The sequence below is a fragment of the Equus caballus genome, chromosome 2, assembly GCF_041296265.1.
Source record: "Equus caballus isolate H_3958 breed thoroughbred chromosome 2, TB-T2T, whole genome shotgun sequence".
In the NCBI taxonomy this organism is placed as follows: Eukaryota; Metazoa; Chordata; class Mammalia; order Perissodactyla; family Equidae; genus Equus; species Equus caballus.
In genome coordinates, this window is record NC_091685.1 from 35,167,297 (window position 1) to 35,289,192 (window position 121,896).

Below are 121,896 nucleotides of genomic sequence, written 5' to 3' on the forward strand. Positions count from 1 at the left end.
CCTGACCTGGAAATGAACCTGAGCCATGGCGGTGAGAGCGCCGAATCTTACCCACAGACCACTGGGGCTGGCTGTCAGCGACTGTTAGCTATAGGGCAAATTATTAAATGGTTATTGCATTACACAAGAGGGTCTCCAACAACTTCTAAGAAAGTCATTTTGCCCCACTTTCAGGATGACCGGACGCCTTCACTCTGCTCAGGTTATGCTGTGGAGGGGGGGGGGGCTGAGGGTGCCGGGTGTCTGCAGGAAGGGTCTCCAGGGCCTGTCCATGGGGCTTGCTCGCCCTCCCAGGGGCAAGAGGCCACCTGGGGCCAAGCATCTTCCTGTCTGGACTTAGAATCAGACACCGGGAACAGGTCAAGCGAAGGTTACAGGGCCTGGGCGCGGACCAGGCAGACTGAACGTTGGAACGAGACAGTGCCTGAGCCTTAGAATAGTGTCATCAAGGGTGACAGTGCTTGCATGTCAGGATGTTAGAACGTGCGGATGTTATGGGAAGGGATAGGAGGTGAGACTAGAAGAACTTAGGCTTTGAAAGGGCCCTTCAGGAGGATCTGGGCCTCAGCTGACTGCAGACTGAAAGCCACAGAAAAAATGCGGCCCCACGTCTGGGGATTGGCGGGGGGTGTAGACAGGATTGCGAGGGGGAAATTCAGAACTGGCCCGGCCCCATTTTTATGTTACAGCATGCATTTGGGAACAGAATGCAAAGTTTGAATGCATTTTTAAGATAAAGAAAATAGGACTACTTAAATGAATGTTGGTTTGGGGCGGGCTGCGGGACTCTCGCCCCGGGCGCCGGCACTCACTGCTCCCGTCCCCTCCTGGGAGGCCTGTGGGAACGTGTGCGACCACTGCTGTCAGATCGTCCCTTCATCCCGCAGGTGAAGACGAGGAGGCCCAGGACACCAAGGGGTCCGGCCAAGCCCCCTGGGGGCTGTGCGGAACCAAGAGTGGCATCTGACCCCCTGACTAGGCATCCGCTATCCTCTCCCCAACCCATGTGCCTCCCCCGCCCCCCAGGCCCTGGGCGGAGTGCCACGGGGCGCTGGGTAACCCTGCTTCCCGTACTTGACCTCCCTGAATTCTGCCTTGGAGTAAAGTGTCCACGTCACACTCAACCACTGGCCATGTCTTATATAGTTACATCTTTTTACTGAGAAAATAAATAGTTGGGAAAAGATGGTCATCTGTCTACCTAGAACACTTCAGTACCAAAGTGTTTAAGAGCCACAGCCGCCAGCTCTGCCACTTCCTGGCTGTGTGATCTGGGGTAAGTAGCATGGCCTCTCTGTGCCTTAGTTTTTCCGTTTGTTAAGTGGGATTAGCAGTAATTTCATAACATTCTCGTGAGGATTCAATGAGATAAAGAATATTGCCCAGTGCCTGTAACAGAGAGTAGATGCTTAAGAATCATTATATTTGTAATAATAATTTGTGATGATTTATCACAAGAATCTTGCCTTTCTGCTTCCCCTCAATTCCTACTGCCCCCTCCCTGGGGGCTCACACGTGGGTCTTTCAATACCCTGGCATCTATTTCAGGCATAGAAACTTGCCTCACCCCCAAATACAAGCAAGTTTCTAAGTGATAAGCATTTGGAGCTTGGCTTTTCTTGATGAATTAGGATTTATTTGTTATTATCTTTTAACATGTCAAGATCCTTAGCAGGCTGGGGGCCACAGCATGTGAGGCGGAAGTTCGCGCCTGCCGCGTGCTCTCAAAGTTAGTGCTCATGGCCTCCAGCGGTCTCCTCCATGGGGCCACAGCAGAAGCATCATTACCTCCATCTTACAGATGAGGAAACGGAGGCACAGAAACCAATGAATTCGGCCAAGGCCAGAGAGCAAGAACGAGATGGCGGTCAGATTCTGACACTCTGAGCGCTTGATCCCCAAACCCGCTCCCTTTCCACTGGGGCGTCCTGTTTTGCTTTCTGCGCTGGAGTGTGGCCCAGGCTTGATCTGGCCCTGGGGTCTGCAGGGGTAAGAGGATGGAGCATGGGTAGCATGGAGTCAGAAGGAGAGAGCGTGGTCCAAGGTCACAAAGTCCTTGAAGTGTCTTCCAAACAAACAGCTGGAAGACGTGGCAATGGGTCCTCGATGGATGGGTCTTGAATTGTCTTGCTAATTTCCTGCTTGGTTGAGAATATCTGGTTCCTTCCTCTGTAAAAGGTTGAGTGTGTCCCTTGTGAGTGAAGTCGTCCACACAGGGCACTTGCAAGATGGGGCTGAGTTGAAACAGGACAAAGTGCTTGGACAACAGAAGCAAATGTGCTCAGCAGAGGCAAGGGGCTCCCGCGTGCATCTCAGCATCAGTGTCCCTCCCCAGCTCCTTTATGTCTCTGAGAGACCCCGGCCAGCCACGCTGAGGCGGGCTGAGCTCAACTAGCCCAGGACGGGCTGAAGAAGAAGCAGAATTACCCACAAGGAGGGAAAGGCAGGACACAGCTGGCCTGAGACAGTGACATGAAACCACGCAACAGATAGGAACCAAGTCCGGCAGGCAGTGGTTGGGGCAGTGAGAGTGGTGAACCCGCCCAGGGGACGATGCGTCAGGGCAGGAGGCTCAGAACCAAGACCAAGAACCAAGGGAGAGGCCAAAGGTCTGCTTTTAGGCGATGGGACACTGACGTAGTGGTCCAAGAGGGCCACCCAATGCTCAGACCGAGGGATTAAGTTGTTCAAGATGGCGGGCTTACAGACACAAGAAAGGGATGGATCAGCGTAGGAATGACCTTCATCAAAGTCACCCAGCTTGGGCAAGTCACGGAGAACTCTGCCCAGGGAGCTAAGACCCACTGGCCACCTCCCCTGTCCACTCCCACTGACCCCCAAAGTTCCTTCTCTAGCCCACGAGGCTGGCGCAAGCCACAGGCAGCGGCTGCTCATCCTTTCATCTCCAGCCATAGAGACAACGGAATGGAAAAATAATTAAAAAATAAGAGTGGTGGTTGGGGGGGGGGGGGAATGCATGAGTGGAGGAGGGAGCTGGGGGCTGGGGAAGCGATTTCCAGAGAAGAGAGGGATGGAGTTTGGAGAGGCTGGTGTGGAGATAACCAACAGATGCGATTCTTCAGATAAGCGTAGCAATTTAGATAAATCTCAGGCTTTGGAGCTGGTCGTCTGCTCCCCTCCACTCCGTCTGCCTTTTTTCAATTTTATCTCTGAGCCAAGGAAGGGGGAGGCGGAGGCCAGGGGGCTCCGAGGGGTGAGGAGACGGGAGGAGGGGAGGGCAGTGAGGGGGGCCAACTTCATCTTCGGGGACTTTGGCTTTTCTTTTTAATGTGTTTTTCCCAGAAGGTGGGAAATGCCAACACACACTCGGAGACCTAGAAGGCGGCCTATGTTTTTTAAAAAGCGGCGGACAAAAATCAAAATATTTGAAAATGTATTTCATGGTAATTATGTCATATTTCATGGGCTGGTGCCACTACTGAAAGAGAGGCTGAATGCCTTAATTTGTATAGAAATTGTAATCATTTGTTCATTTCAAGGTGAAAATTGCATTTTTTAATTTAAATTGTATCCTGCATGATAGTCTATTATCTAGTAAAATTGTCTCCATGTCTGAATGCCTTATATGCAGCTGCAATGCTTGTTACAAATCCACTTATATTCATAAAAGCAGGTGGACATCTCAGGAAATGGAAGCCATTGCGTGTGAGCGCGTGTGGCTGCGTGTGGACGCGTGTGGCCGCGTGCCTCCTCTCGCCCATCTCTCGCTCCTGCCTTCCCGCCCCCCCTCCGACCCCCCACCTCCGACTCTCATGTCAGCATTTCCAGATCTGCTTAACGAACGATAATTAGTCTGAATAAATGAGGAAGCCGCACGCTGTGGAAGAAGCAGCCAGGACTGAGTCAGGGGGCCGGGTGGGGCTCTGTCTCCACCTTGCTGTGTACTCTGGGCAGCTTGCAGCCTCCAGCCCCACTCTGGGCCTCAGTTTCCCCCATCTGTACAGTCAGAAGCTTGACTTCCTCTGCGTGAAGGTTCTGTGCTCACATGCCAGGAGAGTGGTTAAGAGGCTGGCTCCAGAGACTGGCCGCCTGCCTCTGAATCCTGGTTTTGTCACCAGCTAGCTGTGTGACCTAACACAAATTCCTTAACCTCTCTGGGACTCAGTTTCCTCATCTTTGAAATGGAGAAACAACAAAATCTACTTCACCTGGTTATTGCCAGCAAACTGTGGCCAGTGGACAAATTCCCCCCTCATCCGTCTATACGGCCTGCTGCTCAGTGTTTTTTGCATGTTTTAATGGTTGAAAAATAAATCAAAAGAAGAACAATCTATTGTGACATGAAATTCAAATGTAAGTGTCCATAACTAAAGGTTTACCAGAACACAGACAGGCACGTGTGTTACACACGGCCACTCTCACACGACATCCGAGATGGGTAGCTGCGACAGAGACCGTATGGCCCTCAGAGTCTAAAATATTTACTATCTGGCCCTTTATAGAAAAAGTTTGCCCTCCATGAAATAACCTAAGAGGCTGGCCCAGCGTCTGGGATGTCATCAGCATCAGCTCCCTGTTAGCAATTACCACAGGTGGGAGATTTAAGGAAGTCTGAGTGTCAGGAAGAAAATAACCGACTGGTGTTTATGCAACAGCTGCATTCTCCCCAGCTTATACCTGGTGCCTACTGGCCAAAGAGCCAGAATTTCTTTTTGGGGCAAAAACCAGAATTAGGGCCTTGTTTTCCCAGAGGAACTTTACCCAGAGTTTTCTTGAAAATTCTATAACATTGTTTTAACGCTGGAGTGTCAGAAGGGGCTCTGGACCAGAAGTTAGATGCTCTTGGCCACCTACCTACTCTGGGCCTTAGTTTCCCACCCGCAAAATGGATCCCTTCCAGCAAAACGAGCAACCGTGAGTGCCCCATGCCACGTGTAGGGGTTAGCGTGTTCCTGGCATATGGCAGCGGCCCAGACAGTTAATTTCTTCCTCTCTTCTCACTGGGGTGGGTCCCCTGTCGTTGCGGAACCCTGTTTAGAGGCATCTACTACCCATCTTTTAGCCCAGCTCGTTCCCTCCTTCCTTCTCTCTCTCCATCCTTCCTCCCTCCTTCGTTCCTTTCCTCCCTCCCTCCTTCCTTCCTTCTTTCTTTCCTTCCCTCCCTCCCGCTTTCCTTCCTTTCTCCCTCCCTCCCTTTCCCCAACAATTTCTAAGCATCTCCTATCACCCCAGCATTGTCTCAGAGGAGGCTCCTTGTGGTCCCTCTTAATTCCAGGCCCCCTTTGGCAAAACAGAATGAAAACCTGCAATTAAACCCAAGCTGAGCATCCTTTGGTGAGTGACTTCATCTCTGAGCCTTGCTTCCCCAACCAGAAAATGGAGCTAATGATTTCACTCTCTCTCTCCGATTATGGGAGAGGACTCAAAGAGACGGTGTGTGTCAAGATGCCTCGTCAACCATAAAGGGTCGTGCCATCATTGTTTCAGGATCTGCCTTTCCCAGGAGTCAGGTCAGGGACGACTTGCCTGAGGCCGCGTGGCTACAAAGTGACTCGGGCGTGTTTAACGTCAGCGTTGGTGTTATGGACTGAGTGTTTGTGTCCCCTGGGTTCCTGTTGAAGACCTGCCCCCGGTGTGATGCTGATGGCCTTCTGGACATGATTAGGGTCAGATGGGGTCGTGAGGGTGGGGCCCGCGGGACAGGATTAGTGACTTATCAGAAGAGGAAGGGCATCGAGTGCTCTCTGTCCAAGCGCCCTCACCAAGGAGAGGCCGTGCGAGCCCACAGCGAGAAGACAGCCGCCTGCAAGCCAGGGGAAGGCTCCTGCCAGAGCCCAGCCACGCGGGTGCCCTGCCCTCGGACTTCCAGCTTCCAGAACTGTGAGAAAGTAAATGTCGATTGTTTATACCACCCGGTCTGCGGTCACGTGTGGATAGCAGCCTGAGCAGACTAAGAGCCCTGGTCTGGACGTATTTTATCAAAGGAAGGGAAGTCCAGCCTTCTGTTCACAGCCTGGGGGAATTTCGGGTAGGGGAGGGTTCGGGCTAGAGGTCTAGGGCCTCAGTTTCCCCACTGGTTGTCAAGACTGGCTGTGTAACAGAATCAGCTGGGGAGCTAAAATAATAATAATAATAATTGTGATAATAATAACAGTAGTAGTAACAGTGGTGATGATGCCTGAGCTGCACTCCCAGCGGCTCTGATCTAGAGGGTCCGGGAGGGGCCTGGGCTTTGGTGGGTTTATGGCCCCTCCCCCATCTGTGAGTCCACACAGAATCTTTGCGGGGTGGAGGCCCTTCCCCAAGCGGCTGCCCTCTGAGCATGAGATGATTGCATCCCACCAGCCCAGGGGAACAAGTGGATGGCGCTGAGGAGGAGCAGCTCACGGGCCAGTCCGTCCATGCCCGGCACCCCGCCAGAATTCCTGGAAGGCTCCCCTCGCTCTGGGCCAACTCCTGAGGGTCTAGGAACACTGAAATGATGCAACCAGAAAGGACGCTGGGGCTGGAGAGCTGGAACCGGGAGCCCTGAGTTCGCACACCTCCCCCGGGGGCATTTGCATTGTTCAAGGTGGGCAGGACGCTGCAGGCCAGTCGCTAATGCGGGCAGACACACAGCAGCAGGGTCTCCGCAGATGGGAGCTTTCTTGGCAATCTTCCAAGCATGTTTAAGTGTTAATAACGATATTTACCAATTACTGTGGGCCTACGATGTTCTGGATGCTTTGCTTACAGTGCCTCATTGAGGACCTACTACGTGCTAGCGTGTGTCCTTGTTAAGCTTCGCTCCTCTTGGCTTCCAACATGATTCTCTCCTGCTTGTCTTCTTGTCCCCTGCTGTCCCTTTGCAGTTTCTTTTCTGGAGTCTCCTTTTCTTTTGAACTCTGGAGGCTGGAATGTCCAGGGCCCAGTCCTTGGCTCTCTTTCCTTCTCTTTTCTACCTCACTCGCTGCCTAAGTGATTTCGATCCAACTTTAAATACCAACCAACTTTCCAAAGTCACCCGGTGAGCCTCAGCCCTCCTCCACGCTACATGGTTGTCAGGCGGCCTTGCATCTCTGCCCTGCCCTGGGAAGATTCTCCCCAGCCTTCCCACCTCTCTACACGGCCTCCCTATCTACCCGGTTTAGGCATCACGCTCCACTCCTCCTTTCCTAACCCCCTCCCCTTCCCCTGCCCCACCTCCCAGTTCAGAGAGGACCCTCAGGCTCCTCCTTCAAAATGGATCCCGAATCCATCCACTCCTCTCCACCTCCGTGGCCACCACCTGGTCCTGGCCACCACTGTTATTGGTCCGTACAAACAGCTGTACCTGGCTTCCCCCGTCAGTTCGTGCCTTCCCGCAGTGTTCTCCACACGACAGTCGAGCAACCTTCTGCTAACATACATCAGATCGTGTCACTCCAGATCCTCCTGTGCCTTTCATTCATGCTTAAAATAAAATCCAAACTCTTGGCCATCATCTACAAGGCCCTCTGTTATCTACAAGGCCCCTGCCATTTCACCCTTCCAATCTCCTACCCCAAATGAGTGACTGACTGACTAGGTGAATGAACCAATGAATGAGTGAATGAATGAATGAATAGGGGAGGGCCTGGACTCAGAATTAAGAGACATGGACTTAAGCTCTGGTGGCTCGGGACCTTTGGACAATCCTTTTCCTCTCTGAGCCTTTGCTCTCAGTGTTTGTTGGAATAAATTTGCCCATGAAGTAGGTATTGTTACACCCGCTTCACAGACGGAAAAGAGGAGTCTTGGAGGGTTAAGCCCTGAGCTGAGGTCGCCCCGTGGTAACTAAGAGGCCTGGGATCGGGGCACAGGCCCATCTGCTTCCACAGCCCACACACTTTTCTCTGAGCTTCTGCCCTGAAAGGGCCTCCCATCCAGACTCCCGCCCTGGTCCCCAGACTGGGACCGGAGGCACATCCGGCCACCACTGGAAGTCCCCACCTGACCCCACATTCTGGCCAGGAGCTGAGGCCCCTCATTCTGCAGAACTCTCCACCCGCCAGGACCTGCCACTCCCAAGCCAGCTGCACCAGCTTGGAGGGGACACTTTATAAGTCACAGTGGATCTGACCAAAACGGCGTGCAGCCACATCCAGCTGTCTCCTGGAAAGGACCGGGTCAACCGCTACCCTGGTAAAGATGGAACGATTCTGGGAATTTGGTGAGTCTGGACGCAGCGTAGGGTGACTGAGTCCCAGTGTCCCAGCCTCCGAGTAACAGAGCTAACCTCCGCCTGACCCGCCTCCAGTCCAGAACTTCTCAGCCTCGGTTCTAGTGACATTTGGGGCCGGATCATTCTCTGTCATGGGGCTGCTCCGTGCATTGTAGGAGGTGTACCAGCATCCCGGCCTCTGCTCACTGGATGCTTGTAGCAGCCCATTGACCCAGTTGTGACAACCACAAAGTTCTCCAGATGCTGCCACGTGCCTCTGGAGGGGCCGAAATTACCCCAAGATGAGAACCACTGCTCTCGTCCTAAGCATAGCCTGATCCTTGTTGGTTCTATCTCTTGGGATAACAGCCGTTATCCTGGATGGAACTGGCCCCCGCTGCAGGCTGCTGCTGATAGGAACACATGCTGAGCAGCCGCTGAGTGCCAGACAGTAAACTTCCAACACAGACCAACGCACTTAATCCTCGCGGCAGCCCTTTGGGGTAGGTGTTATTACTACCCCATTGTACAGATGAGGAGACTGAGGCACAGAGAATTCGGTGAGTCACAGACAGACCTCCGTTCCTGTAGACCGCTCTTCCACAACTAGTCTGTCTGCTGGGCGTGTCCCACATTCACGTTCTCATTTTATCCCAGCAACTTTGGAAGTCGTGGCGTCCTGATGCTCAGATCCCAGGGGGAAACTGAGGTTCATGCGGTTCCCATGAGCTCCCCGAGTGTCCCAGAGCCACAGCAATTGGCAGAGCCGGGGTTTGAGCCCAAGCCTTATGGTAAAGCCCACTCTCTTCCCGCCACTCCTGGCTGCCTTTTAGCGACTCGTGAATATACTTCCAGTTGACAGGTGCTTAGAGATGGTTATTCAACAAATCTTTATTGACGCCCACTCCATGCCAGGCCCTGTGGGTAAGAACGTGGGCTCTTCCTTATCTTTCGGAGACACATGCTGAAATATCTAAGGATGAAATCATGTGGGATCTGAGATTTGCCCCAAAGTTGCCCAGGTCGTGGAGGGAAGGTGAACGAGGGCACAGATGAAACGCGCTCGGCGGCGAGTTGATAATTATTGAAGCCGGTGATGGCCACGTCTTTTCTCTCGTGAAGTTTTCCATCGTACAATGCGTTTAGAAGTGTGGACCCTGATTCTTTGTCTGGATTCGAACCCCAGCTTCAGCACCTCTGGGGCAATCTTGGGTAATTCTCTTTGCCTCTCTAGGCCTCGGTTCCCTCATCTGGAAGGTGGGGATGATCATTTGTAGCCTCCAGGGTCGTTGTGAGGATTAAATGAGGAAACACAGAGGGCATGTGGCAGTTCCTGCACAGAGCGAGGACCTCACTGTCCACAAGGGGAAGGAGAGACCCGGCCTGGTGACAGAACTCATCCTAGACGTAGCCTCGGTCCACCTCCAGCCCAGGTGGCCGGGGAAGCCGTAAGCTCTGTGAGGGCCCTGGAAGGACTCTAACCCTGAGTGCCCCGAGAGCGAGGTGAAGACAAAACTCCTAATCCCCATGAAGGACTCTGAGTCCGTTCCAGTCCAGCCTCCTGGCCCCAGCTGTGACAAGGCCTCATCTGGAGTTCCTGGTGGCCAAGCTGCCAGTAAGATCCTTGCGGAAGCCACAGAAGAAAGGACGCTCCCGCCCATTCAGCCCTCTCCCCCTGCTTCCTCGCACTCCCTGGGGGCCGGCCCGTTTCCCTCATCCGCTGTCTGGGCTGGCTGAATTATTTTGATGTTCCCAGATGCTCAGGAGCTGGCAGGGAGCGCTGGGAGCCCTCCAGGAAGTCTGGTTGGGGGTGAGGCGTGGATGGACTTGCCGTGTGAACTGCTCCCCGCTCGGTCGCCGTCCACTTCCCCAGGGCCGATGGCAAGGAATGGGATCTTCTCATGCTCAGGGGGCTGCTGCCTGAGGAAGGGGCCCCTGCCCCACAAATATCCACGTGCTGTCTCACCCTTCCCAGATTGCCTTGCAGTGGTAAGTTGGAGCCGGGTGGCCAATTCCATGAGTGGAAATGACACGGGTAACTCTGGGCTGAGGCGGATAGGAGCCAGTGTGCCTCAGTGCCCTTCTATTCCCCAGTGACAGTGACGTCCAAGGCCATGTGTTCCAAATGGTATAGAAACACCAAGAGAAAACAAGCTTTTATTGTGCAGGGCCACTGAAATTTGGGGCTTATCTGCCATGCCTCGCCTGGCTGACACAATGGGGCCTGTGTACAGGGCCAGTTCCACCTCCAGAGGGTGGGAGACTGAAGGTGAGCCACACAGGCAGTCAGCCACGTCTCCCCAGTGAAATCTCTGCACCCCGAGCCCCAGGCGAGCTTCCCTGGTTGGCCATATTCTGTGGGTGTGGTCACACCCTGTTGCTGTGAGGAGTTGCTGCTGTTGACGATGCCACAAGGCAGGAGCTCTGCACTTCGGGCCCCCTGGATTCTGTCCAGGTGTCTCTTCCCTAGGCTGCTGATTTTAAGCCATATCCTCGTGCTGTCATAAACCATGACCACGGGCGTAACTGCTTTCAGTGCGTTCTGTGAGTCCTTCTAGCAAATTATGAAATCTAAGTGTGGTCTTGGGAACCCCCAAACTCTGAAAAAAGTGAGTGTCATTTCAAATACCATGTCTACTCAGGCAAGGGAAACAAAAGAAAAAGTTAACAAATGGGACTACATCAGACTAAAGAGCTTCTGCAAAGCAGAGGAAACCATGAACAAAATGGAAAGACAACCCACCAACTGGGAGAAAATATTTGCAAATCATTTACCAGACAAGGGGTTGATCTCCAAAATATGTAAAGAACTGACACAACTCAAAAAAAAAAAAAAAAAAAACCTGATCAAAAAATGGGCGGAGATATGAACAGACATTTTTCCAAGGAAGATATACAGATGGCCAATAGACACATGAAATGACGCTCAGCATCACTAATTATTTGGGAAATGCAGATCAAAACTACACTGAGATATCGCCTTACACCTGTTAGAATGGCTATAATCACCAAGACAAAAACCAACAAATATTGGGGAGGTTGTGGAGAAAAGGGAACCCACATACACTGCTGGTGGGAATGCAAACTGGTGCAGCTACTGTGGAAAACAGTACGGAGTTTCTCAAAACACTAAAAATAGAAATCCCATACATCCAGCTATCCCACTACTGGATATTTATCCAAAGAACTCGAAATCAAAAATTCAAAGAGACTTATACACCCCATGTTCCTTGCAGCATTATTCACAATAGCCAAGACACAGAAGCAACCCAACTGCCCACCTATGGATGAATGGATGAAGAGGATGTGGTATACATATATGATGGAATACTACTCAGCCATAAAAAAGACGAAATCGTCCCATTTGCAACAACATGGATGGACCTTGAGGGTATGACGTTCAGCAAAATAAGCCAGACAGAGAAAGACAAACACCGCATAATTTCACTCATATGTGGAAGATAACAAATACATGGACAAAGAGAACAGATTAGTGGTTACCAGAGGGGAAGGGGGTTGGGAGCTGGGCGAAAGGGGTAAAGGGACGCACTTATATGGTGATGGATAAAAATTAGACTACTGAGGGTGATCACGATGAAGTGTATCCAGGAATCGATAAACGATAATGTACACCTGAAATTACACAATGTTATAAACCATTGTAATCTCAATAAAATTACTTGAAAAAAAAAAAGTTGAGTGTCAGAAGTGAAGGCGGTCTCGGGGATCCCCTGCTTTGGCTTCTTCTGTCATGAAAGAATTTTACTTGAATGTGGGACGACCCGAACGAACCTCTCTGTGCCCCAAAGCTGTGATTCACGGGCCAATCTGTCTTCTGGGGACAAAGACACAAATGAGGAAAATGACGATAGAGCCCACCCCTTGACGGCACTGGGCTCCCCAGCAGAGCCTGGCCTCTCCGTCCCACTCCTGGGTGTTCAGGCCAGGTCTGCAAGGGGCTGGTGCAGAGATGCTCATCTGGCACCATTGTGGGAGTGGGGAGCTGGTGGCCACCGGGCAGGCATCCCTCAGGGATTGGAGGGGTGGAATAGGAGGGACCGTTACATAGCACACAGAACCGATGCTCCGGAATAGTCACACAGAGGAAGCTCAGTGTCACTTGAAAGTGAGAAGAGATGGAAGAAACTCTACAGCACAAAGATATTTATGCAAATTCATAACACACACAAAGCTATTTTTCGAGAATCTATTTAAGGATATACACTCAATATGGAAGAGGCTAATGGATGAAGAAAATGATAAATGAAATAAGATGAGGAAAATTCACATTTGATTGGAGGTTACATAACTATGGGAGGCAACATAGGTTATAAAATTACTGATATAGCTTTGTGGCCTATTTGTCTTGTCTCCTTTGGGGGTCTTTGCATTGCATAGTCCCCTTTTTCTGGCTCTCACTTCAAGCGAGCACACCAGCTCTCATCGGTTTCAGCGGAGTTCCTTTTGCGTCCTGTGTCTCCTGTTTCCCGTCTGCCTTCAGCATCCCATGAGCCCAGATACACCGTCGGAGAGACCTCAATGCCTCCTCCCAATACTCAGGGGGTCTCAGTCCTGACCGCAGCTTAGAATCACTTGGGATGCTTAAAAAATGACCCATATCTCCCACCACGATGCTGATTCAATTGGGTGGGGTGGGGTCCGCCACTGGTCCTTTTAAGCGCCCCAAGTTGCATCCAGAGATAAGAACCACTGGGGTAGATGTTCCCCCCAGGTCTTCCCTCTGTCAGAGCCTCTCTCGCACCCACTGAAGTTTTCTACATGTTTCTCCCCAGCTCAGCTGTCTCTGAACCACCTTGAACAGGACCCGGCACAGACCAGGCTCTCAGGAAAATGTTTGTTTCAGATGAACTGTTTCTAAACTGTTCCAACAGATGAGACACCCGCCTCATTACTCAGTTCAGCCTGGCACTGCAATCAGTTTTTTCCAGCCATCCCCAGATTCTGCTCCTAATTCCTGCTTGGATCCTGGTCCTCTTATTTACAGAGAAAGAAAAGTCTTCTTCTTTTTTTTTTTTTGAAAGATTGGCACCTGAGCTAACAACTGTTGCCAATCTACTTTTTTTCTCCACTTTTTTCCTGCTTTTTCTCCCTAAATCTCCCCAGTTTATAGTTGTGTGTGTATATATATATATATATATATATATATATATATATATATATATATTTTAGTTGTGGGTCCTTCTAGTTGTGGCATGTAGGACACTGCCTCAACACGGCCTGATGAGCGGTGCCATGTCTGTGCCCAGGATCCGAAGCAGTGGAACCCTGGGCCACCGAAGTGGAGCACGTGGATCTAACCACTCAGCAGTGGGGCTGGCCCCAAAAGTCTTCTTTTTTATTTTTGACATTTTAAACAGCTGGGATCTACTCCCTTGCCTGTCAGTCTAGCGCATTATCGGGAGCCCATGGGTTTGAGGCGGTAAGCCCAGTGGTTAAGGGTGGGCTCTTGGTCATTTGGGCCTGGGTTTGATGCTGCTCCGCCACTCCCCAGGAGTGAGACCCGGAGCAGGACACTAGCTTGTCATGATCAGATGGCCCGTCTTGAGAGTGAAGAGTGATGGTGTCTGTGGAAGGCTGGGTTCAGTGTCTAGCACATATAAGACGTACCATTAAAAGAAAACTATTCTTAGCAGCTGCTTCTGGTGATTTTAGACACCTCTAAGCCTTAGGATTGCCGGCAGAACCAGGGGCCCAAGAGGGCACAGAAGCCTGGGGTCAGTAGGCAGAGAGTTCAGGAGAACTCCAAGGACAGGTGGTCAAGCAGAGCCCGTTTACCTGCAGGTGAGATGGATGCAAAACCTGTTTTTCTGGACACAGGACCAGGAAGAAGGGTTCCTGTGAGTCAGAGAGTGCGAGAAAAGTCTCTGTTTCCTTTTAATTCTTTTTTCAACCTCTGCCCTGCCCTGAGGCCAGCCCCCATGGTGGAGCCGCACTGCTGAGGCGGCAGTGGGGGCAGGTGGGCACCTAAGAGCCAGAGAGAAAACCTGTCACTATGGATAGAGGAACCAGGCAAGGGGCCCCATGTTGTGAAGAGTGTGGGAGAAGTGCCAGAGTTTTGGCTTTTGAAAAATCTTTTCTCTCTTGTCCCTTGTCCCTGAGGGCAGGTCCAGTCACATGCAACTGTGTGACAGTGTAGGAGTCTAAAACGCAGAGGGAACCCAGTCCTTCTGGCCAGAAGGACCAGAAAAGGAGGCCCCTGGGAGCCAGAGAATATGGAGGAATCCCTAAGAGGACAGAGGTGGAGAAGGAGACCCCCCAAGTCTGGTATGAACCGACACAAGTACCTGGCGCAGTCTGGCTGTGCGTGCACAAAACACACATTAAGACGCAAACAAAATACGGCAAAGGCTTTGAGGCCGGAGGATGAGGTAAACCACGACCCGAGTCCCAGACCGACCCCTGAGTGGGACAGACCCGAACGGCACAGCGAAGGCTTTGAAACCCAGACTGAGGTTGCAACCACCTTCACAGAAAGCAACACAGATTGTTGAGATCTGAACTTAAATGCGTCGATTGCCTGCTACATTAGAACAACCACAAAACAGAGCAAATAAGCAAACATTTCCTTCTCCAGAGGATTTTAACAGGATCCAGAGTCTCACAATGTAATATTCAAAAAGTCCAAAATGACTTGACGTATCAAGGACCAAAAAGCTCTAAGCCAAGTCTCAAGGGAAAGAGAATCAATAGATGCTAACCCTGGGAGGACCCAGATGTTGGAATTATTGAAGATTTTAATGTGGCCATTAGAACCATACCCCATGAGGTAAAGGTGAACAGTCTTGAAATGAATACAAAGATAGAAATTACTGGCAGAGAAATAGAAACTACAAAAAAGAACCAAATGGAAATTTTATAGCTGAAATTACAATATTAGAAATTTTTTTTAAATCACCGAATGAGCAGCATAGAGATTACAAAGAATAGAGTCATTGAACCTGAGGACAGATCAATAGAAATGTTCTAATCTGAGGACTAGAGAGAAAAAAAGATTGGAAAAAAATGAACAGAACCTCAGAGACCTTTTGGACAACAAGAAAAGATCTAATATTTCTATCATTGAAATCCCTGCATGAGAGGAGTATGATGTAGATACACGAAAAATATTAAATAAAAAATAATGGCTGAAAATTTCCCAAACTGAAGTGAAAAAACATAAATTTACTGATTCAAGATGTCAGTGAGCCCCAAAGAGGAGAAACCCAAAGAAAACTATGCCCAAACACAACCTAATTAAACTTCTGCAAATAAAAAATAAAGAACAAGTCAAGAAATAACAAGTCTTAGAGGGGGTGTGGAGAAAAGGGAAGCCTCATACACTGCTGGTGGGAATTCAAACTGGCACAGCCACTATGGAAAACAGTATGGAGATTTCCCAAAAAATTAAAAATAATAATACCATATGATCCAGCCATCCCACTACTGGGTATCTAGCTATAAAATCAACAATTCAAAGAGATTTATGCACCTCTGTATTCACTGCAGCACTATTCACAATAGTCAAGAGGTGGAAGCAACCCAGGTGCCCTTCAACAGGTGAATGGATAAAGAAGACGTGGCATATGTATAGAATGGAATACTACTCAACCATAAAAAAGACAGAATCATGCCCTTTGCATCCACATGGATGGCCCTTGAGGGTATTATGCTAAGTGAAATAAGTCAGACAGAGCAAAACAAATATTGTATGGTTTTACTCATATATGGAAGATAAACACATAGATAAGGAGAACAGATTAGTGGTTACCAGAGGAGAAGTGGGTGGGGGGAGGGTGAAAGAGATAAAGGGGCACATATGTACTGTGATGGATAAAAACTACACTATTGGTGATGAACAAAATGCAGTCTATACAGAAACTGACATATGATAACGTGCACCTGAAATTTACACAATGTTATAGGCCAATATGACCTCAATAAAAAAAATAATAAAAAACTTAGTGATGAGATGTTCCGTTATATGAATTTAGTAAAGTTCTTCAGAGGTCTAAAAAAAATAAATAAATGAAAGTCTTTAAAGAAATCAGAGAAAGGCCATATGTTACATAAAAGGGAGTAAGAGTTCAAATATCTGTGGATGTTTCATCAGCAACTGTAGAGGCCAGAAGACATCTTTTCTGAAAGAAAATAACCAGCAACCCAGAATTCTATACCTAGCAAAAATATCCTTCAAACATGAAGATGAAATAAAGATATTCTTGGATGAAGGAAAGCTAATAAAATTCTTAAGCAACAGAAATGCTCTAAAAGAAAGGCTAAAGGAAGTCCTGGCTGAAAGACACTGGTACCAGAGGGAAAGTGGGGACTTCAGGAATAAAGAGTGAGCAGCAGCAGTGGTAGCTATCTGGGTAAATATAATAGACTATTTTTCTCCTTTTATCTTCTTTAAAATATATGATTGTTTGAAGAAAAAGTGTAACTGTATCTGGGACGGTTCAATGCATTACAGGTAACACATATGACAACAATAACTCAAGAGTCCCAAAGCTCCTATGTTTTATTTGAAGTTGTAAAATATTAAGTCTAAGTTGACTGTGACCATTAGGTATGTATATTGTAATCCCTAAAAAATAATATAAAGAGAGATAAGCAAAAAGCCAACAGATAAACTAAAATGGAAAAATGAAATATATTGAAATTATCCAAAAGAAGGCCAAGGGAAAGGAACAGAAAAGCAAAAAAAAGGCAGTTACAAACAAAAAACTAATAAAATGGCCTAAATCCAACTACATCAATTATTACATTAAGCGTAAAAGGTCTAAACTTAGACCTTCAAAGACAGAGATGGTCAGACACTGACAATGCTGTATGTAAAAAACCTGTTTAAGTATCTATATACTTATATTCTAAAAATTCTCCAGCGTCTTTATTGTCTAGCTCTTTGCCATTCAATATTTATGAAAAGCTCACTTGGGAAAAAGCCCTATTAAGCGTGATTTTTTTGATGGGTTTACCCTCCCTCTCTAGGTATTCCAAGATGATCCCTGGGTCAAGTGAAGTGATCAGGGCACCCAGGGTCTAGATCAGATGCTGTTCTCACCTCTCCCCACCTGCCACCAGGCTAACTTTTACTGAGTTACTATCAACCGGTATTGAAGACACTTATGAAAAACAATCCCTCACAACACGTCTTTATATATTTCAGTAGTTCATTCTTGAGTTGTTATTTATTACAGTGTCCTGTCCTACTTAGGAAGACACTGGGCAGAACCTTACTTTAGCAAGTGTCTTATTTTCTCATTAACATTGGTACTTGTGTAACTCATCAGGTTTCCCATTTTCCATTGGCTGCTAGAAAGCTCCAAACACCTCTCCATAATGTTAATAAGCATTCTTACAATAAAAGGTCCCACAGTCGCGTAAGTTTGTGAAAGACAGGGCTAAAGAAAGTTAAACTGGCTTCTTTATTCTGTCTCATTTAATCTTTTTTTTTTTAAATATTTTATTTTTTTTCCTTTTTCCCCCCCAAAGGCCCCCAGGACATAGTTGTATATTCTTCGTTGTAGGTCCTTCTAGTTGTGGCATGTGGGACTCTGCCTCAGCATGGTTTGATGAGCAGTGCCATGTCCGCGCCCAGGATTCGAACCAACGAAACACTGGGCCGCCTGCAGCAGAGTGCGCGAACTTAACCACTCAGCCACGGGGCCAGCTCCTGTCTCATTTAATCTTTATAACTATCTTGGAGGTTGGTACCATCATTATGCCAGTTTCATAGACGATAAGAACACTGGGTCCTGGGAAGAGTTTAGACTACTTGCCCAAGGTCAGCCAGTGATGGTGTTAGAAGTGGAATGTAGGGTGTCTGACTTCAGAGTCTGCCCTCTTAAAGCTGTAGGTAAATCACGTGTATAAAGTACCTGCACAGAGGAAACGCTCCTTCTTATTGTGCGGGCAGCTGAAGGGCTGGCCTCAAGTCTGGCTTTGCAAAAGGAAGAGTTCTGTAGGGTCAAGCAGGTGTGGTACAGCCCAAAGAATCAAGGAATCCAGCCACTTCTACCCCAACACTTACCTCAGCCCATCTGCCCGGGAACGCTCTTGCTGATGTCAATTTTATGCAAAGCTGTTCCTGATAACCTGCAAACCTTATCCTGGTACCTGATCCTCACCATCGTGACTCCTTCTAGGTGCCACGTTCTTCTCTTGGAGGCCTACTATCCAGGAACCAATTTGCCAGGACTGGGGAAGGAGGCTTCACGGACCTCAAATGCCCCGTGGAGGTAACTGCTTATTGGTGAGCGGTGTCACCATGCGAGTGGAGGAGGTAGGAGCAGAGACAGCCATTTTTTGTTCTGGGTTGTTTTTGCTAAATTTCCCGAATAGTCGGTCTCAATTCTTAGCTCCCCTAGAAGAGACATCTTACCTTTTCCATGCCTCAAGTTGGGTGTAATGAACTTCCCCAACTCTGGACTTTGGGCTTGACCATGGGACTTGCCTTGGTCCATGGGGTGTTAGTGGATCTGACAAGAGAAGGAGCTTGAAGTGGGGCTTGTAGTGGGACCCCCACAATTCCCTTTGCACTCTGGGGATCTGTAATCATGACCCAGTAGCTGCCTTCCTCAAGTGTCCCCCAAAACGAATATGGTCAGACCTACAGCCTGAAGCCGAGCTGCCCATCTGTATTAGTTTCTATTGCTGCATAACCAGTTACCACAGACTTAGTGGCTTAAAACAACATTAGTTTACTATCTCACAGTTTCTGTAGGTCAGCATAACTGGGCATAGCATAGCCGTGTCATCTGCTCAGAGTCTCACAGGCTGAAATCAAGGTGTCAGCAGAGGCTGTGATCTCATCTGAAGGCTCGACTGGGGAAGAATTTTTCCAAGCCCATTCAGGACGTTGGCAGAATTCAGTTCTTTGTGTAGGACTGAAGTCCCTGCTTTCTTGCTGGCTGTCGGATGAGCATCATCTCAGCTCCTAGCGATGGCCCTCTCACAATGAAGCAGCTGACTTCTTTAAAGACAGCAAGAGAATCTCGCTCCAGGCTGCTGTGATGGAGTCTTAGGTAATGCGACGTGATCACAAGAGCGACTATTTCATGATTTCACCACTCAAGTCTCGATTAGCCAAACCATGGTCAGCCTCCAAAGTTGGGAAGGTGAGAATTAAGGCGTGTTGTAAGCCTCTGAGTCTTGAGATGCCTTATTATGAAGCATTACTGTGACAATGGCTGACTGACACAGTTTTTCAAGAAGCGTTGTCCTCCTAGTTCACACAGGGTCCTATCCCCACTTTGGGGATGCAGGCTGCTATGACAGACAGGGCACTGGGACCTGTCAGGTCTGGGTTTGAGTCTCCACTCCTCCACCTCCTGGCTGTGGGGCCCTGAACCAGTTAGTTTACTTGTCTTGGTCTGTTTCCTCATCTGTTAGCGGGACCCACGACGCCTAGCTCATCCCGATGGTGGGAGAGCTAACTAAAATAGTAGATGAGGACCACCTGACACGTGGTGGGCACCATAATTGTTAGCGTCTTTTCCCTCTAAAGCTCATAATCCCCAGCCCACATGCCCCTGTCTTCAGAGAAGGAGTGTGGTATGAGTTCCGGGGCTGGCTGCTGCCCTGCAGATCCCTGTGGGTGTCTCGTCACCAGATGAGGTGGTGACCTGCAGGACTCTGACCCTGGGGGGACTCTCTTTGAGCGGATTGTGGGAGGCAGCCCTGCCGAGCTTCTGTGGGGTAGACACCATGGGTATCCACCCTCAGACAAGACCCCTGCTCCATCTCTCCAGCTCTTTAATTTTAAAATGTGACATGGAAGCCTTCTTTCGGAGGCCTTAGCCTCCACCACTACCCAGCTGTGTGAGCTTGGGCCAGTGACTTTAACTTTCTGACTCTGGATTTCCTTCCCTGCACGTTAAGGGTGAAATTCCCACCTTGCAAGGTTATTGTGCCGAGGACGTGACAAAAGCACAAGCATGGGCCCATCAAAGAAGCTTCATAGACGGTGTTCCCTTGCCTGCAGAGCAGAGACCCTCTACGCTTGGCGCTCTTGCAGTGTCACGCCCAGCCCCGCCCCACCTCCAGGGCCCATCACAGAAAGGAGCACAGAACAGGCGCTAAGGAAATCTTTGCTTCCACTTTGGCCTCTGTAGCCTCATTTGATCCTCATGAAAACCTTCTGCCTATGTGGCCTTGGTGGTCTTAAGCGCTGTTCCAAATAGTCCCACTTCCCACCCCCCGAGCACAGAGTGACCGTCCTTCCCTGCTCCCTTTGAGGTTCACTGTGGCCACATGACTTGCTCTGGCCCATGGAGAGTGAGCAGAAGTGTCCCGAGTCACTCCAGGTGGAAGACTTAGGAGCCAGCGCACCATTCACCCCTTTCCTCCTGGTACTGGTGACCAGCAACGCTCGAGATGATGCCCATCTCTATCAGGCTGACTATGATGAGTGGCAGACCCGAATATGAATGAGAAAAATAAGAAACCTTCAGTGTTTCCAGCCACTGAGATTTGGGGTGGTTGGTTACTGCATTCTACCCCGATATGGTGGGACAGACTTTATTTCCATTTGAAGGATGAGGAGACTTTCCCACAGTCACACGAAGGGTACCTGGGACCAAGGGTGGGCCTTTCTCTGAGGGAGAACATCCAGTTCTTTCCAGGGGAGGGAGCAGAGGTGCGTGGGGCCCTGAACACACTCCCCGTGGTGCCTCTGGGAAGGGAGTCCCCGCTCCCTGCGACAACTGTTTACACCCTCAGGAGCAGGAAATGATTCTCTGCCCAGAGTAAGTGAAGGGCAGCCTGGGGAGAGGTGCTCTGGAAGCTGCACTCTTGTAAAGACCAGATATTCTACACTCAAATACACAGCAGACGGGGTTATACTCAGAAGCCCCAGTCTCTGTCCTGTGTATCTCTCGTCTCAGGAACCTCTTACTTCCACTACTAAGTTTTGCTCAAGGAAAGGTCATGAAGCTCATCCACCATGAAGTGTGCAGGAGCGATGAGACCAGGCACAGAGACTGCTATGTTACACAGCATTATTGTCACAATAGCTGGCTGATACACTTGTCTGTCCAATATGCATTCTTCCCTTTTCCTTCAGACACAGAAACCTGATTTTGCTCTGGGCAGTAGTGTGCCTGGGCAGAAGAGCACATTCTTCAGCTTTCCTTGGGATATAGACTCAGGTTGTTGGGTGGGACACCTAGGAAAGCTCCCTGAGGGGGTCAGGGAGCTCTCTGGGGGCCCCCATGGGAGGGGCTGTGTCTGGGAGCCCCTTGGCATCACACACTCAGCACCCAGAGATTTGCGTTGACTTCCCAGCGCTGGTGTGGACAGCTCCGAGCCGTCCAGGTGCCCTCCGGGATGCCTGCAAGGCCAGCCGCTGGCTCAGTTTATTGTCACAGTAACCTGGAAGATTCTTAGAGATCATCTAGCCTGCTTTTAAAAAATATACAGAAATAAAATCTGAGAGGGGGACAAAGTTTTCTCAGGACCCACAGCGAGTCACGGGCAGAGCTAAGAGTGGAACTTTAGTTCTTGACTCTCCCCCATATCTTCCTGACTTACTGGATGATACCTGCCTGGTTGTGGGGAGATGGACCCGAGGTGGGACACATTGGCAGCCCTGGTTCTGACATAAGCTGCTTGGACTCCACAGGGACTGGTACAGAGCTCATCACACTGTAGGGACTTTATGTGGAGGAGGATGCTGGGGAGCCTTCCAATTGGTCTCAGACCCTGGGAAGACCCAACATCCCCCAAGGTCCTGCCCTGGAGAGCTTGGCTGGGTTGCATGGACTCAGGTTTGTGGAACACCTTACTAATCCTTCACACACAATTCCTCCCAACCACTGTCCCATCTCCCCCTTCCTGTTCAGATCATGCATGTGAACCAGCACCCTGGAATGACCTGGGTACCCTGCTACAGAGCCACGGGGACATATGTAGACTAGACGGTGCCAGTTCTTGCCCCGATACCCTTTACTGGGCCAGCGCATCTGTCCTCTAACTGATGTGAATGTCGCTGTGAAGGGGTCATCGCTGCACCTTTCTCTGGAGATCTGCCCTCAGCCTATAGGAGCCACTTTATCTATTTATTTATTTTGCTTGAGGAAGATTAGCCCTGACTTAATATCTGTGCCAATCTTCCTCTACCTTATATGTGGTTCGCCACCACAGCATGGCTGATGAGGTGTATAGGTCCACTCTCGGATGAGAACCCACAAACCCAGGCTGCCAAACCAGAGCTGAACTTAAGCACCAGGCCATGGGGCTGGCCCCAAGAGGAGCCACTTTAACCACAGATGTTGGCACATAAGCCCTTTACCCACCCACCCACATCCCTAGGGACAGCCAGCAGCTGGTGAATGACTGATGCCCTGGAACAAAAGGCCAGTCTCCTGATCTGAAGGTGAGACTCACTCTGTGCTCCAGCTCATGCTCCAGAGCTCCCTGCAGGATCAGGTTAGAGCAAGACTCCAGTTAAACCCCCTCTCTGCGTAGCTCCTTCCCCCGCCCTGTCTTGCTTCCTTCACTCCCTGATGGATTTCTCTTGAGGGCTCCCCATCAGTAATTCACCTGCCCAAGAACCCGCATACCAGGTTCTACTTCCAAGGCATGTGTAAGCTTCTGAGCTCTCTGCTGTCTCCCAAATTCTATGTACTGGGAGATGGCCCACAAGGCTCTAAGCTCAACAGCTGGAAAATCTATCCTGGTGAAGAGAACCAAGGTTTCCCCAGCAAGATGCTTGAGCAACAGTGTCCATTGATCCAATATCGATTGGGTGGCCACTATGTGTCTAGCAGGTGCTTGGCGCTGGGGGACCTGGTGCGAGGCAAGAGAAACGCAGGTCCTACCCTGACCCTCTGAATTAGGTCAAAGGGCTTCTTGACCTCCCCTCAGTCCCTTTTAGGGTGGCCACATAAGGGCAATCAATTGAGTACACGGAACCTTGGAAATGCTTTTAATTTCTTTTAATGTGTAACAGTTACGCCTGAGTTACAGAGGAAGCGCTTACAAGCAGGTAGTTAAAGCAAATGCCAGTTTCTCTTTCTACTCTACTACTCCATAGAGCTGAATAAATTATGGTGCGATTATATTTAAACATACACCCTTGCACCCACACGCACACCCCGCTCACACTCTCACGCACACACACTCACTTCCACATGGAGGAAAATGGCTGTGAGTCAAATACGGAAGCAACCAAGTTGCAGTTACGAGGGAGAAGGAATGACCTGGAGTGCTATGTAGATATTTCCCACGTGGGGAATTGGCCGTGTGAAAGTTGACAGAAAAAGCATTCAATACACAGATGTCTCTGAGCATTTCAAAATGGCGGCTGGAGCACCCCCATTTGGTCTTGATTTGGTGTCTCTGCAGGAGGAGCGTGGAGAAGACCTGGTGACCACAAAAAGCATCCAGTAGGGAAGGGCACATTCGGGAGCTTGACGAGAACATCAACCTGAGAGAGGCCCCAGAGAATGTCTTTTTTAGGGCAATCACGGAGTTTCACCCAGTTCCAGGATCCAAATCTCAAAATGCTTCACCAGCTCCATCTAAAACACTGGATTTCGGGAGGGTGGCCAAAGTCTGGGGCCCGTCCTGTTCTCAAGCCACAGTCAGACAGCAAATCTGATCTTCTCATTCTTCTTCTGGGCAAACCTCTTTCTTCCTTCTCTTTTTCTCTCTCCTTCCCCTATCTCGCTTCTCCACGTTCCTCTGGCAAATGAACAGTAAAGGTAAATCAAGTAAAAAATAAGAGTATAAAAGCATCGCTTGGTTCTCACACGTCACTTCTTTTTTTTGTTTTCATAGCAAGAGAGAAATAGCAAATGGAAAAACGAAGCCATAAAAATGAAAGAACCCAATAGAACCTGGAATGTATAATTTGAAACACACGATATGCAGATATAGCCCTACAGATGGTCCCTGGCACTAGCACGTCACGCACTGTGGGGGTTTCTTTCCTTTTTTAGTGTGTGTGTACATATACATATATATACACATAAAAGTCAACTTCCTATAAACAAACAGCACATCACCACATTTCCGACTAGTGTACAATGAGCTCAGAGGAGGGCCCCCCGTGGGACGGGCCAACAGCTACTTGTGGTAAGTTGGAAGAAACATCTCTTATTTTGCTAAAGACTCTATTTACAGGGATGGACGGGGATGGCTCCTGGGCCAGTCTAGCCACCGGGATTCAGGCCTTCTTTCCCAGGCCATGACCAACCCTCAAGAGGTTGAGGCCTTGTGCCTCTCGTCCCACGTCACCTCTCTGGTGAAGGTGCCAGCTGTCAACACAAGACTGAATTTTATAGATTGAGTTGGCTAGACACATCAACATAGGGGGTTTTAGGGAAAATCTATTGGGGTCAGGGTCTCTGTCTGAGGGGGGTGGGGCCCCTGGGGGAATACGTTCCATTTTCTACCAAGATGGTGGCTTGGGAGAACGCCAGAGAAGTTGGGACGTAATGAGGAGTCATGTGGTTTATTCCCACTTCACCATACTGGGTAGATACTCGAGCTTGGTCCTAGCATTGGAATGTCACCCCCTGGGGGTGGGGCTGGGTGCTTTTGATGTCACCTGCCTGAGATCCCTGCTCCTGGGTGACATAGAGTATAAGGAGACTCGGGCGATTTCTGAGCCAGGCCTCCAGGGGAAGGACTGACCGTTAAGGAATGTGGATGGAGACCGTGGTTGATCTTAAGGAATTGCTGCTTTCTGGCTGTGATGGCTACAAAAGCACGGCCTGGGTCTCCCAGGTACCACACAGTCTTCCTGTTTGTCCAGAGCTCGAAGGACCAAAAGTCTCCTGCAGTGGATGCTCCAGTTGAAATCTTGGCTGAACTTGATGGGCCACAAACGTCTTGGTGTCCATGGCTACCGAAGAGTCTGTTTGTCCCCAATTATTAATAGATTCCTCTAAACCAGAGATACGAGCCACCCCGGCCGTGGTCCAGGATGGACTTGGTATCACCGAGTCTGAAGATGAGAAACAAACGAGCATGTGTCACAGAGGTGACGTCCATGTGGGAAGGTGTCCTAGCATCTCGCCAACCCCACTCCCCAGGAGGAGGAGCTCAGGTCGGCTCTCAAAGCAGCAGCTCTTCCCTCTGGGAATGTCTTGTTGGTCGAGGGCAAGAGGCAGGGGTTGAGCAAAGAGGTGGCCTCATGGGCCCAGGTGGGGACAAGCAATTTGGTCCAGTCTTTGTGGATTCCGGGCTGTGCCTCCCGTCACATGTGCCTTCTACCAGGCGGCACTTGATAAAGGTGATCCAAGTGTAGATTACAATGATGGCGATGTGAGGATGAGCATAATTTTGATAAATAGGTGAAGGTGGTGAAAAGCTCCGAGAGAGGCGCAGGCAGGGGCTTGAATCACTCCCCAAAGGTCTCTTAAAGAGAAGGGAGCTTTGGGAAGCCACTGGAGTGGCCAAGGAAGGTGCCGTTTCCCTCTTCTCCAGAACCTTTGGCATCGCCCTCTGCCCAGGGGTGGTGGCTTGGAGACTGGCCACATCTGCCCAGCTGTGCCGGATTGGGAGACAAGCCTCTCGACCGAGAGTGAGTCAACACTGAAAGATGCCCCCGCTGTGTGGCACAGGGACATGCCTACCCCCAGTGCCAAGGGAAATCGGTGGTCTTGTCTGTGGGGCAAGCAGTCCCCGCAGGTCCAAGAACCCTCATCCAGAGCCCCGAAGGAGGCTCTCTGCACCCCCAGCAGCTTAAAGGGACTCCCAGACAGATGGAGGCCCCTCCCTAGAGGGTTGGGCATGCAGGGCAGGGGCTCAGGGCTCCGTAGGGGGCTCTGGGAGAAATCGAAGCTCCGTGGGGTGTGGACTCGAAGGCATAGAGCTGAAGCCTTTGGCAACAAAGGTTTGCCACCCACAAGCAGTGGGACCCCAGTTACGAAATCCCCTTCTGAGCCAGCCCTATGCCTTTTCACTCACGTGTCCTCAAGACTTGGTCCCCTCCCCATCCCATCTGATGCAGCGAATGAGGAAACCGAGGGAGTCTGCAGGCTCCCCAGCCCCTACGTGGAGTGGGCAAGGTTGGCGCTTGGGCTGTGGTCTAGAGCCATCAGCCTCCAGATGCCTGGGTTGGGTCCTTGTACCCTGGGCCCGCCACGGCTGAAAGTCCCACCCCCACCTGGCTCCGTCCCCTGGTTAAGCCTCTTCCTGGTCTTCCCAGTCCCCCTACCGAGGCTAGATTCCCCCCTATGCCCAGCAGGTGTGTGTGGGGAGGGCCCTGAAGTCCACAGAATTCCTGGGTGACTCCCCTGGGAAAACCCCCAGGCTAGGATCCCCTCTCTGCTGTTGTCCCAGCATCCAGAGGAAGAATGGGCGGTGGTTCTGACCCTGGGCCAGAGACCCACCTGGGAAGGCGGGTTCCCAGCACTTTGAGCTGACAGTAGCCATGTGAGCTCCACCTCCACCTCTGGCCAGGGTACCCATCAGAGTTGGGTCCAGAGGGCTCCAGGACCTCATCCCAGACACCATCCTCCTTTGGATGCCCAAGGTGCCCTATTCATGGTGAGCTTCGATCTCTGTGCCTGAGATGGCACAGAGGCCACAACAGAATTTGCCTGGGGGAGGACTGCCGCTGACCGGAAACCCCCCTGGGGTGAGAGTGAAGGGACAGACTCCAAGGGGCTCACGCTTGGTCCCTGACCGCAGGTGAAGGGCTGACTGGCTGCACATCTCCAGAGGGCTGGCTCTGAGAAGGGAATCGGCTCCTCTCCTGGCCTTGTGGGACCCCAGGGCGATGAGGGACTGAGGCTGGGAGGCTCAGGGATCAGTAAGGGTTGGGCTGGGATCCGGGTGGGACAAGTCGCCCCTGGGGCCCTAGTAGGCCTGGCCAGTTTCCACGGGCAGGAGTCCCAGCACAGCAGAGTGCTCCCCAAGCTTCATGCGACGCTGTGTGGAGAGGCTCACGTTTTTGGCCAGGTAATCAACAGCAGCTGGAAAAAAAGAGAAGCTCCTAGAAATCAAGGTTCTTTTTGCCTGTTCTTCCATCTGCCCCACATCCACCTATCCATCCACGCATCCATCCATCCCTCCATCTATCCATTTATCAAGTCATCAGTTCGTCCATTCACCCTTCTGTCCATCTATCCATCCATCCACCCATTTATCCATTCATCAATTCATCCATCTATCTCTTCTTCCATCCATCCATCCATTCCTCCATCTATCCATTTATCCATTCATCAATTCGTCCATTCACCCTTTGTCCGTCTATCCATCTCTTCTTCCATCCATCCATCCATCCATCCATCCATCCATTTATCTATTCATCAATTCATCCATTTATCTATCTCTTCTTCCATCCATCCACCTATCCATTTATCCATTCACCGATTAGTCCATTCACCCTTTGTCCATCTATCCATCTCTTCTTCCATCCATCCATCCATCCATGCATCCATCAATCCATCCATCCATCCCCCCTTCTCTTCATGAAGCTCTTTCTCTCACCTCTCCAATCATTCAGCATGTGTTAACACATTATTTGCCCAGCTCTCTCATGGGTTCTGTAGGGAGGCACAGAGGGCATGCACACTGTTGAGGGAAGAATTAGTCCCTTTTTCCAGCATGCCTCTGCAGTCCCCACTATGAGGGGTCTCCAGTGAGTCCCACAGAGCCCAGGACGTAATGAGGGCCAGGTCCCTCTTCCTTCTTTGGACCCTGAGCCCAGCTCATGGATGAGGCAAAGCATGACCCCTTACTCAGAAGCCACAGCAGCTTTTGCAGGCGAGCTGAGGGGTCCGTGCAGAAGGGCCAGGACCCTGACACGCAGGGAGCTGAGCCCTTCGGCCTCGTCAGTTCTGGTCATCCAGCAGCAAGGGTCTGAGGGTGTGTGCTTGTGTGCGTGTGAACAGGGAAAACAAGAATCTCTGTGAAGTAGTCATGGGCATGAACACGAATGTTCACACATGAGCAATACTTGCACGTGCACATGTGCACAGATGTGGGTGAGCTGTGTGCACCGGCATGAGTAGAACAGGGGGAATGCCCCTGCGTGTGCAAGTAACTGTGTACAGCTGAGTTCCACCGAAGCCAGGTACATGTGTTGGGGTGTGTGTGTGTGCAGGTACCACCACTGGGCCCGCGTGTACACGAGTTCTGTCTTAAACGTACTAACTGTGCCTGCCTGAGGCCACCGCAGAAATCCGCCCCGACCAAACGATTTGACTGGCAGGTGGCAAGGCCTCTCAAGGCAGAGATGCTGCCTCCCGAGCCAGGGTCCGCGCTGGGGCCAATCAACCGCCTGGGACCAGAGGCGAGAGGAAGACGGACAGAACGCCGTGCTAGGAATCACGAGGCCTGGCCCAACTCTCGCTCTGTCACCTGCCCACAGAGGGCCCCTGGGACACTCTACATGCCTCTCCTTGGGCAGGTGGGTGGAGCCAGGAGGTGAAGGGCATGGCCAAATGCGAGGCCCAGGGAGGCGACACGGGCAGCATCAGACATGGGGCTGCGGGAGGTGGTATTGCCTTGGGGTTCGAATGATTTAGGTTCAAATCCTGCATGTGTTAACTTTCAGTCTGTGACTTTGGGCACAGCACCTCACCTATTCGAGCCTCAGTTTCCCTATCTGTAAATGAGGGTAACAGGAGCACCTAGGATGCAGAGCTGTCGTGAGGAGAAAAGGAGAAAGTGCACATGAAGTAGTCAGTTGGCACCGTGCCTGGCACAGGTCAGCTCAACAGACTTGGGCTCTTACGGTTGGGATTTGGCACAGACGTGACTGATCTTTGACGGGGACAAGAAGGAAAGGAACAGCGTGTGAGGCAATTCGGAGTCCCGACTATCTCCCGCTCACGTGGCTTTGGCAAATCGCTTTGCCTCTCCAGGCCTGTTTCCTTGTCTGGAAAATGGATAGAAGCCATTCCAGCCCCCTCAAGGCTGTGACAAGGATCGATGAGATCATGTGCTTCAAGATGTCGGGCACAGAGGGCTCAGTGCCCAGACCCCCATGTTCCTAAAGGATGTGCAAATGCCATTGGGTTTTTGGAGTGTCTGGACCCTGTGCCCCTCAGCTTCCCAGGCTCCAGGGCCCGAGCTGAGTCCCTGGGTGCTGTCCCTGAGGTCACGCAGCCTCCAGGCTAGGGCAGAGGTGGTGGCACCCAGTCTTTCCCTCCCTTGGGTCTGCCCCCAACTCTAGGTGGGGGTGGGAGAATCTCCTGCCTCTGGCCTCAGAGGTCCCTGCAACTCTGGCCACACCATCTCTGCTACCTGGAGCCAGTCCTAACTGGGCTCCAGGGTCTGCCCCATGAGGAAGCCTAGTTTTCTGCATAAGAACGGGGAGAAGAGGAAGAGCAATCATAGACGGAGAGCTGCCCTGGGCCCGTCCCACACTGTCTCATTTAACTCACACAACAGGTCTGCAAGGCTGAGTATCATCACCCCCATTTTACTGATGCTGAACCCGAGGCACTGCCCTGAGAGCGCGCCTAGCTTGGAAGATCACGCGGCTCATACATTATGGCGCCAGGATTCGGCCCAGGCAGTCTGATGCCAGCTCCTCACCACCCCACGAGCGTCACCCAGCAGCTTCCGAAGAACCAGCCCCGGCACACGCCAGTGCTTTAGAGGGAATGAGGCGCTCTACCCGCCAAATCCTGCACTGGCCCCAGTTTCTACTCCAGGAAATGCAGGTAACTTGTCCAAGGCCACATGGCCAAGTCAGGTCACCCTTCCTGAGTCACCGAAGGCTCTGCCTACCCCTCCTTATTCCACATCGTGCCAACCTCGGGTGCCACCCTCTCCAGCTCGTCCTGCGGGGGAGGCAGAAGGGTCTGGCTTTGAACGGCAATGATGAGAACAGCAGAGCGAGGTCCCTCACAAGCTGAGCGCTCATTACCCGCCAAGCAGACAGGACCTCATTGAATTCTTTCAACAGCCTGGTCTCTGGATACGCTTCTTCCCATTTTACAAATATGGGAACTGAGGCACGGAAGGATTGCTGGCCCAGAATCACGCACAGCACGTGAGATGCTGGAGCCCGAATCTGTCCTGCTTGCGCCCCTGGTCACTGTCTCTGCCCCTTTCTAGCCTCTCCCAGGTACCAGCCACAGTCAGGCGCACGGCGGGCACTCGCCCAGGCCCTGTCGTGGTGAGCAAGGAAACACCACGGAGCCAAACTTGGCAGATGACCGGGCCAACTTCAAGGGCACCCACCGCGCCACAGGGCCTGCCTCTCCCTGGGGTCGAGCCGGGGCCCGCGAGGGCAGGGCTGTGACATTCCTCATCGCGGCCTCTGTCGTGGGCCCTCCTGTCCCTCTGTCTCTCGGTGTCTCCCCTCCTCTGCCTTGCGCCCCTGCCTGGGCTCTAAACGTCTCAAATTAGATTAATCGGAAGTTGGCAGGAGAAGTGGCGGCGATGCCAACCCGTAAACAAGCCTCAGCCGTCAGCGCCTCGTCAGCCCACGGCCCCAGAGGAGGACCCTTCTAGACACAAATTCTTATTAGACTTGTCAGATCTATTAAAATTCTTTTCACACTTCTGCGTTCTATCAGCCCCATCATTAGTACGGCCCTGGCCTCTGGGAACACCAGGGCCATATTAATCTGCCGTGTGCCCCTTCCCTGTCCCCCTGCCCCCACCCACCCCCTCCAGGGATGGAGAGGGACAGACAGATGGACAGATGATGGCCGGGAGCAGGAAAGGAAGGTGTGGCGGTGTCCCAGGGAAGGCGAGTGGCCCGGGGACAGGAGGTGGACCCTGCTGCTTAAGAGTCTGGCCCACGTGGACACTCCACGCACACCTGGAAGTGAGTGAGGTCCTCCCGGGGCGGGGCTGTAGGTGCGGCTGTGTGCACGGCAGTGATCTCGGGCACACGACCTCTCTGGATCCCATTTCGCCATCTGTGCAGTGGGAATAACCGTGCACACTGCACACGGTGGCCGTGAGGATGAAATGCCAGCCCCAGGGTAGATGCTCCATAAACGGTCACTTCTGCTTCCTGTAGGCATGTACATTTTGTCTATTTATATCTCCAAGCCATGTATATACATACGTTAGTGAATACTCACGGAGAAATAAATCTCTGTGAGTGTGCATCTGTCCACATAGAGGTGCACGTGAAGTTGTGAACAGGAATCCCCACAACGGGGGTCTAGGTGTGTATCGTGACTGAGTGAGTGTCTTACAAGTTTGTGGTTTGGCCAAAGAAGGCTGGCTTTGAAGTCAGGAGACCAGGAGTTCAGCACTCACATACTGTGTGACCTTGGGAAAATTCCTAGCCTCTCTGGGCCTGAGCTTTGTATCTGTAACCTGAGGACAAATAACACCCGCCTCAGGTAAGGTTTTGGAGAATTACATGAAATGAGGAACATGCCTTGTGCCCAATGCCTGGGACAGATGTGAGCAGATGACGGGTGGACGTGGGCACACCCAGTTGCAGTTAGGGACACAGGACACTTGCACATGCACTGTGGGAGCCCAGTCATATTCAGTCGCCCGTGAACATGGAGCAGGTGGTCAGTGGGAACACAGTGTGTCCCCGAGCTGTTCCAAAAGCCTTGAGATGACTGAGTCTAACCCGTGGGCCCCCATTTCACAGATGGCTAAACTGAGGCTCAGAGAGGCAGGGCGACTCTCCCATACTATGTGGGCAGAGGGGCAGCCTTTCCCTTAGGTCCCTCCCAGCCCAAGCCTGGAGCCTCGGTGGGGTGGGGTGCGGTGGGGTCTGTGCTGGGACTCCCTCGGGGTAGGGCTGGAGAATGTGGCCCAGGCGGAGCTCTGAGCTGCCCCTGGAGGAGCCAGGGAGCAGGGTAGAGCTGGCGGGGGAGGGGCTGGGGAGGAGAGGATGGAGGGGGGAGGCGGAGGGAGGAGGAGGTGGAGGACACGCTCTGGCAGCTTTTCCTGAGCGAGGAACAAACACTCCTTTCTCGCCTCCTGGGCCCTTTCCCTTTTGATCCGCTTCCTCGCCGCCCCCGTGCTGACTTTGGGGTTAATTTTATTTCCGAGTTGGGCGGGCGCCCCTGGAGTGGGGCATGGGGCTCTGGGTGTGACTAACGCCCGCCCCAGGCTGTGGCTGCTGCCCCTGGAAATCCTTTATCAAGAGCATGTGTGTCCCGCTCCTCGCCCGGGAGCACCGGCTGGGGCAGGGGTCACCTGGGCCCCCTGGAAACACTGCTGTCTGTGCACATGTGTGCACCCTGCTCTCCAACATACATGCACACACGCATTACCCCTGCACACTTGCTCCCCACGCGCACACATTCACACAGACATCATGTGCACACACCCAGATGCACAGCAATACACAGGTACACACAGCCACACCTCAAGGACACACCCCCCATATTTACACACTGCACAGTCTACACATCCACACATACTACAAATACACACTTGCAGACACCCTCAAGCACACGTACATGCTGAACACACATGTATACACATGTACATATAGCCACACACATCTGTACACATGCACACGTTTATTATGCATGTCCACATAGTGACATACATCAAACACACAGGCACATACAGAGACACTCAGTCACATGCACACCTGAATATACACACCCGAACACACGTGTGTATGTGCTGCAGCCACACACACTCACGTGACCAAACCTCCACGTGTGTCCAATACAAATCCATATGCACATCATGTGCACACAATACGCTCATTTAAACACACACATGTGACCAGTCATATGCACATATACCCACACACGCCACTCACACCTTCACACGTACAGACACATCCCTATACACGAGGCTGTGTGCACGAACACGTCTGCTGAAATACACAACACACACAGACACACATGCACACGAATGAGAACATCCCCATGGCACATGTATTCACACTCACACAAACACACAGACGTGAACACAAACACACACAGGGAAGGGGTCGTGAGCACAGCTGGCCTTCATTTGGCTGCGGAGGCCAAGGCCGCATGAGGAGCCTCGAGTTGGAGTGGGGGCAGGAAGCCAGGGTCAGGGAGGGGCAGGGCGGGGAGGAGGCCCTCGGGCTGGGAGGTCGCGCCCTTCTGATTCGTTTGACACCAGCAGGTGAGGCCTGGGGTGGGAGGTGGGGCAGAAGGGGACCCCGTGACCCTGGCTGCCTGTGCCGCTGGGCCTGCCCTGCTGCCACCCCACCCAACAGCTGGAGGCTGTGGCCGGCCTGACTTTTGTAGCCTTTGGTCTGAGGGTCCGAGGTCCCCGCCTCCAGGCAAGGTGTCAACGGGCTGACGGGTGGGGTGGGCACATGAGATCAGCTCAAAATTTGGGGAAACCAAGGCTGAGGGGGAGGAGCAGAGGAGAGGGCCCGCAGTGCAGCTTCCCCTCAGCCCGGGGCGGAAACGCGCAGATCTGCACCGCACCGTCCAGCGCGCTGCTCCCCAGCCACACGTGGCTCCTGAGCACTTGAAACGTGGCCGCTGGGACAGAGAACTGAATGTTACACTTTGATTCAACTTTATCTCATTTACATGTAAAAACCAAATTTCGATTTCAGTATATTTGGGAAATTTTTTAGTATATTTGGAACAAGTTGGGTGTGTAAATCTATTTCCTCAGTTGTAAATTATATAAACTTTAGATGCAGATCAAGTATTTCCAATGAAAACAGTGTCTGAATTAAAATGGACTGGATTTCAAAGACATATTCCGAAAAAAGAACATAAAATAGCTCATTAATCATTATGTCTGGATGACATGTCGACATGACCATCTTTTGGACTGGGTTAAATAAAATATGTCAGTAAAAATAATTCCATTGATTTCTCCTTATGTTTTAAAACGTGGCTACTCAGACATTCTCCACGACATTTGGGGCTCGCGTGGTATTTCGTGGGACAGTGCTGCCTTCAGGTGACAGCAGCATGACTGCAGGGGTCCGGCGCAGCGTCATCTTAGGACAACCGTCCGTCCTTTCTGGACCCCCAGTTCGTCATCTGTGAAATGGGTACCCCACCCACCACCACTTTGCAGCTCTCTACCTGTCAGCGGGAGGCCCTGCGGGGGGAGGGGACGCCCGGGGCGCTTGGCACTCACTCTGGCCATACTGGCCGTACTGGTAGCCAGCCACGGGGTCCACGCTGTAGCCGGTGGCGCTGTAGGTGGGCGGGCAGTAGGACTGGGAGGTGGGCAGGCTGTCTCCCGGCTTGATGGAGTCAGCCCGCTGGCTGCAGCTGGCCGAGATGGAGGTGGCCGAGTCCAGGCCGCCGTGCAGAGGGGAGATGGAGAAGTCGGCCTGCGGCTGTGGCGGCACGGCACTGGGGTTGCTCAGAATGCTCATCACCTGCGGGGGAGAGACCATCAGTGCCGGCCAAGCAGCAGGCGTGGGGGGGCTCGGAGGACGGACTCTGCAGACACAAGCACGTGCAGGGACGACGCCTGGGGGCCCTAGACAGGCCTTTGCTGGGAGTTGCTCCCTAGAGGTCCCTGCAGCATCGAGAGCCTCAGTTTACCTGGTTTGCCTGTCCCTGTGGGTAAGATGGTTGGTTGGTGGTTTCTCCTTTAAGTCCTTCCCCAGGAAGCCGCCCTCTGCTGAGAGCTCTAAGGGGCAGGGGTGGCCTTGCCCACTTCTCTACGCCCGGGGCCCGGCTCTAAGGGCACCTTGTGCCTGTCTGCCCAGTGCATGAATGCATACGTGCATGAACAAATCAATGAACTAACTGGCTGGGTATGTCTCTCCCATCAGACAGGCACCTCCCCCGGGACAGGGCTGGGTATGTCTCTCCCATCAGACAGGTGCCTCCCCCATCACACCAGGATGCCCGCCCACCCAACACGAAGGTCAGAGCAGGACTCTGGAGCTCGCCGGCTTCACCCCCCTGCCCTGTGCCAGGCCTGCTACGCCCCTGACTTCTCTGGACTTTGAGCTTCTGCCCTTACAACACCAACCCACACGGCCAATGCTGGCAAATAGCCTCCCGGGCACTTGTCTTTGATTCTGGCAGCTCTTGGATGTCTGCGAGCGTCAACGCCTTCCCTGCTTCAGCAAACAGGAGCTCCCATCAGTGCTGGCAACCTGGACTGACAGGTGACGCCCGTCTCTGGAAACCCAGCTTAAAGAACCTGGTGTAGGTTCATGGGCGTGTTCACTTATTCATTCAACAAACATGCACTGATGGTGACTGTGGGCCCAGGCCTCAGGCCAGGCCCTGGGACTTCAGAGGAGGAAGAGCAGGGGGAGTGTCTGGGTCTGGTGGCGGAGGCACCTCGCAACAGACCATCAAGATACACAGCGATGAGGGGTGCGGAAGAGGCAGCTCAAGGGGCCGTGGGAGCCCCGTGGAGGGTGCCCAGCCAGCCCGGCGGTGGAGAGAGAGGGGAGAAAGGCAGTGCAGGCCGCAGGAGCCCCCGCAGGGTGAGCAAGCACAGGGGTCCCGGGCAGTCCAGGGAGAGGAGGCAGACGCAGGCCCTGGGGACCTCCTGGGGATGCTACCTCCTACGGGAGGGAGGCCACAGTGCCAGGCGGGGCCAGCCTTGCTGACGATCTGCCCGCCCTGAGCTAAAGAATCACGCGGCAATCCACGCCAGGCAGGCAGCTGTGTCCTGATTTCCTGCTGCCTCCTGACTTGTCCCCGCCGCCGGCGGCACTGAGGCCTGGCCGGGGCCGAGGGTGTGGACGTGAGTCCTCAGGCCAGGACGGATGGAGCGCCTCCACTTCCTAGCTGTGCAGCCTCGGGTGTCCCTTAACTTCTGTGGCCATCCCGTCCTGAGGAAAAGAGACGACCATCGACCCTAGTGCAGAGGGTGGCCGGGAGGACGGGGTGGGGTCTGCGCACAAGGGCTGTGCCCCGAGCCTGGCATGGGGTTCGTGCTCGGCAAACGGCGGCCCCAGCTCCTCTGATGTGCGCTTCCCCACATCCTTCCCTCTCCCCCCTCCCAATCCAGAGCACGCCAGGGACGTGTGGGGCGGAGCCAGGACGCCCCCTTTTCAGACGGAGAAAGGGACACTCATAGCAGGTGTGCGAGGAAGCAGGCCAGGGCCCAGTCGGCCGACCCCCTCACCTGACAACGTCAAGATTGACTCTCAAGGATGAGTTTTAGGCACGTGGCCCCTTTAAAGGTTCTCACGCCAGGGACCCAGGTAGCTGCTGGTGGGGGGATGGGGATGGGGTCCCTCATCCCTGGGGGACCTGGGTCCTCTGAACGGCATGGGCACGGCCTCCCCTGACACTTGATCCCTGTTCCAGCACACTCCCCTCAGCCCTGGGGTCATCGTCCTCTATCCTTTCACTGTCATCCCCAGAGCCAGAGTCCAGGGCACCCGGCCTACCGGGGCTGCTCCTGTCTCCACCGCACCTGGTGGGGTTTAGGTGGGACTTCCTGTGTGTCAGCCCATTAGACAGCAGAGGCCCTTGGCCTGGGTCTGTGAGAAGGAGGTGGCCAGACGACTTGGGGCAGCAGTGCTGTTCTAGGGAGCTGAGGTCTCCCCAACTCTCTCTGCGCCTCAGAGGCCTGTGTCATGGCAGAGGCTGCACAGGGGGCTGGGGTGGTGGCGAGAGGGAACCCGCAAAGGGGGTGGTGCGTGAGGACATCTGACACACAGTGGGGCTGTGTTTGCTGCTTTTCACCCGTCAAGAGGGGGTCTCCTGGGCCTGTGGAAGCTACTGTGTGTGTGTGTGTGTGTGCGTGTGTGTGTGCATGTGTGTGCTGGGGTAGGGGGAGAGTCTCAGGGCAAACCCCGGAAGCTGACACTGCTCTGGGGGTTCAGAGACCCAACTCTCTTCCAGGTGGCCTGTCAGGTTCCCAATCTGCCCCTCACTTTCCATCTAAATTAAGAAAATCGCCACCCATCCCATCCCCCTCCCCATACAAACGCCGACCCTGCTCCTCCGGGAGGCCTGGGCCCCAAGACCAGACGTAGGGGCTCAGGGGAAGCCCGCAGCCCATCTGCCTTCCTCTAGAAGGACAACTGTGGTGGCAGGAGACTCTCGGGAGGTCTGCCAGCCCGGGTGAGACCCTGGCTTAACCCTCCCCTTCTGCACATCACCAAGATGCTGAGCCCTGGGGGGACGATGGGACGGGAAGGGAGAAGTCGGGGGCAGGGTTCGGGAGAGGATGAGGGTGTTTTGGGGACCAGCTGGGGCCTGTGCATAGACCCAGCACTCAGCCTGCAAGACAGAGACCTACAGAGAACCGCCACCAAATCTGACCACATCGCTCAAGAATTATCGGCGGCTGCTCAGTACCTCCCAGTAAACAGGGCAGAGGCTGCTCGTGGCCTGACTGCTACCTGCCTGTCCCAACTCCTCCCACCCCGTCCCACCTTGCACTTTACATCCCAGCTATCCCAAACGACGTGGTGTTTCCTGAAGACATTCTTCAATCATTCAATTATTCATTCAACAAACATTTCCTAGAGTGCTACTGTGTGCCAGGCTGGAGATGAGGCTGGGATGTGAGCTCTCTGAGGGCAGGCTGGAACTCTGTTTCATGCATCTCTGCAGCCCCGGGGCCTCCACTGTGTCTGCTACGGTCTAGGAGCTTAGAAAAGCGTGCTGAATTCAGGTATGTTCATTTAACAAATACTTGCTGAGCGCCTATGACGTGCCAGACACTGAGCCAGGCACTGAGACACAGCAATGAACAGTAGCAACACCATGCTCTCCCGGAGCCACCAGTCTAATGATGGAGGCTGACCACAAACAAATAACAAATAAATAATAGAATTTCCAATACTGATAAGTGCCATGGAGGGAAAATAAGGTGGGTATGTGGAGTCAGGCACCACCTCCCCAAAGAGGCAATATCCAGCAAGACCAAAAAGAACCAGCTGTGGGAAGACGTAGCAGAAGGCTTTCCAGGCAGAAGAGTCAGCAAGTGCAAAGGCCCTGCGGTGGGAACATGCCCAGCAGGTTTAAGAAATAGCACTAGGTCAATGTTCAGAGAGAAAGCCCAGGAGCTAGAGGCCTTTGTCAGAAGGGGCTTGTGTGGGGCCCAGTGGCTCAGCGGGGCTTGGACTTTGGGCCATTAGCAGACAGCTCGGAATCAGCTCAGGCCCAGGGAGCTTTTCCTGTAATGGGATTTGTTCAATGGGATTTGCCCCGGAACATCAAGTCAAATCCACATCTGGGGTAGGTGTGAGTGGGGGATGCGTGGCATCTGCTGCAGGCCTATGGATCAAAGGGCTTCCATTTCATCCAGCCCCTTGTCTGTGGGCACGGCAGCTTCCAGGCAGATGGAACAGGACTCAGCTGACGAGAGGTGGTAGGGGGAGCACCGACTCCCCAAGCCAAGAGGCTGTCATTACCCCCATTCTGCAGATGGGGAAACTGAGGCACCAGGACGCAGAAAGGCCCACCCGAGGTCACGCAGCCAGGCAGTGGCAGAGCTGGGATGTGGACCAGCTCCCTGACCTCTGGCTGTGTTCTTTTCCCACAACAGGCAGCACTGGAGAACACTGGGCAGCCCCACTGTGTGGAGCCTGAGGACCTGAGTGGCCCTTGCTGGCCTCTGACTGGCCCGTGGACCCCTGGGAGCCCCTCTTTGCCCGGGGAAGCAGGAAGTGTTTGCCCACAGTTGGGGCCCAGCCGAGGTCGGGGCCTGCAAACTTTTGAACTTGACGAAGTCCTGGTCTGATGCCATAATCCACCCCTGGAGAAGGCCGAGGCCTCCCCGTGGGTTTCACTTTTTCCTGGTGACCTTGCTTTCACTAATGTATTACTTCTTGGTGTGTTACCGTTACTAACTCAAAATCAATACCGACCTCCACATCTGTAAGGTTTTATCTGAAGGCAAATCTCCGGGCTGTCCGTCAGCCTGAGTGACAGCCGTCCCTTCCTCTCCCCCCACCGCCATGGCCCCCGCCCGCCCCAGCCCCTTCCTCTCCCTCTGCTCTCAATCAGTCGCAGCCTCCACCAGACTAAATCAATAAGGGGCCGGCCTCGCCCCCCTTCCGCCACGGAGGAGAGGCGGGCAGGTTCGGGGGCGGGGGCCGCGCGGGAGCCCCGTGCCAGGCCCCCTTCCGCATCCTCTGCTCGCTGCCCCCGCCCCCGGGACGCGCAGTGCGCTCCCCTACTTTACAAGAAGGGGATGGGAAAAATGTAATTAATTCCCTCCGTGCCTGAGCTGGCCCCGAGGGCCTGGGACCAAGGAGGCTGAGCTGCAGATCTGCACCCTCTGTGATAACCCAACGTGGCTTCGGGAGCGAGGCTGCAATTAGCAGGGGTGATCGCCATCACCGGGGCTCCCGTGGCAGGGTTCCGGGTGGGGGCGGAGGCAGGGCGCAGAGGGGAGAGGGGGCAGGGAGCCAGACTGCTGAGGTCAGAACTGTGGACCTGGAGATGAGACGGGGCTGGAACGAGGCCAAGGACCCCTGGACCAGCAGGCAGGTGGGGAGCCCCACTTGGCAAGGCCGGCAATGCCAGGAGGGGGCTCCGAGGTCCCAGAGGGACAGTGGTTTCCCCAAGGGTGCTCAGCCAACCTGCGTCTGAGGGGCTTCCCTGCGGCACTGGGGGCCGGAATATCTGCATTAGCATCCATGCTCTGCCACTGACCAGCTGTGACCCTGGGCCTTTCACCTCTCTGCCTCAGTTTTCTTATCTGTATAATGGGGAGGGTAATATCTGTAGCTACCTAGAGGGTCAGTGTGAGGATTAAGTGAGTAAATGCACACTGAACGCCCAAGACAGTGCCTGGCGCTCCGTCCGTTCCTGGTAAGCACAAGCTCTCCCCGCCTCGCTCCTCTTCCACCTGGGTTAGAGGGACCCGGCGGAGGCTGAAAGGAGGGCAGACTCAGGGAGCTCCTCCCTGTGGGGGGCAGTGTCTTTTTCATCTCTTCTTCCCCAGGGGGCCTGGCACGCAGTGGGGGCTTTCTGTGTGGAGACTTGCTCTGCACCATGCAGAAGCTGGGGCCTGCCCTCTGGAAGGGGAGCCGGTGAGTGACAAGTCACACGCCCCCTCCCTGGCCTGCACATCTGTAGCCAGGGGATTGCATCCAAGGACATGGGGCCCTGACGGCAAATCGGTGACGTCTCCAGTCGAGACCTGGTGAGGCCCAGGATTTACACACCTACACAGCACACATGCCACACAGGGCTGCTCACAGGCCCCTCCACAGGGACACACTCCTGCATCCAGGAAGGTGAGAACTCAAAACGCCTCTTCTCTGGATCGCCAAATAGCTTTCCACGAAAACCCTAATAAACCAGGGCCGGCCCTACGGCCTAGGGGTTAAGTTCGGCAAGCTCCACTTGGGTGGCCCAGGTTGGGTTCCCAGGCGCAGACCTACACCACTCGTCAGCGGCCATGCTGTGGCAGTGACCCACATACAGAATAGAGGGAGACTGGCACAGCTCAGGGCGAATCTTCCTCAGCAAAAAAACTCCCAAAAAAACAAAACACCATAAACCACATGTGCGCACCTGCTTTTCTTAAACTTTTCTTAAACTCACCAATCCACTTACACACACTCACACTTACATGTAAACACACCCAAATACACACATGAAACCTCAGAGGCACCTTGGAGATTGCCGAATTTTCACAGATGGGGAAACTAAGGCTCAAAGAGAGACAGTGACTTGCACCCACTGAAAACCAACGGCGGTGGAGCCGGCCCTGGGCTCGTGATGGCCACTCCCCCTGCCCCTGTCTCCGGCTGGGCTCCAAAATGACCTGCTGGCTTCGCACACTGAGCATGTTTATCTCCAAGCCTCAGATCCGACTGCAGCCTGGTCCAGCCCCTCACGAATTTATCCCCTGACTTCAACAAGAGGCAGAACGGGCATGTTTGGGGGGCAGCCTGTTCCCACCGTCGGGGAGAGAAGGCAAGGGCACAGCTTGCCAGGAACAGATGCAACGTTGGTCTGGACCGCGTGAAATATGTCTCTATGGATCAAGAACTGTCCCAAGCTGGGGGGTGACCTGGGGGACCTGCCCTGGTCCCTGAGCGTCTGGGGCCTGGAGTCCATTGCTGTGTACAGACGGACCCCGGGGGGCAGGTGAGAAGGGACCGGGCTGCTCCCCTGGGATCTGTCTGCTCAGCCGCTGCTCCTCCCCCTTGGCCGCCAGCGGAATCACCTGGCGAGTCTTAGATGCCAGGGCCCCATCCCTGAGAGATTCTGATTAGCTGGTTTGAGGGTCTGGGTATCAGGATTTTTTAAAGCTCGTTCCCCCGTGAGTCTAATGTGCAGCCAAGTTTGAGAACCACCGCTCTCAAATCGTCACTATTATCGCTACACACACCTAAATAGGACTACCCATCTACGTGGGTGAAGATGTGGGCACACACAGACGGGCGTGCGCACAGCATTATAAAAAACGCCCACACGAGCACACAAAGAATGATGCACAGGAAACACCGCATGCTGCACGCCCTCACACGCCATACACACACTTCACACGTGCACACCCACACATTCGCACACACCGCAGCCTCACAACCCCCTAATCGCCAGCTCGCTAAAGCACTCCTCCGTGCCTGCATCCATCCCCCTCCGGTCCCCAGTGGACACCCAGACGCACATCACACAAACACACCCCCGCCCGGCCCGTGGGCCGGCCCAGCTCCACGCTGGGATTAGAGCAAGCGAGAAATCACCCACCCAGGCAGCCGACCACCCTGCTCCCCCTCTCTCCCGCTCCATTCCCGGCTAAGAGGATCGGGCCCGCCCCTCCCCCTGCCCCCTGCGGACAGCGGTAATGGGCTGCGGGTGCTGACTTTGAGCTTCCAAACAAGATTTCCTGCAGGTCTCCTGTCCCCGCCCCAACTTCGCCTTCTGTCCCTCTGCTCACAGCCCTCCCGCTTCGCGCCTCCACCACCTGCGTCCCACAGCAGCTCCCGCCGGGCCCGCAGGAGAGCTGGTGCCCATGCGTGGCCAGCGAGCTAGCCTCCCTTCCCCAACGCCAGCCCCAACCCCTCACGCCCTGTCCCCTCATTTGTTCCAGGAAGCCTTCCATCCAGGCTCTTCTGAGCCCGGCCGCTGCCGTCCTCTGGCGCAGCACAGCCGCTCACAGTTCCCCAGCATTCCCCTTAAGCCCCATCACTCCTCTCTGAAGCGCTGTTACCCCGATTTTCAGACGAGGAAACTGAGGCTTAGGAGCCCGCCCAGAATCACCTGGGGTCTGAGTGGCATCAGGGGGGCGGGAACCCTTGACCCTTGACCTCTAGTCCAATCCTTTTGGCCTGCACCTGGCTGTGGTCTCCACTCACCATAGATGGCTCCGGGTCGTTCTTAACTCGTATTTGTGTGTGTGTGTGTATGTGTGCACTGTGTGAGTGAATTGCACGTGTGAGATGAGTGTATATATGTATGCACGTGCACAGGAATGTTGTGTGCCTGTGAATTTTGTATGTGTGAGTCTGCATGTGCATGTGTGAGTATTGTGTGCGTGCATGCATGTGCACATGGGAGCATCATGTGTGCAGGTATGAGTTTTGTATGTGTGCTTGTGAGTTCTTGTGTGCAGATGTGTGAGTACCATGTGTGAGTACTGTGTATGTGTGTGCCCGTGTGAGTAGTGCACATGTGTATGGGCACACGTCCTGTCTGCCCCTCTCGTTGATCTCACCAAGGGTGCACACTGGGGCTTGGGGACCTCCGAGGCTCAGAGGGCACCCAGGAAACACTGGTCCTTGACTGCCCTCCTGACCAGGAGGGGCTGCCGGGTCCTCAGACTCCATCGGGTTCTCGCTGCCTCCCACGTGAGAGTTCAACAGACCAGACCCGGAAGGACTCAAGAGACGGGTTTTGTCAGCCGGAGAGGCGAGCAGGGAGGATGGCTCCTGCAGAGAAGGGGTACAGCCGGGACTGCGACAGGAACCTCCTAGCGGGTGGAGGGAGGGACCTGAAGGGCTGTGAAGTCTTGGGTTTGGGCCTCACCCAGAGAAAACTTCCCAGCCCACTGTGGCCCCGCCTTCCGCCCTGGCCCACACTGACCCTGACCCCGGACTTGGCCAGGAGCGGCTGGGGACAGACTTGGCGTCCTATGCCCAGTGCCTAGCATATAGCAGGTGTCCGACAGACACTCGTGGAGCGTGTGAACTCATGAACGAATGAATGAGTGAATTCATCTGTTTATCCCCATCACAGGGCCTGGCATAATTTAGTTGAATGAAAAGAATAAACTCAGGGTCTGTGGCATACCCGCACCTGCCCCTCAACTCAACGGATTTCACAGAGCGGCCGCCCCACCCCAGGGGTCCTTGGAGGCTGAGCTACAGACTGTCTGGAAGTGGGGGCTGGACAGAGCGACTTCCCACTCCTTGGTCGAGAAGTTAAAGACACACACACACCAATTTCCAATGTTTGGTCTACAAGATGTCAACCTCCAAATATCTGGAAACATCCAGAAATATCTGGAAACATCTAGAAATATCTGGGAACACGGGAGGGGGATGGCTTTGGCCTCCCCCTCCCTGGGCGGATCCTGGGTTGGCCCGAGTCTGAAGGTGTCCGTGCCAGGATGGGGCCAAGGGCCCCTGGCTCCTGGCGGGGCGCTGAGGCTAACGGGGTGTGGTGGGATTCAGAGACCATCTCTGATGGCGCGATAATGGCGGATGGGGGATTAGAGCGACTCTGCTCCGAGCGGCAGTGGGGCTGGAGAAGGAAGGGGCCGATCGCCGGGAAAGATATGACTATTTAAAGATAATGATTGCATAAATTTAATTAGCACACTTTCACGCGGCAAATGGCCGTTTTGTAATTAATGTATCTGGCCTTACTAAGCATGAAGGATCCCACCTCCTCCCCCCCCACCTCTCCCCCTCCCCCGCAGCCCTAATGAAAGACAGAGAGCAAGTGACAGAAACCGTTTGTCAGCGGCTCCAGGTGTCAGGGGCCTAATTGGCTGAGCTGGGGGAGGAGGGGAGGCAGGAGGGCTGAGACGGGAGGGAGGGGGCTTCCTTGACTCGGGCCCCAGCCCAGGTTGGCAGAGGAGGAGGAGGACAGGGGGGCCTGAGCTCCTGGCCCCGTGGCGTGGGGGGGACCCCTCAGTAATTGCCGGAGACGAGGACGCAGATTAGTGGTGGCAGGGAGTGAGTGGTGGCAGGGAGGCCTCGTTACTACCTGTGCAGACAAGCTGGCACCCATCACAATGCGTTAGGGACTCCCGCCCGTGACAGCTCAGGGCCCGCTTGCCCTCTCCAAGGAGCAGAGTCCCTTAGGTGGAATGAATGAATGAGCCTCAGTTTCTCCTTCCATAAAACGTTCCTCAGTTATCAAGGGGCTCCAAAGGAAAAACGATGACAGCCTTCCATTACTAAGCCCCCTGTTATTATTATCAAGCCAAGCACCTACCACGCCCAGGCAGCCCCACCGCCCCTCCTGCCCCAGTGGTCGGCAGGACGCGTATTTCAATCTTCCTGAGATCAGGATGCATTTTAGCATCCGCAGCACCTGGCTGTGGCTGTGACAGCAGCCAGCAAGCATCCTTGTCAGGTACCAGTGATGACAGAGCTGCGTGCAAAGCTTTTGTTGATGCCTTCTGATAAGATCCAGAAAGGGCCAGCATCCAAGCATCTCAGATTCAGTGAAATGTGGGTATTGGCTGTTTCATGTGACAGATCAGGAAACTGAGGCTCTGGGAAGCTAAATAATTCACCCAAGTCTATACCATTGGTAAGCGGCGGGCTGGGATTTGAACTCAGAAGGTGTAACTCCAAAGTGGATTCTCTTTCTAGCATCTACCTAAGGGACCCACTGCAGGGCCGGCTCAGCAGGGTACCATCCACTGCAGGCTGGCTAGGATGCTGGACTGGCTCCGCAGGAAAGCCTCTTTGTTAGGTGGGTACAGCTGTCAATTGCAATAATGTCCCTGAAAGTTAGAGCTGCCTGGTTTTCTTGTGGGGTGACCAGATAACCCTCTGGAGAGGGTTCCAGCTGCCATGTCTGACCTTTGTACAGTGGCTGCCCAGGGGGCTGTGTGCACTCCCACCTCCCTGACCATGACCTCCACCGTCTTCACCAGCTGCCCTCCGCCAGCCTCAGCCACTGGCCCCGGCCGCAGCCAGCCCAGCCCCTGCCCAGTTTTCTCTGAGGAAGGCAGGGCAGCGGGGCCTTGAGCCAGCCTAGGCAGGGCGGAGCAGGGCGCAGCCAGCCCTCTCCCAGACCAAATGCAATTTCAAAGCTTAATGAGTTTGCAGAGGGACCGGGTGAGCTCGCTGACGCCACTCCTTGCCGGCTGGGTGGTTCCCGGCCCGGCCACCGAGTGCGCAGCGGCCCGAGCAGGGAGAGCCCTGAGCTCCATCGAGAGTGGCGGGGGCACTGAGCGAGTGAAAAATGTCAGAGCAAATTGCTCTTGACAGCGTTAATATCTGCACCTCATAGCAATAATTACATGTAAATAAATAGCAAAATCACACTCAGCTGGAGGCAGCTTGGGGAGGACAGACGCTGCTAAGGACCAGCTGGGGACCCGGAATGCTCTGCTCTCTCCTTTTCTTTCCTCTTTGAGTCTCTGCTCCCTCTCACCCCTCAGCTAGATTCTTGCTGCAGCACAGAGCAGAGATCTCCAGATCCTGGCCACTCATATTAAAAATGGAAGGGAAAAAGAAAACACTGCGTCCCGCCACGTTCTCATCCAGCTGTGGGGGAACAGCTGGACCAAGCATCCTCTCCGCCTTTCTCTCCTCCCTCCCTAAGCATATCAGTCCATCTCTGGGTCTCTGCAGAGAGATGCCTCTGAAATCCACCTCGCTGCCCTGACCTCCCTCCTAGGCACCCTCTTGGCTGCCTCCTGGCCTTGACCTCCACACATCTACCCCTGACCCCAATCCCCCTCCCGCACTCCGTGTTTCTGTCTGTGACTCCATCACCCTTTTGGTCGCCCTGACTCCAGACAGCACCGTCATTTCACCTCCCCGCTCGGTCCCAACATCCATGTTGCTGTGCAACGTCACGTGCCAGGCAAAGCCACAGGATAACATGGCCCAAATTCCCAGAGTGTCAACTTGACCCGATGCTAATTGATTATATTATTATGATCAACAAATATGGCTCCACAGGGGCAAAGAATGCAAACTGTGCACGCATTGTAAAGATAATACACAAAAGTCTGAGTTATACCCCACCCTCAGGGCCCCAGGGGGAAACACCCTCGACTATTATCAGGGGGACTTTGGGAAGAAGTTTGAGACGCCCCGTCTGTGCAACCAGAGTGGCCTCTCCCTGCCGTGTTTGGGGGGCGACTGCTTTGGTTTGGTGCTTTTGTCTGCAAGTGCTAGGACCATGTCTTGTCTATGTCTGGACTCGTGGTACTTAGCAAAAGGCCTTTGGAGGTGTTTGAAGAAGGAAGAAAGGAAACAAAAAGGAAGTGAAAGCCTTCGAGGGAAGGAAAGGAAGGGAGGGAGGGAAAAGCGTGGGAAGGGGGGAGATGGGGGAGGAAGCGGCCGCCCAGGTGACAGTCTCCAAATGAGGCAGGCATAGCAGCTGGATTCAATGCAGGGTTCCACTCTCCCCTACCCTGGGGGACCCGGGGCCATCAGCCTCCCTCCCACTCTCTGCCTGCGCCGCCTAGAGAGTCAGGGCTCCCTGCCCCCGAGAAGAGCGCAGAGGCCCTCCAGCCACCTCGCCGCCCTGCCTGCCTCGCCTGCGCAGGGCACAGAACGCAGGCTCCATTCTTCGCGAAACAAATATCTTCTCCGGAGCAGCCCCCACGTCCCACACCGTCTTGTTTAGCTCACCGACTAATCCACTTATCGAGGATAAAGCGCCTGTGAATCCCCATTTGATAAAGGCAGCCACAAAATTAGCAAAAATGTGCCCACGGCTCCAACGTAGCAAACAAACAAGAGGCTGGGGACAGCCGCAGACAGATGTTATCTCTGCGTCCCCTGGGCTGGGAGAGACGCGGGAGGAGACAGGCGCTTTCTCGAAGGCATGGGAAGGAGAGGCCGAGGGTTATTCCAGAAGGGGGTTGGGCGAGGTGGGGAAAGGACCCAGAATGGAGACCCCAGCCCATCTTATACTGCATCTACCCCAACGCCAGCCTGGGTCTCAGCTCCCATTACAACCCAACTCCATGACCCTCTGCGGACCATGGTTCCAAACATAACCATCGGTAATCCCAGCTAACATTTCTCTGATGCTGATTCTGTGCCAAGTAGGGCTCCAAGCATTTCATTGTTAACCTGTTTACTCCTCACTCAGCCCTGTAAAATAGGTAATACTGTCATCCGCATTTTACAGATAAGGAAACGGAGGCACAGAGAGGTCAAGTCACTTGCTCAAGATCACACAGCTAGTAACCACTCCTCCCAATTGGAGAGTTATTGCCTAAATTTTAGATAAGAGCACTCCAATTCGCACTCACTGCATCTCCAGCCACGGCCCCCAGCTCTGACAGCAGTCCCCCAAACCACCTGGCTATACCCCCAACCATACATGATCCCCTTCCCTGCCACTCTGCAAGGGGCCTTCGAGTTGCTGAAGCTCCTGTGTCCCCTATGTAATGTGATGACCTCAAGTTCCCTCCCTGAGTCACTGAGCGTCACTGACCGCTGAAGTTACTCTCCTGTGCCCCAGGCCACCATCAGTGACTCTGTTATGGGTGGGAGCCTCCTCGCAGCCCCCCAGAGGCCTTTCTGCTTTGCCCCAAGGGGCTTTGGGCACTCCGGGCTGACAGCCTCCTGACCACGGCAGCAGGATTATTAACATCATCACACAGACGGGAAAACACAGCCTTGAAGGAAAGCTGGGCCACATCAGCTCCTCTCAGGGGATTCTGAGGCGGGGCTCTTCTCTCTCCTGGTGGCCAGGGAAGGTGCAGGGAGAGAGAGGACCAGGCAGGATTCTGGGAGGCTTGGTCCCTGTGCAGCCCACACACCTACCAGCTCTGGCTTGGGGAGGAGGGGCTGGTCCCAGGCCTGGGGGTTGGGGACATTAATCACAGGGGAGCACCTGTCAGGGTGGCATCTGGAACTAAAGGAAAACACTTGGCAGAAGGGCAGGACTTCTCACCCTGGGCTCTGGGGGCTCTGGACCAACCGCCGCCGCACGGGGAGGCCGGGGCTGGGAGCAGGCACTTGGGGTTCAGGCCCAGGCAGCCCCCTTGGCTGTGGATCCGGGGACCGTGGGTGGGAGCAGGGAGCACGGAGAAATGCTGGGCTCTGGCAGGTTACCATGTCCAGGGATAAAGGGCCCCTTCTGCTGTTCCCTTGATGCAGGAACCCAAGGCCACACAGCTAGGAGGTGGAGGGGCTGGAGTTCAAACTCAGGTCTGTCTGACTGCAGAGCCGTGTCTGGGTCTCCCCCAAGCCCTCTCCGCACCCGCCCCTCCCGCTTCGGTGTCCTCCTTCCTGTCTCGGCTCCCTGCGCCCCTCCCATTTCTGTAAGTTCATCTCCCTCCACCTGTGTCTCTGCTCCATCACTTGTCGCTCCCGTCATCCCTGTTTCTCTCCTTTTCTTCTCGTCCCTGTCTCTGTCTGCTCCCTTCTCTCCATGTTGCTCTCTCTCGTCTTTTTCTCTATCTCTCTCTCTGCCTTCCTCTCTCTCTCTCGTCTCTCTCTCTCTCTCTCCCTTCCTCTCTCTCTCTCTCTCTGTGCTGCTCTCCCAGCCTCTCTTTACGTCTCCCTGCCTGCCTGCCTCTCCCTCTGCCTCCACTGCTCCTCCAACCCTCCCTTTCCCTGGCTGTTCTGCGTGTCTGTCTGTCTGTCCACTTCCACGCCCCTCTGCCCACCACCCCTGCATACCTCCAGCAGGAAGCCCCTCCCGAAGCAGCCCTGGAGTTGAATGGGCCAGGGTCACGCACCACGCAGGGGGCCAGGCTCGCACCCAGGTCCGGCTGGTTGTCAGCACAGTGCAGGACTGCAGGGCTGGAGGAGCCCTCAGCCCCCTCCCTGCTCCCCTGCTCCTTGCTCTGGGCCCCTGAGGGATGTCAGCTCCCCTCGCAGGCCCTTCCTCAGGGGGGTCCACTCTGAGTCACTGCCGGGAGCTTGGGGCGCATCTGAGAGCTGGGGAGTTGGGGAGGGCATGACAAGGTCATTTCAGCAGTGCTTCTCAAGTTTTCCCGTGCATGCAAATCCCCTGGGAACTTGTTAAAGTGCAGACCAGACCCAGCGAGGTAGCGAGGGCCTGTTCTGGCAGCCCAGCACGAAGGAGGGAATTTCATCTCTGGTATCAGACAGACCTGGGTTTTGGATTCCGACACTGCCCCTTGCTGCCAACCTTGAGCTTCACCTCTCAGTCTGCAAAATGGGCATGATGACTCCAGGCCCTCAGGGCTCAGTGAGGATCAAACAGCTAATGGGGCAAAAGCACCTTGTTGACCCCCAGGTTCTGAACAAACTAGGGGTGGTGTTGGCCTTATTATGGACAGTAATGATGCTGGAAGAGCAATCCCACTCCAGGGTGGGACCCCAGTTGGGACAGCTGCTTCCCTCCAGATACCCAGGGAGGGAGGATGGAGTTGGCTGGGGTCGGAGCTGGCTCCACGGCCTCAGGGAAGGATGCTCAGGGGGCCTGGAGTCGGGAGAGCATTCTCTGTGGTGGGGAAGGGAAGGCAGCCCTGGGGGAGACTCAGGGACTTCTGCCCCCGGGCACTATGTCTCAATTTCAGCCGGGATGTGTCCTCTTTGTGTGAGACACCAGCCAGCGCCCTCACGGGACCTTAATCCTCCGACGCCGCCAGAGCTCAGACCCCGGGTCTGGTGAGAAGGTTGCACGCTGAGCCATCATGCTATCTGCTGGCCCCCAACAGACCAGCGGGATGGAGGGACCGGAGCCAGGCAGAGGCGGCTCTCCCTCCCACCCTCCACCCGGCTCTCCTCATCTGGTGCTCAATGCTCGAAAAGATTTCCCAGGGCTTTGTGTCAAAGTGGGGATTGCCCATGCCACTCGGAGCAGAGGCAGAGAGGACCGTAAGTGCTGTCCAGCGACCTCTGAGACGATCCGGCCCTTGCCACACCCACTGTGCCCCCAGAAAAGGCCTGATAATTCCCGAGTCTTTCTGGGCCGTGAAAAGTGTGCAGGACCAGCGGGGGCGCCTCTGTTTGCAAAAGGAGGCGGCGGGTTCTGCCAACTATTTCCAGGGCGCCTTCTGGCTCAGAGATGGCTGGAGAGGCGGTCTCAGTTCAGCGCAAACAGACCCTCCTCTGAGTCACTTCCTAAAGAAAGGGGGGGTCAAGGTGCCGAGGCGATGCTGACAAGGTGAAGGCTCCCTGATCTGGGCTGCCTCGGCTGGCGTCCTCTTTAAAACAGGGATCCTTCCAGGCCCGGGACAGGCCTGTGCATCAGCCGGTCAGGCGGGAGCCTGGGAATTTAGACTTTTTGCAGGCATCCCAGATCACTCTGATGCACAGGTTTGGGAACCACTGACCCTATTTAATCCCCTACTCTGCGAAGAACCCAGCCTCTAAGAGTCCGGAGGAAACTGGAGTCTGCCCATACCCCCAGGGACGGAGTGCTCACTGCGTCACATGGCCGCCCTCCACGGCAGCCAGCTCCCATGGGAACGCCCTTCCTCCTCCTGAATTCTGCCTCCCCATGACCTCTGCCCCTGCCATCTCTGGGAACAAGCTGGCTCCCTCGGCCCCCGACGGACAGCCCCGTGGAGGTTCTGGGTGGAGCGAGGGTCCTCTTTTGTCCTGACTTTACGTAATTGGACCTCCTGCCACTTCCTGAACCTCCGGAGTTGGACCCCAGCTTCCCAAGGAAGGGGCTGGAAAGCAGGGCTGGACCTCCAGGTGGTCTGTCCAGCCCAGCCAAGCAGGCAATCCCTTCTTTCTGGAGACTTCTGGCTCCTGCTTTGCTCGCTTGCCTCCAGCCAAACTAACTGGAAGGTCCCTGAAGGCGGGGGCCACGGGGCGGGGCACAGAAGGGATGCTCACAGGGGCCAATGCCTGCCCACAGCTGTTTATGGGACCCCTGCTGTGTGCCAGGCTTTGTGCTGAGAACATGGGCCCAGGATGGTCTGGTCCGTGCTGCAGGCGGAGACAGCAGTATCCAGAAAGTTAGAATTCAGAGGCAAAACTGCTCCCCTGGGAGGGAGGGCAGCCACCCAGACTGGAGGGTCAGAGGAAGCTTGTCGGAGGAAGTGATCTCTGAGCTGAGGCCAGGGAGATGAATAGGGTTTGGCTAGTGAAGAGCAGGGAGGTGAGAATGTTCTGGCAAGTGCATTGCATAAGGGCACCAAATGAATGCACAGGGAATATGGACGGAAGCCCTCACTGGAGGCGCCACCAAGGATGTGGGTGCCTGTCTGCTTCTCTCACTCACCCAGCCGGCCCTGTCCTGGCCCATGCGCTCCAGGAAGGGACAGCCCAGGCAGGGCCCGCGACGACGCGCTGGCTCGCGTTTGGGGGGCGGCCGGGCAGCCGCTGCTCCCCGATCCCAAGCCTGGGCAGCGGGAATTAAACAGGCCGGCGAGCCCGAGTGCCTCCTTATCTCGGGGAGACAGTTGTTGGGAATCACTTTGACTGAGTGGTTTTGTCTCCCCGCATTTTCCACTGTCAGGCGGCCTCGGGCCATGGATCAAAGGCGCGCGGCGGCAGCGCGGCGCGGGGAGGGGCGGCCGCGCGCGATCCCCGATCCGCCCCCCAGCCGCTTCCGCCCCCGCCCCCACCCACCCCGGCCCAGAACCTGCGCCCCAGAACCTGCGCCCAGACCCCGCCAGTCAGCGAGCTGGACAGTCCGAGAGGTGGGAGGGAGTGGGAAAGCAGACCTGGGGCGGGGGCTGAGCTGGAGATGGAGAGAGAAGAGGTGTTTGGGCAGGAATCGAGATATGAGAGAAGGAGTGGAGAAGAATGAGAGAGATCAGGGGAAAGGGAACGGGCTGGATTTGAGAGGAGGAGGGGGGAGGGTCTGAAAGAAGACGGGTCTGCAGCGGGGGCAGGGAAAAGGGGGCCTAAGGGAGAGAAGCGCCCGGAGAACCCAGAACCGCAAGAAGTCGGGGAGAGAGAAACAGGAAACAGAGGGAGAGAAGAAATCAGCGGTTAATTTCCCATCAGCTGGGCCCAGAGAAAGTTCTGGGCTGAAGGACAGGACGCAACACGGAGGGGAGGCTGGCCGGAGAAGGACAGTGGGACTGCAGGCTGGGATGGGGTAGAGGCTGTCCTCCCTTCAAAGAAAGCACTGGCCCTTGTCACTCAGAAGGAAACAGAGGCGCAGAGCAGGGGTAACTGGCCGAGGCTGCACAGGCATTGGGGCGGCGCTCAGGCCTGACCCTCTGAAGGTCGCCGGCCGTGCCTGGGGGACACTGGCCCGGATCTCAGATGCTCCCAGAAACTCCAGCGGAAGAGCCTCTTCTGCCTGTTTCCTCCCCATCAGCCACCACCTGGCAGCAGAGCTCTCTGGGGGCAGCTCAGAACCCCTGTCCCCACCCCAAAGGTGTTGGAGAAGTGTTCACAGCCGGGAAGAGGGCCCCGGGAGAGACGGGGCTGATGGGGAGGCTCGGGGGCAGGGGGAGGGCTGCGGCTGAGGTTGGGCAGGAGCCTGGACAGGGAGGCGGCAGAAGCAGGGGAACTCGAAGGTGCTGGGGGAAAATTAATTCCGCAACAGGAGGTCTGGGGCCTGGCCCTGCACCGACGCGCTTGGCAGCCTTGGGACCCCCATCTGCAAATGCCCCCCTGCACTGTGCCAGATGCCCACACGCTCTGTCACATCAACGCACTTGCTGCTCAGACCAGTTCCATGAGATGAGAATTGTTCTTAGCCTCGCTTTACAGAGGGGGAGACTGAGGCAGAAAAGCACCTGTTTGGAATGGCACAGGTTGGAAGTGACAGTGGTGGAGACTGGGCCCCAGGCCCAGAGATTCCAGAGCCTGCGTCCTGAGGCCTCTTAGGGCACCGGGAACAGGGAGAGCAAAGAGTCACGTTTGGGGCCCATCAGCACGTGGCAAACAGACTGTTTTCATGACATGTACTGGCTAAGAGCATGATCCCCGAGGCCAGGCAGGCTGGGGTCAAGTCCAGAGCCTGCCACTTGCTAACAACTTATCTTAGGCAAATCACGTAGACTGCGGGGTGGCTGTGTCCCCCTGTTTGTGAGACAGAAATAACTGGGGCCCTCCCCTTCCGAAGGAGATGTTCTGAAGAGTAAATGAGATAATCCGTGGGACCCGCTTAGCACGGCATCTGGCCTGGGGTCAATGCTCAAAAAAATCGTCATTATTATTAACTTGTCTAGTAAGACAGGTACTTTTAATATCCTGACAAAACGTCGTAAATGCACAGGGAGACTTATGGGCTAGCAGAACTAACCCACCACAAGCAGGTGAGGAAGGCTTTTCAGAAGGGGGCCGAGTCTTAAAGAATGAGTAGGAGTGGGTTTGCGATGATGACGGCAGGTGGAGAAGGGCTCCCAGGCAGAGGGAGCAGCAAGTGGAAAGGCTTGAGACAGGGGGCATGGCCTTGGGGGACCCTCAAAGGCACCCCACCTCTCCTATTGGGGACCTTGCCTGGCCTCCCAGGTCCAGTCACCCGGCCATCCCGGCGGCCTCCCTCCCGCTGGGGACCCCAGGGACAGGCCTGAGCAGCTCTGGGTCTGCCCGCTGTATTAATTGCTAATCTCCCTCATTTTCTTCCCCTCTATCTGCCGGGACTGTCTTATTCCGAGCCCCCGCGCTAATCAGAAAGGAGGACAAATCCGCTATTTGCATTCTTTCCCACCAAGCCAGGCAGCTCGGGATGGATAGCTAACCCCCGGCCTGCTGGGAAGCCCGAGCTGGGGCCCCAGGAGAGTGGGGAGGAGGCGCAGCACGGGGAGGAGGGTGGACCCCGCCGGCAGATTTAGGAGCTGCGGCTCACGTGCTGGTACAAAGAACCCACAGAAATCACAGACTGAGCAGGCACGTTCCTTACTAGCAGTCGCTCCATCTCGTTCATTGCACAGATGGGGAAACCGAGGACCAGAGCGGGGAGGCCTCTGCCAAGGGCACGCAGTGGGTCAGAAGCTGAGCCAGGAGGGAACTCAGATCTCCCAACTTTCCAGCCAGTGACCAGACCTGGCTGGGGCTGAGCCGGACCTCCAGTCCCAGAAAGAAATGGTCGAAGCAGAGAAACCTAGCGGGACCTCGCTGATTCAGTTCTCCTCAGGGCAGGGAGAAGCAGAGACGGAAAAACTGCCACTGACTGAACTGAGCCCTTCCTGTGTGCCAGGCACGGTACCGGGTGTTTCACATGAACAGTCTCACTTAATTCTTGTTATCCTGCAAGGTGAGTCGTATTGGCCCCATTTTACAGGTGAGGAAACTGAGGCTCAGAGAGCTCATGTAACTTGCCCGTGGTCACAGAGCAAGTATGTAGAAGACCCAGAATCCGAACCCTGGTCTGTATGATCATTCCACTGTGCCCATGACGTATCTGAATTAGCCACTGTTGCAGTATTTGCCATATCATTTACTGCTGTCTGGTCTGCACCATCCTCCTGTGCCTTCCTATTTTCCCCTGAGCAAATTCTACTTCCCCTCTGAGACTCCTCCTCTGGGAAGCCTCCTCTGACCACATGCTCCCTTCTCCAAACTCCTCTGCTCGTCCTATCCTGTCTGACCAGAAGTCCCACTCAGCTGTCAACCACTGACTCACTGCTCTCTGGGGCGGGGGAGTACTGTCTCCCCCAAGTATACTGGGTACGAGCAGAGACAGCCATCTCAGCGTCTGTTCTGAGCCTCCCTATACATCGTGTCCGTAACAGGAGCAAGATAAATGAATTTGAAGGGAATCGTATGTAATGACATTCCAGTGCAAACGAAACGGTCAGCTGCCTCCGAAACCTCTGGGGAGCAGCCCACAGCTGCTGTAACCAGGCCTGCGGGACCCGGGGCTCACCAACAGTTGTTGGAGGCCTACTACGTGCCAGACACCGAGTTCTGTGTGTGAGCAAAGGAAGCGTCGTGCACCGAGGATTTCTGGCACGCCCGTGGTCCCCCTGAAGCCCGTGGTCCCTGACGTCAGGTGGGGCGTGGAAACATCTAGATCTCCCTGACCCCCCGTTCATGAGGCAAGCTCCTGCCCACGCCTCCTCAGGGTGTGGAGCGGATGTTTCCGTGGTGGGCAAAAAGGGAACCAAGAGCATTTCCTGAGGGCTGCTGTCACCCCCCATCTCTGGTCCAGACTCAGGGAGGTGGATTAAGATCTTCTTCCCAGAATCCCACTCGGTCTTCTAAGAAAGGAGAAAAGGCTACAGTCGTCCTCAAGGATGAAAAGACCCCAGAGTCAGACCCCCCAGTTCCTGGCAGGTTGTGCACACAGGCATGAGCGCTCTCCTCACCAGCAGTCCGGAGAGTTCCTGATCCCAGGCTCACCTGTCTCCCTCCACCCGGGAAAAAGGGATGAGGAAGGCAGAGATATAAACATGGGCCTGTTTTCACAGGCGAGGAGGCTGGCCCAGGCCTCCCGTGGGCGGGAGCTGGCCTCTGATTGATGGGAGCAGGTGGTTTTGCTTGGCGAGGAGCCGCGGGGCGGGGGCCGGGGGGATAACTCAGCTTTTCCCACTGAGGTAGGTTAACCGTGGACAAAGGCAGAGCTGGACGCGAGAGCAGGATCTTGGCAGGGCCCTCGAGGATGCCCAGGGTCCCACGGCCGATTCTCTGAGCCTGGTAGCTCATCCCTGCCCAGGAGTCAAGGGGGAGGGGCACTCGGGGTCAGGGGACCCCTGATGAGCTGAGTGGACACTCCCCATTGGTACCCTGACCTGTCAGGGCTGTGACCAGGGGCTGGCAGATGGGGCTGGGGTGGGGGGAGCTCTGTGAGCTGGGCTCTCCCTGGGGACGGTGAAAGCCAGCTGGGGAGGGCAGACACTGCAAAATGGCATTTGGCTTCAGGTCCAAGAAAATCTGGCTGCAGACTCTTGGCTCTTCCCACAAGCTGACCCCTGATCCCACACTGTCACCGCTGGTCATGGTGAGAAATGGGTAGGTGGGTGGGTGGGTGACTCAGCTAGTTTTTCCCTAATCCTGGGAAAAACCAGTGTCAGAGCCAGTGTCCTTCCTACGTGAGCCAGTCATTCCTTCCCTCCCAGCTCATGCTTCCCCAGGGCCGAGGGGGACGGGGGAGATGGGCTTTGCTGTGCTTTCTGCACAGAGGGTGCTACCTGGATGTGGCCTCCTCTTCCTAAGGCTGGGCTCAGTGGCACCCCCACCACTGTCCTGGATTGGAAACCAACTCAGGCATTTCCCAACTAACTGAAGGGAGTGAAGGGGAGAAAGAAGGGAGGGAAGAGACGGGAGAGATGGGGTACGGGACGGGAGTAAGGCAGAGTTGGGAGGCCAGGGCACAGACGGGGGTGTGTGTGGAGAATGCACATGTATTAAGCACCTACTGTATACCAGGTACTTCACTCAAATTCTCCCTTAGTCCTCATAGCAGTCCCTGAGAGGTAGGGATTCTCACTCCCATTCTCAGACGAGGAAAATGAAGCCCAGAGAGGTTAAGCAAGCTGCCCCAAGCCACACAGCAACTTAGCAAGCAGCAGAACCAGAACTCCAACTCAGGACTGCTTGCTGGCAAAGGCCGCACAGTTTCCCTCGTCCCAGGCTTCCTCCATTCGTGGGGCCTGTGGGAGAGGCCTCCCGGGAAGGGGACAGCCTGGAAGAGACCCTGAGAAGGCAGGAGAAATGATGGTGGAGCGGGAAGTGAGCAAGAGGCAGAGGAGGCGCAGGGAAGGGAGGAGAAGGAAGGGCGGGGCGGGGCCCCGAGGAGCTACTGGCTGGGGTTAAAGCCCCATGTTCCTACAACTCGCTAAGCCAGAGAAATGAATTCTGATCCGTCCAAAACCCAACCTCGGAAAATGTGCGAGAGCAGGGTCTCCTTTCAGGGGAGCGGGAAATCCTCCACACCTCCTCCCGACGCCCCAGTAATGCCAGGATGTCCCCAATCTGCTTTGAGGAATGGAGAGATTAAGAATAATAAAAAAATTGCAATAAAATATGTGTGAAGGAGGGGGTAATTGTGGACAAACGCAGCATTCAAATTCATTTTTCAGCTCTTTCACACACCATTTCAATCTTATTTTCTGCTTGTTAATGAGATCTTGTTGCCTGGGCTAGGCAAAACCTTCCAATATCAGGACGTAATTGCACATAATTTTCTCTCCTACCAGTGATTTGCATCAGTTTTTAAAAAATTCTGGGCTATTTAACACCCCACAATCCCCCTCCCGTCTTCCTGCCTACAAATCTTCCACTCCCTCCTCCTTCCTCGTCCCTGGTCCAGCAAGACTCATTTTAAATGCTTATTATAAACGCAGTGTCGCCAATAAAGGGGGAAAAAAAACACCGAGAGGAAGTGAGAGGAGAAAGAGGCGACGGGAGGTTCCAGGGCCCACCACGTGGGGGGCACAGCTCCGGGCCCGGAAGCCAGTGGACGGTCTTGAGCTTGTCCCGCTGAGAGTCACGGGAAGGCGTGGTGCACGCATCAGGCGGATCTGCCTTAGAATCCCGTCTCCGCCACGGCCCTGCTCTGTGGCCTTCAGCAAGTTACTTAACCTCTCTGAGCCTGTCTCCCCAAGTGTAGGGTTTCTCTGGGGCAGCCTGCTTACATGGGATCTGGTGCGCAGTGGGTGTGCAGCTGATGGAGTGTCTGTCCTTGTTGGATTGGCTCCCTGGGAGGCCTCAAAAGCTGCGGGGAGGGCAGCGCTGGGAATCAGCTGTTGAGAGGCATCCAGGAAAACCCCTTCATAACGAAACTGAAATAAAGCCTGGATCTTTATTCCTGGTCTCGGGAGCAGAGGGGAGCTTAGCACTTGAGGGACAGACCTTGAACCTGCCTATGCCACTAATTGCCACTCTAGCCTAGAACCTCAACGTCCCCATATGGACTGGAGGACCAGCCTCCCAAGGCAGACACAGCAGAATAGCACAGCGGGCCCTGGAGCCAGATTCTTCGATCCTAGCTCTGCCCCTCCCAGAGCCCAGCACAGAGGCTGGCCCCCTAGGGGCTTAGTAAGTACTTGCTGGATGGATGGGTGGACGGATGGAGAACTCTGGACAAGTCAGTTTCCCCGTCTGTAAAAGGAAGGTCACAAGGCAGCGGCCGAGGTTCAAGGAGCAAAGGCAGGTACAGCACCTGGCCTGTCCGTGCGGCCCACTGTCAGCGTGCACACCACGTTAGCTGTCACTGTCACTACGAGCATGGGGGGAAAGGAGGAAAAAACCCAAGATTCAGCAAAGGACGAAAAGCCTTGTTTTCCTGGGATCGTGGCCTGTGGTCAACTGCCACTTACAGAGTAGTTTTCACTAGTTCAGTGTCGGGGAAATTGTAAATACCTAAGTCCCTTTTCCAGGTTCCTTCATGGTAAGCTCCAGAGAGGAGCAAAGAGGACGAGGGATGTGGGGCTTTAGGATGGAGCAAAAGGAGTGGAGGTGGCAGGACGCAAGCTCCCCCTTTGCAGGACGTGGTGGCAGGAGCTCTGGGCGAGGGGCCTGGAGACCTGGGTGCCAGTCCCAGCTTGGCCGCTAACCTGACTCTGTGATTTTGGGCAATTTTCTCGCCCTCTCTGGGCCTCAGCTTCCACTTCCAATTCCGTAGAGTCTGCATCTAAAAAAGACTGGAGGAGAAGGAAGCTCCAGCTAGGGGCCGCCCCCGGGGGAACACATTCATGCAGGCCCTCAAGAAGCCCCCAGCACGGGCACCAGGCCCATAGCCTCCAAATGACCCGCAAAATGGCAGAACTTTGCTCCTGATCCTTTGCTTGGGAGCTCCGACTGGCTGGAGTGGCAGCTGCGAAGGACTGCCCGATGCCTGTCTCCCCCATCACACGGGGCCTCTGCCAGGGAGGCCTGCACTCCCACCATCAGACCCGAGCGTCTGTGGACGAGCAGTTTTTCTCTTCCGTGACGCTATGAGCTCCCAAGGACAGGACCTGGGTCCCCCCTCTCAGACTGGGAGCGCCTCAGGGCAGGGGCTGTGTCTCCCCCATCAGACTGGCGAGTCCTAAGGGCAGGCCTGGGTGTCCCCCTTTCCATCTCTGCCCACCACCCCTAAAAGCACCCCCTGCTCCCAATTCCCAGACACTGGCTGGCACGAGTGATCAATCTGCTGGGGTCAGATGACTCAGTCATTCCCGTCACAGAAGGTTCCTTCTGTCCTAAGCCATCTTGAGTTGTTCTCTGAGAGCTGTTCTCTGAGTACCTGACCCTCAGCCTGGAGCAAAGGGGAGAGAGCAGGCTGGGGGTCTGAGAGTCCTGGCCCCCTCCAAGCCACCAGAGACCAGGTCTCCCGCACAGGACTGGTTTTCCCTCCACCCCTTCATAAGGCCCCATGCACAGAGCCGGGCCGTCCCGTGCTGAGTGCCTGACCCTGTGAGGCTGGGCTGTGGGCCTGGCAAGGCCTGGGCTGGGCGCAAACCCAGCCTCCTGTCACCTACCCTCCTGGGAGCCTTCCGACTCGGCTTTGCCGTCGGCCCCAACCTGAGGCCCTGGTCTCAGCATCCTCACCGTGTCATGGGTTGAACAAGCTGTCCCCTCCCCCAAGCTGAAGGGACCAGCTTCCTGAGACGGTTTCTCCCTGCTGCCAGCCAGTCTCCAGAAAGAAGAACAAGTGTGGGCACCTCTGGGGCAGGAGGGCAGCATGAGTGCCGGGATCTCAGGCTGCAGGAGGTGGGTGGACCCCTGGCTCTGCCCTCCAGTAGCCCGGTTTATAGGAACCCCGAGCAGTCTGCCGAGGTTCAGCTGTGCTTGTCAACATCAGTATCAGACATACTGCGTGCTTTCTAATTCCCTTTCTGATGTGTCTGCCCTGGCACTGCCAGCTCTGCCAGGGTGGGCTCTGCATCCTGCGGGGTCGCTGATTCAGGCCTGGGACAGAGCCTGGCACATGCAGGCACTGCAGAACTACTGGGTCCATGAGAGCGGGGCAGGGACGTGGCTGAGAGGAGTGAACAGCTTTTCCGTGAGGTTCTGCTGGGCTGTCTCTCCGGGATCTCTGAGGCTCGGCAGCACCCGCTTCCCAGGCTGGGTCTGGGACGAGAACCCGGGTGAACCCCGGGAGGAGGTGTTCCCCAGGCAGCAGCAAAAGCCGGCCAGGCGCTCAGCAGAGCCCCAACTTCACCCCCCAACGTCGTCCCCTTGGGCTTTTGTAAGAACAAGGGCCAAGGCTATCTGGGCGACGGCGGCCCGGACCTGCAGGCCTGGGTGAGGGGCAAGTGCCGACCCCACAGCCCAGGAAGAAGCCCCATCCCCGAGGGGGCCTGAACTCCCCCTCTTGTCCCGGTGAGCCTCAGAGAAAGCCCTCCTGCTGGGGAGACGGGACGTGGGAAGTGGATCTGTCTTGGCGGAGACTCCCATCCCCCAGCCCTCCCAAGACCACCGGGACGTGCCGAAGATGCGCAGTCCGCCTGCTCAGACGGAGGAGAGCGTGCACCGGGAGTCGGAGCTTGGCACCACCAGCAACTTCTGTACAAGGACCAGAAACGCCCCCGTCGCTGCCCGCTTCCTTGAGGAAGCGTTCCTAGCTTAACCCCGACAGTTCACATGCAAAGAAGCACACACGGCCCGCCCTCGCATCTGCCCCGTGAGCAGCCCCTCCCTCCACCCGGCAGCTGTTCACCTCCGGGTCCCCTCTGCCCCTGTCAGACTCTCATCTGTCTTCACACCTTCGGTGGGAACCTCTGGGTGAGTCCCCGGAGTTCACCCAATCCATCATGCCCTCACAGCCTCCCCGCCCTGAGGGAGGGGGACGAAGCTTCCCGAGGGTCTCTCGGAGGAGGGGTGAGGGTCCAGCTCAGGCGGGGAGAAGCTGGGCCTTGACCTGGCTGCTCAGAGTGGTGGCTCAGTTTCTCCTCCTCCTCCTCCCTCCCTGAGGTCCATTTCTGGGCCCTAACAGTGCACGGAGCAGCCTCTCTTGAATCCCATTGCTGAGTCACGCTCCAGAAGCCGGGGGGCCCCTTCTTTGCTGGTCTCTCCTCTGCCCTGTGACAACATGCTGCTTTGGGGATAAACCTCAGCCCACTTGGAGACGGGAGGGCTGGGAGGAGCAGTGGTCAGCCCTGGCCCGGCGAGTGTGTCCTGGGCCCTCCGTCTGGCTGGCCCACATCATCTCAAGGGCCCTCTTCAGCCTTTCACGTGCTGCTCCTCCGACTTGCTTTGCACCATAAGACCATGCCTGGACCACATTCTCGGGCGTGGACACCCTGGTCTGTGCAGCCTCCTCACCCAGCCAGCTCCGGGATCCTCCTGTCTCTGAGTCAGGAGTAGCCACTGGAGGATTAGTCAGAAGGTTAGCTCAGCCACTAATGAGATGGAGGTGATGGCCTTGAACCCCAAAAAGGCCAGTTAGAGTCCACTGGGAAAACATCCCGGTCTGCAGGCTGCAGCACCCCCACAACGTGAGCCCCCAGAGCATGTGGTGCGTCACTGTGGGGAGCTCTGCGCACAGCTGCTTATGTTTACCGGGCACTCGACTCTGCACAGGACCCGGGCTAAGGGCTTTACTGGATCCACTCATTCAGTCCCCAATAACCCTGTACGCAGGTGCTGGCATCGCCCCCATTTCGTGGATGAGAAAATCGAGGCAGAGAAAGGGGAAAGGACCTTACCCACAAGAATGATGGAACCAAAAGGCAGTCAGACGTCAACTATACACATTAACGGGGCAAACGGGAATGAGCCCCAAGCGTGCAGGAGATGAACATTCTTGGGCATGTTTTAGACCAGGGATTGGCAATTGTTTTTGGTAAGGGCCAAATATTTTAGTATTTTAGTAAATATTTTAAGCTTTGTAGGCCACGTGGTCTCTTTTTGAAACACCTCAACTCTGCAGAAGCAGCCACGAATATGTAAGTGGATGGGCGTGGGTGTATGCGTAAAACTTGACTTACAAAAACAGGTCGCTGCATGGACGTGGCCGCGGGGATGTAGCTGACCTCCCTTGGGCCCCTTTTATCCTTCAGGTAATGAGTTTCTCTACTAATTATATTGTCCTGGCCAAGGCGGGGGGCGGGGAGGTGGGCAAGAGACTAATGTTCATTTGGCCCCGGCTTCGTCCCAGCTCTGTGCTGGCGCTTTGAGCAGTGAGCACGTGGAATGCAGACAGCACCTTCTTAGGAAGTGGCAACCGTCTCTGTTTGATGGCTCTTTTTTCTAACAGGGGATAAACTGAGGCTCAGAGATGCCAACTCGCTTAACACCCTGAGCAGCAGAGCTGGGCTCAGCCCCTCCGAGCCTTCACCTGTTCTCCCGCGCTACAGCTGTTCACATCTGTCTGCGCCACTTTATTCTCTCCACAGACCTCTCGGGAGGTGGGAGGCAGGGTACAAGGATTAATTCCTTCCTCTGTGGGTATCTGAGAGCCTGCTGTAGCCACGGAAACGAACTCATCGGCTCCTCAGATTCAGCATCACTGAGTCCCATTCTCCAAACTCACCAATCGCCACCATCAGCCAGTAACCGCCCACCAGGAACCACCATCGGCCCCAGCTTTGTCTTTCCAACTTCACCTAAAGAAGGTTCCACAACTTCTAACAGCACACGAGGCGGCGGGTGACGCAACCAGCAACCTGTCACGCGTGAGTGAACAGCATTCCAAGCCCCCGTGGGAGTTGAGCTCCCGGTCTAGAACCCCAGCAACTCTCTCCACCAACAGGATGTGGTCCCTCCTTTCCCTCATCCGTCACTCCTGTGAAAGGCGGGAGATGGCACACAGGGTGGAATCCAGGAAGGACTCCTGCTTCTAGAACCAAGCCCCACCCACAGTCAGCATCCCACAGGAAACAATGCCCGGCTTCCAGCAACGCAACGCGCTGCCTGAGAACGCCTGACTTTTACAGACTGAACCCCCATGGGGTGGGGGGTGGGCCAGTTTCACAAGCGCCGGGTGGCTGTGGGGCCAGGAGTAAGGCTATAATACAGGATTTGTTTGTTTCGGGGTCACAAGAAGTATGGAAACCTTTCTCCACATCCGCCCGCGGGGTCGCCCAGATCTGCAGCTTCGAGAAGGTAATGCAGGGCGAAGGATCACAGAATACTGAGAAGTGACAGTGGAGGGAGCATCCTCGCCTCCCGCTTCAACTCGCTCCAGGTTCCCAACAGCCAGCAGTTTTGTGGAAGCCAGTGAACTCCCCCCAGGGAAGAGCCAACCTGTGTCGCTCGGAGCCCCTACTGGCCAGGTGTTGTCCGGTGATGGGACCCTGGGCAGGGGGGCCAGGCCACCTACCTGAGGGGACAGGCCGTTGCTGACGGGGTTCATGTGGTTGGCGGGAGCCGCCGGGTTCATGAAGCTGTCGGAGTAGCTGGAGAAGCTGTGGCGGGCTCCATAGGCAGAGCTGCTGTCAGCGGCTGCGGCTGCTGCCGCCAGGCCCCCCTGGTGCATGGTGGACGGCGGGAGGGGCTGGGGCCGGTGCACAGTGCTGCCCCCGTCTGTGGAGAGACCCAGGAGAGGGCCTGAGCAAGGACCGGGCCTTCCAGGCGGGGAAGGAACCTCCTGTCTGGAAGTGGAGCCAGGAGTCTCATTCTCCATCTCCAGGCCTGGGAGGGACGCCACTGGGATGGGACAAGCTGGCTTCTGGACAGGGCACAAGGGACTGGCCAAGGCCTGAGTGACAGCTGACCAACATTCCAGATAAGCTCTAGGAGACTGCCCCTGGCCCTGTTGCTCAGTGCTTGGCACACAGTAGGTGCTCAATAAATGTTATCTGGACTGAACGTCAGACCTCATTGGGAACTCTGTTAACCTACGCAGTCCAGGCCTGATCCAATGGCGCCTTGCCAGGTGCTTTCACAAATGCTGTCTAAGGCTATGAAGCAAAAGTGTGGTTCCCATTTTAGAGATGAAGAAATTGAGGCTTGGTGGGGGCGGGGGTCAGGGCACTTGTACAAGGTGACAAGGCTAGTGGGGGGGAGCCAGGGTTTGAACTGCCATTTCTGTTCTCAGCTGCTGGTCCTCTCTTTCAGACCCTCCATGCAGCCTTCCAGTGGCTGGGATCGTCAGCCACGGCCACAGTCCAATTTCTCATGGAAAACCGCAAGGAGGGCCCCCTGCCCCTCTCCTCGGCCTCCAGAGCTGCAGCCTGCTGGCCCTTTAAGAGGAGGCCACGGGGCTTCATGAGGCAGATGTCCAGTAGCAGGATTCCTGATGTGTGCTGGGGGCGGACAGGAGGGGGAGGGCAGAATGGGGGGCAGGATCCAGGGAGGGTGGGGGGGGAACCCTTCTCCCCCGACAAGGCTCGCCATCTCTTCCGCATTTTAATAAGACCCCAGGAGGCTAGTGTGACTTCCCAGTTTAAGAAGCTCTGTTCTAAGCGTGGGCATGGAGGCGACCTTGTTGATCCGCAGGGGATGCTCTGTGGCTCGTTGGCAAAGCTAAGAAGTTCAAGGGCAGGACTCATCTTTTTGCATCAATAGTCTGCCCACATGAAAGCAGACAAATGGTCATAAAAAAAATAACTCCTTGGGGCTGGCCCGGTGGTGCAGCGGTTAAGTTCGCATGTTCCGCTTCGGCAGCCCGGGGCTCACCAGTTTGGTTCCCGGGTACAGACCTACGCACTGCTCATCAAGCCATGCTGTGGCAGGCATCCCACAAATAAAGTAGAGGAAGATGGGCACGGATGTTAGCTCAGGGCCACTGTTCCTCAGCAAAAAAGAGGAGTACGGGTGGCAGATGTTAGCTCAGGGCTAATTGTCCTCAAAAAAAAAAAAAAACCCCAAAACTGTCTTATTCCTTCTTTGTAGGGAAGGGAGAAATGGGTGAGGCAAGGAGAAGGGATGAAATGTTATCACTGAGACGCCAGGACAGGAGCTGGGTACTCACCTTGGGAGATGGTGGTGGTGGGGTAGGTGGAATCTGGCAGCTGGTAGGGGGGCAGCGTGGGCATGCCGGTGGGCGGGAAGCCCCCTGGCAGAAGGTGGTTGAACGCTGCCAGCTGGTTGGCTCCTGCCTGCTTACGCCAACGGGCACGGCGGTTACTGAACCAGACCTGAGGGATGGAGAGCAGAGAATGGAGGCCCTCAGCCTGGCTCCTGGCGGAGAGTGAGACACAGCTAGACCCGGTCCCTCGTAGTCACCCTCCCATCCAGCCGGCGTCCTCCCCCACGGGGGGACATCCTGCCTAGCTGCCACTCGGGACAGTTCACAGAGTGCTTCCAAGGGTGTGACCCATTCTGTCCTCCCCACCTCCCAGGGAGAGGGTGACCATCATCCCCCCTTTATACAGACGAGCAAACTGAGACCTGGGGAGAGTGGGGGACTTGCCCACGTGACAGGGCGCTTCAAACTTTAGTGTGAACCTTCTAGAACCTGCTTGTCTGGATTGGTAACAAGTTCCCCAAGAGAGGCCGGAGAGAGAGGAGAAGAGTGTGGGAAATGGGGGCAGCTGTGCGGGGCTCTTCCCGCCTCCGGGCTTTGCACACACTGTTCCCTCTAACCTGCACACTCTGCCCGCGGCTGGCTCCTTGGCCTGTAGGGCTCGGCTGAAATGCCTCCTCCGGCTCTGATTCCCTCCCGGCTGCACTGAAGGTGGTCCAAGCTGGTCCCTGCCTCCTCTCGGGAGGCCTCCAGCTTGGGAGCTTCAACAAGCCCATTATTCTCTTTACTCGTTTCCTGGTGATGCTCTGTCTCCCCTCAGCTCTAAGCCCCGTGGGCAGAGGCCTCACTGCTTACTCTCCCACAGGTGCCCACCCAATACTTGAATGAATGAACGAATGAACAAGTGAAGGCAGAGATGGCTCTGGTGTGTCTTTACCAGCGCTGGGGCCACAAGGCTCAGTTGGGAGCCCCTCCTGGTGGGGTGAAGACCCCAACCTCCCCTGGCATCAGATCACCGAAGACCCCCAAACCTCTAGACCAGGTCTGCTGACATGGGGCAGGGCTGTCCTAGCTGGGTGGAGGGGGCCTTTGTCTGTCTTTTCCAGGTCCTTCCCCAGGGGAGAAACTGTCCAGCTTTCCAAGCTGGAGGAACAGAGCAGCTGGCTCTGACCCGCTTAGGATCCTCCTCAGAGAAAGGAGATGAGGCAGCCCATAAAATTCAAGTTCTGGCTTCTCCTCGCCTCCCCAGGGCACTGGGGTGTCCCCCGGGGCATCCTGGGGTGGGATGGACGCCCGCCAGTCAACGGAGGCTGCTTCCGACCTGCCGAGGAATGGGGCTGCGCCTCGGGGGGCCGTGTGGGGAACAGCTTTGCTTTAATTCAGTGTCTCCCAGAGCGTGGGCCTCCTGCCGCCCCGCATGGGAGAGATACCCCAGATGGCGAGTGACACAGACATTAAGTAACCCCGGAACCACCTCTCCTCCTCCAGGCCTCTGGGCGTGTGGAGCAGGAGGTATCGGCTTGGTGCTAAAGCATCCTAGCGCCTTCCAACACCTGCTAATCCCCCTGTCACACGCAGAGGACGCCTGTGCAGGTGGCATTTTCCTACAGGACTTGCATCATGTTGTGATTTATGTGTCTCTCCAGCTGCCTTCCTTTCAGGAGAGTGATATACCCTTTTACTTTAAAATACATTGATTTTATTTAAAGGGTAAATACAATAGGGATAATATGCAAATATGAGGAAGATGCTGAAGATGGTTGGGAACGACGTACGTGTGGGACACGCTGCTCTGCTTGGTTGCGCTGCAGCCGTTTCTGAGGTGCGAGTCATCTTTTCCCTCAAATAAAGGGTCTGAAATACAGCTGGAAGCCTGCTTCCCCCTTCCCCACCCTTCCTTTCCTTCCTTCCCTCCTTCTCATCTCAGAACTCCCCTGGGACTCTGCTCCACGCCAAGCAAGACACGAGGGGTAAGAGACGAACAGGACTGTAGCTGTCACGCCGCCCTCTGCCTGGGCACACACAGACAAGCCAGAGGGCAGCTGCTCGCCCGTGCAGTAAGCTCGGGGTGACGTGCAAGGTGCCATAAGGAGGTCCGAGGAGAGGCTTCCAACTTCACCTCTCAGAAGCCAGGAGGACTTCCCGGAGGAGAGACATGCCCTTTGCCATCAGTTCTCTCACCTCGTCTTCATTCCTTGCCCTGTTTCCCCAGGGCTGTCTCCACCCCAGCAGGCACCTTTCTCCTTGCAGAGTGTGACTTGAGGCTTAAGTCAGCCACTGCCTGAGTTTGAATCCTGCCTCTGACTCCTAGCTAAGATAGGCAGACTCCATTATCCCTCTGTGCCTCAGTTTCTTCGTAAAATGTGGCCAATAATGGCACCCACCGCCTAGGCGGTTCTGGACCTCAAATAAGTTAACACGAGCAAAGTGCACAGGACCGCATCTACGATTCCGCTGGGAACCCTCCGATGGCGGAGCTGGAGGGGCTCTTCCCCAGCATCTGGTGCAAGCCGCCCAGCTACAGATGGGGACACGGAGGCTCCGGGAGGCGCAAAGCCAGCCCCAGTGCCCACCCAGAATCCCTGATCGGGGTTGAGGTCTTTGAAAGCAGAGGCTGAGTTTTATTATTCATTTCTGAGCCTTTGCTCAGCACCTAGCCCTGGGAAGCGTCACTTTACTGAGCTGGGTATTCCGTCTGGCCCTTCTCTCAACGCAGCGCAGAGGAAGGGAACACGACAGACAGTCCCAGCATAGTCGCTTAGTAACCGTCTTTAGGAAGTTACTTCCCGTAGCTAAATCTTATGTTTCTCACCTACAAAATGGAGAGAATAATCGTACCGACCTCCTAGGATTATGGGGAGGATGATAAAGATAACGGATGTTGAGTGTTGAGCATCCTGCCTGGCACAGAAGGGCATCACAAATGTGGTCTCGCGTTATGAAGAGTTCGGTTTAAGTTATTAATTAGCGATTCCCTCTAGTGCCTCCAAAATGAGCTTCTGCCTGGGCTGGGCTCTGTTTCTACAAGGAACACATGGGCTGGAGGATCTTGGCGCTGGGCACACGGTGGATCTGTTTGCCTCCATGGCAGATGCATGCAAGGTTGGGGTCAGGCCCCAGCCTGTAAGAATGAAGGCTCCTCCATAGACAGGAGTCGCTGGTCCCCTGGTGTGTGTCTTCCTGTCCAACATCCCCTTGCCCACCCTTCCCGGGGGCTCCAGCTTTCTGCAGACTGAGTTGGGGGTGTCTCCGCCAGACATCACGGTTCAAAGGGCAGCTCCCGACCCTCTGCTGGGAAGCAGGGCCAGAGGGAAGCCAGGTGGAGGTAACACACTGGAGTTGCTAGAACCCCACCTGACACATGTTTACCTGCCTCCCTGTTTACTCAAACGGCAGCTCCATGACAGCAGAAATTTCTGTCTGCTGGATCTCCAGTGTCTAGAAAAGTGTCTGGCACACAGTAGGTGCTCAATAAATGAGAGCCACATCAACGAACCTGGAGTTTCAAGGGTGGTCAGAATTGGAACCACCGAGAACAGGTGGAGTTTTGACAATAACGGCCCCCATTTATGGTACTTCTGTGTGTCAGACTCTTCCTAACTTTGTTTGGGTACTTTTTTTTCACTTGTATTCATTTAATCTCCAGAACAAGAAGACCCTATTATTGTCACTATTATTTTGCAAGTGAGGCAACTGAGGGCGGAGCTGGAATTCACACCTTGGCCTCTGGCTCTGAGCCCACTCTGAGCCACTCCACTACCCCGCCCATCTCTTAGAGCCACTGCCATAAGATGGCACAGGATCGCAAAGTCCGAGAACCACAGACTCTTGGAATCAGAGACCAGAACCTCAAAAGTCTAAAGTCATAAAATCTAGGCAGTGTTCAGGAGGCTTTGAGGTCCCTGTCCCACTGTCCACAGCAGGAACTCTCTCATCGGGGTCTCTCAAAATGCAGGGACATCGCACTTTTGCTTGAATACTTCTGGTAAGAGGGATCTCATCACCTCACAAGGCAGCTCTGATTATCAATAAGTAAGGGTCCCAGAACTTTAAGGAGACCTAATGATCATTTAGTTCAACCCCTTTATTTACAGATGGGAAATGAAGCCTCAGGAAAGGAAACTGACCTGTTGAAAGTGACAAGCTGATCAGAGGCGAGGACCAAGGGGAACCCTGGCCTGTGGCTCTCAGTCTTGTGCTCTCGTCCCTGCAGACCTTTACATGGGACTTGGGACATTCCCCTGTTGGCCCTGGTCCCACCCTCTGGGGCCTCTCAGAGCAGCCGTGTCCTTCAAGTCTCTTCCTCTCCAGGCCAAATATTCTATCCTTTCTGTCTTAATGTTTTTTATCAGCTTTTGTTCATTCTTTAAAAACTCGGCATTTATTGATCCCTCCTTCAGCTGGGAAAGCTCTCGGGCTGGGGGTTGGTGGGGGGGTGGGCAGGGGGACCCAACCCTGCCCCAGGGGCACTCACAGTCTGCGGGGAAGACCCAGCTCTATTCCAGGGGAGCTCACAGTCTGATGGGGGAGGCAGCATGCGGAGGAGGTCTGCCCGGGCCCCTCACTAGGGGGTCTCCTGGGCTCTGGCTGCCCCGGACTCCCCTCCCAGCCCCCCCTCCCTCTGTAGACCTTGAGTGACACCTGTTTCTGGGTCCCCTGGGCCAATAAAAGCAGTGGCCTGACAGCCAGGAAATTTTACAAGGAGCGGTCAGGCTTCAAGGTGGTGGGAAGCAGCCGTGGCCACAGGCGTGGGAATGAGAAAGCCCCGAGGAATGTGCCCCCAGAACAGCTGCAGGGGGGTGGGGAGCAGCCCAGGGCGGGCTCAGATGTCACCCTGTGGGGAGGAGGGGGGATGAGATGGGCTGGCTGATGCCTGTCGCCTGCCCCTGGGGGTCTCCCGCAAAGGCAGCCAAGGGCCCCCGACTCCGGGAGTGGGGGTGGGAGGGCGGAGGGAGGTCTGCTGGTTCCTGAGGGGCTTCAATGCCAGTTTGTTTCTGGAACTTTCCCTGCTGCTTTCCAATCCCAGGCTCTGAGTCAATTTCTTCCTTCTCCTGAGTGGAAACAGCCTGGGCTCCGGCGTCCAACAGGTCTGCATCCCAGGCCCGACTCAGCCCCTGCCCGGCTCTGTGCCCCCGGCCCTGTCCCTCCCGAGGGGGTGACCATTCTGACCCGAGGTTCCACCAGGTCGTGCGCGGGAAGCCCCGAGCTCAGCGTCTGGCACAAGCTGGGTGCCCCACAAAGGCTGGCTCCCCTCCGATGAAAGTGCCCCCACCGGGAGCAGGGCGGGCAGCCCCTCTGAAGACCGCCTGCCCCCCTTATGGAGAAGACAGGCCAGGAGGGGCTCCTGGGACTCCCGCAGGACCTACCACCCCAACCTGCCTGGTGCCTCCCCCTCCGCCCCACCCGGCTGGAGCCCTTCCCAGAGGGGCCCCAGAGTCCACTCTGCCCTGGGGAGCAGCTGTAGGACTCTCCACCTGGGGAGGGGTGGCGATCCCCCCCGCCGCCCCCCCCTGCGAACCCACAGGCACTGCTCTGTCAGCACTCTCCCTTCCCCCTGCCCCCATTACGAACCACACACTTGAGGGAGTGGAGGGGTCATGTTCTGCCCACTCTCCCACCAGCTTCTAACCCACCAGGAACATGCCTGCCCAGTCTGCTTGCATGCTTCCCATGACGGGGAACTCATTAGCTATCTTAGGAAGCTAGGCCTGTTTGGAAATTTTCCTCCCCTGTGGGAGATTTGGGGATTTTTATACTCCCCGAGCCCTCTCTCTGGCTGACCCAGCGCCCTCCCCTCCTTCCTCCCTTCTTTCTTTTCTTCCTCCCTCTCTCCCTTTTCCTCCTCTCTCTCTTGCCTTTTTTCTTCTCTCCCCCTCCATCTCTCCCTCCATCCCTTCCTCTCCCTGAAGTAATTGTTGCCTGGAGGGATGAACGCAGTCCAACAGGCCTCACTGCAGCTCCTGGCTTCCCTGGGGCTGTCCATGGCTTGGTCAGTCAGTCAGTCAACCAACATTTGCTGCCCACTTAACTCTGCATCGAGTGCCGGCGGCCTTACTCATCTGCATGGTCCCTGCCGCAGAGCCCTCGCGGGCCCACTATACTCTCGGACCCAGCCACCCCCACCTTCTCCATCCGGGTCTCTGCAACATGCCGGCATCGCGAACGCCGGAGGCGCCTCCTGACCTGCACGCGCGCCTCGGTCAGCTTGGTCCTCTGCGCCAGCTCCTCGCGGGTGTAGATGTCCGGGTAGTGGGTCCTCTCGAAGGCCTTCTCCAGCTCCTCCAGCTGCTCGGCCGTGAACGTGGTCCGACTGCGGCGCTGTTTGCGCTTCAGAGGGAGGTCGGGTTCCGACTCCACGTCCGAGCCCTCGTCCAGCCGGTTCCCTGAGCCGGGGGAGAGGGAGGAAGAGGGCGGGGACCTAGTGAGATGGCGGGGAGTTATGCCCACCTTCCTTCCCGTCACTGGGCGGAGGATCAGATCCCCTCTGAGCACCAGGAGAAGGCTGTTTCCCACAACACCGTTTATCAGAGTGAAGGGTGGAAGCAACCTCCATGCCCACCCCTAGGGGATTGGTTAAACACCTCATGACAAAAAAGATCCCCAATAGCTGAGCATTTAGATAGTCTCCCCTGACACAGAAGGATGTCCGTGACACAGGACTCAGGACGTGGTTTCATGATGAAATAGATTTGTCAAAACTCCTAAAACTATATTCTCCAAAAAAAGAGAATTTGACTGTATGCTAACTATACCTTAATAACCCTGACTTTAAGAAAAAGCCAAGGTACAAACCAGCATGCAAAGATCGACCCCACTTTTGGAAAAGGCACACATGACACGCATTACAGAACACTGTACCCAAAAGGTTAATAAATGGTACCCTGCAGAGTGACAGAACTTCTGTTTTCTTCTTTACACTCCTTTATAGTTTAGTATTTTTTAAATGATGACCATTTAGACAAAGATGCTATTGCATTTTGGGAAGAATATTGCAAAAACTAAGAAAAGAGGAAGGCAGGAAGAAAGGGAGGGAGGGGGCAAGGGCGTGAGCCCAGGCTGGCAGTCAGAGAGCTTAGACTCCAGGATGGCTCTGCCCCTGAACGCTGTGAACTGTGCCCTAGGAAAGCTACCTTCCCACGTCGGGCCTCAGTTTCCCTATTTGTAACATGAGGATTTGGACTATGTGACTTCCATAAATAGGCCCTTCCTGGGATGTTCCAGGATCTCTGAGTGACCTTCTGGGCTGGAAAAGGAGACCTCACCTGATGACCTTGGTGGTGGCCATGGCCCCCACTCCATCATCCCCACTAATGGGTGGGTGAAGGCCTTTGCTTCCTGTGCAGAGACAGCCCACGATTCTGGAGCCAGCTCACATCCCAGCCCTGGATAGGGTTATCAGGCTAGGAATCTGCTCCTGTTCCAGGCCAGGGAGGTTGCAGGAAGGGTCTGATCAAGCTTCTTGGCAGTCAGGGCTGAAGAAACCCTGGGGAATAAACTGGCTCCCCATCCCCATCAACCCCGTGGCCTCTTGCCCATCTCTGACCCAGCAGAGGGGATGCTAGCAAGGAGTTCCCTAGCCACGGCTCTGAAGCTGCATCTTCAGGGGCCCCGGGGGGAAGTATGGGGAGCATGGAGGAGGAGGCCAGTGAGAAGAGGAAACAAAGGAAGGGAGAGGGAAAAGGAGAAGCAAGCAGTCAGAAATCATCTTCCTCCTCCCCTCCCCACTCCTCCCTTCTCCCTTCGCTTTCGTTTCTCTCCCCCACCCCCGCTTCATCTCCATCTTCCTGGAAGCACTTGTGTGTTTTGTCATCCGTTCATCCCCCAGAGCACTGACGAAGCATCTGGTCTGTGCCACACACGGGCTAAGGATGCTGTGCTCAGAGCGCTCAGGCAAGGCGGAAGAGCCTCAGGATCATGCGCTCACACTACAGATGGGAGAAACTGAGTCACAGAGAAGCAACGTGAAATGCCCAAGGTTTCTCAGGGAGTGTCTACACTGGCTCGGATCCTGCTCTCCTGGCCTCACTCCTGTTCTTACTCAATTGCTTCAAATGTGGGTTACACGAATGTGTCTGGGCCGGTCCCACAGAGGACAACCTCCCTCCCACCAAAAAAAACCCCACCTAATACAGCCTTTTAGATCTCAAGTGGAGGTGAAGGGAAAGGCATTTCAGGCAGGTGGAAGATCATGTGAAAAAGGCCATGCTGGGTAACGTTATCATGAGGCTGCATCATCAGCCGGGCGCCGGGTGGGTGGACTAGAATACTGGGAGGTCATCCAGCCTTGGGAAGTGCCCCTGTGGCCTGGGTCCCCTTCCCTCCATCCTGCTTTCTTGGCCATTTGTCAGTCATCCCTACCTTTTATTGGCCACTGCCAGGCTGTCTCTGATTGTGACACTGCATGACAAGGGAACCAAGGGCAAGGGAGACCTCCCTTCCTCGTCGCCTGCTTCGTCCTTAAAGGCAGAGACCTGCGGTTGGATCCAGCCCCTCCTCTGCCTTTCCCGACTGCCCAGCTGCCCGTCACAGAGAGGAGGCCACGACGGGCACAGCGGGCATCCTGGGGCGCTTTCCCCAGCACGTCTGCGGCTCAGAGCCAAATACAACTAATCTCAGGGACTCATTTCCTGAAACTCTCTGCATAACTTCAATTTTCTGACAGTGGCCAGGAGACTGAGCCTGTGGGGCCTCAGAAGGAGGAAGCAGGGACTGGCCGGCGGGAAGGGAGGCCAGCCCGCAGACGGGGAATGGGGCCCCAGGCTCCGTGCGCCAGTGGGGACCCTGGAGCTCAGACAGGAGTTGAGGGAGATGAAGATCAGGGCCGTTGGAGGCGAAATCTACGGGCAGAGGCTGTGCTCAGAGCCGGGAGGTCAGACGGGGGAGGAGACGGAGAGCCCCAGTCAGACGGAGGAGACACTGCCCTGTTCCGGGAGGAACCCAGTCTGATTAAGCCTCAGGCCAGTCCTAGGGCAGCGCCGTGTAACGGCATTTTCCGCGATGATGGACGTGTTCTAGATCTGTGCGCTCAACATGCTGGCGTCAACCACACCTGGTACTGAGCACTCGAAATGTGCCCAGTGCGACTGAACGGCTGTTTCCCCTGTATTTCATTTTAATTCGAACTTCCCTAGCTGCACGTGGCAGGCGGCTGCCCCACAGGACAGCGCGGCTTCAACCCCGCTGTGCTCTCTTTTTAACAAGAGGAGGGCAGGCCTCAAGCTCCGAACTTTCTGCACGTGAAAGTCTCCAGGTAGAATTTCACGACATTGTTTTAATGGTATTTGTTCTTAGGGTTCTCCTCTATTAATAGGACGTGGTACTCATTTTCCGTTTACAAGAGCACTCATTTCCTTGAATTCCATTTTTTAAGGTGCTTTCGTATAAAGTAAAATATTGAAGAAATAACAGGACAGGCTGTCAGGCTGTAACCAAAATCTTGAATGCATTTAGCTAACAACCGGCTTTGCTATAAAATTCAGGCTGCTTCTGCTCCTGGACCTGACCCAGCCTCAGGGCCCACTCAGGCCCGCAGGCGCCCAATGCCCTCGTCCTCCAAATTACTTGCAGCTCCTGGACTCATCGTGGGGTGCTGGGTCTCCTTGTCCCTCCCACCCTTAGTCAGTGCAGGTCTGGGAACTCCCTGGGCCCGGAGACGCCCAGACTAAGACCCAGACCCGGGAAGGCAAACAGGGCCCACAGGTCTCTGTTGTTTGAAAGATGCTGGAATGATCCTCCAGGATGTCGGCAGTTGCCATAACAACCCTTTGGATGCTAAGTGGGGAGAGCAAGGCTCTGTCCCACTAGCCGGAGATCCAGAGAGATCTCAAGAGAAAAGGAGTACAGTCTGTGACTTCAGGTCCTGAGTAAGAGCTCCTGCCTCCTCCCCGGCCCAGCCCAGGGGAAGAGACCCCACCCCAGGTCTGTGCCAGCCGCACGGCACGTCTGCGAAGCTGGGACTATTGGTTCTTTTACCAACAGGGAAAACAAGGCTCAGAGAGGTTCAGTAACTTGATGGGAGCCACACAGCCAGGAAGCTCGTGCTTATTCCTGGAGAGGGAGGGGGACGAAGGACAGATTGAGAGGGAGTTAGGGGGCCTTCTGGGGCAGCTCTGTTCTAGTCAAGAGTCTGGGTCTGGGTGGCCCGACATCTGGATTCTGGGCTTGGTCTCTCCCTCGCTGTGTGGCCTTGGACAAATCACTTCCTCTCTCTGTACCTTGGTTTTCTCAGCTGTAAAAATGAAGGTAATACACCCCAGTGTGGCTCCCTGGACTGCTCTGAGAATGGAATGAAGACTATAGGGGTAAAGGGCACATGAAGGGAGATGAGGATGACAGACAAGGGGAGAGGGCAGGGTGCAGACAAAGCAGCGTGAGTGAGGGGACCCTCTCACAACGAGCCTGATGCCGCCCCCTCGCCCTTGCCTCAGTTTCCCCAGTGACGCCCCCTCCCCAGGAACCCATTAGCCTCAGAGTTCAGTGAATCCACAGGATGAGGTGGACTCGGCCACAGGGAGGCCCATCTGGCTGGGGCTGAGACCTCTGTGCACCGAAAGCTTGTCGTCTCTCGGTGACGGTGACGCCTGGACAGCTGGCAGGAGGAGGACGTGTGGGGAGGAGGACATGGGCGCGCATTCGTTATCACAGGCTGGCTGTGGGAGGGCGGGGGAGCAGCCTCCCGGCCAGCCACAGCTCCTCCCCCCGAGCCCCACTCTCAAGCAGCTGTGAGATGCACTGGTCCCAAGGGGGTGGGACAGAGTGGGCTGGGCTGGAGACAGCCCCCGAGAGAGAGAGGGATAGGCAAGGGGCCCTCTCTCTGGTTCCTGGATCCTGTCTCTGCAGAGGGAGGTGGGGAGTCTCAAACAAAAAAGGAAGAAACACAGCCTCTACCTTGGGGCCCTCCCCATCTTATGGGGGAAAAACAGCTTCTGTCTTAGGAAGCTCCCAATCTGATGGAGGAGGTATCACCCATGTCCTGGGAACTTCCCAGTCCGATGGAGGAAACACTGCTTCCAGGTGAACTGGGGCCAGGACAGGCGTAAAACACAAGACAGCTATGTGACTTGAAAGAGCCACAGAGCAGCCTGGGGACAGAATGAGGGACAGGAGGGTGACGGGAGCTGTCTGGTTCGTCAAAGCTTTAGGGTGGGCAGGAACGAGGTCTGCTCAGGGCAGAGTCCAGCCCAGGCCAGGCTGATGGAGGCAGGTAGACAGTTGCCATGGGCGGCTCTCAGGGTCTCTTCCCCAGCCCCTGCCCCCTCCTCTGACACTGCTGACTCGGGAAACCTCATCTACACCAGCGAGGCCCCGCCACCATTGCCCCGCCACGTGTCCAGACTTATTCAGCCCCTCCCTGAGGCCCCCCATCCAGCCCTCAGCTTCCTTACATGTCTCACTCCGCATGACTTTGAATGTGAGCTTCCTCCACTTGGAACGCCTCACCCCTTTTACTGGGTGCACTCCTACACATCCAGCAGAACCCAGCTCATGGGCAGCCTCCCCCAGCAAGGCTTCCTGGGCCCCTCCAGGCTGGGTTCAGTGCCCACCTTCAGGGCTCTCAAAGCTTATCAGGAGACACCAAACTTGCCTGTTTACGGGTCTCTCATTCCCATTGGACCACGAGACCCTTGAATGCAGCAGGAACTGTGCCTGGCACACAGCAGGTGCTCAATAAAAGGCTTCTTAGATGCATAGGGCTTGGCAGAATGACTACAAAGTTCTTTTTGAACTCTGCAATAGTGATCACCCTCTACCTGTCCACAGCACTCTACAGTTTACAAACCCTTTCATTGTCCCAACACAGTCTCTCCCAATAACCCTGGAGGGCCAAGCAGGCAGCATTAGCTCCATTTTACAGATATTCAGTAGAGTCCCAGGGCAGAGAGGCTGGGGAGAAAACCCAGGAGTCTGGATGCCCAGCCCCGTGAGAGCCAGTTTGCTACAGTCCCCGGGTGATGGAGAATTCCATTTCTGACCGTGAAAACCAAGGTGGCTTCCTCTCCTCCCCCCGCCCCCCGACACTAAACTTTCCCTTCTTTCCCTTTTGCCAGAGGAAAAGCTTTGAAATGAGATGGTCACAATTTCTAGACCTACCCTCCTCTCAGAAGGCAGGAGGGCGTTGGCCCATTTCAAATCCTTGTCATCCTAGACCAGGGGAAGCCAGCAGTGGCCTTGAGGTTTGGGGTCCTTCTCTCGGCTACCCCCCCAGTCAAAGACGCCCTCCCACCCCTGCTCCTGTGCCCCTCTCCCCAGCACCCTCCCTGCAGTTTAACACAGGCCGGCTCCGAGCTGTGGCAGAGAAACGAATCACATAATAGCTGATATGCGTTTTAATCAAGTAATTCGGGCAGAGCCGAGAGCCGGAGAGTGTGGGCCGGGCCCCTGAATACCAAGCAGGGCTGGCGCAGGGCTGGGAAAATGGAAAAGCCATTTACAGCTCAGCTGGGGGCCGGCGAGCGGGCTGTGCGGGAGCCCACCCAGCCCCTCCTGCGAACTGCTCAGCCGGAACCAGTGCGTGGTGCGTGCGGCCCTGTGATGTCTGCGGGAGCGGAGCGCACGGCACGGGCTGGGCTGGTTGATGGGGGATCCGGTGGCGAGGCAGCTCAGACCCCAAGTTAAACCTTCCCGCAAGCGACCCCCCCCCCCACCGTCCACCTCCTCTGCCCAAACTTCTCTTGGGTGCCCGTCTCCACACCACCACCCAAGGGTCCAGGTTACAGCCCCGGCAATGGTCCTTACTGCCCCGTCCTCGCCCTTCATGCCTCACAGGCAACCAGCCCAGGTCCAAGGCCGGGAGACTCAGAGTCTGTTAGCTGCAATCCCACCCCACACCCAGCCCTGTCCCTGCCCCAGCCTGTCCCCTCCATCTCTCTCTGGACTCCAGCACCTGCCTCCTGCCCCGGCAACTGCAGGCCTTTGCACAGGCTGTGCCCTCTGCCTGGAGCACCCTACCCAACCCCTCTTGGCCTGGCGAACTCCTGCAGTTTGCGCCCGGCCAGGCCCAGGAGAGCGGGGCACCTGGATGCCTGGATCCTGTGGATTCCATGTGTGCAAAATATGGAGAATATTAGGGACCCCCACCATCACCTTCTTTGCTTTGCATTTCCCCACAGCACATATCACGATCAGATGTGCTAAATACCCTATTTGATTGAACCCCTGCATGGTCCTGGCCATCTCCAGAGCTCCATGAGGGGGGGTGTCTTCATCTTTTTTGTCCACTGCTGAATCTCCAGTGCTTGGCACAAAGTGGACACCTCAGTATTTGTTGAACGACTGAGTGAGCAAGGGAGCATATGAAGGCACACAGAACAGTGCCAGAGACAAGTGAGTGCTCAGCAAACGTGAGCTTCCATTAATCGTCCTCCCTTCTGACTGGGCTTGGGACCCCACCTCCAGGAAGACTTCCCGAGGGCACCCTCCTCCATCTGGTCTGAGATGGGGCTGGGGCTCAGCGAAATGTCCACACTTGATTCAGTCCTGCTGTCGGAGGGGCTTCCCTGGGGGTCAGGGGGCCTGGCGAGGTGGGGAGCCACACAGGTCCTGTCTGATCCCAAATTCCATGCTGTTTCTCAGCGACTGAGAAGAGTCGACAGGCCTCACCTCACTCTCCCAACTCAAGCAGGGGAGGGAGGGGAGGAGCATGTCTCCAGAAAGCCAGGGTGGAATTCTCACTTTGTTCACAAACTAAATCAGACAAAATTTTTCTTCTCCAGGAAGTCTGGGTCTCACCCCATCGGGCTGTCTTTTTTGTTTTTTCACTCTGAACCCTAAGTAGATAATCTGCATTACAAAATGCAGGGCCCCTGGGAAGTGTCTTCTGATGGGCCTTCTGTGCGAATAGCACAGTATTGTTCTCAGGTACTAGAGGGCGCTCTTTCTGCAGTCCTGCCAGGAAGGGCCACGTCTAGGAAGAAGGAAGCAGTACTGCTCGAACTGGTACTGTGTGGTTGCAGGGCCAGAATTCAGAGCCACGTTGTCTCATGACGGATCCAGGGCTCCTTCCGCACTGAACCTTGACCCAAGCACAAGACACGTACGGGAGAGAAAAGAGGGTTTGTGAGGGCTGGAACCCTCTGAGCCAAGGCCACTGAGTCAGGGAAGACTTCCTGGGTGCAGAGAGTTCACAACTAAGGCTCGGCTGCCCTTAAGGCAAGAGGGTGAAGCTGAAGAAGTCCCGAGGCCCCTCCGGCTCAGCCTCTGTGACCTGTTGTTGTCACACGCAGCAAATGTGGAGTTCTGGGAGGGGGCCGCAGCTGTGGGTTAGGGAAGGGAGAAGGGGACGCGTGAAGCAGGCTCCCTGGAGACAGAGCGAGCCCGCTACAGAGGAGCTCAGCCAGCTCACCAGGATCCCCCTTTACGCTCTTCCTGTGACTTTAAGGTGACCTTGAAACAACCACCAGTTTTCCTTCGCTCTTCACTGGGCTGATGGCAGTCGGCAGAGCTCGCCGTGTCAGCTCCTGAAAGGGGGTTTGCCAACTGGGTCCTGTCCTACAGAGCATGGGCGAGGCAGCCAAGGGCAGCACTGGGGGGCGATGGGAAGAGACGCTGCGGGTGAGACGGACCCGGGTGTGAATTCTGGATCTGTCTCCCGTGAGCGATAGACGCCCGGTGTGCTATTTAACTCCCGAGCTTCAATCTCTTCATTTCTAAAATGGGGACAGTGATGGGAGTCAGAAGGGAGGATGGGAAGAGCAGGAACCCGTGTCCGGAGGCTGAGCTCCGAGAGCTGTGGGCGACGGGGCAGCCCGGCTGACTCCCAGGCCCAGGCTCTCCTCTCATTCGGACGGCAGCCTGGCGTCTGGGGAGCTGGCACTCCAGGCTCAGTCCCCGGCCCGCTATGTGACCTTGAACATGTCACTTGTCCTCTTGGAATCTCCATTGCTCCATCCACCCACTGGGAATGAGAACCGCCATCTGCCTACTCCCCGGGCTGCTGGTGTGGCTGCACGCAGGGAAACCTCGAGAAGCACCAAGTGGTGCCTTGAGGCAGCTGTCACAGCCCGCTCCCCTCCTCGCTCAGGAGGGTTACCTCACTCCTCTGGGCCTGTAAAATGAGGAAGATAATAGCACCAACCTCACAGAGTCACCACACACGAAGATTAAATGAATTAGTGCAAGACCGGGGTCTACAACAGTGCCAGGTACACAGTCAGTGCTCAATAAATGCTAGCTATTATTATTATTATCATTGCTATTGTTATTGGTGCCTGCATACAATGAGAACTTAATTTACCTCTGCATCCCCAAGAGGAAAGCATATTTTCCTGACACAAAACACAAAGGCAATGAATGCATGAAGCATGAATGAATGAACAGATGATTGAATGAATGACTACTCCGTGGTCATCCCTTCATTATCATCCCATGGCAGGAGCTTTGCATAAACCCAGCCACACCACAGACCCAAGATCCCATCCTATCCCCTCAGGGGAAGCCATCCCAGACGCAAATGCTACCCACAGAGAGGAGCGGGTGTCGGGTCTCCAGTAAGTGGTACAGCTGGGGTACAGATGCTGGCAGGCACCAAGGGGCCAAAGAGGGAGGCAGACCCTCAGGAAGCTGGGCTGGGGGATGCCTTGGGGGAGGCCTCAGAATCAGCGAAGGGGAAACAGCAGCAGCTGGGGCCCCAGTGGCCAGATGAAGCTGCCCCACGTGGTGGCGAGGAGCGGGCAGCCCGGCCGCCCGTCAGTGCCCCACAAAGCCGTCGTGAAAGGACCACACGCCTGAGAAGTCAAGCCTGCCCGGACCCTCTTCCTCCCCCTCCCATCCGCTCTCCCCCATCCTCACTGCCGGAGCCTGGAAGGCTGCAGCCCGTTGGAAAGTCATCAAAGGAGGCAGGACAGAAAAGGGTCTCGGGACCCCAGCCCCTGCCTCCCGCCGCCATCGAGCCCCCTGCCTCCGGGCTCAGCCCCAAGGAAGGGCTTCAGCCTGGGGCTTGCTGTGCCCTGAAGACTGGGCTCTGTGATCACATGGTTTCCTGCAGCAGAACTGGGCATAAGGGCCCAGCGGAACAGACACACAAACAGCGGCTGTGTTCTGAGCATCTTATGAGCCTTTCCTATTGCAAGTCACGTAATCCGACCACAACCGTAAGAACTGTGTGGTGATTAGCCCCCCTTTACAGATGAGGAAACTGAGGCTCAGAGGGGTTCCTAACTCAATGGCAGAGTGACAGCTAAACCCAGGCAGCTGGCCCAGAGGCCCTCTCTTAACTATCAAGGTGACACATGAGCCTGGCATTCAAGGTCCTCCTTGCACTGGCCCACACATGCCTCTCCCCACAGGCCAAGCTTTGGCGCCATGCTGCGGCCTGGGATGACGCCCCCGCCCTTCAAATCTGGACTGAAGTCCGCCTAGTCCTTGACGGTCTGCGTGGCAGCCACACCCTCCCGCCTGGTCCTCACCACTCGCCTGTGGCATCTGCCACCCTCCCAGCACCTGGCATCGACTCCTGCTGGAGACCCTCAATTAACTCAGGATGCACACATTCTGCTTACGAAACACGCCGTATACCCGGTTCGTACAAGGTTTATTTGAACCTCTTGAATGTGGGAACTGGGTCTCCCCCATCAAGCTGGGGACATCCCAGCATAGACTGCACCTTCACAGTAAGACCACGAGATTCTCGAGAATGAGAACTATAGTTTTTCTATTAATCTGGGTCTCACCTCAGGGCAGGGTGACTGGGAACAGCTCTGTGGTTCCTATCATTCTAGAATGTTCTTAAGAACAGTCTCTAATAAGAGCTGCAGCCATCAGTTGAACAAAGAACCCATGGACCTTGTCACCACAGACACCAGGACAGCTGACTGGAGCGTCCCACAGTCGCAGGTTCTCTCTCAGGACTCTGAGCTGCTTTCTTTCCCTCAGGAGTCGTTTCTATCCGTCCACCTTCCCATCTATCCTCACCTCCATCTTTCTTTAAACAGGCATCCCAGAAAACTCCAGAACCCGACATTATATTATACATCAAGGGGAACCAACTGGGTGCCCCAGAGGCCCACACAGATAAAAGCGACAGCGGTAACGCCAGTCACAATGGAAACGAGCAGATATTCTCTGAATCCCGCGCCTTCTAAAGAGGACCACGCTCCTCAGAGCGGGCCGTGCTGCAGACTGATCCCGGAGCACGGATGTGAAAGCCAAGCAGGATGGTTAGAAAAGCAAGCCGGGAGCCGGCCCAGCGGCATAGTGGTTAAGTTTGGTGGTTCGGATTCTGGGGGCAGACCTACACATGCTCGTCAAGCCATGCTGTGGGGGCATCCCACATACAAAAGAGAGCAAGATGGGCACAGATGTCAGCTCAGGGAGCCTGTGGGCTGGTTGGAGAGACGAGAGGGCCCCAGATTGGAGCCCTTAAGTTCATCCCTTACCCCGCCTCCAACTTGCTGTGTGACGTTTGGCAAGTCTGAACCCCTCTCTGGGACCCATTTTCCCCATCCCTAAAACTCAGAGGTCCTCCTGGGTCTCTAAGAACAACTCTGAGGAGAGGCCTTGGGCTGTATCTAACTAACTCATTACTTCACACGCCAGAACCCCGTCTAGTTCCTGGCACACAGTAGGGCTTTTAATGAATGCCCACTGCTGGATGAAAGAAGAATTGATCCACAGGGGCTAGTGAAGAGCTCCAGAAGAGACTGAGATTCTAAGCGGGGGTGCAGTCTGGGCTACAGGACATCCTGGGATCATCTGACTCCTGTAGGCCAGGGAAGGACCAAGTTCAAGACTGTCATATTCTGCCTGGGGCCAGCCTGCTCCCGGCTAGTCTCCAGGCCCTCCTCCTCTCTTATGGGAAGCGGGTGGGGAAGGCTTATTCCTCCCCTCCCCCCATCCTCCCCCTCCTCCCATCCCCCGGCCGGTCATGGGCCCCTTGTGTGTCCACTGATCGCCGGGCAGCCAGAGGCCTTTCATGCTGCATTCTCCCGCTGCCCCCTCCCCACCCCCTCTCCCCGGCAACCCCGTCCTGTCTTGCTCCCATCAATCTACAGCAAGCCGGCCTCTCCAGCTGGCCTGGCTGGGCTGTTCCCAGGCAGAGCAGGTCCACAGTGGAAGGTGGTGGAAAAATGTGGACAAATTTCTGATTTGCAACACTCTGGGAAAGAGTTTATTGCCATTGTTTGAGGACGAATGTATAAATAAAGCAAGGCGAAGATTACAGGGGGAGGCTGATGAAAGGCAGAAAACGAGAAATTTTATGGCCATAAGGAGCGTACTCTAATGGTGATTTTTGAGGCACTGGACCATGGTAGTTACTTAGCCAAATGATCACTGTGAAGCTGGGCAAGGCGGCTTATTTCTTAATTACTGTTGTGTATTATGTCAGGCGGACGCCCCAGCCCTTGAAAACTTGGTCCTGAAGCGGAGCCAGGTCTGGGTGCTGGGGGGCTGGCGGCCAGTGGGAGGGCCATCACCTGCACCCATCAAGGCCAGGGGGCCCCCTGGATCTGCTGCCTCTCCCCCAAGCCCAGGCTCCCGCCCCCAGATAGTAATTCATCACTCAGCCCACAGGTGCTGGCCACGCGTAGCTATGGCTGACGAAGCAGAGAATGCAACAGACATGAGGTCCACCTGCAAAAGATATTTGCAAAAAGCAGCTAGGGGCTCATTTCGGGCTCCCTCGCCGTGAGTCTCTGTGCAAAATAACTCAGAGGACAGGACAGAGGTGGAAAGGGTCGGGGAGAAGGGGGATGGCTCTGAAATGCAGTGGCACCTGGGCCAGGAACACAGCCTCAGTGAGGCTGTTTCTTCACCTGTAGGAAGAGGAGGCGGGACTAAAATGTCCCCTTTGGCTCTAACACCCTCTGGTCCTGTGGTTCTAAGATGCGGTGATTCTGTTGCTCTTGGAGTTGGTGAGGTTGATTTTCAAAGGTGATCAGCACTCGTCCAGGAGAACACTTGCATCTCTGTCGCATAATGCAGTAATAGACGGAAGGGGGGGGGTCATGGTTTATCGAGGGCCTACTATGTGCCAGGAACTCATCACGCATCACGTCCTTTCATGGAACCCTCACGGTCACCCCACAGGCCAGCACCCTTGGGTAAATGCTCAGAAAGTCCTGGGGACTTGCTCAGACGCTAAGTGGTGAAGGCTCCCTTCAACCCAGGTGGGTCCAGCGCCAAAGCCACCGGACATACTTTAAGTAAATCAAGTGGGCTCCCCAGCATCTTCTAAACCAGCGGTTCTCAAGCTTCACGGCATCAGCATCCCCTGCAGGATGGTGGAAATGCGGATGGCCGGGCCTCACACGGGAGTTTCTGATTTGGTAGGTGGAGCCTAAGAAGTTGCTTTTCCAACAAGGTCCCAGGTAATGCTGCGGGGGCTGGTGGTGGGCCCCCAAGAACCACTGTTCTATAGAAATTCAGAGAAAAATAGCAACATCCAACAAACAAAAGCCATGCTACGGAAAGAGAAAACCATACAACTCTTGTCACCTATTATCAGAATGGAATGAGGGACTGCAGGAGAGTGCCAAGCCCTGGCCCGCACGGCTCCAAAACCCTGGCTCTTCTTTACAACGGGAGATGAAGAGACTCAGCCCAAGGGGGGCCCAGCCAGGTGCAAGCTCGGCAGGTGAACTGTCTTCTCTGTGAACCCTGCTCCAGCAACTTGCCATGGTGGCTGGGTCAGCAGATTCTTGACAGGCCACAGCCCCGGATGCCTGGAGCCCAGCCCGCTCCCCCATCCGCCCCAGGCTCTGGAGCCTCACTTTCCACCTCCGCTCTCTGCCGTGGCTTCTTACCTAAGTCTGCCCTCCCTTCTCCCACCACCTTTCCCTTCACGATCAGCAAGCAGATTGCGTCAGTGGTCTTAGTAAGGGGAAAGAGCCGTCGTAGTATCAGGATAGTGGCCTTTCAGAGGCTGAAGTCAGGGACCGCACCTGACACCAGGCTCCTCTGTGACCCATCCTCCAGCTTCTCAGCTTGAATTATTTGGAAGGGCAATATTTCCATGCCAGGAGGACAAGGATTTTTCTGTTTTGTTCATTGCTTTATGCCCAATGCCCAGAAAAGGGCTTGGCCCGTGGGAAGAGCTGAACACAAGTTCATTGAATGAATGAATGAGTGAATGAATGAATGGCCTCCTCTGCTATGAAGGTGTGCTCTTCAAGCTAACGTGATTCTTGCTGAGTGTCTTAGGGTCGTCTTGCACAATCATCTCATTACAGATGTATTGATGCAACCCCAGACACCTGGACCCACACCAAGAGTCCCAGCCAGCCGGCTGAGCCGTTCCAAGGGGCCCAGAGGGCTGACGCTCGGTAAACCAACACACAGGTACTCCACTGAAATCCCCCATCTGCATCCAGATGTTTGGTCCATTCAGAGGTGGCCCAAATGCAAATACGGCGTCTCAATGATGGCCGCAACACAGCCGCCCCTGCCCGTGGACTCCCTCGGCCACCCTGCACTGTGAGCATCTCATCGCAGAGAGTCGGACGTCTTTGCAAACGGGTTCCTGGAGGGAGCCAGTTTTTAAAGGAGTTAAAATCCAATTTGATCCTGCTGCTTACGCTTTTTCTAGTTTGATGCGTTCTTGATAAAAAAGATTTTTTTGATCAATAAAAATAAAATCTGCTACTCGCACCCTGGGGCAATGATTGCTCTGGGCCCAGTTTGCTGAATCTTGATAGAATGAGTAATGTTATTTTCCCCAAATGTGGCCAGCCATAGGTTCATCACATTAAACTAGCAGGGAGGGGTGGAACCTCAAAGCGCGCCGGTTCTCAGAGGGCAAAGTCGTGCTTCTGGATGGTGAGAGATTGGGCTTCCCGGTTTGGAAGAACAAGTGGTCCTCTCCACGGAGATAAAACACGGACGACGGGCGTTTGTGATGCTCTTGCCTGGCGCCAGGTCCTGTGCTTGGCACGCACACCTGGCATCATCCCACAACACTCACAGCTGGCAGGCACTGACATGAAAGCGGTTCTGAGGATCAGACTCAGAGAGGGGCAGCGATTACTCACGGTCACACAGCTATATGTGGCTGTGTCAGGACTTGAGCTCAGGTCTCTCAGGAGTCCGAACCCATGTACAGACTCCTTTGCCACCCCAGCCCCCTTTCACGAAGTGAGGGCAGTGAAAAGCCCTGGGAAAATGTAGACCATTCCCAGGCCAACGCTCCTTTTTCTACATTCCTTTGCCCCCTTCCTTTCTCCCCGCAATGCCATCCTGTGTTTGCTCCAAAGAGAGCTGCTAGGGGCTGTAGGAAGGACCAGCGCTCTCTGGCCTGGGGCTGCCCTTGGTGGGAGGGGATGTATCATTTGAGATACGGATGGCTATCATTGGGAGGCGCTGGATCCTGTGCTTTGTGAAATACACGTGGAAGGACATATATCTGCTGTTAACCACCGTTCTGCTGGCTGTGTGCACATGCGTGCATAGGTGCTTATAATTCTGGGGCCTTTTACTCTCTGTTATTTCTGAACAAAAAAAGCTGATCTTTTACGAAAAGCGTCTTATGTATCCTGCAAAAGGTTGGGGATGGGTGGGAGGGGAGGAGGACGGCTGGGCAGCCTCAGAGGCGGAGCTAGACATAGAATACCAGGAGGCTAGGGGACCCAGTGGCTAGGTCCCCCAGGGTCAGTGGTGAGAGAGAGGGGAGAAGGTGGAGGGAGAGCCTGAAGGTGAGGGAGCTTGTGAACCGTGGCTGGAGGTGAGCATCATGCCAAACAGATGCTCATGCTCAGCCACCAACTCAAAGACGTAAAGCGGAGCCCGACTCAGGATTCGCACCCAAGCCAGCCGAGCCTTCCGTGAGGCTGGGAGGGGAAAGGCTCCCCAAAGCCCACCTTTGACCCTCATAACCCTCCTCCTCGCAGCCCAGGGGGCCTCGAAGCCCCAACCTCCAGCTTCCATCCCCTCCCAGGCTTGGCCGCCCGCCCTCTAATTAGATTCCCCTGGAAATAAGAGGGCATTGTACAGTTCTGCTAAAGGCAAACTGATTTTACAATTTCTTTTCTTTCTTCCCGTTTAATAACTCACAATGTCTCAAGTTGGTTTTACTTAGGGCCTGTGCACTGGAAAATTATTCCATCTCTCATGCACTCATTTTTCTCTTAAGGAAAATTGAAAACCGGATTTCTCCTCCATCACTGGCCCCCCTCTCTTTGCCTATCTTGTGCCCAGAATATTCTAGTCCTGGGCCCTTTTCTCCCTCGAGATCAAGGTCCCCTGCCTTCCTGCCCCACAGCCTGGAAAGCCTGGCAGCCCGGCGGGTCTCGGGACAGCGAGGAGCCTTTCACAGGTTAGGAGAGCCGGCGGGGGAGCGGGGGCATGCGGTCTGCTCCACTTTGAGATGCATTTGCCCCCAGAGAACTGGACCAGCTCCAGCACTTTTGAGGTGGGAGCTGGGTGAGCACAGAGTCTTTATTGCTCCCACCCGGTTCCCGTTAAGTGTCAGGGAGTAAATTATAAACAAATGGGTCCCATTTCCATTTCTGAAGGCATCTCCAGCCCTGCCTGCACCCTCCGCATTTAAGGGGCCATCCCCCTAAGTGGTGCCTGATGGGACCAGGAGCCAGGTGGATGGTGTCGCTCAGGCCTGGGCTGTTGTCTGCACACCCCGCCGCCCCCATAGGCTGGCTGGAACCCACCCTCCGGGCCCTGCAGCCAGACCAGCGAGTGATGTGTGATGGACGGACAGACAGACAGACGGATGCCCCAGGGGACTGCGTTCTGGGCTCCGGTTTGGCAGGTTTCATGAATTAGGGTTTGAGAGCCCTGGCCCGAGGGCAAGCAAGAGGGTGAGGGGGCACTTGCTGGAGAACCAGGCCCGGCCAGGGCTGGGCAGTGGGTGCAGCTGCATGACCACAGCTGTGGGCTAAGAGGGTGGGGAGGGGCACAGCGGGTTCCCTGGCCTGGGCGCTCAAGGTGTGTGCAACAGAGGCATCCTGAACAGGGCAACCAAAAGCCACCCGTCTCCACCCCCACCATCGCCTCACTTCCCAGCTCCTACAGCGCTGCTCCCATTATGGGGCTTGGAAAAGGGAGAGCCAGCCATGGATTTTGCAATAATGGGGCAATTTGCCAGGCACCAAGGTCCGGGCACTGATGGTCTCATTTAATCCTGGCAAGAGCAGCAGCAGTTCGGCGCTCTGCCCTCCACTCCAGAGCCCAGGGCCCTGGAAGGCAGAGAAACCATTACCAGGACGATTCCAGCTCACCAGAAGTGCCTCACCTGTGCCAGGCACCTTTAAGGACCTCCTGTGGATTAGCTCATTTAAGGGTGCAACAATGTTGCAACTATCATCATTCCATTTACAGACCAGGACACCAAGGCTGGGGGAGGGGGGTTGTTGATCTTAGATCTGGTTCAGGCACCAGCCTCCCGGTTTAGGAGAGCTTTCCTGATGGACTTAATCTCTAATGTTTGGGACCTCCTTCCTTTCTGTGCCAAGAGAGTCAGTCAGTTCAAGCCAGGAGCAATCTGAGAGATAATTTAGTCTCAGCTCATTGTCTTACAAATGAGAAAACTGAGCCCAGAAAGGGGATGTGACTTGCCAGAGGTCACACAGCAGGTCAGTGGGAGAACCAGGACTGGTGTCAGGCCCCCTCTCTAGTCCCAGAGACCCAGAGACACTCTTGGGTGTGTCAACAAAGGGTGGAGGGTGGCCGATGGCAGGCCAACACCCCTGGGGGTGTTACCAGTATGGCCACCATTTTAGGTAAGTCCAAGGGCCGCTGACTCAGGACACAGGCTCCAGGGCTCTAAAGATGCCCTTGATTCTTCCTGGCCCGCCCCTGCAAGCCCAGAAGCAGTGCCATCGGCTGCTACCCCCAGTCTGAGGGTGCTCCAGACCTGGGAGGAAGGGACAGGACAAGGGACAATGAAGCCAAGCACCAGGGAGTGAGTGGTGTCCTGCCAGGGTGGGGATCCAGAAGCACTGCTCCTTTTTCCTGATGTGGAACCACAGGCTGCCAGCGAGATACGGCTTTGGGGACCAAGAACTGGAGGACTGAATCCTGGGTGACCTTGGGCTGGTCACTTCGCCTCTCTGAGCCCCAGGACCTAGCAGGCAGATGGATGCTCAGATGAAGTAAGGGTCTGAGGAAGGGGAGGCAGAGGAGAAACCCCTGTCCTTCGGCCCCTGATCCCTCCCAAGGGCCCCCTAGGAAAACCGACACAGGTGCTTGCCACATCCTCGTGGGCCCTGACATGTCGCAGGAAGAAACCTGAGGAAGCCAGGCCTGGTCTGGGAAGGGATTCGGCAACGGCTGAGTCACTGTTTGCAGAAAGTTACCTAGGACGTGTGCGAACAAGAACCAGCCCTGGTTCTCCTCTAGGGCCTCTAGACGCACCTGGGCGCCCAAAACCCAGACAAAAGCTCCCTCCTCCTGGGAGAGACGTGCCCCTCCGGAAGCGTCCAGGGCCACAGGAGAGCTTATGTAAATACATGCAAAATACTTGGCACCCACAGGCGCTTGGAGCCAGTATTATTTTAATGAGCATTTATTGAGCACCTACTGGATACCAGGAGCTTTCTCGAAGGTCTCCTTTCTGCTCTGCCCTCTGGCTCTGTGAGAGCGTCTGACATCTCCTGGGTTTTATGGGTTAGGATGCTGAGGCCCAGAGAGGCTGGCTCAGGCATCTGTGTGGCTGGACGGCTCTGACCCTGAGGCAGGGGTTCTCAACCTGGGACCGCCCATTGGAACCACCGGGGAGCTTCAAAAACTCCTGTCCCCACCCCCCGTTCTGATGTAATGCTCTGGGGTGCAGCTCGGGCACCATGAGCCTCCCGTACAGCCAGGGCCGAGAACCACTGCTCTCGGGCTCCCCGGCTTTGCTCCGAGTTTTCCCATCTCCTATTCAGCTCCGGAGGCAGCACGGTTAAAGGGAGGAGGAGTCGTGGAGTTTCCAGAGGGAAGGGAGAACGGGAGCTGGGGAGGGGGCACAGCCCATTGGCCTCGGCTGGGGTAAGAGAAGAGTGAAGAGGGGACTCTCCCCAACCCCCGGGGCTGGCGGGGCTGGCTCAGGGGCAGGGGTCCAACCAAGGCTGAAGGGCGGGCAGGAGCTCCCAGGACTGGTCTGGGGAGGTCATTTACACCATCCCTCTGCTCCTGTCACATCCTCAGAACAACCCCCACCCCACCTGCTAATGTTCCCCTTCAGGCCCAGGACCTCAGGACTTACAGAGACTAATGGGCGTACATTTCCTTCAGTCTAACCTGGGTCCTTCCACCTGCATCCCCCACGGCCCATCTGCGGGGTTTGATGGACACACAGTCCCTCTTCCTCCTTCCCCAGAGGCTATCTGAAGGATGCAGCCACAGAACAAACTTCTCCCCACCCCTTCCCTTTCTCTAAGACTTTACGCTTGACCGGACCTCAGAGTGGGCATTATTAGTCTCCCCCATTTTACAGATGGGAACAAGCACGGGGTGGCAAAGCAGCTTGCCCGACAGCACACACAGCCAGATGGGACAGCATCAGGACTCACACCAGCTCCTCAACTCAGCTGCTGAGCCAGGGACAAGCAGCAGAGGTCCTGCCATCTTTTGATCTGCAGCAGGAAGGAAGGAAGTCAGACCGAAGGAAGAACTGCCTGATCTCAGTGGTCCTAAATCCTAGAACCAGCTGCTATGAAGAAGCTGTAGAATGGCTCAGGGGTCTTTCTCGATGACCCCAAAGGACCCCTGACTCGAGGCAGAGCCTATGCCACCCCCCCACCCAACAACTTCGCTGGAGAGCCCACGAGGTCCCTGCCGGCCAGAGCATGCCCAGGGGCTCCCCAGACCCCAACCCGGCCACTGTGTGTGAAGCCAGGGGACAGGCCCGAGATTGGGAGTTAGTCTTCAACCCTGGACTATAGAGCTGGGGTTTTCCCTCGAAATTAAATTATTATTTTGAAACAGGATGGGCTGAATTGGCCCAGTCTCTGGGGAAAGGAGGCGCACATAACCACCTCCTTTCTTTCTTCTATAGGAAACGTCACCGTTTCTGCAGCTTCAAGCCGCCCCAGCCTGCCCGTGCACCCGTCTGCCCAGCTCCAGGCACGGGAGCCTCGTTCCTGGGCCTTCCGAGTCAGCCAGAAACCTGTGAGGGGCCCGCGCCACAGGGGTGTGGGCGAGGCCTCGGGGGGTGAGAGCTGGGCCAAGCTCACCCCCTCGCAGTCTGCCCTGATCATAAAAGTAACAAGCTGCCCAGACTTATCGAGCGCTTCCTGTGGCCAGGCCCCTGCTAGGCTGTGTGCCTGTGTCACCTCATCTAACCTGCCCAGCCACTCTGCAACGGAGCTCCACAGAGCTCATGGGGAAACAGGCCCAGAGAGACAAGGTAATTTGCCCAAAGACACACAGCAGAGCCAGGATTGGAATTTGGGTCCTGCTAACTTAGGAGCCTGGGAGCTTAGCCGCCACCCTACACTGCCATGTTTGGAATCACTGGAACCAAAGGGTAGCATCTCCGGCTGGGCCTTGTCACCACGCTGGCATGCTCCCTGGGAAAGGAAACACAGTCTCCTGTCTGCCCTTAGGATCTGGTTCACCTGCCATATATCTAAGGGGGCAGCATGTGTCCAGGGGAACAGGTGCCAGAATAGGGAACTCCTGGCCTCCCCTCCCCTGGGCCTCAGCTTCCCCGTCTGTAAAATGGGGGGGGGGGAGGACTAGATGGTCCCGAAGTTCCCCCCTCCCCAGGTCTGACACTCCATCACTTACTATGTGACTCTGAGCTACTGACGTCACCCTTTGGGCCTCAGTTTCCCCGTGTGTAAAACGGGGATGACAAGGCCACTGCACAGATGGCTATGAGACTCACGGTCTCGGAAGAGCTTTGTCAACTGCAAAGTGCCGGCCAAACGAGAGGGCTGCGATGACTCCGTAGATGGACGTCCAGCAGGGCCGCCTCACCCTCCTCCCTGTGGCAGCTTCTCTCCTCCACCCTCCCCCACCCCAGGCGCTGCCTCCCTTCTTCCAGGTCATCAGCTCCCCATTTGCTATGCCTCCCGGCCTCCTCGCTTTGGAAGACTCTCAACAATGGGGAAGGAAAAACCCAGATGTGGCTACAGGCTGTGTGGGGGCCAGGAGAGAGGTCACCGCTGCCTCAGAGGGATCAGATCATCTTTCCAGCAGGATGGAATCTGTCCTGGCCCTGCCGCTAATTAGCTGTGTGACCTTGGGCAAGTCACTTAACCTTTCTGAGGCCTCTGCCCCTCCATCTGCGAAAGTGAGAGGGTCGGACTAGACGCTTCCTGAGCTGACACGTGAGGAGGGCCTGATGTGGGAGAGGCTTTTTTCCGGCTCCAAATCCCAATCTTACTACCAGGATCGGGGGGAGCTGTGATCTCAAGATCCTGGACTGGGGAAGGGAATTACAGCCTTGAACCCCATGTCTGTAACGCCGGTGGACGAGGCGCAGGTTCACGAAGCCGCCTTTCTTCCCTGTTCTCTCTCCCAGGGAGGGAAAAGGAAAGACTGTGGAATTAGCGAATCCTCTTGACGTGGCGGCTAGCAGCTGGCCGGAACTTCAAGGCCAGGTTAAAGTCACGTAACGGCTCCCGGGCTGTCGGGAGAATGTCAACCCCGCCTATCTTCCACCACAGGGCTGGGCTACGGTTCTTATCCGGAGTCTGTCCCCCGAACCCAGCAGTTGTATTTTAGGATGAGGCCAATTCCTCACACACCCCAGAATATTCCAGGGGACTTCGAGTCAGAAAACCCAAATCGAAATCCCAGCTCGGCCTCTTTCCAGCGGGAGGCCTGAAGTCACATCCTGCTTCTCTGGTCCTCAGTCTTACCATCCGTAGACCAGGGCCGGCAAGGGCTCCTCAGTTAACAGGTGAAAGTGACAGGCACGCGGGTCTCTCCTGTCAGACCCACGTGACCAGCAACTGATAAAACCCACTTCTGGCGGGGCGTCCAGGAGGAAGCAGGCTCTCGTCTCAGCCTCCGGACAGCGATGTCCCCGACCCATTACCCGTTTCAGTCTAGAACAACACATATCGCACCTGCCCACTCTGTCGGCATCACCATACTCGTGGATGCACGCATCTCCCTGCAGAGAAATATCTAGAAGATCAGATTCCCAAATTGTTCACAATATTTAACTCCGGGGCAGGGGGGTGGAAGGGAGGGGCCGACAACCTGTTTACTTTCTATATTCTTCTAGTGTTTGACTTTTGCTTTCACAGTAAGCATGTAATTCTTTTATAATAAGGAACTAAGAAAATGGTTTTGGATGTTAGAAAACAGCTTTCTTTTTTCTCATTCCAAGCAGAAGTCTGACCTGAAGCGGCAGCCTCTCTCACACGGCAGGAGAATAAGTGATCGAATGAATGAATGAATGAACTAACGAGGGAACAGAGGAGCAGCCGGCGCCACTTCACACAGGTTGCCTAATGGTATCCTGCCACCGGGCATCCCTTAGCCCGGCCTCCGAGGTTCCTCGTCTTTAGGCCCGTCTTGAAGACAGGATCACCGGAGCTCAGAGAGGATGAGCGACTCAGCCAGGGCCGGGGTCACACGCTCCACAAGTGCTCGCTTCAGGCTTCGGGAAGCCAGACCTGCCTCTCCCCCAACTCAGGGTCCTCCCCAGCCCTCCAGCGACTCATGAAAGAGAAGCGGCTCCCTAGCCCCTGCACACCCACGCTGTCCCCAGCAAGCCACCGATCCCTGTTGTCTGGCCCCACAGCAGACCTCCGGGGACACCAGTGCAGGCAGAGACCAGGCCGTGTGCCACCGGGAACCAAAAACTCAATAACGCCACTCTCCGAGCTCCGGGAGGCTGGCTTCCACCTCCTCCCTGGATACGTCCGTTGATTTCAAAACAGGCTGGAGGGTAAAACCAATAAAGCTTCCTGTGCCCGTAAACAGGCGGCCGCTTCACCTCCCTCCTCCGGGTGCCCTCTGCCCACCCCCTGCCACTGGAAGGTGCAGCAGAGGGCAGGGCCAGCGCCATTGTCCCGGGTAATTAATTGCGGTAATAAGAAGCTGCACTCAGCTTCAAAGGCCAGGCCGGGCCATGGGAGCCAGAACCCTGGCTCCTGTGTGCAGCCAGCCCAACAGGGGCTCCAGGCCCACGACTGGGACCAGCACGGGGCACTTGACTTTATCCCACACTGTGAGTTGCACGTCATTCACCCTATTTTACAGATGAAAAGACTGAGGCTCAGAGAGGTCGTTTCTTGACTGAGGTTACACAGCAAGGAAAAGGACTAAATTGACACAGACCTCAGCACCATGTGGGCTTCCAGAAGATCTGGAAGGAGAGCTGAGATGGCCACTCCTCTTCTTTCAGCCTTTGCTTTCCCATCAAGAAAATGGGGGAGGGGCCGGCCCAGTGGTGCAGCGGTTAAGTGTGCACGTTCTGCTTCTGCGGCCTGGGTTCACTGGTTCGGATCCCAGGTGTGGACATGGCACCGCTTGGCAAGCCATGCTGTGGTAGGCGTCCTACATATAAAGTAGAGGAAGATGGGCATGGATGTTAGCTCAGGGCCAGTCTTCCTCAGCAAAAAGAGGAGGATTGGCAGCAGATGTTAACTCAGGGCTAATCTTCTTCTTTGGGAAAAAAAAGGAAGATGGGGAAGAATGGCAGTCTAATGCAGGCGATGAGGACACACCACGACGTGCTTGGGGTGGGCAGTAGCGGTAGGTGGGAGCAGAGATCAGAGTCCCTGGAAGGACGAACTGGAAATGAGGTCTGAATAAAGACAAATTCATGTTCATCTCATGGACCCCAAACCTGAATCTCCTACAGCCCCGTGCCCCCCAGCACGTCTCACCAAATGGGGGGCGCTATCTGTCTGCCCGTCTGTCTTACCCACCAAACAAGGGGTCCCCGAGGCCAGGGACACTCCCATGTGATTCTCCACTTCAGCGTGGCGCCTGGCGTATAGTTAGAGCTCAACAAAGTCTCACGGATCGACTGACCACAGAGAGCCAATCGTTTGAATCCTCAGTCATGCCCCCTCTCTGTGTCCCTGCTAGTCACATTTGTCATCTTTCCCTCCAGCACTGTTGAGCCCGCAGGCTCACGCAAGCTGTCTTCACCCACATTATTTCACTGAATCCTTACAGAAACCCCATGCGGACAGAATTTTCAGCTCCATTTCACAGGTGAGAAAACCAAGGGTCCGAGAGAAGAAATACCTTCGTACAGTATTTGGGGGGGTTGACTGCTCCCTTCTTCTCCCCTCTTTCCACCTCCTGATCATCTTCCAGGCCCCCAGTGCCCCCCTCGCCCCCTCCTGGGCCACATGCAGGCAGGCCAGGCGGGGCCCCACCTCTGAGCCCCTTCTGTTTTTTCACTCAGGATTCCTGAGCCCGAGGACCCGGGCTTGTTTATAGCCCTGCTGGCCCTGTTGCCTTGGTCCCAGCCCAGGTCAGCTCTCTGGGGCTAATGGGAGCTTTTGAACGTGCTAAATACAGGTTACAGGGGTCAGGGGTCGCAGCCCTTCCTTGGGGGAAGTTTGACTTGAATCATCCATGAAACAGCAGCTCTCATCTTGGGGGGGGGGGGGGGGCGAGAAGCAGATTTCTGAAATTATGGATGATTCTTAGCAACCTCCGCGCCCCCCCGTGCCTCGCTCAGCCCCCCTTGGGTCTCTCTGGGTGGATTCGGCATCTGGATTTCCCGTTTTCTCCCCTCTCATTCTGTCCTTAAGCCAGAAACAAATAAGGGGTCTGGAGAAGGAGCAGAGCCGAAAGGAAGGGAGGAGCTGAACATGGAACTCACTGTAAGGCAAGGGTCAAACCCCCACCCCACCAAATGGCCTAGTGGGAATCTGGCCCCACCCCAGGGCCCCTGCCCGGACAGGCCTCCCCCCAGGCTCCAGCCCCGAGCTCCATTTCCACCCCTGGAGGGGCCCCCTCGGCCCCCAGCACAAAGTGCAGGTGCCCAGGTCACGCCTTCCCCAAGGTCACGCCTCGCAAGCACAGAGTCCTCCCGGCTTTTCTGAGTCCCTCTGCAGACCCTCTCCCCTTCCCTCCTGGCCCTTTAATGAAGCTGGGATGAGGCTGAGGTGACTCTGTTTGAGGGTGACATCGCTGAGCCTCACAGGCCGAAGGGACTTGTCCCCGCACCCCGGGGAGTAAGGTGACCAGCCACCCCCAGTTTGCCCGGGACCGAGGGTTTCTGGGATGGGGGACTCACAGTACGAAAACCAGGACAGCGCCAGGCAGACTTGGAGAGCTGCTGGCGGCCCCACCAGGAGGGAAAGCTGGGTGCCGAGGCCAGGTGCCTGCCTCTCAGGTGGGAGCGACTCCCTCCCACCTGCTGCTGCCGGAGCCCCTCCCTCCGTCTCCATCCCTCCCTGGGAAAGGCACCCACTGCAGGATGGCCGCCCACGCCCTCCCTGGCAGTGCCGGAGGGAAGCTGTTCAGAAGGTGAAGGTAAATGACGCGGTCTGTTCCAGCCCACCATCACGGGCCATGCTCCCTGTTCAGGGCCCTCGGTACCCAAACTAAGACAGGTGTTGGGTGGAGAGAGGGAAGGAGAGAAGAGGCAGGGGAGGGGAGGGAGGGGCTAGCCTCAACCCTCCCCAGACGTGTGGCTGCCCCCTCCCCTGCACTGCCCATGTGTCTCAGGAAAGTTCTAGACCTAGGGAGCATTTATTGAGCACCTACTTTGCATACGGCATTGTACTGACACCGAGTAGAGGGGATCAAAGCAGAATAAACGCAGTTAAGCAGTCCTTGCCCTCAGAGAAGGTTCTGATCTGGCAGAGGAGATGGAAGCTCTCACGAGAACAGTGAATCTGCAGGACACACAGACATACACACACACTACACATACGTACACACACGTACATCTACACACATACACCACACATGGATATACAAGCTATATATGCACGCGTGCACACACTACACACATGCACGCACTCGCATGCATGCACACATATGCACATACACACATACATACCCACACACAAGTACCAGTGCACACATACCACACACACATAAACAAACATGCACACTCACATGCATGCACACACATACACAGGCCCGCACACTCCCCATCCCAGTTAGAGGGAACCTGGACTTTTCCCTCACTGTGGTTTATTTGAGTGACAAGAAAGGATTCCCCAAGGCCACTTGGCGTCCCAGCCCCCAGTCAGATCTCCTCTCACCACTTTGCCCAGCCCTGAGTCCTGGGGTCCGGGCCTCTTCCAGACAACCTCCCTCTGGGAACACACGGACCATCTGAGCTGACCGAGCTGTCACCGGCCGACTCAGAAGCCGCCACATAACTAGGGTTGAGCTTTGCTTCTGGCCCCAACCCCGGAACTGAATGCAGCAGCTGAGAATGAGCACGACGAGGCCTGAGAGTGAGCCGGTTGGGAGTCACGTCCCTGCTCCACGGGTGCCCACGGTCCCCTGAGAAAGGCGCTCCTCTCCGGCCTCGCCCGCCCTTCTAAGCCTTGGGGGAACTGACAGCGCCCTTGATGTGAGAGCCCACCCAGCGATGACGCACCTAAGTCCCTAGCCAGCCCCCATGCCTAGCAGGTGCTCAGTAAAGCGGTTAGGATGCTGGGGGCTGACGAGGCTTGAGAGCCCCATTCTCTGGTTCTTCTCCAGAAACACCCACCCTGGGGTCTCCCTCAAAGACCCCAGCAGGCTGTGCTCAGCAACATATGGCTGGAGGACCGCAGTGGGGAGGGGGCAGGAGGCACGGGGGAGGGGGCGAGGGAGGAGGGACAGGTCGGGGAGGGGGAGGAGGAGGAAGGGTGTATTTAGGAAAAAAGAAAAACCCACACAAAACCGACAGAATTCCAGCCGATTATTCCTCTGGCTGCAGATGTACATTAATGCAGGAGAAGCGGGACGGAGCTGCGGGCTGGGGACAGAGAAACAGCTCGCAGTTCCTTTTAACAAGCTGTTGTCTGGCTTGATCTTGTCACTCTAAAGAGGGCCATTGAGAGGTATTCATGCGTCGGCCCTGGGGGGACAAAAGGGCCCAGTATATATACTGACTGCTCAGTTGCCTGCGGGCCCTGGGGCTTTTGTCTACCCTCCCCTTAATAAACTTTTGCGAAGAGTTCATCAATCCGCTTCAATAGCTGATGTTCTCATTTTCAGAGAGAGAAAAATAGCAGAAGGCCAGCGTGGTGGTGTCTTTTCGGAGGCATTCTCAATAAGAAGGGAACGGCAAAGAGCGAGAAAGGGCGAAAGCCTGTAGACACCCCACTTTAAAGGGAAAAAAAAGAAACACATCACAGCCACAGCCACAAATCCTAAATGGGAGCCCAGACAAAACCGCTATTCATCGGGATCCTGAAGTCGGCCTCCGTCTGAGGGGCTCCGGGCCGCGGGCTGGGTCCCCTGGGCAGCCGGAGGACAGGCTGAGTTCTAGCTGTAAGGAGTCCGGGGTGAGAGCACGAATTTCTTAGAAGGAAAGTGCGGCTTAGAAGCAACAGCAGGCAGGACCCTCCTTCCAGCTTCATTTTTAGATGTGGGGTCACTTGGTTCCTTTAAAAACTGGAGGTGTTTTGTTTTGTTTTTTTTTCATCGAGCACAGGGGGACGTTCTCTAAATGAGACTTCTGCTTCTAAGACCGAAGGAACCTCCACCCCGAGGCTGGGATGGGGTTTCCAGCCCCACTCCTGGAAGCCTGCATGCCCCTCAGCTTTGCTTTGGGTTGTAGGAAAATACCCCCACACTCCTTGCCAAAGGAGTGAGACCAGACGTGCCGCCTGCTTTCCACGCTGCCTGGTAAGGCTCGGGGCGCAGGGTGAATTGGGGTGGGGAATAAAGAAGGAAGAATATTCCTAACATTCCCGCAGCACCAGACACCGCCCTAGTCTTGACTCTGTGTTAACTCACTTCTCACCACAATCCTATATTTGAACCCACATTCTATTTTACTCATTTTACTTGGGGAAACTGAGGCTCAGAGAAATGATCCCTGGTCCACAATCTCGTAGCAGGACGCTCAGGTTTAACCTCAAGTCTATTCAAACCCAAATTTCAAAGTTCTAATTTCAAATCCACATTTCAAAGTTCGACACCAAGCCGCCTCTTACATTTTAAGGTATTACTAATAATAACAGCTACCAGTAGTTGTGCTCTTAAAATGTGCCCGTCATTGTTCTAAGCGCTTTACACACACTATTTCCAAAAGAGCCCAGGGAGATGGGTCCTGTATCATAAAACCCACATTACAGATGGGGTGACGGAGGAACTGGCCCTCGCCAGACAGCCAGGAGGGCAAAGCCAGATTCGAACCCGAGTCCGACCCTGGAGCTGCACCTCCAGCCCGCCACTGCTCCGCGCCCCACGCAGAGCAGATGCAGGAGGAAGGAAGGAGAGGAACGAGCGGATCTGACTTCTGCCCCTGCCGAGCCTCAGAGGTGGGTCTCCCAGGGCCTGGTTCAGCTTTGCAGTGCACGCTCCCAGAAACACACACACACACACACACACACACACACACACACACACTCCCTCCAAGCCTCCTCAGTGGCTCTAGTTCAATGTTTTACAGGCCTAATGAGTGTTGACAAGTTTAATGAGTTTGTTTTAAAGAGGGGAGGGGGGACCTGGTCAAGTTGAGATTTCCGAGTCAAATGAATTAGTGGAGGCCGCCAGACTTCAGCTGACAGGCCTGGAAACCCTCCCGCCAACGGCAGCCTTGAGCCGTGGACCCCAGCTCCCCTCAATGGGAGCAGGGCCCCGCGCCAGACACTGGGGGCTCCTGGGGCCTCGGAGCAGCCCTCGGGGGCCTGGGTCCCAGCCAAAGGCCATCTCTTCATCCCACGGCCCCCCCTCCCCGCCAGCCCGCCCCTGGTGGGCCCCCTTCTGCTGGACTTTCCTCCCCCACTGGGTCCCCAATGAGAAATTTGATTCAAACCCAGTTTGGCACTTGTTTGCATATTGATTGCGTGGTAATTAAGTGGCTTCATCTGCGGAGGGGACGTGCCACCTGCATTTCTAAGCGTCCCAGTCATGGGCTGGGACCGGCGGCAGCCCTCGTTTCTGACCGTGCAAACTGGACTCCAGGGGGACCAGCTTCTGGCGGTTAGGAGGGAGTCATGTCGTCTTCATTTAAAACAGCATTCTTTATTTTTTTCAGTGATGAAACGAATTGGGAAGGAGCTTGGACAAACCCAACCAGCTCCAGATGAAACAGCAGAGTTAAAACTAAATCATAATAATTACGCCCCAAATAAAGGAAGCTGTATGCTGATGTCAGCTAGGAGCTGATGCCACTGTGGCACGAGGCACACGCCAAGCAAGGTTAGTTGTCCCTTTGCTTGGCCCCTCCTGAGCCCCCAGGAGGGCTGACATGAGTCCTGTACCCAAAGCCGGAGAGGCCGGGATTCGAACTCCTTCTGCCTCTTTCTCTAGCCCTGATCTTGGGCAAGTGACTTTCCCTCACGCTGAGCCTCAGTTCCCTCACCTGTAAAATGGGATGAGTGAGACCTGTGCTGCTCACAGGGCGGTGGGGCCCCTCTGCATCCCTAAGTCTTCCTTTCCAGAGCTGCGTCCTGGCTGGAAATGAGCAGGATCTGTTCATCTCTAGTGATCACAGCCTTGCAAATTAGTACAAGCCGCCTTCCAGCCCACCCAATGTGGTTTGCTTTTTCCCTCCACCAGCCCGGGTAGCCCGCAAAGTTCTCAGGGGGCACCTGTGACCCTTTCCCGCTCACGAGGAGGAAGTGGGTGAGCAGAGATGGGGGAAGGAGAAAGCACTGCGTCCCTGTGCGTTGGTTTTGCTGTGTTATGTAGTGTTTTGTCCTGGGTTAAGGAGAACAGAGTTAGAGCTGACACCTCTCAGGCCGGGTCACAGCGTCCAGCTGGGATTCCAAGCCGCCTGCCCACCCTGCCCAGCTCTCGCTCTCTCTCTCAATCTCTCTCTCTCTCTCACGTGATTATGTATCGGCTATTTCCCCCTGGGAGGGGGTGCCCCTCCCCTCCTGAAACTCTCCCCTAATCTCTGGGCTAAGGGCAGTGGACTTGTGAGAAGCATCTTTCTGGTGAGAATTTCTTTACAGACTGTTTTCCCTTTCCAGCCGGGGGCCTGGTGCTCGGGGTGGGAGAGGGAGAGGAGAGGCCGGGGAGGGGCGACAGGTCACTCCAAGCCAAGTGGGCCGCCCCTGTGCACCGCCCCTCTGGACAGGGCCGGGTGCCTCTCTGGCCATCTCTCCACTTCCCAGGTCTCGCCATTGTTCAGGGCTGCAGCCAGCTGCGGGCGTTAATCTTTGGCGTATTTGCAATCCCCAGAAAGAAAGGCCCGCATGCGACAGGGCTGGGCCGGGGGCCCAGGGAGTGGGCAGAGGCTGAGAGGCCAGAATGAGGAGGGGGACACGCATGTGACCGCACACACGTCCGCCAGGCCCCGAGACCCCAAGACCTCCCTTCTCCTCCTACCCCTGCCCTCCCTGCACACACGCCACCTCCCCCTAGGACCCTCCCCGGGAATGTGATTCCGCCAGCCACCTCCTGGCAAGGGGCCGGTGAGGCCTGATGGGTTTACCTGGATGTTAATCCCCAACAAGCCCCCTGGCCTGACCGGAGAGCCAGCCTCCATTCTTGTCCTGGGTCTAATTAAGTGCCTGAAATGCCACTTCCCCTTTCAACCCAGGCTGCTTTTCTCTGAGGCAAGCAGGTAAAGGCCAGCCTGCCGCTTTGAAGCAGAGGAGGCCGGAAGCCCAGGCAGGTGCACCGGGGGAAGGAGGAGGAGGCCCGGGGGAGGGGAGGCCCGGGCGAGGGGGCCTCCGGTGCTCCTCCTCAGGGAGGACGAGCACCTGCAAATCTCCTAATGCGGGATGCTTAACCTTTGGGGGACCCTGAGCCCTAGGAGACTCAGAAGCTAAGGACCCCTCCCCAGGGAAACACACACATATGTACACGTCCCCACAAGTGGGAATTCAATGCGGGGGCTCACGCTCGCCCTGAAGCCTCCTCAGCCCTGGGGTTGGGTTGATATGATGCCCGTTTCCTGGAAGTCCACATCTGCATCTAGATAGACGGATGGCTACAGAGCTAGACCGAGATAGAGAAATGCAGACAGCCAGCCCCCCAGACTCAACAAGATTATCTCTGGGAAAATAGAAGGATTTTCAGTTTTTACTTTATGTACACGTTTTTATGAGTGGAAATTTTACAACTGCATACTACTTTTGGAGTAAGTGTTTCAGAGACCTATGAAAAACGGTATGCATATGTTAGAGCCTCCGACAAAACAACGTGCATTTGACTTACAAACTTCTCATCTTAGCAACCTTTGTGGATGAGCTATTCCACACAAATTACTTCCAGGGCTTCGACCTGGTTTTAATCAGGCACTTCCTATGTGCCAGTCGTCTTTTCCGTGTTTTAATTCATTTGCTTCTTTTGTGATTTTTATTCCCATTGGATGCATGAGAAAACCAAGGCTCAGAGAGGTGAAGCGACCTGCTCAGGGACCCACAGCAGGGAGGCTGGGCCAGGGCTATTTTTGTGATCCTGCGGCTGCCTCTGGATGTAGGAGCTGCGGGACCAGAGTTCAGATGGAAGCGAGTGTCTAGGACGCCATCCTGGTGCTGTGGGCAGGAGTTGGGGACAGCAGGACAGGGAAGGGGCTTGCCCCGTCACCCCCTTGTTCCTAGCATGATGCCATAGCCAATCGGACCCTCAACAGGGGCAGGGGACAGCCATAAAAGGTGAGGGGCGCAGAGTTTGGAAGAATGTTCTATTCATGGTGCCTGGTTTAACCGTCTTGAAACCAGGTCCCTGTTCTGACTCTGCTCTCAATTTGCTGTGCAACAAGGAACAAGTCTCTTCCCCTCTCTGGGCCTGAGTTTCTCCATCTATAAAACAAGGTGTTGCACTAGACCAGTGGCTCTCAACTGGGGTGGCCATCAAATGACTAGGGCAGCTTTCCCAAAAAGCTGCTCCCTTCAAATGTCCCAAATTGAGACAGTGCCCAAGTGCACATGCTGTGCGAAAGCATCTGGGTATCTCCAGGGCACACCCTTCTGCCCTCCTGACTCATGGGTCTTTCCATCGCCCACAGCCTGCACTGAATCCCCCTTCCAGGACCATGCCAGGATGGCGCTGCAACCCAGCCACACCAGCAGTGCCCCCCAGTGAAGCACAGAGAGGGGAACTGCCTGCCCTGGTCACACAGCAAGCTGGGCAGGGACTGAAGAGGTAGACACCAGCCCTGCCTGTTCTCCCAAAGAGACCGCCCAGCCAGGAGAGAAAGTTCCCTAATCAGAGGAGAGGAGAGGAGGGGAATCATTTGTCACCAGATAAGCAATATCAGCTTATCTCTGAAGACCAATAACCACAGCCCGGGGCTCTGACTCCAGGCGTAAACAGAGCCTCCCCCGCCCGGCCCCTCAGCCGGAGCGGCCTCAGACAGGACAGGAGGGCAGACCCGCTCCTCCCTCGGACAAAGCCCTGTGTCACCAGTCCCCTCTATCAATAGGGACAGGATTTTTGACTTCCTCCCTGCGATGCCCACATGCCCAGAGTCCAGAACTCGAAGGGTCCTCACCTCTGCATCATCCCTGAGGCTCCTGCTTGGAACCCCAAGGCTCCATGGAACACAGTTTGAAAACCACTAGGCTGATCGCACCCTGCCATTGTTCAGACAAAGGGGCAAGGACCAGAGAAATTAAGCGGCTTGTCCACAGTTACACAGCAGTTAGTGCTAAAGCCGGGTCCTCTCCACAGGGCCACTCACAGGAGGATCTGAGTTCCAGCCTCAGCCGCCATCCTGCAGTGGCTTTCCCCCGGGGCGCTATTTTTCTTGCTACTGAAAGGGACTCGGCCCAGCAAGAAGAACAGACCCTTCAGAGGGCCAAGTCTGCAGCATCCGTCAAGTCTCAAGACCCCAGCAGGTGCTCATGGGTGCTGGGAGTGTGGGTGGTAGTGGGGGGTCCTGGCTTGAGCCACTGCCTCCCCTGGGCTGAGGATCGAGGCTTCGTGAAGAGGGGGGTAGGGTGCTGGGGGCTGTGATTGCCCTGATGGGGCAAAAAGAAGAGCTGGATTTGCGCCCTTCAGGCTTCTTAGGGTGAAGGCATCAGGGTCCTATAGACCCTATTGGGAGAGAACTCTCTTTTCCCTACTTCTTTATGCTAATCTCGCTGTGCCTCAGTTTCCCCCTCTGTGGAGCGGAACTTAAAAGCATGTATCTCAAAGGGCGATGGACTGCACGGATAGGGGGACTGAAGGGCCATATTTTCCCGTGCCCTCACGCCACGCCTTCCAAACTCCTGGAAGTAAGACATCAACCAGCTTATGTGGCTCCTCCACCAGCACAAACGCCCTCCGACCCTTTCCCTCCTTTGGGCTCACTCGTGCCATGCCCTCTGGACCCCAGCTTTCCCATCTGTAAAGTGACCAGATGACCACTAATGCCTGCTCAACTCCAACTCATCCAGTCTCAGCCTGGAGACGAATCCAAGGTCCCTCTAAGTGACCTAGGGCAGCCACCCCTCTTCCCTCCCTCCTTCCAATCTCAGCCTGGGGCAGCGCCTCCCAAACTCCACTCAGCCTCTGCTCTCCACTCCCACGCGCCTCTGTCCCGCTCCCGTGTCACAGCATTAGCCTCCTCGCTGGTCTCTCACACCTTCCAGTATGTCTCTGCTCAGGCCATCCGTCCCCGGCCAGGTCCCCTTCCTGGCTCCCCACTGCCCTTGGGATTAGTCCTAACTCCTCAACTCAGCCTGGAGGAGCCCATGACGACCTGGACTCTGGGGGTCTCACCCCCAGCAGAGCCCACACAAAGACGGCTTAATCAGCAGCCATGGGATGAAGGATGAAGAGCCAGGCTGCCTTCAAAGCACTTCCAAGTTACTCCGCCCTATTTCGAGGGGATGGAGGGCAGCATGGCTGGTGGGGGGGATATGACTGGGGGCCTGTGTTTCCACCATCTCCTTCACTCACCAATGGTGCTCACGCCCACCCCGCCAGCCAAAGCTGCCCAGCCTCTACCTGGGAGGGGACAGAACTCACCAGGGAAGGAAAGTCCCTCCACACATCTAACAGTATCTGTTGGGCCCCAAGAACTGGCTTGGTTTCTGCCTTCCTCCCCCGCCTTCTGTTGAATGAGGAGCTGCCCACAGGGCCACCTCTTCCTTTCAGAGGAGAAAGGACACTATTCGCTGGCACATGGCTGAACATCTGCCCCCACCCCACCCCAGCCCAATATGGTGACCACTTAGAGATTTACAGCCCCTACTATTTCTCAAGTGAGGGAGCGGCCTCTACACTCAAAGACGCCTTGGAGGAGAGGAGGGGAAGGGAGCGGAGAGTAACACTTAGCCTCCTCCCAATTTCCCATGAGCTTTATGTAATTATATCGTCGACCCGTTCCCTGCGCACTTTGAAGTCGTCATCGATGGCACCACCTTGCAGATGGGGACACTGAGGCTCTTGGGGCGCCTCACTCAAAGTTACCCAAATCTTTTCGGCTGGGGGCAGCTCCTTCTCCTTCAGCCCCCTGTCGCCCCCTACTCAGGCATCTCCTCTGGAGCATCTCAGGGGAGTGGCCTCTGCCCGCCAGACCTCACTCATCACAGACCCGCATGGTGGCCACAGCTGGGGATGACTTCTGGAGACCTCTGGACCCAACTCCCCGGTCGCACAGGAGAGAAAGGGAAGGCCAGAGCCGGCCGCGTGCCCAAGCCACGCAGCACTTAGCGACAGACACGCCTGCTTCAAGGGCTGGAACTTTCCCCTTTCCTCCGGCACCCCCTCCCAAGAAAGCCACGACTCCAGGCTCCTCCGCGCCGCCCCCCATCGTGGGCCGCCGGAGGCAGCTGACCCAGCAGAAGCTTGGCGGATGAAGCCCTCCACCGGGGCCTGGCTTCCCCTCGCCCGGAGCTCGGGTTTTGTTATGGGGTTTTGTGCGTCCTGTTTTGTTCCGTCTCCCCGCCCCCTCCCGCGCGGGGCCAGCCCCCTCCCGTCCCCTCCCCTCCCCCGCCCGGCTCCCAGCGTGCCCGCTCTTGACTTCATCCACTAAGTCAATAGCCCCGGCGCGGGCGGCCCGGCTCCCCCTGCTCTGCGCCGCCCCCCGGTTTTCTTCTCGGGATAATGGGGGCTCTTTGTGGCCTAATCAGCCTCCTGAGGGGCCGGGAGGCCGGGAGCGCTTCCCCCGCGGCCGTCGGTGAAAATGAAAGCGGGATTAGGCCGGGGCCTCGGCCCACACCATAGTAAAGCGCCACCAGGCATTCGCCCCTTCAAAGCCCCTTTCGGGCGTTTGGTTACTTTATTTCTAAAGTTGTTTGTATTTCTAAAGTGGCCATTGAGGCGCGAGCGGGGACTGCGGCCCGAGAAGCGGGGGCGGCCGGGGAGGAGCAGAAACTCTGGGAGCCTCCCTCCCCCCTCCTCGGACCCGCTGACCAGCTTCCTAAGAGCTTTCCGGGCCCTCATTTCCTCCGGCCCCAGGAGCTGAGGAGGGGCTCCTATCCTCGTAATCAGATAGGGAAACTGAGGCTCGGGCACAGGAAGTCACTGAGCTGAGGCTCCACACCAGAAGATGCGCTCCCAGGACTCAAACCTACACGCAGCCAGGAGGGGGTAAAGGGTTTTTTTTTTTAAGGGGGAGACGCAAAGGGGCCTCGACAGCGGTAGTCGTCCGTGGTGCACAGGTCTGCGCGCAGCAGCTAAACCTCTTCGCGTCCCCCGAACCGGCCATCGAAGGGAAATTCCCAACCGGAACACAATTCGACCCATTTATTAAAGGACGTCCCAGAGCCTCTTTTCTTAGTGGTTCACTCCTAGCGCCTCCAGTAACCCCCAGAAATGCCCGCGCAATAACTCAGGACCTTTCCCCATCGTCAAAGATGGGAGGGGCGGGCAGAGATTTTGAATTCTGACATTTGCAGACAGCTGGACGAGGAGAATAGAGAAAAGGGTATGGGCAGGGGTGGGGTGGGGTCAAAAAGCGGAAGAATACGTTGCTCCCAGCTGCGCCCTTTCTCCCACACACATATATTGGAGGGTTTTTTTTTTTTCTGTCGGACTTTTTGACTCTCGGAAGAGTGAAGCCGAGCTCAAAAAGTCCAGGCCAGGAGGAAACCTGCAAGGATGAGGCGCCGAGATGGGGCCCAGCGCCGGGTCGTCGGGGGCTGGGAAGCGCCGGGTGGGGCCCTGCGTCTGGACCTGCAGCGGCAGTTGGGTCCGTGGTTACAAGAGCCCGCGGGAGATAAGGGAACTTCTGCAGGCTTCCACCGGATAGAGTTCCAGAAGGTTCCTTAGGACTCCCCCGGGGCCCCTGCCAAACCCGAAGTTGTTGCTGTGGAGACAAACTCCAGCTTGAATCTGATCTTCGTGTCTATGCAGCCCAAATAAATCCGGTGCCGACTTCCAGGACAAGTTTCCAGGGAATCAGAAGGCTGGATCTCAGACCCACAACCTCCACGCAAAAGTATACACAACACACCACCCAAACACACATCCGTCCCACAAACTTCGCTCCACCTTCCCCAGTCACCTAGACACCCGCGGCCGGAATTGAACCCGCAGCCTCCGTGGGCCCTCTCCACCTGCCACCAGGCCGAGGCTGGGGATCGTGGAGAAGGCCCCGCGGAAAGGCGGCCGTCCACTCGGCTGGGGCTCCTCGGAGTCTGGGTCCCACGGAAAGGACCCGGGAAAAGTTCTGGGCACAGTTTTTGGAGTTATTTCTCGCGCCTGACGCCCCACCCCTTTTTCTGTCGTGTCTGGGGGCCTCTTTGATCTGCGGTCTTCTTGCGCCGTCAGACAAAGAGCGCAATGAGGGCGAGAGGCTCCGGAGCCCGGAGCACGGGTCGGGCAGCTCCTCCCTCCTGCTCCGGCTCTAAGCCAGGTGCTCCGAGAGACCCTAGCCAACGCCTGCGACTCCCCAGGTCAGGTTGGGGGCTGCCTGCCAAATTCAGTCCGGCCCCAAACACACACACACTCCCCCCCACCACACACAATATTCACAAACACCCAGACACACACAGGCAGCCTGGCGAGGAGGCGGGCGCACAGGGAGGTCCAGGTAAGTACGCGCACAAACGCACGAGCGGAGGCACCTCTGCTGAGTGTGGGCTCGTCTCCTGTCTCAACCACTTGGCTCACAACTCCTTGGAGGCAGGGACCTTCTCGACGTCGCAGGTACTCCCGTCACTTACCCACTGCCTGGCATGTAGTAGGTACTCACATTTTTTACAGAATGAATGAAGAAATTCACCCGCTAAGAAAATTTTAATTTTTTCCCTTCCTTGTCCTTTTCTTTCTTTTCCTTTTGTGGGACAGACAAAAGGGGAGCATAGCATTTGCCCTTATCTCTGCCTATAACAACCTCAGAAAGGATTCTTCCAACAACCAAAGGCGGGGTGGACTCAACCCCTTCTGTTTTGGTGAACCCGCTGAATCCCAGCCACTGGACTACCTGGGAACTAGCCTCTGTTTGGGAAAGGGGAGGAAGCACCAAGGGCCAGACAGAGGGCAGGGCAGGCTCTCAGCCTCACCACCCCCTCCCCCCCATCTCCTCATTTTGGGCTCCAGCTCCTGGAATCAGATGCCCATAGAGAATACCAGAGTCACTGGGAAACATGCACATGTGAAGTTCTTAATGGGGTGTGGCCTCTAGAAGCCGGAAGACCCCTTTATTCTGTCTGCAAAATTCTGCCTGAATGAACCTGTGTGAATGGCCAGTTTCTTAGATTTTATCGGATTCTCAAGGGGGCCCAGGGTCCCCCAAAAGGATAAGAATATTTGCCTTGGTTCAATTATCTGATTTTCCATTGGGAGAAAACTGAGACCCAGAGAGGTTGAGCGAGTTGTCCCAGAATAACACTGCCAGTGAGCTGAGGGCAGGATGGACGTGAGAACTCTTACTTTCCGGGCCATCACAATGCGCTTTGCCCCTCCCGCATTCCTCCTGCCTCGCACAGCTGGGTTCAAATGGAGACAGGCGGAGCAGGCCATGTGAGGAGGGAAGCGCCACTCAGGGAACTGGCGGGTGTGCTCTGGACCCAGAGTAGCAGGAAGCCTTGAGCTCGCCCGGTGTTGCAACCTCACCCTTACTCACCCTCCAGTCGGCAGCGTCCGACGCCGGGGAGTGGGGATGGTGGCCTGTGCGCCATCCTTTCCCAAAGCTGAGAACTTAGAAGGGGCGGCTGCTACAACCCGAAGGAGGCAAGTATCAGTCCTCCACCAGTGAAACCCGGACTGGCCTGTTTATTTAGCGACGCTCTGAATAAGGGTTCCCCGCCCCCCTTGCTCCTAGTCCCAACAGAGCCAGTCGCGCGGGCCGGCCCCTTCCCAGCGCCCAGGGTCGGAGCGCGCAGCCCGGGCCCCCGCCTCGAGGTCGGCCTCCCTCCCGCCCCGCCGGCCCGACTCGCTCGCCTCTAATTAAGCGGCGAGATCGCAGCGAGCCGCCGGGCCGCGCTGTAATATGACGAACTGCCTTTGTGCCAGTGTCACCGAAAGCGCTTCTGATAAGGGGAAGCAGCGGCGGATCAAAAGGACAACAGCGGCTCGCCCGCCTCCCGCCGCCGCCCGGCTTTGCGCGCTCGCCCTCTCCGCCCGCGCTCTCCCGCGGGCTGTCTCTGGTCCCGCGGTCTCTCCCGATCTGCCTGTCCCAGGCCAGCCTTTCGGTGACTCTGCGTCTCTTTGTCTTTCTTCCTACTGCTGCGCGCCTCCCTCGGTCCCCCCGCCTTTCTCAGCGTCCTGAGACGCTCTAGGCAGGTTCTCGCATCCCGCGCCACGTCTTCCTCACTCTGAATTTTCTCTCGCGCGCGCGCTCTCGCTCCTGACGCTCTCCTCCTCCTTTCCGACTCTCTCTAGTCCCACCTCTGTGGCTGTGTGTGTCCCGGGCCTCTGCCATCCCTCCCTTGGTCTCGACCCAGGCTCAGGCCCAGTGTAGCCTCGACCAACTCTTAGCTGACCCGCATTCTCGGGGAAATTGGACCAATTCGTCCGCAGCAGGTCTGGAGAGCTCCCCGGCCGGTGCAACGCACCCTCACTCAGCCGCGAACCGAGGGCCAGGCACGAGCGCCCCGGGAGCCCTGGAATGCCCTCGGGGCGTCTTCGGAGCGTGACTTGGGGCGCACACAACTTCCCCCTTATCCCTCCCAAGGCTGCCGAGACCCGACACGCTTTTCCTCTCCGGCCCCCCCACCCCTGGGCTTGAGTTCCAAGTGCAGCCGACCCCTTTTCGCCTCTCCTTCTCTACACCCCTTCCTTTGGCCCCCACCTCCCCTTTGCCCTCGACCCCTTCTCTTCCTCCTCCAAGTCCCTCCTCTTCGCATGCTCCTTGTCCGCCCTGCGCTCACCCCGGACTGCTTCCTCGCCTCCCCCCCCCCCCCCACCTTTGTTTGAAGTTTTGGAGAGATCTCTCTACTAATGGCAAAGTTTCCCCCTTAGGTCACCGTTCTGCCTTGATTCGATTTGGGAAGGCGAGTTCCCTCCCTCCCCCTGCCCGACCCCAGCCGGGGCCAGTCGTTCCAGAGCAGGTCAGAAAGCGCTGACCCCATTTCCACCTTTTCCTCTTTCAGCCAGAGTTGGGGGGAGCCGGGGGCGGGGGAGGGGTGGAGCGGGGTGGGGGGGGGTGAAGCGGAGGGAAGCTGTAGGACTGCAAAAACGGAGAGGGCATCCCAACCTTGCAATCCCCTCTCATCTCCATCCCCAACTGGGTTTCCTAATTACCTCATTAGTCTGGGGTGGCAGAGGGAGAAGAGCTATTTTTCTGGAATTCCTGGAATGTGCCTCCCCTTAGTCATGGCCTTCAAGGCCCCAAAGCCCCTGGAGAACCTCCCTTTGGGGTTTCTCTTCTGTGCTCTTAATAGGGAGAAGTCTTCCCCTCACCAGGCACTGCCTCTTCCGTGGCGGGAGTTCTGTCTGGCTTCAGACGGTGAGCTTCCAGGGCCAGAGCCGGGGGTCTTGTACATCTCATGTGGGTATCCTTAGGCACCCATTAAATGAAGCCCCATCAACTTGGCTGATGATGCTAAATAGGAACTCCAGAGAGGCGACCTGGAAGGAAATCTCATTTGCTCAGCCCTCTCTCCTAAAAAAATATATGTTTTTATTTAATATTATTTATATAAAATGTAGTGTGTGACAACTATCATTTTCAGAAAGACATTCTTAAAAAAAAAAAAAACCCAAATAATCACCTTACTGCTTTAAGGCTACTGTTATATGTGCTTTTAAATCCTTCCATGTAAATTCCACTGAAAAATTTGGAAAGCTGGGAAAGGGGAGGGGGCGGCGGGGGTGGGGGGAGGTTAATCCGGGTTTAACGCTGCGATGCCGTCTTAGGACCAGGGTTAGCCTGATTGCGTTATCTCTTCCCCACATTTGAGACGCCCATATTTCACCCAGCCAAACAGCTTGGAGAGCAGCGCAGATGGCTGCCGTGGTCGCGCCTCAGGAAAAGGTGTTATTAATATCTAAATAACTTCCCAATACTGTCTGGTAAATCTCCTCTCCACCATTCCAAGTGATGAATTCGTTTGAAGTCTTCCCCCAGCCTCATCTTTTCAATGTCTCTCTCTCTCTTCTCTCTTCTTCTTAGCCAGGCTTATTTCAAACTGGTAAATATCTAATTCCTTTAACGGCTGTGCCGTGCACACGAGTCTTTTAGGTACAAACGTCTCGAAACAGCCAGTGTGCGGCGGTGCGTGCCCGGAGGTGAACCTGAAACCCGCAGGCCTTCGCAGTGGGGGACCCCACCCTGTTTAGAAATGCGCTAGGGAGCCTGGGCTGCGCGCGGGAACCTCAATCAGGGAGCCGAGCCCTTCCCTCGCGTGCCCCGGGACCCTCTCCTGGCTCCCTGTGGTGTCCCAAAGGCACCCGCCCCCCCCGCCACCCGGCGCAGCTCTTCGGCGGCTCCCGTCCCCCCCACCCCACCCCCAGCGCTCCAACAGCTTCCCTCGCTCTCTGGGGCGGGTAATTACCCTCCGCTCGCCTGTTCTCCCTTGTTTAAAGTTTGTTTTCTAAATGTCTTCTATTAGATTATGTTCGTTCATTCCCCCTCCAACCTTATCTCCTTCTGTCTCTTCTCTCCTTGCCCGTCACACTCGATTTAGGCACGAGTTTATCTGGCAAACAGTTTGCCGACTTTGTTTATTTACCGCGGGTTCTGGGGCTGCGAGCGCGCGCGCGCCAGTGTTAGTCTTTGTAATAGTTATCTCATTGTTGTTCTTCGTTAGTCTCCGCTCCCTCCTCCCCCTCTCTCTTCTACGGCTGGGGGGATGGAGGGAAGAAAGGGGGAGTCTTGTCAGCCCAGTGTGGGCTCGCCCCCTCGTCGGGAGCCCCCTCCGCCGGAATACTCCCCCCTGCACACCCCCTCTCCTCTCACCCCATCCCCCCATCGCCCGGGCGCGGCGGAGCCCGGCCCCCTCCCTCCTCCCTCCGGTCTCGCTGAATATCCACCAGCTAACGCTGCCTAAAGCCGGGGAATTGCCTGACACCCTCCCATCTTCCTCCGAGCCCCCATTATGCGAAGCTGATCCCACTCTGAACAGCCTCAAATCCCGCCTGGACCCGGTTTGATTAGATTGCCAACCCGGGGTAATCCTTTGATTTGGTGGAGTGTCAATTACCTTTCTCTAAACACACATTTACAGAGGCGGGAACTTGTTGGTTTAAATCAATGCAGATTGTTTCTTGATAAATGGACTATCTTCGTCCCCTCCCTGGCTCCCTCTTCCAAGGCCCCTCTCCCTCTGCGCCCCCTCCTCTTCCCATTCGCGTTTTAGCCTATCCGGTAAACAATGCCCCTTCCAGGTGTGAAGCCGGAAAAAAAAAAAAAAAAACGATGTGGGCTGAGGGGAGCTTACCCCCCTTCCCCTATTCATTCGCTCCCCCGGAGCCTAATTAAATTTGGCAGGTCCTTGTACACACAATCAAAACAGCTTCCTCCAGTGTAGCAAACGACCGAAAACCGCATTAGCAGCTATCGCTGCTGCCAAATTAAATTGTTTCCCACCTCCTTTTACAAGTGTCTAAAACCGACACTTCGGGCTCTCCCCGCCTTTCCGAGCCCCTCCGTCGTTTCTCACTCCACACCTGTAAGTTTGCTGCTTTAAAAATAAATTAAGGAAAAATGCAAAGAAACACACATCTACTTGCACACACCCCACTCGGCCCCGACCTCAGACGGGCTTTCACACCCGGGATGTCAGCAAATTCTCCGATGGACTTTGACATGAGCACTCCCTACGCTCCCCCCCCCCCAGAGGAAAATGCACAGCCTCCTTCTGCATTTTAATCTCATGACTTTTTTTTCCTTATTTCATATTAATTGTGACCCCGCTGGGCTTTCCACTCTGGAGACCAAAGTGGATCCCCTCTGGTCTGCTCAGTTTCAGCCTAAGTTTGCGCATTATCAGACGCATGAGGCTTTGGCGCTCTTATTGTTTATTTCTGTTGTTACTGCTTTTACTATTACTGCTTATTTCTTCGCACTCCCTCCAGCTCCCACAGAGGAATGGTGTGGCTCTTTGCAAACCAGGATCAAATTTCCCACAAGAGTCTCCCTGGACTCAGGTTGGGAAGATCTTTTTTCTTTCTTTCTTTCTTTCTTTCTTTTTTTTTGTCTCTTCTCAAATCCTCTCCCGGTTGCATCTGTGGCCTGTCTCTCCCCTGATCCTCGGAGCAGGGGTGAGGCGGAGAGAGCCCAAACGGACCAGGGCACAGAACGGTCCATTTCCCTCTCCAGGTGAGCAGAGCATGGCTGGAGCCCCTATCCACAGCGGTCTGAGAATTCTCACAACCAACAATCCTAATAACTCAGCCTTAACAAGGATAAGAGCAAAAAAAAAAAAAAAAAAAAAAAAAAAAAAACCGAACAGCCTCATGAATATCAGCCCAAGGGGAGCAGGAGTGAGCTGTTCAGAGATGAAAGTGCAAAGAAATAAAAGCTCAATTTAATCTGCTTTAAAACCCTTCAACTTAACGTTTGTGCTTCAAACTCTGAGAGTGAGGACTGATTGCGGATAAATAGTTTCTTACCATGCCTGGAAGCTATTACACCCCTCTCCAACACAGTTTGCTATTCAGCGGTCCCAGTTTTCATTACCAGCTCTAATAAGTCTTAACATTATTAAATGCCAAGCGGACGATAGGAAAAAACGGACTCCGGGAGGGCTCCCTCTTTAGCGCTTAAAGAGGAGAGCTCTTAAACCCCTTCTTCGGCGGCTCCCCGCCATGAGAGGGGCAACCCCCGGAGAAAGCATTTGTCAAGAGCAAGAAGCCAAAACAAAGTTGGGGGGTGCGCCCCTCCCCCTGCTCTGCCCATGGGGCTTCTGTGCGTCTCCCCACCTGGACAGCTGGAGTGGAGGCTGGGAGGTCTTCCCACCTTTAACACGACCATAAAACTGATGTCGGGGGCCTGGGAGAGAGAGGAGAGGTTCCAACTGGGCGGTTCACGGGGATGCCCTCCAACTGGCCCAGGTACTCCAGTCAGGAGCTGACAGATTTGTCCACAGATGGACAGACAACCCTCTTTAAGCCCCAGTGTCGCCAGCCCATTCACACCCATCTACAATCACACTGCACACCCACTTGGAATCCCACTTGCACAGGAGATGACCCACAGCACTCGGATTCAAAGGCCTGTGGGCCGACAGTCACACCAAGAGACACGCGGGCTTACGCGGCCATCCAGCTCACAGTCACAATGCCCAACGTGTCACTCAAAATCTGCGGGGCTTTCGGGACACCAGGCCAGCCGCTTGCCTTTCATTTCTGCAGCTCCTCTCCAGACAGCGCCTGTGCTCTCTCTGCCTCCCCGTCTGGAAAACCCAGTCTCCTCCTTAATCCCTTGGAGACCCCGAGCTTCCTGGTTCCGCGGCCCAGCCGGGCAAACCTCTGTCCAGCGAAGCGGCCTGTTAGCTGGTTTCTTAAGCCCAGAGGACCCCAAAGCCTCCGAACTCCCTTGAATCAAATGGATCCCAAACCACATAATGTGTCCATGGTCTTCTCTCCCTTCTTTCTCAAAGGAAATTTATCTACTGTGCTTCCTCATAGACTGACACACACAGACACACACCCCCCTAAATCTCTCCAAGTAAAACCAAACCTCCTTCCACTTCCCCGGGCGATCTCTCAGAAGCAGTGCCTGCTGTGCAGTATTTGGCCAGGAAAGATTATTCAAGTTTGATGTCCCCCCAGCCTACAGAAAAGTCCCGCTAAGTCTTTTTCCAGCACAAACTGCAATAAGGACTGGGTCCCCCCACAGGGGTGCCAGGGCCCTGGGCTGCCTCAGCCAAGCCAGGGGCTACTTGGCAGCGCCGGGCGGCTCCACTTCAGACCCCAGGCCCCTCGGCAGGCCCGGCACAGCAGGGTGCCAGGCACAGCTCCGCTCTCTTTCTTCCCTCGTCCTTTTGTCCCTGGCAGGACTGGTCTCCACTTGGGGCCCTGAATGTCAATAGCCCACCCCCTCCGCAGCTCCAGGCTGCTCTCACGGCTGCCCCTGCCACCCCCACCCCCCCATCCTTCCCCTCGGACCGGGCCTGTGGGGGCGGAGCCTGGCTGTCTTGGGAAGCGGGCTTTGTCTGTGAAGTTCATCTTCAAGGTTGGGAGAGACTACTGAAAGCTGGAGAGACCTGGGCTAAGGAGTTCGCGGCAGGCAGGGAGAGAGGGGCTTGGGGAAACCTCTGGAAGGAAACCAACAAAACGTGCTCTTTACAAGTTTCCAGGGTCGGGGCATTCTCCCACTTTTTCTAAGCCACCGGGCTGCAGGTTCATATGGCCACTGTCTTTCCTGTCTGCCTGCCGCCTCCCCGCGTGGGTGCTGGGGACTCCCTGCTTCTCCGCATCATCTCTGTGACTCTGGGTCCCCCGCTTCTTTTTCTCCCCACGTCCCCACTTAACGCACACTCCTCAAGTCTCAAAGAGAGCTGCAGAGAGGAGGGGGTAATGCGGAAAGACTTTCCCTTCTCTCAAAACTTCGCCCGTCAATAAACGAAAGCACAGCCCCTTTTTCCCGGCGTGCAGGCGCTTGAAAGATGAACGCCTTCCCCAGCACCTCTCGAGAAAAAGCGAGACTCTGGGCTCAGACGTCAGCCCACGCGGCAGCCGCGCGGACAGTGGAGAGAGGGCGTGCGGAGCCCCCATCTCTCTCCCGGATTGCAATCTCCGACGCTGGGATCTGGGGCCCTGGCCTCGCCTCCCCGCCACGACGGAGGAAAGCAGCTGGGCACTGCGCGCATCTGGTCCCCTCGGTGCTGCCTCGGTTCTGGCCCCGCCAACGCGGGGCTGAGACTTAGGCGGCGGCCCACGCGGCACTCGCTAATTTTTATTGATTGCAGCGGTCAGTCAACTGTCAGGAGGGGTTTCAAGGGACCGTTTAGAGAGCGTGTGCGGGGCTGGTTAACAAATTCATTTAGGGAGCCGCAGGCCGGCTCCTCCTTCCTCGCCCCCCGCCCCCTTGCCCAAGTTTCCTATAAATAATAGATCGACACCCGGACTAGCAGCCAAAACTCGGCTCCGTCTGCGCGCAGGGGTGGCGCAGTCAGTGGCGCACCGGGCGCTAACCTCTCCCGGGACGCAAAGCCCATCTGCGCCCCGGCCCCGCGCCCCGCCCGGCCCGGGGGGCACCGAGAGGGCGCTCTCCGCGAACCCTGAGAGGCCCCGGCTGCCCCCGCGGGCTGCGAGTTCTCCTCCTACAGTTCTGTCCGCCAGTCAGAGGTGGCGGAAGCGAACCTCTGGCCCGCAACTCAGCGCGCGGAAAGGCGGGCGTCGCAGGCCCCAGGGCGGCTCCCTACCTTTGTCGCCCAGGATGCCGTCGATGCTGTGCTTGGCTTTCTTCTCGCCGTCGTCCTCCTTCTTGTCCGCTTCGTCCTCCTCCTCTTTCTTCCCGAACTTGATTCTGAGCACGCGGCTAATCGAACTCACTAAACCTCAGAAATTCAAAGGCAAAAGAGCGAGTATAAGTTGTTGGAACCGGGAGCGCGGCCGGCCTGGGCCCCGGGAGAAAGTCAGGAAGCCCGCCTCACACACACACACACACACACACACACACACACACACACACACACGGCAAGGGGATTCACACCCTTTGCCCCCATCCCAGCCCCCCATTTAAGATTTACACCTACTCTGGGGCACAAGTGCAGTCGCCCACATGGGGAAGTTCCCACCTGAGGCTCTCAGATGGTGGAGAGACTATGGCAGAGGCACCACCTGGTGCACTCCTATACACATCCTTGCACACACTTGTGCCTTACATTATCACATACCCTAGATGCTCACATACTCACTTCCCCAGGCCCTCCCTGGAGGCCCTCCATCCCCTGGGGAGGCCATCCCCACCCCCTAGGTGTGCTGCCCAGCCCTGCATGCCTGAACGCCCTTGCACACGTGTGCACACACACACCGCAGGCCACTTTCCCTGTCACAGGCAGCACGGTTCAGGGCCTCCACGTTTGGGACCCACTGGGGGCTGATGGCAGCAACGGAATAGAAATGATGGCTTGGACAAGGGGGTCCAGAGAGCCCACGGAGATCACCCTTCCTAAGACAGACCCATCTCTCTAGGTCGCTTCTCTGAGAAAGCTCCGAGGGAGCTTCTCTTGTCACCCAACCTTAAGGATAACTTTTTGCTCCTTCCTTCCTCCCTCCCTTCTTTCCTTCCTTCCTTCTCCCCCCTTTCCTTCTTTCCTAACTTCCTCTCTTTCCTGTCCTCTTTCCCTCTTTCCATCTTCCTTTCGGTTTTGATTCCTACCTGTGCTCTCACTCTCTGCACTCCCTTTTCCTCCCAACTTTTCTCAAGTTGCCTGGCATCCATCACCTCCCCTCCTCTCCACCTCCAGCCCCACACAGCCGCAGCCCTGGCCAGACCCCGGCAGGCTCCGCTGGCTCAGCGGCCTTCTCACCTGAGGGCACGGTGCTCCGGTCGCAGTGCCCATCCTTCAGCAGCCGGTCTCGGATCTCCCAGCTGAACATGCCCGGGTTTTCCCTCTTGTACTCCTCGATCTTTTTCTCCACATCGGGAGTCGCCACCTGCTTCAGAGGTGGAGGTGGGAGAGTAGGAGTGGAAAGATGGGGTGGGGGAGGGAGAGACTTTTAATATCAACCTCCCAAGAGCCCCTGGCCAAGCTGGTGGCTCTGGTCACCATGCTCTCCTTCTGAGATTGGCTTTATCCTTTCCAGAAACCTGTTCCTGGCTCCCAGGAAGGCAGCTGGGGTTGGGGAGAATAGGGTAGTGGTACGTAATAAAATAGAAGCTTAATTTGGACCTCCAGGACGCCCCACACTATTTCAGGCAGGACTGAGGGAAGATGTTCCCTGATCTGGGCTGGTGATAGGGGCTCAGAAGAGATATAGGGACAGCCCAGGAATGACTCACTGGCCTCAAAGTCTTGGGCAATCTGGACCTCAGTTATCCCCATCCCTGAGAAATTCAGGTAAGGGGGGGGGGGGGACCTGAGGTGGGGACACTCTCCCACTGTTCTTTCCATTGGAAACATACAGACCCCCGGTGCTACTGGGGGACACCGGCGGGGTAGTGAGCCGGCCTTCAGCAGGATCCCCCAACCATAGGAAGACTGACTGCCCGCTCTGCGGCAAAGACACTCACTCTGGGCTTGCTGCCGCCGATGGCCCCAGGCCGGATGGACCCCGTCTCCTGATAGCGACAGAGAATCTTGGAGACGCAGCCATGAGACACACGCAGCTGGCGGGAGATGACACAGGGCCGAATACCGTGGTGGGCCATCTCCACTATCTTGTGGCGGATGTGGTTAGGCAGGGGTCGCCCGTTGATGAAGACCCCGCCAAGCTGATTGACCCGGCCTTGGCCAAGTGGGGTAGACACTGGAGAAGGAGGGGAGATGAGGAAAGAGAGGGGCACAGGGTGAGGATGAGATGCTGGGTGCACCCCTTGACTCTGATGTTGTTTGAGCCCCAAGACCCCGACAGTGGATCTCCAAGTTCCCTACATTTGGAACGGTGGCAGTTCAGAGGTCAGGAAAAAACTGTCATGAAGCCGAGGGAGGGTCCCTCAGAGATGGAGACAGGGGTCACTATTGGCTGCGAGAGTCCCCCCAGATGCTGTGTCCCCCGGTCCTGCCATACTAGGGGGGATGAGGACACACCTGGGAGATATGAATGTGTCTGAGATGAAGAGGGAGAGAGACAGAGGTGAAAGGGCAGAGCCACAAGGCTGGTGGAGCCTGGAGACTCTGGGACCGATGGCTCTCTGTCCCCCAGGATGTGGCTTGGGCTGCCGGACCCTCTGCCTCTTAGAGAGGCCAATAACAGGTGAGATGAGGCCCATCGGGTCAGCTCCATGCTCTAAGTGGTCAAGACTGATCCCCTTCATTGGGGGCCAGAAGGAGCTGGTTTATTAAGAGTATTTACATCCCTGGCCTGGGCAGTGGAACTGTCCTGCCCATAATTGAACAGTCGAGGGACCGGCGACATAATGCTGTTGGCCGCTGCCTCTGGGGGCACGTGGCTGTCCCTTGAGGGACCCCCTTGCTTCCAACCCCTCTCAAAGTTCTAATTTCGTTTTGGGACAATTTGGGGACACGCTGCATTGTCGGCAAGCTCCTAAATCAAATACCCGTTTGGCCTCAAAAATCCATGAAGTGTCCGTGCAGGGTCAGGGTGGCTGGTACACAGTGGGCCAGAGTCCCCGGCTGCGGGTGACTTTGGGAACCAGGAAGACAGGCACCGCTGGTGTGTGCGGGGGAGGACAGAACGCCTTGGAGCCTTAATGCAAAGTCTACACCATTTCCTCACAGAAGGGTGGGGGACACCCGGTGCACTAATCCGGCCTCGATCCCCCCAATTTGGGGACTCGGCGGCTGCGGAGATCTGGCAGATTAGAACGATTTCACAGCGCCCGAGCGGAGGGAGCTGCCGGCATAATTGGAAAGGAGGAGGCGAGAAGGGGCTCCGGCGGCAGAGCCGTTCCTACCGCCTCCTCCCTCGCTCTCGCGGTCCCCCCACCTCTGCCTGTAAAAGTGGGTGCCTGAAGTCACCCTCGGATTTAATCAGAAATCGTGCGTCGCCAAGTCAGAGTCACTCAGTCTCCGTGGCGGGATATGCCATTAGCGCTCGAGAGCTCTCGAGCGCCCAACTTTATATTCAAGAGCCTCTTTAGCGACCAGCGCTCGGCTCTCCTCAGTATTCTGCGTCATGTTGGGCAAATATTGTTCTAATCCGCCGCGCGTCTTCGGCCGCCTGTTTTACTTGCATTCGCTACAGCAGAGAGCTCGGCAAATCCCCGAGCTCGGGCGCTCTCCCGCCTGCGTGGCTGCTCGCGCGCACTTGATCACGGAGCCACTCTCCGCGCCTCTGTCCAATTCAGGGACCCCCGCCGTCTCGCTGCCGGAGGGGCCCCCGCTCCCCAGACCGCAAGCCGCCCCCCCTCCATCCCTGCCTTGCCTTCTCTCCCCTTCCTCACGCACAAGAGGCTCAAACAATTACAAGAAGAGTAATTAAGAAAATAAAAGTGGCGCCTCTCTCTAACCACTTCTCCGTGACAGCCTGGGCTCCCTACCGCCAGAAGCCCAATGATCCCTCAGTTGACAGGTTGAAGGCCTTCCATTAGTTTAAAAATAAATCAAAACAAAAACGCAGGAAAGATCTCCGCGGTGTGCGCTCCCAGCCCTGTCTGGAGCCGGGACCGTTCACCGCCCATCCTCCCCGCTCACGCCGGGGCTGGATATTTGGGGAGGACACATCACAAAATCAATATTTTCCCCTTGTCCGGGCATTGCGGCGCCCTCCCGCCGTCCTGAGGTTCTCGCCCGGGAGATTTCCAGAGTTCGGAAGCCGGAGAGAAAAGTTTGCGGGAAAAATTCGTTACTGTGTATTCTTTCAAATGAGTCTGTTTCCAGATCCCAGAGCAGGAGCTGCTGAGCGTTGCTTTGGAAGAAGCGGAGAGCCTTCCGAGTTTAGACATATAAAATATCACACATTGTTGGTATTTCGAAATAAAAGGGATTAGACAACCCTCCTGGGAGTGGAAGGAACAATTCAAAACAGGAGTAGAAAGCCCGAAGCCGGCGGACGCAGGGAGCGGAGAAGGGGTCAGGAGAAAAGTAGCTGAAAATAGTGGAAAGAGCTGAATTTCACTACGAGCCGGATCCCCCCCGCACGGAGGTCAGCCCCGCGGGTGCAGGCCGGAGCCGGCGACCTGGGAAGCCGAGGCCGCGGGTCAGTGAAACCCACGCAGAAACGGACAAGTGTCGGTCCCGGAGACTTCCTGGATCCGGCGCCCGGACTTGGACCCAGAAGAGAGCCGGACCCCCTGCTGCCGCTGGCGCCGCCAGCACCCCCCGGAGATCGCCGCCTCTCCGAGGAGCTCGAGCTCCCCAGGGGTGGAGGCGAGGCGGCCCGGCGCTCTTACCTTCCAGAGGGAATCCGGTGCGCGGGTAGTTCTGGCCGGGCGCCGGCCGCATCATCCTCGGAACGGTGCCGGGAAGGGCCGCCATGCCTGCGCACGCCGGGGACGGATCCAGAGTCGGCCAAAATCGCTTCCCGTCCGCTCCCTTTACCCCTGCTGCGATCTCTTTCTTTCCTTCTTCTTCTTCTTCTTTTTTTTTTCTGAACCCTCTTCCCCCCTCCCCTCCACACACACTCCCTGCCCCAGCCCCCCACCCCCGGCTGCAGTCAAACGCGTCCAGAAGCTGGGGAGGGGGGCGAGATGGGGGCGGAGGTTGGGGGGGGAGGGAAGGTGGCGACAAGGAAGTTCAAACAAACAAACACACCAACCCCAAGTCCGCCTCTGCCCTCTCCGATCCGCCAGAAGTTGTGCGGGCGGATGCTGCGGGCAGAGCCGGGAGACGAGGCCGGGCCGCGGAGCCGGGCTGGGGGGACGCGGCCAGAGTCAGGGCCCCCCGCCTCGGACTGGCGAGCGACGCGCTAGCTCTCGCGCTCCGGGCCAAAGTTTCTGAGCCGAGAGGCTGCCGCGTGGATTTCTTTTTCGTATTTATTTATATATTTATGCCCTCGCTCTCGCCCCCCTCCCTCCCGCTGGTCTGCGCTCTCCTCCCCGCGCCTTCTTTCTCCACAGCACACTCGCTACGCCCTGACACACAGGCTTCCACACCCCCGCCCCCCAGCAGACTTGGGGAGGGCAGAAGGGGCCTTTTGGGTTTCGGGGATCGAGGGGAGGCGACAGGGGGTGACAGGGCCGGGAAGAGAAGAGGGAAAGCGAGGGGACCAGTGATCCGCTGGGTAAGTTGTCCAAAAGTGCTCCACAGGAGCACGGAGAGGAGGAGGAGGAGGAGGAGGCAGCGAACAGATCTGATAGGTGCGGACTTTTCTTTTATTCATGAGGAGGGAAGGGGGCCAGAGCGGAAGGGAGCTGAGGACCAATAACGAAAAGAAATCGCCAACGAATATTTTTTTTTCTCT

General features: G+C 55.7%; 1 protein-coding gene across 2 annotated transcripts; it reads right to left on the bottom strand.

Moving 5' to 3' along the window:
* Positions 1-23,043: 23,043 nt before the first annotated feature.
* On the bottom strand, positions 23,044-121,189 carry PAX7 (paired box 7). Of its 2 annotated transcripts, none has more exons than XM_070246421.1 (9): positions 120,887-121,047; positions 118,106-118,341; positions 117,402-117,528; positions 116,292-116,420; positions 70,864-71,063; positions 64,687-64,852; positions 63,094-63,296; positions 34,109-34,355; positions 23,044-27,048 (listed from the first exon to the last, which is right to left on the bottom strand). In XM_070246421.1, the coding sequence occupies exons 1-9, from the start codon at positions 120,969-120,971 to the stop codon at positions 26,933-26,935; spliced, it is 1,509 nt and encodes a 502-aa protein (XP_070102522.1). In that variant the 5' UTR covers positions 120,972-121,047; the 3' UTR covers positions 23,044-26,932.
* Between the last annotated feature and the right edge of the window lie 707 nt (positions 121,190-121,896).

What these genes read in the sequence shown, in the direction of transcription:
- PAX7 (XM_070246421.1), bottom strand. Translation starts at nt 120,971, where the DNA reads ATGGCGGCCCTTCCCGGCACCGTTCCGAGGATGATGCGGCCGGCGCCC. An exon ending in TCGGCGGCAGCAAGCCCAGA is followed by an intron (nt 117,529 to 118,105) that starts GTGAGTGTCTTT and finishes CCTCTGAAGCAG; the next exon opens with GTGGCGACTCCCGATGTGGA. An exon ending in GTACGGCCAGTATGGCCAGA is followed by an intron (nt 27,049 to 34,108) that starts GTGAGTGCCAAG and finishes CTTTTTTTCCAG; the next exon opens with CTGCTGTTGATTACCTGGCC.